The sequence below is a fragment of the Malania oleifera genome, chromosome 6 (assembly GCF_029873635.1).
Source record: "Malania oleifera isolate guangnan ecotype guangnan chromosome 6, ASM2987363v1, whole genome shotgun sequence".
NCBI classification, from domain to species: Eukaryota; Viridiplantae; Streptophyta; class Magnoliopsida; order Santalales; family Ximeniaceae; genus Malania; species Malania oleifera.
Genome location: NC_080422.1, coordinates 48033583 through 48177761, shown reverse-complemented (window position 1 = coordinate 48177761; position 144179 = coordinate 48033583). Strand labels below are relative to the sequence as shown.

At 37.0% G+C, this 144179-nt stretch overlaps 2 protein-coding genes across 6 annotated transcripts in view; both read right to left on the bottom strand.

Moving 5' to 3' along the window:
* Window positions 1-9619, bottom strand: part of LOC131157790 (uncharacterized) — a 14755-nt gene extending 5136 nt beyond the window's left edge. The window contains exons 1-2 of the mRNA XM_058112180.1: window positions 9048-9619; window positions 2920-2964 (exon numbers count right to left, since the gene is read on the bottom strand). Coding sequence (XP_057968163.1) covers window positions 2920-2964; window positions 9048-9433 — 431 coding nt within the window. The 5' untranslated portion in view covers window positions 9434-9619. The remainder of the gene's footprint in view (window positions 1-2919; window positions 2965-9047) is intronic.
* Window positions 9620-35649: 26030 nt separating this feature from the next.
* LOC131157863 (protein HIGH CHLOROPHYLL FLUORESCENCE PHENOTYPE 173, chloroplastic) lies at window positions 35650-106723 on the bottom strand. 5 transcript variants are annotated; one of them, XM_058112290.1, is made up of 14 exons: window positions 105887-106686; window positions 105562-105774; window positions 105185-105389; window positions 104832-104907; window positions 104560-104695; window positions 104334-104438; window positions 93999-94079; window positions 88004-88093; window positions 87855-87920; window positions 87382-87438; window positions 87233-87310; window positions 87111-87158; window positions 86925-87005; window positions 35650-35853 (listed from the first exon to the last, which is right to left on the bottom strand). In XM_058112290.1, the coding sequence occupies exons 1-13, from the start codon at window positions 106484-106486 to the stop codon at window positions 86934-86936; spliced, it is 1827 nt and encodes a 608-aa protein (XP_057968273.1). In that variant the 5' UTR covers window positions 106487-106686; the 3' UTR covers window positions 35650-35853; window positions 86925-86933. The 5 variants fall into 5 exon arrangements, with proteins under 5 accessions (XP_057968273.1, XP_057968272.1, XP_057968271.1 ...); XM_058112289.1 differs by lacking the exon at window positions 35650-35853 and adding an exon at window positions 53227-53480; XM_058112288.1 differs by lacking the exon at window positions 35650-35853 and adding an exon at window positions 66857-67054.
* Between the last annotated feature and the right edge of the window lie 37456 nt (window positions 106724-144179).

Sequence of the window (144179 nt, the reverse complement as noted above, 5' to 3'; positions counted from 1 at the left end):
ATCAATTTTAAGAAAACATAACAATGTTGAACTAAACAAGCAATATCAGAAATAGTATCTTCATCCTCACTAACAACATTGGTCTTACTTTCATATTTTTTTAATCAAATCCATGACATGAGTAGGACAATAAGTGGTACCATGACTAATGGTCAGGAACAAACAACAAACTTATGTCTAAACCTTAGGACCCTTACTGCAAGTATTTAGAACTTTAAAAGGAGGAGACAAAACACATTTGTCCTACGTGATAACCAAGCTTCTTACACACAGAAGGCCTCTCAAACCATGGAGAAGCCCAGGGTAGATGACACTACATGTTCTCTTTAACTTGTGTGTCAACCTAAATTGCATCTCCAACCACACTGAAATGATATGCTACAAGACTTAAAGGCAAACACTAGCTTCAACCTTTCTCAATACAAGGCAAGCATAACATTTTCCTTCCATTGCATGTCAACTTGGGTGGCTAACTAACAAAATATGTTTGTGTAGTCAAAGACAATCTCGTAACCTCCTGCTTCACACTAAATAGCTAAAGATGGACACACACTTGGCATTTAGGAGGTACAAATTGGGTAGGAGGAACAAATTTATCTTTCATGGCCCACTTCATCTTATCTAATGTATAAATAACTCCATAAAATTGTCTCTGGAAGCCTACCATCTGATCCACCAAATGTGGCAGTTCCTTGAATCTAGACTTGGCTAGAGAAAACTTTACAAGTTTTAATAAGGTGATACCAACAAAAATAATTCTCTAAAGAGTAAATCCCATCTTTAAACTTGTTAGGAGGACCATGCCCATGAAAATCTAGAAGATCTAATATAATTGTCTAAAAATTAGGCCGATGACTTTCAGGCGCAAATATGACAATAGAGACAACAATGTACTGCCTTCGTAATAAACAAAGAGCTAGGTGAAGTTTTCCTAAGGATCTGAGAGAATAATATTTGCAACACGTCTTAATTTGGTCAATGAAATCTTCCATATGTCATACCCAGTTAAATAATGATTTAACCTACAAAAGTAACTCAGCATTTTTTTTAATCACTGTTTTTACATTTGCTTTTTTTTTTTTTTTTACTTTTGTTGGACTAGATCTTTTTCCTTTTTTTTTTTTTTTTTGGGCATGAAAATGAGAAATTTAAAGGAAGATGAAATCAAAAGAAGAATAATAAACCTGGTTTAACCCCGTTTAGACCTGTTCAGATAGATTTGGGTTGGGTTGGTCTTGATCGAGCGATACTAGGCCTCAAAAAGGCCTGCCTTCCTCTTTGAAGAAAAAGAGGAAGCAATGGAGCTATGGTTTGTCCGAGCACCTTTACCAAGGTAGGTGGAGCAGCAAGTCTCCTGGCTCTGGTAAGAAAGCAGATGAAGCCAACAACATCTAGAATGCCGTAGGTCAACAGCTGACTGTTTAGCATCAAGAACAAATGAGCAGAGATGAAAAGGGAGGATTGGCAGCAGTATCGAAGGACACAGCAGGGAAGCTTGGCAGTTGGGGCAACCGGTACAGTAGTAATGCCTGAATTTGTTAGCACTGGGATGTTTAGTAGAATAAGGTCGAATACTGGTGTGGCACCAAGCAAGGTAGTTGCATTAGACAAATGCAGTGGTGTTGACAGATTGGGTGGTAAATGCAGAGATGATGATGATGAAGATCAAGTTCCAAAGAAAAATATTTGTTGTGAGATTTTTTTTTTGTTTGAATGAGGTAGTCGAGCTGTTGTGCTAAGGCATTAAATGAGTCAATGCTTAATGAAGAAGAAAATCAATTTTTTAATGAAACTTAACCTCTACGAGGATGGATACAAATTGGGTTCATAACAATTGTGAGAGTTCGGCATTGATCATTTAAATCATGACTCAATGATTTGGTGTTAAGAGTAAAAGAAGGGAATTAAACGGCATGCAAGACATAATGGGGAGGGGTAAGCCATAAATGGAAAAGAAAAGAATATCCATTGGCTATGAAACCACTTGGTGTTTTTCGGCCAAGAGAAAAAGGGGGTAAGGGAAGGATGCAAAGAGGAGCACACCATGGTGATTTATAGGAAATAAAAAAAAAAAAATCATGACTGAACCTCAAAACCAAAATCCCTGACTCCATAGTTTAAAATACCCCAAAAGATAATATAAATAAATACAAATTAAACAATTATAAGCCGAACTCCAGTGCATTTCTTTGCATGGGACCTCCAAATCAAAAGTTTGAATAGGTCTAACCATACCATTGCCATATCTACTATACCAAAAACACAATTAATTCTGACCTAACAATATTACATTGTATTTTTTTGGCATTTTCAGGCCATCATACCTCATCTACATCCACAATTGTTTCATACATTTCATCCCATCAACATTGCCAACTATGGGAAGGATAAGCTCCAAGCTTTTTAAATTATATAGGAAGGATAAGCTCCAAGCTTTTTAAATTACAACATACTCCTCATTTAGGTGTCATATTCAGATAAACATCTTTATCTTTTGTCTTATCAAGGCATTTTTAATTGTAATGAACAATTATTTTGTGTTTTCCTCGTTTTCAAACTAAAATTCAACCATGTTCTTCCTGAATCTGTGTGAGGGCCTTGTACATTGAGTGCTACAATTTAAATTTTTTGTCCATTCAATCACATTTACTAGCTACTTTGGCAAGCTAGGAATTATTGCTACAGCACTTACTGCTCACTTCACCTTTATCCTTTATTCATAACTATTCTGGAAGAGCGTACTTCTGTCGATCTCTTCCAAACTTTCAGTCTCCAATTTATAAAAGGCAATATTATTATCAGGTATTAGAAATGGAGCTTAGCAGTTGCAATTCAAAATACACATGTCCAAATTATTATTTTTTTAAGTCAAAAAGGAATAATTACATGAAATGTCATGCATTAATGCAAAAGGTTTACCAGTATTGACGACTCCGAAAACCCTGCTTGAAAACCACTAGAGGTCTGCAAAGAAAAGGAAAAAAAATTAGAATGGCAAAGGAACATTTATACAACTAAACTACTAAAGACAGCACTATCAATGGTGTGCATCTCTATTTGGTAATTTCCTTTGGATTAATAATAAGCTAAACCCATCAACTTATTATTAATCATGTTTTGACAATGCTTTATTCCAATATGAGAGGCATCAATTACTTATTCATAGGCATTCATGAACAATAAGTTAAAAGATAATGGATATAAGCCTTTTTTTCCCTTTTCTATGCTTTTTTTTATAATTTATTTTGGAATTTCTTGTTAAATGTCTTGGTTTTTAATTTTAGGAATGAATGGGATGACATCAGATTGGCTCTCCCATGACCTAGTCCATACCCAGTGAACCAGGAAAAAAATCCTCCCTTTCTGAGTGTCAGAACTAAACTTGGCAGTGGGTGAGTAGGTGAGAGCAAGAGATTTTAATAACTTAAAAAGAAGAGGACAACCAAAACATTATATAATAAAAAAAATCATATATTCAAATGTAAGACCAATCGGTTTGGCTATTGCTTGGGACCTGAGATACAAAATAATTGCTCAGGAATCTAACATATTATAGAGGCTGTTAACCTGGGTAAGTGTGGTCTTTGTTATATGCACCCTTACAGTGTTTTCCCAGCAGACATGGCTCCTTTAAATAGGGACTGTGAATTTTGGATATAAAATGTTGCAAGGGAAGCGACTTCTGTGTTGATCATCTTGTGAACCAGGATTTTTACAATTAGTCAGGAACAACTGACAGTTCTACCTCAATTACAGGCTCACTCAAGTATCTCAAGTTTCGCTTGTACACTAAACATATTAAAAAACCTAGTTACATTCTTGAACTCATTAATTTACAATGCCCTAACTTGAGGTTTGTCAAAAAGACACATACTTATCCTAAGGTTCAAAACATGGCATTGATCTCCCATGACGTTTAAGTACATACCTCTCACCTCATGTGACAACATGATATATTTGTTTTATTAGTGAATTGAGCTACCAAAATGGTCCAATTGACTTCTAACAAAAGTGCTGGCGTTGACTAGTGTAAAGCTGCCATATCAAAATATACACATGACAACTCAAATAGATAATCATACTTCTTTGGAGTTGGTCTATAAAGGTAGATCAACAAAGATGTTGAAACTATCGCAATCCATGTGCATAGACTAAGTATTGAAACAGTTCAACATGCAGGATTCCAAGAGAGGATTTTTCTTCTTTTTCTATATTTTTTTTGGATAAAAAAAGAAGATATCATTAATAGAAAAAGAACTTACAAGAGGGAGAATGAGATATCTCCCGAGACAAACTGAGACACTCCAAGATTAAACAAAAAGCATAAAAAAATATTCCAGAAAAAGAGAGATTATCAAGTCAACTTGTTCCTCCAATCTCTTTGAAACTCCTAAATCTTGCCTCTTAAAAAAATACATAACCAACACACCAGAGAGAGGCCAAGTACTTAATTTTTTCCCAAACCAGCACCTAGTTTATTGTTTTCCCAGAAAATATCCAAGTATTACACAACATCCATAAACCCCATAATACTGAGAAAAAGCCACACTTCCCTAAAGTTGCCCTATCCTTTCTTCTACCAAATCCTGCAAAGGATATTTCTAAAAAGTCTTCCACTGAGAGAGGGCAAACTCAGCTTTCTCCCATAATGCCAAAAAGCATATTCCATATTCTCCAAGCAAATTCATGTTGCAAAAGAAGGTGAGAAGCCGTCTCAGAGTTCTTGTAATAAGACCACACATACATCAAGAGAGAGAGCCTTCATAGTTCTCCTAATTTGCAACAAGTTATTAGTATTTATCTTATTAAGCACAACCAATTGAAAGCCTTTATTTTAGGGGGAACCTTGGCCTTCCAAGAGAGGTTTATAACCCTTCAAACATGGAATTGACCTTCCAAAATACATGACTCCTTTGACATAACGGGCAAGGGATTTCATGAGAAATAGACCACATGCATTGCTAGTAGGAAATCTCATACACTCTATACTATGTACTAGACCTAATGTCAGTTATGCTATCAGTCTTATTAACAAATATCAATCAGGCTCACATGCAGCATTGTCAAGAACATTTTTTAAGTATTTAGGGGGCGTTTGTAAGTGGCCTCTTTCAAGATTCCTAGGAATGTGATGCCCATGGCATCTCATTCCCACGTTCATCTGAGCATGGGAAACTGACACGGCGAGAATGCTCACATTCCTAGGAAAGAAAGTATTTCCACGTCCCCCAATGGGTAAGTTTCTTAAGAATCCTATTTCCATGGGATTCTTATTTTTTTGGACCAAATTGCCCTCAATATTTTGGCTTTTAGAACAACATTGTCTTGTAATATAATATAACCACACTTTATTATTATATTTAAAATAACAAATTATTAATAAAAAACAGTAAAAATTTTATATTATTATAAATATTATTTTTTTTTTAAATTGGAAATAACTATAAAACGTTAATTAAAAATATTATTCGTCATTTTTTAATTAAAAATTTAATTAGAAAATAATTTAAATTTTTAATTAATTTTTAATTAGAAAATAATAAAATGGCAATTAAGAATATTAATTAATATAAATACTAGCTAATTTTTTAATTAGAAAATATTTAAAATGTAAATTACAAATATTAATAAGAAAATTTTAATTAATTTTGTAGCTAGACAATATTAGAAATGTCAATTTAAAAGTGTTAATATTTAATTATTTATGTTAGTTAATAATTGACGTTTGTAATTTACCAAATAAATATAATATCATTGTTGTTTTATAACAATTTAATATTAACTACATTAATAATTGACACTTGTATTGACTAAATAAATGTAATATAATTGTTGTTTTATACAAATTAAATATAATAGCTAATATTTAGACACTATATTACCCTCAATTATTTCGGTTAATTGATTATTAAGTATTAAATGTTTCATATTTATAATTGTTGAAAATTTTAAGATATAGATTTAATTATGTATTTTCAGTAGGTTTTTGTATTGAAAAATAACTGTTCTTCATATATTAGTTATACATATGTTAAGAGTACAATGGTCATCTTAAATACCTACCAACTGCCAGGATTCCCATGTTGAACCATACATTGACATGGGAATCCTGTGTACATTCCTAGGAATCTTAAAATACGAACCCAACAAAAATATATCTATAAGGCAAGCATCCTATTCCAAGAATAATATTCCCAGAAATGTCATTCCGTAGAAATATTTTTTACGCTGCAAATGAAATGGGCCCTTAAGGGCTAAAAATCTAATACTTGTTAATGGATGAGAAGATTTGGAAGGAGATTTGAGACTTGGTATCAAACTCAAATTTCTTGTTAGATATTGATGAATGGTCAACCACATCACGTTATTTATTTTCTTGTAATGGTGAAGTTTTTAGTTTTCCCTTTTTCATTTTTTACATAATGATCTTCGTTAAATAATAATAATAATAATAATAATAATAATAATAATAATAATAATTACAAGAAAAAGAGGAAGATATCTTCCATTAACAGTAAAAAATAAAAAATAAAAAATTTGTAGTAGTGCTGCCTTCCATCCCTTTGAATATCAACCAGTGACAATCCCCAAAAACCCACAAAAGAATGTGCCTAAGAAGAAGCACAAAAAAAACTTTCTCCCAAGCAAACGCAGAGAAGTCTTCTGATCTTTGAAGATCCTTGCATTCCTTTCGAGCCAAAGAACCCAAGCAAATAAACCGCAACTCAAAAAAATCATCTCTTCTCAAAACCCCAAAAATTTGCCAACAAAAAAATCATACACATTCTGCTGAGCTACCCAATCCTCACCATTACAAGAGAAACAAAAACTTCTGCAGGTACTTGCCTCATAACACAGCACATAAATGTCGGGACTAAGAACTTTATGAGGCCACCTTTTTTTGTAGCACTTCATTCATGTTAGTACTATTAAGAACAAGAGTCCCAATGAAAGCCAATATGTTGAAAGAACCTTTGCTTTTTAAACAGCTTTATTCAGGCAGAACAAGCAGGGATTTGAAGATTTTAATAGATGATTAAGAAAATACTTTGAAGACAATACCCTAAGAATCCCCATCCCACAGCCTTACATCCCCCTCAAAGTAGGAAAAAAAGAATCCTGGCACCCAATACAGAGGTAAGCGCATCAACCTCTCTTTCACGAGACTCCTAAAGTAAAGGGAATCCCAAGAAACCCTCCCCCCCCCCCCTTCCTCTGAAAGACAGAATGCTGAAAATGTTGCATTATGAACAGAAGAAAGCCTAAACAAATGCGGCCCCAGATAGTATCCCAAAGAAGTCTCACCTACCCAAATATCCTCTTAGAACTAAATTCTATTACCATTGACCAACACACACAATTAGTTACAAAACTCATCAAGAAGTGGATCTTATAACTCTTTCTTGCGAAAGAGTGACCTTTAAGAACAACATTGCATCATTTGGAAATAGCAAGTGAGAACATGGAGGCTCATTAATTGAAGGCTTTTTATTGGGTGTGCATTAGCAACCTTTTCAAAGATCAAGAATGCATAACCTGGGTATGCCCAGGTTTTTGGTTGTATGGTTGTTGCTTGTTTTTGGTCCTTGTTTGGTAGTTTCGGCTAGTCTAGCTTGTTTGGCCTTTGTGCCCCTGGGTATGGCCAGGTTGATTGTATTTGAAAGTAGCTTGTTTATGTTCTTTGATTGGAAGCTTTGGCCTCTCTCTCCTGGGTATGCCCAGAGTACTGTGTACATATCCATTTGATCAATATATTTTATCATTTACTGATCAAAAAATAAATAAATAAATGCATAACACAAAAAGACATGGCAATAGGGAATCTCCCTGCATCAGACCCCTTTGAGGTTTGAAATGCTCAAGCTTCACGCAACTCCAAAGGATTGAAGGTGAGGACTGCATGAAAGAACCACGATAAGTTGGACACAAGCTAGAGGAAACCAGACTCCCCTCAAAGAAATCCGGAGAAACAGCCAAAGGTTTCAAGAAATCAACTTTGATAGCCATGGCATTTATTGTGCTCTTAGATCTCTGGATCGTTTGCAAGAGTTGAATTCCGTCTCAGGATGAAGCTAGCTTGTAGGGGCCCAATAACATTATCCAGTAGGGGGCACATCCAACTGAACAAGAAACAGCAATGAAATCTGGTACACCAAGTTGCAGAAGCAGACAGGGTGAAATTTATGTAGCGCCACAGGGATAGGATCTTTGGGAATAAGAACTGGCAGTGTGTCCACTAATTCTCTAGGGCAAGAACAATTGGTAAAATCTCAATTGCTAAACAAACAATATCATCACCAACAATGCTCTAGAAGCGCTTTAAGAAGATAGTGTAAAAACCATCTAGCCTAGAAGCTTTATAAAATCCCATGGATTTGAGTGCTTGCTAGATGTCTCCCCTTGTGCCCACCCTACTCACAAGTTTGCTTCAGATTCACTGCCAAAGCATGGATAAACATCAACCTGAGGAAAAAGAAATTGAATTTGTTTAGCAGTGAAAAATAAAAAAAGGAGCGGAAGTGATTGTAGCACCTCCAATTCTATAATCTCAGGATTCAAAGTTTAGTCTCGAATACTGAGACTTAGGCGCTCCACTCTGTTTCTCTTCCTTCAGCAGACTGTCATTCCATGAAAATATTTGGCACTTTTGTCCCCACAATATAACCCATTTAACCCTAGATTTCAGCATCCAAAGCATCTCCTCCTGCATTGTATTCCTTAACCAATACCAACTCCAAATGAGAGATCGAGTAATCTGACTGTCTGTTGCAAAGAAACTTTTACGTGCCATTAATTGGAGCCAACAGCAGTCTTTTCCTACAAAATATGTTGCCAAATTTGTTTTCATTAAACTCCCCTTCGCTTGGTCCTTCACTTCGAAAAGGTCGTCTACTCGGGGAGGCTACCACACCATTTAGTAATGGATAATACATCAAAATCTTTATTAATTCATATGCATATTATAAATTGGGCATGCTATTACGACTGCTCGCCGGGATTTACAGTAGAAATGTAGTTGAAATGGAGGAAGGTGGGGAAATTGTTACCTTCTGACATTAAGAGGGCCTTCGCCGGGGGAACCGTCACCGCCGCGGATGCAAGTGGCGACACACTTTATGGTGCAGGACTCGGCTTTCCTAGACTTGGGTCGTTGGACACGACGTTTATTGCAATCCTCTCCCACCGATGCGCATTTGCCCGACAAAGTCTGCGGAATATTCGACAGTGTCTCCGATGGCGGGGGTGCCTCGACAGCGCCAGCCGCGGAAAACATCAGCGCCGCCGCGACTGCGGACAACGTCCTCGCCGCCGCTCTGGCACAGCCACTGCCAGCGGCTCTAGTCCTCTCATCAATTTTGTCATTGTAGCCGTTGGCATATAAAGACGTCGTATTAAGAGTAAACGAAATTGAGCTTGCACTGCAGGGTACCATTCTTTTTCCCCAAACAAAAACGAAAAGCAATTCTTCCTCTGGAACTTTTCTTATCCATCGCCAGAGCTACAGTGTTTGTGGTCGCCCGGCCCGGGAATTTGTAGCCGATAATCGTTGGCTTTGATTAAAATTTAGATACAAGGGCAAAATCTAGCAACCCATCACTTCTCAAAAAATAACACTTTCACTTCGGGCCTAATGCACCAAACCTATGAGACCATAGATGGTAATGAAAATATGTCCCGAAAATCAGATTGATCGAATGTCTAATTTATGCATAGAAGTCATATCTATATTTCGAACTTTGCCCTGATCAGCGAGATCTGAGGGCGGAGGACGCTAATCCGTAGGTTTGGTACCACATCAGTAGATTCGAAGGGTTCTTTGGTGGCTGGAGTTCCTATATAATCAAAAAAAATAAAAAATAAAAATAAAAATAACACTTTCACTTCTTAAATTTTTAAAAATTATTAATTTTATTAATAAAATGAACATTTTCTCAATTCATCATTAGTTAATTATTAAGATTAGAAAAAGCAATTAAATTTTATCTTTAATAAAATAATAATTTTATCCTTCCATCCCCTTTGATAAGATCAATTAAGAAAATAATATTAGTTTAACAAATTAAGTTGGAAAAAGTTGATTAGTTAATTGCAATATATTTTGAAAATTAAACCCATAATTGAATCAAACACTTAGTCGTTGATTCTATTCAATCAGTTGATATAAGCATGACAATATAATTAAAATATTATTTTAAATAAATTAAAAATTATGAAAAATAAGTAATACAAATAATTTTGAAAAAAAATACTTAAAAATAATTATATTGTTACAAAAATATTTGCTTTATATATTTCATAAAAATTAAATGATTAAATATATCTCTAATAAATAAAATATAGTTTAAAAAATTGATTTATATTCGATAGTTGGTCGATTTGTGACCGCTTTTCGGGTTTGGTTTAATACCTTATTTAAAAACATAACAACTTGAATAAAAAAAAAAACTAAGGTGAATTGTCTCAAGGTCAACTAATTAATATAAATTTGAGTTTTGTTTTTTCATTTAGCATTCATATTTTACATATAGAAGAACTAACATCCCATTTTATACTTTTAATTTATAAAGAATAAATTTTAAAATTTCATTTCATATATTTTTTAACACTATGTTTAATAAGTTCCTTGAATTTAAAAATATTGAACTATATTTTAGAAGTGTTTAGTCACTAATTTTTTTTATGAAAATTACACCTAATAAAAATTTTGTAGTATTATAATTATTACATATTTTTATGATTTAATAGTAATTTTTTCATATTTTTTTTAAAAAAATTAAAATAAAAACATATTTTTTTTGTTATGATGATATCTGATATACCCAAAAATATCCTCACTCATAAGGAAGAATGGTTACGAAACCATCATTAACACCTCTGGTTAATCGACATGCAAAATTCAATATGTTTATTCATGAGAGGAAATGGTTACAAAACCACACTTAAAACTTCCACATAAATACTCATAAAACTTTTATAACCTCCACAAGCACAATAATGTGCCCATTTATACCAAATTGATGGAGGGTTAACCTCTACCACTATAAAAAAGGGATTTCGAGAGGAGGTAAACATCTCACTCATATTTAATTCTCATTAGTCTCTTACTTAGACATCGGAGTGATCCCCTAGAGTACACCCCGGACCCTCCAAGCTATTGTGATTGTTTCTTTTCAAGTGGTCACGATCAAATGATGATTCACGAAAGTTGTTTGATTTTCGACAACAATAGTTGGCGCCATCTGTGGGAATATTTTGGAAGGTTCCTTAATCCTTGATCATGGTCACGTCACACAGTTCGAAGTCAAGACCTATTATGGGTAATCAATTGCCCTACTCCATTCATTTCGCACCAATTGACAATTCTAGTGTACTAATGAGCGAATTCCTAGCGTTCCAGAGAAGGGAGGAGGATATGTTCACTATGATCATGCATCAAAGAAGGGATCATAGGGAACCTACTCCTAAACCCAACCGAGCAGAGGCTAGATCTGATGAGAAGGTTGCAATCCCACCAAAAGTCGTTACTAAGGCTTCCAATCTAGTAAAGAAAGTGGAAGATGCATACAGCGTGGGTACCTATGAGCAACAGTCCCACAAGTTAGAGGAAAAGTTAGAAAGAAAAAAAAAAAAAACGACCAATTAAAGAAGATGATGAAGGAAGTGTGCGACTATCCCTCCACAGGAGAGTCGTCAGTCGAACCTTTGGATCCTTCTTTCACTAAAAAGGTAATGGATGTCCCTTTGTCTAGCAAGTTTAAAATGTCAAATATTGAAGGGTACAATAGTTTGCCTGGTCCTGTTGATCACTTGGACACCTTTAGAGTAATTATGCAATTGTAAGGTGCACTAAATGCTATCATGTGCCGAGCATTTGTAGCCACTCTAAAGGGGAATGTCAAGGCATGGTACCAGACTTTGAAACTTGGTCCCATTGGATCATTTTTTGAAATGGAGCAACAATTCACTAAACACTTTGTCAGTAGCTGAAAAATAGCAAAAACCTCGGCTCATATGATAAGCCTTGTTCAAGGAGAAAGGGATACATTAAAATAATTCATGCATCGCTTTGTCAACGCCACCCTATAAATTTGAAACTTGGATCACGGGGTGGCAGTAGCGGCCTTGACAACAGCCTTCTAGCCAAGGTATTTCATAAATTCATTAGCGAAAAAGCCCCAGATCAATATGGGAGAGTTGATGACATGCGCCCAGAAAATACATCAACTTAAAAGAAATAATGACCACAAGAAAGAGCTTAACCAAGGGCCCAAGAGATACGGAGAAAGCTGCCAAAGAAGGAAAAGGGCAAGAAAGTAGCAGACTGCTCAACAGCCAAAGGGAGTTAGGACCTGTACCTAAATTCCAGTCCTACACCCTCTTGAACATCTCCCAAACCAATGTCTTGATGCACATCAGGGAGAAGGGTTACGTTTCTTGGCTAGAGCCCATGCGCGCACCATCATATAAGAGGAGCACATCCATATTTTGTAAATTCCACAAGGATAATGGGCATGACATGGAAGAGTGTATTGTAACGACCCCAAAAATAATCTGCATGGAAGTGTAAAATAATTAATTATTAAATTAAATAATATAATATAATAATACATTAATATAATATAATATAGTATAATAATATATAGTATATATGTATCTATATATAAATAAACAGAAAGTCTGAGACTTCCTGTTGCTTCCAGACATCCCCCCCTTCACGAGCTCCTCTCTCTCTCCTTAAATGCTCTCTCTCTCTCTCACTCTTCAATTTTTTAACATTTCTTCGCTGAATTGAAAAACGTATCTGAATCTCAATTTCGCTCTTGAACACTTTAACCGGAATGGATTTGTCATTGGGACGTCGTAGGTACCACTTTAGGGTTAAGGTAAAGGGGATAGATTATGTGAGGTTTATATTAAAAATATTCTCGATTAAATTTTGAGTACGTAAATTTAATTAGATTTATGTTAAGTAAAATATGCTTGATTTAAATTGAGTATGTGAAATTAATTATATCTATATTCAGATTTTATTTTAAAAATATGTCTGAGTTAAATTAAATTGCAGGGATTTGATTATATCAAATTTTTAGGGAATATTTGGGAATTAAATGAAATTGCAGGGATTTAATTTTATCAGATTATCAGGAATAATATATGTGTTTTTCTAAGTATTCAAGTATATGGAAATGGAAATTTTGAGTTATTATATGTATGTTTTGAGAAAAACCGGGTATTTGAGTTTGAGTAAAACTTAGAGATGATTATACCATTATTTTTTTTCAGCAGAAAAATATAGTTATTCTAGGCGGATTATTATATTATGAATTATCACTTAAATTGTGTGGCATGAGATTGACTATTAAGCATAATTAAGTATGTCGATTTTTATGGTACTATATAGACAAAGATATGGTTTTCTTTAGAGTTATGTTTATGACAATGTTTTATACAGAACTATAGTATGACAGTGCTTTATACAGAACTACAGTATGATAGAGTTTTATACAGAATTATAGTATGACAGTACTTTATGCAAAGCTATAGTATGATAGAGTTTTATACAGAACTATAGTATAACAGTGCTTGTTAGTTTTGGTGCAACCCCAAGAGGGGGGTGAATTGGGTGTTTAAAATTTATCATTTAGGTCTACTGGTTTTAACAATAGTATAAACACAACTTAGGGTCAATGTATGCAATTTAGAAATTAAGCATACACATGCAGAAAAGTAAGGCACAGAAAAGTAAATAATACACGCGATATGTTATTGGGGTTCGGCTAAATTGCCTATGTCCCCGCCTTGGCCACAGCAGCACAAGGATTCCACTACTGCTTACTTAACGAGTGGAGCAGCGCGATTAAAACCAGGTCAATTCAAGGGGCTAACCTAAACCAACACGTCTTACCAAGATGGCGCACCTAGCTTACCTAACCGAGTCTAAGCCAGTCTAGGACTATTCAACAAGGCTAGCCTCCTTCTTTAGGCCTGTGCCTAGAATACAACCAATATGTATAAACTTTGCACATAGAATTACGCTTCTTCATAAGCAGATATGTGCACTAGTACAACTTAATCAATATTGCAAGCACGAATGCTATGTAAATATGCTCAGTGTTTTAATGTATACTAAATACTCAATCAAGTATAGATTATCAGTCCAGCTCTAGAGTGTATATCAAAGCAAGATTTGAAACACAATACGTGAATAATACAAGATCAGATCAAAGTTTCAAATATGCTAAGTAAGTTGATTCAAACAATCTCAACAAGATATTTTAATATACAAAGAATAATGGAGTGTTTGAAAAACTAGCTTTTGAAAAAGGATTTTGCACACAAAAATATAGGTTTAGGTGTCTTGCAATGACAATGCAAGAACCACAACCTTCTAAGTCTTCCCACACAATATTTATTAAGTAAAATCGATGGAAGAACTTAAAGCTATACTCTCAAATAAAATCAATCAAACAATATAACAAATGAGAGTACTAACTAGTAAGACTAAGCAGAATCAGTTTAGAAATACTCACAACACTTAAAAAATCAAGAAAAATGGAGTGTATAAGTGTTTAAGAGTAATATAAGGTAAAAGGAGATTTTGAAATTGAGAGAATTTTGGCATTAATCAAAATGCTAATCCATTGCTAAGTAATGAAAAATTAAAATGTATTTATAGGCAATGAACGATTTTTTACCATTGGGGAATAAATGGGAATAATTAAATTTGTTTTAAAAGCCATTAAGAAAATTAACCCAGTTTACCCCATTAAAAAATCAGTAAAAAATATTTTTAACCTACAAGGTTCAGGTACCCGCCCTGAGGTTCGGGTGCCCAAACATATTCAGTCAAAAATCCAATCTTTAATGGTTCGACTGCCCGAAGAAACGGTCGGTCGGCTGAACAAAAGTAAGTAGCATTTTGTTCGTAAATTCAGGCGCCCCGTTCCAAGTTCGGTTAGCCGAACTAACCAATTCGGTCGCCCGAGCCCAATTTGAATGTGATCTTTCGGGTGCCCGAATTGTTGAAAAGGAACTTGACACAGGTTCAGGTGCCCGAGGGAGATACGCTCAAAAGTGGTTTGAGTGCCCAAACACCAAGTCAATATATTTACTTGTTTACTCGCCCGAGCTGTTTTACACGACTTGATCGAACCCTCTCAAGATTTTCAATTTAAGTCCATTTTTTCCTGAATTGATTCCCCTGATATAATAAGTGATGTTGGGGACTTTTTGTGCATTTGTTTAGGAATCTAAGGACTTTCTATCTTATTGGAAAAATCCAACGTCGGTCGACATCCTTAAGGTCTTTCTAAGGTCTGTGTAGGTACCTAAAGTCCAACTAGGGTTGATTTGAGCATACCTATCTATCATGTATGATGCAAATTATTACAAGCCATAGGAGTGTACAGTCCATACTAATTTTACATCCTAGAATGAAGAAGATGAATAGAAAATACAAATACAACACAAAACTTCTTCATTCATCAGCACGAACACCGCACGCCATCATGGTATGTCTTTCAGTCAGAATACACGTGCACAGTGAACCTACATGCATGCCTTAGTATAACCATTAGTACCAAGAGTATTTGTCATGATCAAAGTTGGGTGTGACCTATCAGGTCAACAATCTCTTACTTTTTGATGATGACAAATATTTTATGCAAAAGTGGGTACAGCCAAGAAAGGCTCCCCCGACTTTATGCATAAAGATAATTAAAGCAATGGGTAATTATAGATTAAGCATTGTTTTACCCACTTTTGCCTCTTCTCCCCCTTTTAGCAACAAAAAAGGGGTTAAGTAATATAACGCGAAAGCAAAAGATGTCATTTAAATACAGAATGCATATTGGGAGGGAAAAAATCCGATAACATGCCGTTTGAAAATGACACAATCCCAAGATAACCTTGCACCTAAGTGACCTGTTTGGAGTTTCAATGAACAATATATAGCATATTTCAATCAATTAACTCAAACAGAATATGCATCAAAGAAGTAAAAGTAGCATGCATCACATTAACAATCTTAATGTTTTATACTCCCCCAAAGGATTAATATTGATTTTTTATTTGACTTTCACTCATCCTTTCAAAATATTTTAATGTTAATTTTATCATAATCATCTTTGGTTGCCAAACAAACAAGTATTCCCATAAGGTATAAGATAGTGAAAACTTGTGGGTCTAATACCAATTGTTATAACTACGTGGTAGAGAAGATACTAACTGTTAAAATACCACTAGTTATAGAAAAATGTTGTTTTGAAACGAACATGATATCAAGCAAAGATTTACCAGAATGTGCACATTGATACCACATTATTAATGTATTTCCAAAGGATATAAAAATGAAAGCAAAATACATATTTATTTTCTCAAAGCCTAATGATTTTAAGGTTAAGTGACTCCCCTTAAGAATATACACTTTCTTTATATATCAACTTGAGCATAATTCAAAAATTATTTTAAAAGTACAACTCAAGTTTTAAGAAGTTTAACACTTAGAAACGATATAGAGTTATGTGCACAAATTTTGAAAAAAATTTGGCAGCATTTTTTTGAAAATGTGATCTATCCATGAGAACCTGCCAATTTCAAAGCACTTTAAATATGTACGCATAACCAGCTCCACAGAATTCAAAATTTTAAAGTAAATGAGCTAAGCGTAAGTATTTAAAATCCAAGATTAAATTTCTTACCCACACACAGTTTTCAATTTCAAATTTTTGGGCAAATGCCTACGGAAAATTCGGTAACATGCCGATATAAACAAGGACATTTCCCAAAATTAACCTGTACAAAAGAGATCCTCAAACAAGCAGTATATCAAGAGTTTAGGTATGCGAGAACCTAAATCTACTAGCAAGCAAATCTCAATCACTGTAGCCACTATGCACGAGGCTTTTCAACACAAACATATTGTCCAGTAGTTCAATCAACAACTCATAAAAGAAATGAACTATCCAACATATGACATGACTAGTAACTAACAATGGATAGTTATGAGATTAGTGCAGAGTTGTTCTCACAAGAGCATACAGACATATAAGCATAAATAAAAAAATTGAGAGCATTTTAATGAATATAGATATGAAAGATGAATGCTCCCCCCTTAATTATGGACTCGACTTCATTTAATGTCTTTTTCTTATTTTTCAAATCATTTAGCCAAGAGATCTAGATTTTTTTTTTAATGATATATGCTTGGCTTTGAGTTATTAGACTTAACAGACCAAAAAGTCACAATGAATATTTCTTTGAGAGCACAAAGCCTATATTGCCTCTTTTCTTATGATTTACAATACGTGAGAAGCCTAAATTCAATGGCTTTCAATTTTAAATTGCATGTGCATAGATCTACTTGAATTTTATACATTCATTTAGACTGAGACCTAGGCAATTTTGTTAGCCATTCAACTTAATTCATGAGGATGAAGCTCTAATGGATTGCGAATTAAACGAATTAAATCCTCTTAAAGTTTTTAATATCTATTATGTTCGGAAGAGTATTTTGGTAGTAGCTAGGACGTTGTACAAGATAAGCATACTAAAAACTATGTCCTAACTTATTCTAGCAAAGAGCATTGTGGAGAATATGATAACTAGTAACCGACGCTCTTTGATGGTTGGACTGTATCCCTTTAGATATGATCACAAATTTGGAGTAAGGATACAAACATAATGAAGAGGATGGAATCTTTACCTGAATGATCGGTGGTACGTAAAGATTTCCTATGGAGGGATGAACTAAAATTAGAGGATTTTACATTTAACGTCAAAGAAGATATCTTGATTTGTCAAGATAAAACTTGAATTCTTTATGTGAATGCCTCTAATTTGATTTCAAGAGGAATAGTATTAATAAGTACCAAATAAATAAGGAGTATGATCCAAAAGTACTTTTAAACCGAGAGTGAGGACCAAAATAAATTATTAGGCATTTTAGGCTCAAGATGGGTTTAGGGATTCAGTGATATATGTGGGAAATGGATTCCTAAACCACAAGCTAGTGTAATGACAAAGGTTCATTAGGCTTAACTTAGATATTCATATTGAGCGCGACGAAGTTTTAAGGAATTTGGAATAATATGCACAGGCACAGTTGCCTTGTCCATTTGGAAGTGGATTTTTTTTTATTCAAATAGCAATAATGTTCAATTTCAACCAATGAATATATAGAATTAAGGTTCGATTGGTTATATACTTGGAATTTGTGTATTCTATGGCTGATTTTCAAAATACTTAGTATGTAAATTTTAAATAGTGGACCATCTAACTAAGATTTTACATTTTCATGCGCGAACCACTTCCTAGCCTTTTGTCAACACTACCCCCTTTCTTAAGCTAATCATAAAATGTCTAAGAAAGATTATGTGATATTTGTAATTCCTGTTTAAAGTAAAATTCTTCATTGAATTTCAAGGGGTTTGAGGGAGGAAGATAAAACAGAAAAGGGGTAGAGCGGGGCATGTGAGGGAGGGTCTTTGGCCGACGGAGGATCCCTCTTCGGCTGGAGGCGGGGAAGGGCACATGACGACTGTGTGGGGTTGTGGAAAAGGGCGGTGTGAAAAGGGAATGGGCTAATGCAAAGTGGGGGCTTCCGGGGCAAATTATGTGGAATTAACAAGAAAAAGACGTGGGTGGGAAGGGGAATGGACGTGTGAGAATTACCCTGGGACTAGCATAAGGTTTAGATCTTTGACCAAAACAGTACCCCATGTATAGGTTCTCCTTTTCATATTTTCAACTCCATTAAAACCTATACCTTTCTTTATCTAAGGTTCATGCTGCTGTGATCCAAAGAGTTTGGCAAGGATTGTCTGTACCCGAGTGAATGTATGAATGATCATAGACTCTCTGCTAGGTGCGGTTCTAGTATCTTAAAGTTTCAAGTTCTCTAGACCTTTGCAAACATTATGAAGTTTCATAAATTCTTTAGTCATTGTTTGCTTTATTTCAAGCTCAAGGATATGAGGATCTTTGTCATTTTCAATTGTAGATGGGATTTACGTCTTTAAGCTTTTTTTGCAACCATAGCATTCTTGTTTTCCAAATTTGTGATTTTCAAAATCTTTCTTTATAAACAATAATTTGTGATTTAAGTTAGTGACAAATGATGTGTCTCATTCTTTGTTGTTCCAAACAGTTCTCCATCTTTGGCACGTATGGTCTACCCCGGGTCGTAAGGTGGGGGGACTGATCCGGTGGTAAGGGGGGGAACAACTATTTCACTTTCGGGAAGGCATGATGCGTGAAAATGAGTGAAAAGGGATTCAGGGAAGTAAGTCAATCGGAGAGAAAGTAGGGTTAAAGGGATGTTAGTTTAGGGAGATGCTATATGGGGTGACAAGAATGCACTGATGACTAGAAGGAAATAGAACAAAAAGGGACAGGAGGTAGCGAGATGATGATGGAGCGAAGAAAGCAGATCCAGATCGAGCTGAAAAGATGAGTAAAAGGATTAGAAGGGAAGGATTAAACAAGTCAGTAAAGGGGACAGAAGGGGAAGAGAGGATTGGTTAGAGATGGAGTCAAGCAGATAGAGAGATTGCACACGTGGGTGGGAATCAGGCCCGTGCACATATTCTCATATAATAGTCATTCCAGATCTCTCTTAGCATTGATACATGCCATAACTAATTAAAAACATTAGAATCTAAAGCAATGCCATTAGGTATGCATGGCATCAAAATGGTATTTGCACTAGTTCCTATCTATGATCATTCAACTTCATATTCAGATTTAGGAACACTGTTCAAAACCAAGGGATTTAACAGACACACTATCACCCTGATCAAGTGACATTCCAAATTTTCCAATTTAAAGCTTTCATCTTATACAGTCATTTTGAATTCCATATCGCATCGTTGTCACCCCAGAATACTGTCGGGGCGGGGGGGACCAGAGGCCCGCAAAGGGAAAGGGGGGGCCCACGAACACGAGGCCAGCAGGGAGGGGGGAGCGAAAGAAGCGGGGAAGGCTAAGGTAAGAGAAGGGGAGAAAAAAGGGGGAGAAGGGGGTTTGCAAAACCCAATTGAGGCGGGTCCTGATTCGTGAATTGGTGGGTTTAAAATTTATCGTTTAGGTCTACTGGTTTTAACAAAAGTATAACACAACCTATGGTCAATCTACGTAATTTAAGAAATTTTAAGCATACACGTGCAGAAAAAAGTAAGATTACGATTAAAAGGTAAACAATACACACGATATGTTATCGAGGTTCAACCAAATTTGCCTACCATCCCGGCCTTGGCCACAAAACGCATATTTGAAGGGAGTGTTAACGAAGGATAAAGCGAACGTAGGTGAGGTAGCAGGAAGGTAGTGGCACTGATTACAACCCAGGTCAATTCAAGGGGGCTTGACACCTCAACCAAAACCGCCTACTAGGAGGCGCACCTAACTTACTAACCAGGTTCTAAGTCAGTCTGGAGACAATTCCCTAAGGCTAGTTTCCCTTTTCAGACCGGTGCCGGGAATTTACACCATAAGAGTATAAACTTTGTACACAGGAAATACGCCTTCTTCACAAGCGATTATGTGCACCAGTACAATCTCAACAAATTGCAAGAACAAATGATATGTAAAATACTTGTGCTCTAATGTGTGCTAAACACTCAATCAAGTATAGATCATAGTCCAATCGAAAGTGTATATCAAGCAAGAGGTGAAACACAAAGTACTATGGGAAGATACCACAGCAGTAGCAGGGTTTGGTCAAAGAGGGAAGTAAGGGGAGGCAATACAATCGCAACAAGGATCCATGTTAATTTATAAAAAGAATAATGGCAAGTGTTTGAAAAAACTAGCTTTGAAAAAGGATTGTGCCCACAAAGAATATAGGTTTAGGTGTCGGGAAATGACAATGCAAGAACCAAAACCTTCTAAGTCTCCCACACAAGATTTATCAAGTAAAATATCGGTGGAAGAAAGACATTAAAGCTTATACTCTCAAATAAAATCAATCAAAACACTAGCCAAATGAGAGTACTAACAAAGTAAGACTAAGAACAATCAGTTTAGAAATCTCACAAACCCGAAAAGAGTCAAGCAAAAATGAAAGTATATGAGGGTTTGGGAGTAAGGGGTAATATAGGCTAACCGGAGAGTTTTGGCAAATTGAGAGAATGTTGGCATGAATCAAAATGCTAAGTACCTTGCTTGTAATGATAAATGAATACGGTATTATTTATAGGCAATGAAGGATTTTTTACCTTAGAGACTTAAATGGGGAATAATTAAATTCGTTTTAAAAGCCATTAGAAAAAACAAACAAGTAACCAGCTTACACCATTAAAAAATCCGTGTAAAAAATAGTGTAACCCGCGAGATTCGCGTGCCTCGAACAGATGCAGTCAAAAATCCCATTTTTAATGGTTTGAGTGCCCGAAGAAATGGTTCGGTTGGCTGAACAAAAGTCCAGTAGATTTGTTGTAAATTCAGGTGCCCGGTTCAAGTTCGGTTAATCGAACTAAACCAATTATCGGGTTGACGAAGCTTGGTCTTCTTTGTAGCCCAAGCAGACAATTTGAACCATGATGGGCGGGCGCCTGGGGTTGTTGAACAAGGAACTGACACAGGTTCGGGCAGTGCCCAGGGAGCTACGCTCAAAAAGTGGTTCGAGTACCCGGAAAACCAAGTAAACATATGACTTGTCAGGTCGCCTGAGCCCTTTACATGGAACTCTTAAGTTTTCAATTTAAGTCCAATTGTTCCTGAATGATTCCCCTGATATAAAAGTGATTTTGGAACTTTTTTTGTGCATTTGTTAGGGAACTAAGGACTTTCTATAATACCGAAAAAAAATCCGATGGCGGTCGATGCATCCCTAAGGTATTTCTAAGTCGGTGTAAGTACCTAAAGCCAACTACGCGTTGATTGGGCACACTACTATCATACATGATTCAAATTATACAAAAACCCTAGGGAGAGTGTACAGTTATAAATAATTATTACATCCCAAATGAAGGAGAAGATGAATTAGAAAATACAATACAACACAAAATCTTGATTCATCGGCACAACAACACCGACACGCAATCATGGGATGTAGTGACCAGGCCTAATGAACAACGTGCACAAGGAAGCAAGACATGTAAGACAAGTAGGAAAACCAACTCCAGGAACTAAGAGGTATTTATCATACACGTAAAAAATGGTGTGTGGAACAGATCAGGTAAAACAAGTGGCTAATACAGAGTTACAGTATGAGAGAGTTTATAATACAAAACTATTAGTATGACAATGACTTATAAAGAGAACTATAGTATGACAAATATTTATAGAGAAGAGAATTATAGTATGACCATTTTATATTGATATTGTGAAAAATTACTGTATGTATTTGTTTTTAAATCGCATATATGTTTAAGATCCTGATGAATAGAGCTAAGCACGGTACGTAGATCAGAGATACTGTGCGCAAAAATAGCCCACGGGTTGTGAGAGGGTTGGGGAGGTATTAGTAGGTGATGTGACACAGATGGAAGAGAGTAGAGTTACCCTGTAGGAGTTTGGGCAGAGTTGGATAGGCAAAATCATTACTGAAGTTATAGATACAGATTACAAATACAGTTTACTTAGCTTGGGGTAGGCCAGCCATGACTAAGTCAGTCTTCGAACTACACAACCGATAATAAAACCAGGGGTGAACTCATGTGTGGTATGTGATCCATTTGAGGAGGTTCTTTTATGCATCTATGTGGATTGCGTGTTATATAGGGAAATTATAAGCCAGTGAATGTTTTTGAGAGGGAAAGTAAAATTTAAAATTCTTAAAACATGCACTAGCTTTATAGATATAGGCCGTTGAGACAACTTTACATGATTTCTTAATTCAAATAAACTTAAATTAATGGCTTGTATTTTTACTACATTATTAAAACTCAGGTTGCCACACACTGATAAACTCTATTTCGTCTTCGGAGAGGGGTCTCACCCCAATGATCATCAACATTTTTCAGACGTATGTGGAGTATTATAAACAATTTTAGAGTTAGTGCAATGAAGCGTAGGTGGAATAGAAGGTCTTGTTAGAATTGTTAATATTTTATTTATGTTGTGATGAGTTTCATAACTTTATTGTGATATCTCCATTATTTGAAAAGTTTAGATCTTAATGTGATATTGGGATAGTTTAGCATTCTGGTAATTTGAATTTAAGGTCTTCCACTATCTTTATCAGTGATAGTATTATAAATGAAATATTCAGGTTGTTACAAGTGGTTATCAGAGAAATTAAGCGAAATTTTTCAGGTCGCTACAGTTGGTATCAGAGTTAGGGAATAGGTTTTGTAAACTCTAGGGATGATTATTACCAGAGTATAGGTATGAACGTAGGATGAGGATAGAATGGTAGGCTAGGTGGGGTAAGAGCAATCAGATATAGGATGCATAGCAGAGTAAAAATACACAAGCAAATTGGAATTTGGAGTTTTGTCTCGCAGCCGAAAGTAGAAATTTATTGAGGGTTTTGTATGAGTTTTTCTGAAACAGTCGACAGTTCCAGAAAATCACGGCAAACCATTGACGTTTTTTCTTCCGAAATGCGCACTATGATCTTTTCTTGAGTAAATAGTCACTGCAAGGAATGAGCTACCATTTGCAATATGGAATATTGAAATAGAATTTTGTGTATTTTTGGAGTATGTGCACCTTGGCACATTAGAGTTATAATCCTAGTTCTCTAGGGCTTCCTTATGATTAGTGGGCATGGAACTTAGAGCAACTGAAAGAATGTCAGTAGTTACCCTCGGATTTAGGTGCTTAGAAATCCTAGGGGTTCTTTAATGGTGTGGAGTTGTTGGGGATCCGGGTTATCCTAAGGTTTTATGAAAAGTTATTGTTCTTTGGTGTATGTTATTCTCTCTCGTAATGTGTGCTTAAATAAAATATTCAATCTTTCCATAAGTTAGCCATGGTCCTTAGATCACTTTCTAAGGAGAGTAGAGTGTCAAATTCAAATTCTAGGATGCCATAAAAATGCACGGACGTAAATGTGGATTTTGTTCGAGCAAAAGAGGAATAGAAGATATTCTTTTTATAGTCTATGAGTCACGAGCATCCAATGAATTTAGAATTTCAAAAAGTGAGGATCTTTTTGGGGAATTGGTTAAAGGAAACAAGAGAAAAAAAAATTACAATGGGAATAAATTTAAATTATATGGGGCTACATGTAGAAGAATAGGGAAATAATAAATTTTGAGGTGAGTGTGAGAAGATCCTTGCAATCAGAAATCATATTACTAGTCCATAGAAATGCATGCAACACCTAAGGGAATATCAACATGTTGTAAAAGAGAATGCTATGCATAAGGTGTCTCAGACTCGTCCCATGTTCAGTCGACTCCATCTCAGAGTTGGAAGTTACAATTCTTGCATCTGGGTAACAAGATAATCTAGTTATATTAAGTTGATGAGTTAAAGAAAAATTTAATTGGAAACCATCAAAGTTCTTTAATGTATGGAATTAGAATTCAAAAATGAGCACACATATATAGTATGGAAGCGAAACTTCCACAAATCGTGTCAGATTGAAAGAGAACCCTTCAATTAGCAAGTGGAAAAGATTGGATAGGGTTGTTTATTTGCTTGGAGGAGAAAACTCAGATTTTTCAGCTAATGGAGTTAGATTCCCTTATTTGGTGGTTAGATAGATTTGAGAATGTTTTGTCTTTACTTTTGAAAATTGAAGAAAAGTGCTCATTACAAAAAGTTAGTGAGATAAAGACATGGATGGGGATAAAGAAAAATTAGAATGGTAAGCTTATCAGAGTTGAGGTTACAAATGAGTAGTAAAGGTTCTTGCGAGAGTTGATGGCGATGAGGGTTTGGAGAAGACGAGTGTAGTTGTGGTTCAATTTGCAAACAGTCATCCCGAGGATGGAAGGAGGTCATATTCGGTTGTTCAGATTTGGTGAACAGTGGGGGGTAATGTGAAAATTTTGGTGGGTTCTAAATGAGTATCGTTCTTTGTATTGGAGCAGTGTTAATTAGAAGAAAGTCTTCCTTTCGGTTTATTCAAAGAGAGATTAACTAGAGAGAAAAAAGAGTAGTTGAGGATTTTGCTACTGAAATTGTTGAACCATTGCATTTTGGGGTTCAACCCATAGTATGTTTGTTTGTAGCTGAGGAAGAAAATAGCGGTGGTCTCCTTCAAGTTATTTGTGGTCCTTCGTTCTTCATCTTTTGCATTTTCTCAATTTGAGGTTGAATTCTTTCTAATCGTGAGAAATAATGCGGTTTGTTACCAGAGATATTTTAACTTACAAATGTCAACGGTATATTCGGTTATTTATTTATGGAGATTTCATTGGGGGCAAATCTTCAGAATTTTAGGATACTAAGGCTTGCTTGGAAGCAAGATTCTAGATTAATGACTTGATATTTGTCTATGGAGGCCTCCTACATACATTAGTTTAAAATTTCTCTGATATCACCTGAAATGAACCTAAATATGTCTATAGCGGAAAACCTCCATAAATAATTACCAGAGTACTAAATTATCCCAATAAACAACAATCATTTCCAAACATCACAATTTACATATCCCTAAAAGAGTAGTATAAGTACATCAAAAACATAATTTAATTGAAAATATCTATTCTAAATAAAACCTTATATCCCACCCACGCTTCCACTACACTACTTTGACCACTGTTATACTCCACATGGCATCTGAAAAATATTGGATAATCATGGGGTTGAGACACTGGTAGGCTCACCAAGGCTTGGGGTCCTAACTACAAAAAATAATATTTTATAAAACCTAATTATTCCAAGTTCAGTAAAACCAGTAAGGTTGGGTATCGATCCAAGGGGATTACAGTGCAGTTATCAACCTTTTCCAGATTTGTTTATTAAAGCTTTGTATAAAAGAAGTGTAAAGTGAGATTTTTTGTGGTGTTGCTAACAAACCTAATGGAAAGCATTGTAAAATCTAAAGTACCCTACTCCTACAAAGCGATGCTTCGACTTGAATCAGACGTTGGACGCGCTTGCCTCTTACTACACTCCACCAGCTATCCAAGAAGTACTAACCCGAGAAATCTCAAGCCAAGTGGGAAAGGGTATTCAAGGGCACAAGGTAGCAAGGGTGCACCAACCATCCGGAGCACGGTCGGGAACCGGAGTAACTTGTCTCAACGATCACGAGCACCTCCGCGGTTCCAGTAGCCAACTACTTTTATCTGGTAGAGGCTGTTGAGTAGTGCTTATCCTTATCTGCAATCTTTCATTAGAATCAAAGTAGTAAATCGAAAAACAGCAAATGAAAGCAATTAAAAGAAAGCATTTAAATGAAAGCAGGTAAATTAAAGGCATGTAAAAATCATCCCTTGGTATTCGAGTTGTCTCTCACAAACAACTATCCCTACAACGGAATGACCATCTAATCTACTCAGAAAAATACAAGAGCCTTGCCAATTGTCACAGGCCGTCGAACACCTCTTGCACAATCCATGACTGAGATTGAAATATAATCTAACTAATGTACCTTGGCTCTCAATGGTGTTCTAGGTCTATCACTAACCTAAAATCGGCCAAAGAAGAACCCCAGAGCTTGTGTTGTAGCGAATACTTATAGGCTCTAAGGTTTACAAGGGTTTGTTTTACAAGTTAGGAAAGCTTTGCAGCAAATCCCATGCAAAAGATCGTCATTGTCGACCAAGTTGCCCCTATGTCATTCTCGTACATGCCTTGGTTAAGACTTTGTTGGGAAATCAGAATTCAAAATTTCAATGTCTTTGATTGCATTGTGCCTCAGATTCTTGCTAGTCGATCTGATGGTCGATACTTGCAGGATCTCGATTTTTCAGGAAATCTTAGGACTCGATAGAATCGCCCCTTAGGTTTCCCTGGTCTAACACTTGGTCCAAGATTCTCGGTATTTTTTGGGCTCAATAGGCTTCAGTATCTCGACTTGGTCGCCCTTGAGGTTACTTGGTCGAACCTTGTGAGATTTTCTTTTTTTCTTCTTCAATCAAAACCTGGGAGTCTGTAGCTTGAGACTTGGTCGCCCCTATGGTAGTTGGTCCCACCAACATGGTCGAGGACGAAGTCTTTTTTTCTCCTTTTTTTTTGTACATTGAGGCTCTAGGAGCTTGGTTGGGTAGTATTTGAGCTTTAAGTATCCCAAATACTCCTTTGGGCTTCTTGTAATCCTTAACAACTCACTTGGTTTTAAACCTATTTTTCCTAAAATAACGAACAAAAAAACCTTGCATAACTTTGAACTATGCTAACAAAGGGCCATATACATAATAAAAGGAGACAAAACAAAGGTAATTGAGGGCCTAAAAATCATGCATTTTAGGGACTTATCATAACCCCTAACTTACACTTTGCTAGTTCTCCGAGCAAAGAAAAACTAAGAAACAAGAAAACTAAGAAACTCCTGTCTACCTCCTCTTTCGTGGAAAACTTTGTTTGCATTTACCATATGCAACAAAGCTTTAAACCCCTAGGTTGATCCTAGTGAATGAGTTGTAGTCTCGTGAGGGTTTTCAGGGCAATACCCACAAACACCAATTCCAATGAACATTAAATACAAACACATGCAATACAATCATATCATTTTGCATACAAATATATTACCTAATTATATACATGCTCTTCATTCATAACTTTACTAGACATAACTCTGAATCGAATCATTTATGCAAGTCTCAACACAATATAGTCATCAAGAAGAGAATAACTCGCATAGAATCAACCAACAATTGCAATTCAGAGTTAATATAGTCATGTAACTTCAAGTATAAATAGGCAAAATCACAAGGCATGTGTAAAGTGCATGATTCATTACACTCAGGATATCCCTGAACACCTACAGAATAGTCCGTCTTGACTCAACCTCACTGGTACATCCTAAAAAACACTCAAGAAAATAGGTTCACATGTGAGGAAGAATGTCATGATCAAACATCCCACATATTTTGAAGAACTAATGCTAAGCATGAAGTGAACTAGTCTCAAAAGAGAGAGATTTAACCTATTTATGAGGTGTCAAGTCCTTCACCCCAGTGTCTTCTACCTACTCGCCACATCTAACAAGACCACCCTAGATTGACCTATTCATAGACTAGGCGTGAATACAACTCATGCATTGGACAGCTGAAGAAGCTTCATATGTGTAGGATTATGTGTTGTGTCCCAAACTTGACCTTTTCATATTTAGAGCAGGGTTCTATATATTTTTCATCATTTTTTTTCTTTTGCTCATATGGCTTTCTTTTTATTATTTTTCTTTCATGGTCGCTAGGACATTTTTCACAACTCTTTTATTCTTCATGCCACCAATGGGAATTTATGTAGTGATTTCAAAAATAATAATAATATCTCCTAATAACAAAATAATAATAATAATAATAAATTAAGAAACATAATTATAATAATAATAAGAAATAATAATAATAATTAGATCCTTAAATCTCCTCCATAATAATAATAATAAAGATCATAAAATAAATTATTAAATATTTAGTTAATTGATAAATAATGATATTAATATATTTATATTATTATTATATTATAATATGATATTATATATATAAGTTAACCTGACGGATCTTTGATCCTTCAGGATTGTTTCCAAAGACCCCCACCCCACTGGGTTCTCAATTCGCCAAACCCTCTCTTTCTCAGCTCACCGTCTCTAAAATTTCTCTATTGTCCTCACTTTCGGCGATATGTGTTGTTGATTGCAAGAACAGAAAATCTCTGGGTTTTCCATTTCTAGTCACTAACATTTAACTAACTGGGTTGATTCTCATCGTTAGAAACTCGTAAGCACTACTCCTAGGATAAGGTAAGGGAATAGATTAGGGTGAGTTTATTTTAAAATATTCCTGATTAAATTGTAGTATTTGTTTAAGATAATCTACATGATTTTCTGAGTATTTAGGCTTATGGGAATGGTAATTTGAATTATTATACGTACGTTTTGGGGAATAAATTTTAATTAATTAAACTGCAGGGTTTTGATCAGATCGGAATTTTTGGGAATATATTCTAAATTAAGTTTAAAACTCTAGAGATTTGATCAAATCAAATTTTTTTGGGGAATATTTTGGAGTTAAATTAATTGTGGGAATTTGATCATATTCGGATTTTTTAAAATATATTGAGGATTAAAATTAAAAGTGGGGAGTTGATCATACCTGCGTTATAATTAAATTTACCAATTATGTATTTTGAAAATTTGTAGGCAATTGGTGAAATTATAATTATTGAATAAATCTTGTGGCATGAGATTTAATTATATTTTACTGCATAATTGAATCTGAGTATTTTTGTCATATTATCGTGGAAAAAATGTGATTTCTACTGATTGATGAAAATACTGAAAATGTGGGAAATGGTGATGAAACTTTGAAAATGATGGCTGAATGTCAAGATTGATTTGATGGCTAAGTGCCGGGTTTTGATATGAGAGATGTACGCCGAGAGTTTGATTATGACGACTAATGCGAGGTTTTATATGACAGATTTTATACTGAATGACCCAAACGAGTTTAAATAACAGTTTTTATTACTTAAATTGCATTATATGGTTTAAGAACCCTAAGGACCAAATGTGATGAGAGCTGGTACTGCTAGCTAGTGATTGAGATAGTGAAACCACACTATTCTGAATAGAAATGTTCGTATTGACAAGTCGATTTGGTCATGGAAGGGTTGTGTACCCCCTGGAGTCTAGACCAGCCCAGGTAGGCAAATCGGACTTTCAGACATAAGGTTGGACTTAGCCTGGTAGGCCAGCCAGGGCTAGGTCCAGTCTTCGGACCGCACAACCCAATCATGGGAGTTTATACATGATGATGTTGTATGTCCAAAAGGGGGTTTCTTCTACGCATATATGTGAATTTATGTAAATGGGGTTATTTAAACGAATTGTTTTATATTATGAAAGAAATGTGTATTTTCAACTGTATAGTGTGAGTTGTGTTGTACAAATGTCAAATCTGTCAAATAAATTAAATTAAAGAATGTGATTAAATTCATGAGAACTTATATTAGCCACACACTGACAATAACTTACTCTGTCTTATTGAGAAGTGTTTTACCCCATTAAATATACAAAATTTTTAGGACCTTCAAGAAACCGAGTGTAGGAGCTTCAGGGTGGGACCTAGACGACCTAACTGAGAGTGAGTAGTGTTGGGACAATATTTTGTTTATATCTAGTTGTTTTGGTTATTCAGGGTTGTAATATGTTTTTGGGGAGATGTTGATATTAAGGTTGAGAGGTAGTACTCAGGTATGCATGGTTGTAAAAGTATATTTTGCTTCCGTTGGTTGTATGTTTAAAATATCTACGGAATATTATAACTTCAGGCCCCATTAAGTTCGAGGCATTACAGTTGTGATTTTAGAGCAGACTTATTTTATATAAAAAATATATAGCATAATTTTCGGGTTGCTACAATTATGGTATCAGAGCCTAGGTTGCTAGGTTCTGCAGACTCTAGAAGAATTATACCACTAAAGTACAGGAATGAGTGGTGATAAGAGTAGGAAAAGGGTAGCCTAGGTAAGGTAAAGAGGGTCAGGTATAAGGTGCATAGTGGATCAAAGTACCTAAGATGTTGGGGTTTGTCTTGTAGCCTTCAAGTAGAATTCCCTTGATGGTCTTCTGCGGTTTTCTTAAGGCGACAGTCTCAAAAAAAATCATGGCAAACCATCGACGGTTTTGTTTTTGAGCGATAAGGCTGACCCTTGGATTGGGGAGTTGGAGGTCAGATGATTTATTTATGCGAGAAAAGTACATCAGGGAAGTCTAAGTATTTCAGTACGAGAATGTAGGAAATTCTATAGTCTTACCTAATTTGTTGTACTAGTTGGGTCCCAGCAAATAGGATTCTAAGAAACTATTATTTGCTCTGTTTTCAAGATGGATCCCAAGGATAAGGGTGGAGATGTTGGAGGTAATGTGGATACTTCTAGCAAGGAGGATGTAGATACCTCAGTGGTGCTACGAGGTTTAGCCCAACAAATTAGGAAGGCAATTTGGCGGGACCCCAGAGGAAAGAATCACCCACAGGTAGATCGGGGTTGCACTATCGAGCAGTTCACCCATATGAGTCCGCTGACATTTGTAGGAGGAGCGGACCTGATCACAGCTGAGGATTGGGTTCAGGAGATAAAGAAACTTCTGGCTGTTCTACATTGCACCGATGAGCAAAGGGTGTAGTACGCTACTTTCAAATTGGTAAGGAAGACTAAGCAGTGGTGGAAAGTAGTGAAGCTGATGGAGGAATAGAGGCTAGGACTTGCGGCTATCACCTGGAGCCATTTTAGGAAGATCTTCTTCGACGAGTATTTCTCCACTTCCACTAGGGAAGCTAAGGCAGAGGAGTTCCTAAAACTGACACAAGGGCACTTGATCATACAGCAATACGCAACCAAGTTCATGGAGCTATCTCGCTTCGCCCCGTACATGATCCCGGATGAGCTAAAGAAGGCCCAGAGGTTTGAGAGAGGTCTAAGGCAAGGAATGCATGGGCAGGTGGTGGCGTTGCAGGCCCAGAGTTTCTTTGATTTGGTGGACAAGGTCATGGTAGTGGAGGCTAGTATACATGAGTATGAGGGGGTAGCAAACCAGAGGAAGAGACCCCTGCCTTATGGGTTTCAGACCAGCACCAGTTGGCGTACATGAAGAAGGCCTGGTGACTATGTGGGTCAGCGATAAAAGGTGGGGCCCCGAGCTCCTCGGGGAACTAAGTAACGCACTCCTTGCCCCAAGTGTCATCAGAAGCATTGGGTGATATTTGAGGTCTTTGGGCTTGAAAACCCGGAGCTTGTGACCTCCAGGAGAAGTTAGGATGCTGATTCCACCCAAAATTGTACGTATTTGAATATGGGTCATCAGATGGCATGTCGTACCAATTATAGGTAGTCTTAACTTCCTCCTTCACAAACTCAAGCTGGGAAGGCACATGGGGGCAATTGTAGCAATGGTGGAAGGATCACAATAGATGGTGCACACCTCTGCAAACGTTGCTGGCAGTGGTTGGCCTTGCTTGCCCTAAAGGAACAAAAGCTAGTCCAACTTTTGAACTAGTTGTGTGCAATTGGGCACTAGGTTATGGCTTGCAGCTAGTCAAACAAACACGTCATTAGTTAAACAAAGTTGGCTAATTGATACTTCCTTTGCCCCCAATTCAAATTCAAGTCGTTGCATCCATCAGCTATCGGTGATTATTAATTCTGTATAAAACCTTCACCATGCCTGATCCTTCACCCTTCCTTCTCTGCCCCACAACCCAAAATTCTCAGTTTTTTCATCAAACTTGACAACATCAAATTTCGCAACGAAGATGGTAGAGGCAATTACAACAATGCTTGTTTGATACCAATTGTTGTTGAAAAAACCCTCAATAATGCACAACAGAATATATAATTGTGTAAAGGATCAATCACAACATTGCAACAATCTAAATAGTGAATAAAAAAAACTTTAACTTCCACAACCACAACAATATATAGAAAAGCACTAACAAGAATAATGACACAGGGAGGAAATTACGTGATTCGGCAAGTCCAATATCCATAGGAGCAAACGACAAGAAATTCACTATCTCCTATCCAAATTACATGAAACAATACATGAATTCTCTTAAGAATACGCTCAATCAACCACTAGCACCCTTGGCATACAAAAAGGCACAAAAGTAGACTATATACAGTTTATTATGTGTATATATAACCTCCTCAGAGGCCCCACCCCCCCCCCCCCGAAACCTAACCAAAATAACGGCCAAATTATTCAAAATTCAAATCTGCACACTATTGACGATTTTTAGATACCGATAGCAAACTCTTTGATAGTTCAAACCAAACTGTCGACGGGTTCCCTCTACTCTGCTCCAGTTTGATTCTTTCAATGCTTTCCCTTAGTATGTGAGGCATAATTCCAACATAGTTAAAAATGTTTCCCTTATGTTCTCTTGAACTTAGAAGCTCAAGATTTATATATTTTTTTTAAAAAAAAAAATCAGAGATCTTTAGAACCATCTTCACAAATGCAGTTTAGTAGATTCATAGTAGATTAAATGATGCTAGAGAAGAAATGTATAGGCTCAAAAGGTCTTACTTTTCTAGTACCACTAGTTTTCTGAAGTAGCTAAACGGAAGAAATTGAATGATAGGTTTTCCTCCTTAAAAGCACTAAAGAGGATATTCTTAAATAGAGAATCAAATAAAGAAAATTGTATATAAAACTAAGAAACAAATATAGCAAATTATTTCTACAGTAATCAAAAGACAAAAGAACAAAGTCTCCAAAGAATATTAGATTATAATGATGATATTGTGCCTTTGAAATATGAATTTATGAGGTTTTTGTGATGAAAATGTTTTGAATTGCAATTGGGGATTAATCTCAAGGAGATTGTTGATTTTTCTTGGGAATCCTGATAAAAAGATTTTCTTGGTAGCCTATCTTAAATATTGGAAATTAGATATTTTTTCTTTTCCCCTTGTCTCATGATAATGTCCAATTCCAAATGATCATATCTAGCAAGCTCTTCAAAGTTTTTGTTGGCCTATTATGGCAAAAGATCGCTTTTGCAGTAAAGTCATTTTTGAAGATTGTAGCATGTTAAAGCAAGTTGAATGCCGTTTTTTTTTTTTCTCACTTTAGCCTCCAAACAAAAATCTTTCTCAGCTAAGGCTTCAGGCTTATGGCTGGCTTGTTTGTAATCTTTTTTATAAGCACATTCCTAAAATTTTAGCTATCAGAGTGCAGAATTGTATTAGGAAAATTTTTTTAGCTCTAATCAAGCTACTTTCACTTAGGGTTAGAGCAATACCGTGATAATATCCCATTAACCCCTAGTTGTTAAAAAAGTATTCATTTTACCATTTAATAAAAAGCCTAGGAGAATTGATTTGAAAATGGATTTGATGAAGGCCTTTGATCAATTCATTGGGATCTGTTGTCCAACTTTTTGAATTGTATAAATACTTCTCCCAACAACTTTGTAAACTAGATAAAGGAATATATTTCAACTCGTTGCTTTTCTAGTTTGATTACATGGAAAACCAAAAGATGTCTTCAAACTATCAAAAGGGCATTAGACAAGGAGATCCCCTATTCCCCTATCCTTTTTGAATAACTGTGGAAATTCTAACTAAATTGCTGAAATTTGCAGCTAACAAAGGGCAATTATCTTTTTATTTGAAGTGCAAGAAGTTAAATCTTTTTAGCTTATGCTTTTCACATGATTTGTTGATTTTGGCTAGTGGAGACAAGAATTATGTTGTATGCATCAAATACGTTCTTCAAATCTTGTATAAAATTATAGGTCTGAAATGTATCCAACAAAATCTAAGTTCTTTTATTAAGGTCTTAAAGAGAATGAAGCTTGGGAAATTGTTTATAAACTTCATTTTTCTTCTAGAAAACTTCTAGTAAAATGCTTAGAACTACCATTGGCCTTTAATAGATATAACATATCATATTGTGAAGTTCTGTTAGAAACGATTTCTAGGACTTCCAAATTTCTTTCTTATGCAAGTAGGCTTTAACTTATAAAGACTGCCTTACTCCATATTCAATCTATTGGTCTTCTGATATTACTTTTCCTCAATTTGTTATTAAGGAGTTATAATAAGGCTCAAATCTTTTCTTTTTAAAGGAAATGATTGAGATAGCAGATCTTGTAAAGTCAAATGGAAAGAAGTTTGTAAGCCTATTGATGAAGGGGATTTGGGGCTAAAGCTAATGTCATATTACAATATGGTAGCTTTAATGACGTTCATTTGGCAATTTTTGTTCTAAGCAATTCCTTTGGGTGGTTTGGATACATACCTATAAAATCGAAGGAAGGAATTTTTAGGAAATCAAGGAATCTACAAAAGACACTTGGTTGTGGAGGAAAATTCTTAGAATTTGTTCTATGGTTTATCCACTTATATCTTACAAGGCTAGCTCTAGCTCTAGCTCTAGCATTTATCTCTTATATGACCATTGGCATATTCAAAGTCCTATTATTTCTCATTATTGAGCTCAATTACAACTTGGAATTTTGAGATTTGACACTATAGATAAATTCATTCAATGTGTGGAATGGAGATGGCCAAAGAGGAAAACCAACACCGTTAGCCATTTAATAAGTCATATAAATTTCTTCCCAAAGTCGATGTTAATTGATTTGGTGAGATAGAATCCAACTAAATATAGTCTATATTCCTTGACTACTACTTATGAGCAATGTAAATAATAATCCAGTAAAAGAGATTAGGCTCATTTTGTCTACTTTAAGAATGTTATCCCTAGGTATTCATTTATCATATGGTTAGCCACTCTTAATATGTTGCCTACTCTAAATAAATTGAAAAAAAAGAAAGGGAAAACTAAATAATGATACTTGCAAATTATGCAAGAAGGGGTCGGATCTTGTAATCATTTGTTCTTTAATTGTTTTATTACTTAAGACATTCTTTTTTATAGTTGTTCTAACCTGGGAATTGAAGTTGATAGTGATGGTTAAAATAAACATGATGAAGTTGAAGAATCTCGGTGATTCAAAGGAGAGGCTAACTAAATAAATTTGGGCTACATCAACTTAACTTGTTTGAAAGATGAGAAACTCTTTGGCCGTAGAAACCTCATTTTGTCTAGGGCTTTATATAGAAAATTTTAGATTTTTTATTAAATTTTAATGCCCTTTTGGGTCTTTTCCTAAATATTATCACCATTCAATTTAAATTCATACATTATTTTGTAAATATTCATTTGTATAATTTCAAAATAAATAAATAAATAATACATGATAAACAAAAATAGGTAACAAATTTTAAAAAAAAAATTAATAAAAATCCGGTGGGCTAACTTCTCCATGCTTGCACCTGTACACACATCATAAGAAGAGTTTTCAATTAGATTTGGGTGGTAATTGCAAATCAAAAATAAAATTAAAAAAATCAATCAATCTGTTATCAATTTGATTAATCAATTGGAATTAAAGAGTTGCTTTCTCTGGGCTTATAAATAGTGATCTTCAGGGAGTTGAGGGAAAGAAAAAAATTGAGAGAATTGGAGGAGAAAAGGAGCAAGATAGCTAAGAGATTGAGAGATTGAAATTTGAGGAATAAAAAAAAGGTTGAAAATTTGAGAGTGAAGGGAGCCAAAGTTTAGCAGATAGGAGTAGTCGAGAAGTAACAAAGGAACGAGGACTAGCTTGGAATTGTTGAAAGCTATAGAAACCTAAACCTGGAAAATAAAGAAATAAATAAGAAAAGAAGAAAATAGAATTTAAAAATGGAATTTCAATAGGCTTCGTCGACGAATCCCCTATTTTCGTTGATGAATGCCCTTTTGTGATTCGTCAACGAAGTTCAGGGTGTCATAAACGTTGCGGGTGCATTAGTCAGACTAAATGACATAAATAGAAATTCATAGTAGCCATATTTGGTCATGAATGCCGTCTTCAGAATATCCTCTAATTTAACTTTCACCTGGTGATATCTCGACCGAAGGTTAATTTTGGAGTAAACCTGGGGCCCCTGAATCTTATCAAATAAATTATCAATTATGGAAAGAGGATATTTATTCTTGATTGTTACTTTATTTATCTCTCTATAATCAATGCACATTCTCATGGTCCCATCTTTCTTCTTCATGAACAGGACTAATGCTCCCCAGGCGACACGCTAGACCTAATAAATCCTTTATCCAACAACTCCTGCAACTGGTCTTTCAATTCTTTCAGTTCAGCTGGAGCCATTCTGTAAAGTGCTTTAGATATCGGTGCTAACCCTGGTAGTAAATCTATGGCAAATTCAATCTCTCGATTTGGTGGTAAACCAGGTAATTCCTCCAGAAAAACATTTGGAAATTCTCTGACTACTGGAATATCAACTTGTTTTAATTCTTCATTTGACATTTCTTTTATATAAGCTACATACCCTTGGCAACCATCTTAGAGTAGCCTCCTGGCCTGAATGACTGATACAAACTGTGGCGAGGTGTGCACACGCTATCCCACAAACCTGAATTCTTGTTCTCTCAAGGGTCTGAAGATCACCTCTTTTTTATGGAGATCAATGCTGGTATAGTTAGCTGTCAGCCAGTCCATACCCAATATTATATCGAATCATTGCATGTCCAACACTATAAGATTGGCTGGTAAGATTTTCCTGTGAATGGTCACTGAATAGTTTCTAAGCACCCTTCCACATCTCACTATGGATCCAGTTGGCATGGCTACTGACAAATCAGTATCTAATAATTGCATCTCAACTCCAATCAACTTGACATATCCCAATGATATGAAATAAGGGTGGCACTTGAGTCAAACAAAATAATAGCTTTATATGATAAAGCAATAATCATACTTGTCACGACGTCGCTTGCAGTCTCAACATCTCCCCGCGTTACCGCATAAACTCTCGCCGGAGCTGTAGTCCTTTGATGGCCGCCACCCCTGGGTGCCTAGATATTCCCTCCAAATGGTCTGGGAGCAGGAGCAGTACTATACTGCATATGACAGTATCGTGCGACATGACCCGGTCCACCACATCGGTAGCAGACGTTCCTCTTTACTCGACATTCTCCCTGGTGTCTCTTCCCACATGTAGGACAAGTTGGATACGCCTGCTCGCCTTAAAGCTCCCGTCTCCCAATCTCCTGCCTTTGAGCTCTGTCGTATCTGTCTCCCTTCCAAGGGCCTCGGCTGAACCCTTCCTGGAATCCCAGAGGTGTGGGCCTCTTCTTTTGACTCAACGTCCCTATAACCATCTGACTGCTTTCCTTTGCTACTATGGCCCTATTTACTAATTTAGAGAATTCTTGCACCTTTAGGATTGCCACCTATCTATGGATGTCATGCGTCAAACCCCTCTCAAACATTCTCGCCTTTTTCACCTCATCTAGAATGATGTAGGGAGCAAAGCGTGATAGATCGATAAACTTTGCTGCATATTGTTGAACTGTCAATTGCCCCTATCTTAGATTCAAAACTAATAGTGGGAGGAAAATAACGATCAAAGAACATTTCCTTGAATCAGTTTCACGTCGTAGCCACTAGTACGGGTCTTTGTTCTTCCAGCAACTTTACGACTGTCCACCATCTCTCAGTCGCACCTGTCAACTTATACGTGTCATAGAGGACCTAGTGCTCATCAGTGCAGTGAAGCACTGTCATTATTTTCTCAATTTCCTGCATCCAGTTTTCAACCACTGTAGGATCAGTTCCTCCTGAAAACACCGATGGATTCATTTTGGCGAACTTCTCTATAGTGTAGCCCTGGTCTGCTACTGGCCTCCCTGCTCCCTAGAGCTCCGTGCAATCTCAGTCATAACTTGCTAAGCTACACTACGTAGAACCGTGTCTGAATCACCACCGCTCGCACCAAATGGGTCTGCACCATCATCACCACTGGCGTGAGTGCTGCTAACTCTAGGGTTCATCCTGAGGAGAAAATATACATAGTCTGAGAACCTTGTCTGCATAACATAACAACATATTTATCTAACTAATATCTTATATCCTCAATTAACCTAACATCCTTATTCTCAATTTAAGATTCAGTACAGCAACTGAGAAACACGACTCGACAACAGTTCACTATAACTTTCCTGACATCATCATCCCAGGAAAAACACAGAAACCACTACGAGAATCCTACTTCCCGATTACAGAACAAAACCCTAAATACTCATCTTAATTTCCCCAGCATTGACTCTCTAAATTCTTAATCTATTCCTATACTCTGGTATTATTTCCGCTGCACACTAAAGTCTACAGAACCTAGCAACCTGGGCTCTGATACCAAAATGTAACGCTCTGACTTTAGAACCATTTTTTTTTCATAAAATATTATCACTCTAGTAATACCCTGATACCATAATACACAGTCAAAGTCAACCTAATCCCATAAGTACCGGGGATTTACCTATTATACATACATATTACCTAAGCAGTGGTATCAAAATATACTTTACATATATACAATACCAGAGTCTTACTGTTTCTACATATACACATTTATACCATAAAAATTCATCACGAGTTTGACCCGACTACTTACCCTGCAATTGGGTAGTACCTACAAACTCCTCTATCACAGAGCTCGCTCCACTCTCCTGTTGGGATTTCCTAAAATATTTGTAATGCTAAGGTGAGAGGCGTCTCAGTAAAGGAAATAGACTAATATCAGTGTGTGACAATGTGAGTATTATCATACTATAAACATATACTGCAAATAATGTATCGGTTATATATATATATATATATATATATATATATATATATATCTTAAACTGTAACTAATATCATATGAAAAACTATACTTTTAAACATACTATATCTGTGAGAACCCGACCTGAAATAGGTCTATTAAATAAACAAGAAAAGAGAAGGAAAATTTAAAAGGTAAAAATCAGCAGGGCTCGTTGACGAGGCTTCCTTTCTCATCGACGAAGCCTCTTGTTTAGCTCGGCGACGAGATTCAATAGCTTGTCGAAGAGGAGATGCCGAGAGATTTTGGGAAATCAATTGCAGTTTAAGATATGTATATATATATATATATATATAACTAATATCATATGAAAATCTCTACTTTTCTGTAAGAACCCGACCAGAAATAGGTGTATTAAATAAACAAGAAAAGAGAAAGAAAATTTAAAAGGTAAAAATCAGCAGGGCTCATCGACGAGGCTTCCTATCTCATTGATGAAGCCTCTCATTTAGCTCGGCGACGAGGAGATGCCAAGAGATTTTGGGAAATTTTAAAATCTTATGCTCGTTGATGAGGCCACTTTGACGTCGACGAATTTCCTTCTTCGGCTCGTCAAAGAGGACGTCATCTCGTCGATGAGGCTGGCCAAGTCAACCTTGCTATAAATATCTTTTAGCTTTGCTTAATGAAGAAGAAACCAAAAATCTCTTCCTCTTTCTCTCTCTTAGAACTCGAACACACACACACACACACACACTCTCTCTCTCTCTCTCTCTTTCTCTCTCTAGGATTTTGGGTCATTTGATGCCAGAATCAATGATCTAACGTTCCTACATGGACGAGGAGGAGAATCTCTTCGAGGATAGTGGATCAGAAATTCGTTTCAAGGATTTTCGAGGTTTGACCCAAAATTGAGGTAAGAGTCTAATTTGGTTTTTGTATCGGTAGATCTATAGAGAATAGTATTGTAAGGAAGTATTGTTCTTCATTGTTTAGGTTTTGGTGCCTCGGTTCATTGTTTTGGAGCCATTGAGCTCGTGTTTTGGTATTCGGGAAAAGGTAAGGGGATTCTGTTTATATCCGTTATATTTTGAAATCAAAATCAGTAAACATGTAGTTTACAATTGTATATATGTTTTGGCTACTTATTTGGAAAAATCTATAGGGTGAAAATGCGGGATTTTCGAGTTATAGTTTTGGGGAAAATTAGGGGTTTCGAGTATCATCTCTATTTTTGTTGAAATATCTATGTTGTATAAAACTATAGTAATGAGATGATCGTACCTGTATTTGTATTAAACTGTATTCTCGAATTGAAAAAGATATGATTTGTTGTATACTCAAATAAGTGTGGAATGAACTGTTGTATATAAAATGTTCTAGGTTTTGCAAAACAGTTGTGGCAGTTAATTACCGTAGGCTAAGGGGTATAGGAACATGAGTTCCAAAATTGTTCCAGATTTTGTGAAATTTGCCACATCTCGGCTAATTACCGTGGGCAAACGCCATGTTTCGGCTAAATGCCATGGGCGAGAGTATCCGGCTCTATATTCGAGGGTGTGAAATATTGTCTGTTTGTTCCAGTTGGTCATTGATGGGTGTGAGCGGACACCGTATTAGCAATGATATCGTTGTGGTGCTTCAGTTATTGCAGGGTATCGGGTGCTTGAGTGTGACGACACTAACTATATGTTTGGTATCGTATGTACTGGAACTCGATTGTGAAAATACTGGAATTGTATCGTGTTATGTTTTATGTCGAAATAACACTTGTATGTCACACACTGATATAACTTGTTTTCTTAGTGAGAGGTGTCTCACCTCGAATATACAAATATTTTTTAGGTCCTTCGAGTAGTTGAAACTAGCATCCTAGCGTACGGGAGCGTGGGTGTCGGTTAGCTAAATATAGTACTTGAGTAAGTATTGATTTTTGTAATCAGGTTGTCATTGTTGGGTTTTATAGACACCCGGGGTATGTACTGTATTTTGGAGTGTAGACTCTAGTCATGTATAGACTCTAGTATGATTCGTTGTATGTATTAGAAAGAACACTTCCGCTGCATATTTGATGTGTATGTGATTGTGTATAGGGTTTACGCATTCCCCACGGGGTCGGACCCTTATTCAGTGTAGTATCATGTATGTTTTAAATGATATAGAGATAGGTTAGGATACAAAAATCACACCTGGGGCCCATCCATGGGTTCGGGGCATGACAACTTGATATCAGATCTAACTAGGTTATTAGGACTTCTAGACTTGGTTAGGCGTGAATATGTGTACATACCAGAGTATAGGATGTAGGAAATGGGTAGAGTAGGTCGAGGGTGGTCTTGTAGCTAGACGGGGACTCATTGGCCGTGTTCTATGTTTTTCCTAGAATGACAATTTCAGTAAAATTACGGCAAACCATTGATGGTTTCGTGTTGGTGTGGTAGGACAGACCTGGACTCGTGAGAGTTGTAGTTAACATGATTAGCTTTCAATGATTATGTTAACTGTGTATGATGTAGGAATTCTAACTGATTCCTATCGTACTTTCAAAATGGAGCACAAGGATAACAACTTGGATAGTGGTTCTGAGGGGACTACGAGTGACGAGTCTCCTTTGGTGTCTCAAGGTTTGACAAGGCAAATCATGTGAGAGATTGGGTGAAGTGTTAGGAGACGTGAGCACTCTCCTACTGCTACATGTTGTTCTATAGATAGGTTCACCCACATGAACCCTCTGACATTTACGGGAGGACCTAATTTGATAGTAGCAGAAAACTGGGTGCAAAAGACTGAGAAGATATTGGAAGTTTTGCACTGCACTAACCAGCTGAAGGTTCTCTATTCTACTTTTCAACTGGCAGGAGAAGCTGAAAGATGGTGGATGGCGGTGAGTCTGCTTGAGAAGTAGAGAGCTGGTCCATCTAGTATGACTTGGAGCCGCTTCAAAGAGGTACTTTCCGACTTCCACTTGTGATGCAAAGGTTGATGAGTTCTCGAGCCTAACTCAGGGAACCTTGATGGTGCAAAGATATGCTGTCATATATATTGAGCTACCTTGTTTTGCGCCGTATTTGATCTTGAACGAGTATGAGAATACTCAGAGGTTCTAGAAGCGTCTAAGGAAGGACATCCGTAGGCTTGTGGGTATGATGCAGATTCGAGAGTTTTCTATTCTGGTGGATAAAGCCACCATAGTTGAGGCTGACCTCTAGGGGGATGAGGTGGTACAAGAACAGAAGAAGAGGCCAATACCTTCTGGTCCTCGACAGGGATAGTGGAAGAAGAAAAAGAACTATGGTTCAGGTTATCATCAAAATAGTGAACGACAGGGTTCTCAAGGGGATTTGTCTTCCATGCAATGCACCAGGTGCCGTAAATGGCATGATGGTGAATGCCAGCCATTCTGGGGTAACTGCTACAACTGTGGAAAACTGGACCACATATCCTGAAACTGTCAGGCATAGAGGGGCAATATGTCTGCACAGAGCAAGAACCATGGAAGTAATCAGATGCCTCGGGGAAACTATTAGGCAAATACGACTCCAGCGAGAGTGTATTCTTTCACTCCAGTAGATGCGAAATATTCTGGAAACGTGGTGACAGGTACCATGTTATTGCTTTCAAATAGAGCTATTGTCTTATTTGATTCGGGAACAACCCACTCTTTTATATCTGCAAGTTTTGTGAAAATGTGTGGGATTGAAACCCAAGTGATGGATGAGTGGTTGTATGTGGCTACACTGACTAGGAGTGTAACGATCTGTAGTAAGATGTTAGGAAACTGTCTGGTGGTTATTCAGGGAAGGTTGCTACCGAGGGACCTAGTAGTGTACAACATGTATGAATTTGATGTCATACTAGGGATGGATTGATTATTCTCTAGTTATGCGGTGATTGATTGTCATAGGAAGATAGTAGTGTTCAGACCTCCTGAGGAATAGGAGTACGAGTTCGTGGGATTGTGTGTGCATTCGATGCCACATATTTTATCAGCTATACAGGCGAAAAGGTTACTTTTGGACAGTTGTCAGGGGTACCTAGCTTGCGTGAAGGACCACCTCAGGATGATCTAAAACTTAAAGATATCTGAGTGGTTAATGAATTTTTATATGTATTCCCAGAAGACTTACCCGGTTTACCTCCTAATCGGGAGGTGAAGTTCACTATTGATCTGCTGTCAGGCAAGGCGCCGATTTCTAAAGCTTCATATTAGATGGCTCTAGATGAACTTAGAGAGTTAAAGGAGCAGTTGCAGAAACTACTGGATAAGGGTTTTATCAGACCTAGTGTTTCGCCCTGGGGAGCTCCAGCATTATTTGTGAGGAAGGACGGGTCGATGTGAATGTGCATTGATTACCGCGAGATCAACAAAGTAATAGTGAAGAACTGATACCCATTGTCTCGTATAAATGATCTATTTGACCAACTGCAGGGAACGCATGTCTTTTCAAAGATCGATCTACGGTCAGGGTACCATCAGATGAAAGTTAGGACTGAGGATGTTGCGAAGATTGCCTTCCGAACTAGATATGGTCACTACAAGTTTCTAGTCATGCCTTTTGGGTTGATTAATGCTCTAGCGGTATTTATAGACCTAATGAACAGGGTTTTTAATGAATACTTAGATCAGTTTGTAGTAGTATTCATCGACAATATTCTGATATATTCTAAGAGTTCGAAATAGCACAGAAACCATTTGAGGTTGGTACTCCAACTTTTACGGGAGAAGAAGTTGTATACTAAACTGAAGAAATGCGAGTTCTGGCTAAATCAGGTCGCGTTTCTATGTCATGTTGTGTCGAAGGGTGATATTGTAGTTGATCTAGGAAAGATAGAAGTAGTGGTTGACTAGGGTGAAACCGAAGAGCATGCAGGATGTTTGGAGTTTCCTCAGACTTGCTGGGTATTATCGGTGGTTTATGGAGGGATTCTCTAAGTTATCTAGCCCTCTGACACAGTTGACGAGGAAGGGTGTGAGATTTGATTGGACCAACAAGTGCGACCAAAGTTTTCAGGAATTGAAACACCGACTGGTCACTGCTCCGATTTTAACCATCCAATCTGGGGACTGTGGTTTTGTGATTCATAGCGATGCATCGCTGAAGGGTTTGGGATGTGTGCGGATGCAATAAGGGAAAGTAATTACTTATGCTTCTCGGCAACTCAAGGAGTACTAGAAGAATTGTCCTACGCATGATCTGGAGTTGGCGGCAGTAGTATATGCATTAAAGATCTGGAGACACTACTTATATGGTGAACAGTATGAGATCTTCACAGACCACAAGAGCCTCAAATACTTTTTCACACAAAAGGAGTTGAACATGAGGCAAAGGACGTGGCTGGACTTTGTCACCGGGTTGCCACCAGCGCTTCACAGGCAGAATGCAATCTAGGTAATCATGGACAGGTTGACTAAATCTGCTCACTTTGTACCGATGAAGGTTAACTACTCCTTGAGTAGGCTAGCAAATCTATACGTGCAGGAATAGTCAGAATGCATAGGGTATCGATGTCCATTGTTTCAGATTGAGACCCGAGATTTACTTCTCGATTCTGGAAGAGCTTACAGGAAGCACTGGGGACGAAGCTTACTTTCAGTACAACATTCCACCCCTATACTGATGGACAGTTAGAGAGGACGATACAGATCTTGGAGGATATGTTACAGGCTTGTGTAATAGACTTCGATGGTAGTTGGATTCCGTTTCTACCATTGGTGGAGTTTTCCTATAACAATAGCTTCCAGGCTAGTATCGGGATGGCACCGTTTGAGACATTGTATGGTCGGAGGTGTCGATCTCCTCGCTATTGGGATGAGGTTTGTGAACAACAGATATTGGGTCCCGAACTCATGCAACAAGCTTCTAAGAAGGTCAGGTTGATTGAGGATAGGATTAAATCAGCTTAGAGTTGGCAGAAGAGTTACACGGATGTTTGCCGTCGTGACTTGGAATTCAAGGTTGGAGGTGAGATATTCTTGAGAATTGCTTCGATGAAAGGGGTAACGAGATTCAGGAAGAAGGGCAAGCTGAGCCCGAGGTATATCATACCATTCGAGGTATTGGAACGAGTGGGTCAGATGGCCTACAGGATTGTCCTACCCCCAACGCTCTTGAGGATCCATGATGTGTTTCACATATCCATGTTGAGGAGGTACGTGCCAGATCCATCGCATGTGATTAGTTATGAATCTTTAGAAATTGGGGATGCTTTGGTGTATAAGGAGATACCCATTCAAATTTTGGACCGTAAAGTTCAAAAGCTACGTTCCAAGGAGATACCGTTAGTAAGGGTACTGTGGCGGAATCACGCTATTAAGGAAGTTTCTTGAGAGTTAGAGATGGAAATACGTCGGAAATATCCATAGTTGTTCTAAGCAGTAGTTTTGATAGCACGATCGGTATGGGTATGTATGTATGTATGTAATATTCTGTTATTGTAGTAATGTTGCGTGGTTAGTCTCTGGGGGAGTGTGTGATAGTGTATGTATCTAACCACAATATTCCTCCACCATAAGTGAGGGTATGTATGTGTTTGGGATGGGGCTACTATGTGGGTGGCCGCCGACTCTTTCTACAGTCGGGTATGCGTTTGGGTATGTAGTTGAGTTGGTAAATAAGAGATTGCAAATTTTGAGGACGAAATTTTTGTAAGGAAAGAAGGTTAAAAGAACCCGACCCGAGATAGGTGTATTAAATAAACAAGAAAAGAGAAAGAAAATTTAAAAGGTAAAAATCAACAGGGCTCGTCGACGAGGCTTCCTTTCTCATTGATGAAGGCTCTTGTGTAGCTCGGCGACGAGATTCAGTAGCTTGTCGACGAGGAGATGCCAAGAAAATTTTATGAAATTATGAAATCTCAGACTCATCGACGAGGCCACTTTGACGTCGACGAACTTCCTTCTTCGGCTCATTGACGAGGACGTCGTCTCGTCGACGAGGCTGGCCGAGTCAACCTTGCTATAAATATCTTTTAGCTTTGCTTAATAAAGAATAAACCAAAAATCTCTCTCTATAGAACTCGAACACACACTCTCTCTCTCTATAATTTCAAGCCGTCTGTTGCCAGAATCAATGATCTGACGTTGCTACGTGGATGGGGAAGAGAATCTCTTCAAGGATAGCGGATCAGAAATTTGTTTCGAGGATTTTTGGGTTTTGACCCAAAATCGAGGTAAGGGTTCGATTTCGTTTTCGTTTCGATAGATCTGTAGAGAATAGTATTGTAAGGAAGTATTGTTCTTTGTTGAGGTTTTGGTGCCTCGGTTTGTTATTTTGGAGCCGTTGAGCTTGTGTTTTGGTATTCAGGAAAAGGTAAGAGGAATTGTTTATATCCATTATATTTTCAAATTAGAATCGGTAAACATGTAGTTTACAATTGTATGTATGTTTTGACTACTTATTTGGGAAAATCTATTGGGTGAAAATGCAGGATTTTTGAGTTATAGTTTTAGGAAAAATTAGGGGTTTCAAGTATCATCTATATTTCTGTTGGAAAATCGTATGTTATATAAAACTGTAGTAATGAGATGACCATACCTGTATTTGTATTAAACTATATTCTTGAATTGAAAACAATATGATTTGTTGTATACTCAAATAAGTGTGGAATGAACTGTTGTATGTAAAATGTTCCAGGTTTTGTAAAACAGCTGTGGCGGCTAATTACCGTAGGCTAAGGGGTATAGGAACATGAGCTCCAAAATTGTTCCAAGTTTTGTGAAATTTGCTACATCTCGGCTAATTACAGTGGGCAAACGCCATGTCTCGACTAAATACCATGGGCGAGAGTGTTCGACTCTATATCTGAGGGTGTGAAATATCGTCTATTTGTTCTGGTTGGTCACCGATGGGTGTAAGTGGACACCGTATTAGCAACGATATCATTGTGGGGCTTTGGTTATTGCAAGGTATCGGGTGCTTGAGTGTGATGACACTGACCGTATGTTTGGTATCGTATGTGTTGGAACTCAATTGTGAAAATACTGGAACTGTATCGTGTTATGTTTTATGTCGAAATAACACTTGTATGTCATACACTGATATAACATGTTTTCTTCCTTACTGAGAGGTGTCTCACCCCGAATAAACAAATGTTTTTTAGGTCTTTCGAGTAGCCAAAACTAACATCCTGGCATACGGGAGTGTGGGTGTCGATTAGCTATGTACAGTACTTGAGTAAGTACTGATTTTTGTAACTGAGTTGTCATTATTGGGGTTTGTAGACACCCAGGGTATATACTATATTTTGGAGCGTAGACTATATTCATGTATAGACTCTGGTATGGTACATTGTATGTATTAGAAAGAACGCTTTTGCTGCGTATTTGATGTGTATGTATGTGTATGTGATTGTGTATAGGATTTACGCGTTCCCCACGGGGTCGGACCCTCATTCAGTGTAGTATCATGTATGTTTTAAATGATACAGAAATAGGTTAGGTTACAAAAATCACACCTAAGGCCCATCTATAGGTTCGGGGTGTGCCAATATCATATTGAATTTCCATATCTTAAAAATCATCTGTTAAATCCATATTTTACTAAAATTATACTCTGGATGTAAATCTATGTATCATGACTCCACCCCTCATGATTCGGGTTATGCGGCTCATAGGCTGGACTTAACGCTCGCCAGTCTACCAGGTTAAGTCAAACATAATATAACTATACATGATTGCCCACCCAACTTGACCTGCCCAGCCTACTACACCGACAACATCTAGGGGTCAATAACATAGTGGGTAACCTACTACACCGCCTACACTTCTGGGCTAATCGGCCACCGACCCACACTTCCTGAATTGTTTGGTTGCACTGTCGGCTATACCCAAATTGGTCCCCCAGCCTACACACCGACAACCTTTGGGGGTTGGCACTCAGTGGGTATCTTACTATACCGATCTGATTCGTTAGCTACGGTACCGTACTCTTAATATACGTAACCATTTAGGTTCTGCTACTAGATAACACATTTCACATAACATATATATTTCTATACTTAAATAACATTTTTCACATTTCTGACATAAGATCTGCTTTTACATATTTCTGAACAAAAATTGTCATTTCATATTTTCTGAATAAATCATCATAATAAAACTGATCACGACAACTACGCCGGCTATCATACCTCAGCATCTGCACCAACTATCATATATCGGCATCTGTGTCGGCTATCATATCATAATATACTAGAAATATCTTTAACATCTGTATTGTCTATGATCTTCTAAAAATTACTGAAAAACCATACATATTCTTTGAAATAATAACATTTCTAACATACTGATATTACATTAAATTTATACTCATATGCCACACGAGTGAGTACTATTCTGTATTATACCATAATATGTTATAAAACCTGTTTCCTTTGTTCAACACTAGTATTCCCAAAAATACATTAATTCATAAATAAATTTCTGAAGATACCTGACTTAATCTATTCCCTTACTTGATTCATGTGAAACCTATTAAAAGCCCTAAATCACGCCTACAGCGTTCTAAGCTCCAAACCCTAAAACCACATTCACCCCAGTTGACTCAACTCAAACCCTAGTATATTAACATCTAACACATTTTCTGGGTTCTGAAATTCCAAATAAGCACATAAACTCTAAAATTACTTACTTACCTTGGTTTTGGGATGGTATTTGAACTTCTCTAACCAAAATTCTGCTCCGGCTAAGTTGTAGAGAATCTGCCCAAGATCATCGTGGTAACTTTTGATTGTCGAAATGGGGAAAATCGGGGCTGGAATCGTAGAGAGAAGGTAGAGAAACCAAAATGTAGAGAGAGAAAGTGAAAAGGAATGAAATTTCTTGCTGAAAATGTGATTATTGCGTATTTATAAATGGATGGCCACGTGGCTTCGTGGACTCATCGATGAACAAAGAAGGGAGTTTGTTGACGAACCCATAAACCTCATCGCCGAACCTGAAAGTTCTGAATCCCTGCTCTCTGTATCTCTTTGTCGACAAGCCACGTGTCCTTGTCGACTGGTCAAAAAAAGGCAGTTCGTTGACGAGCTCAGGGCTCTCATCGACGAAGCCCTATAGTTTCCCCTTAAAAATTTCTTTTTCCTCTATTAATTTCATAATTTAAATTTTTTGGGTCTCTACAATATGTTTTGGGGGAAAATTATTGTGGTTGGTTTGATCATCTCCCATTTTCTATTAAATATGTAGTTTAAGTTAAATAAAACCCTGGAGATGTTCATACCTTATTTTCTACAACTTATATTTTTCCCAGTCAAGTTATTTTATTTATGGTTAACAAATGAAAATTGTGTGGCATGGGAATGATTTTAAATGGCATATGTGAACAAAAGATTTTAACTGGTTTTTATGCTGTATTTGATATAACGGTCAGAGGCCGAGTTTTGATATAACGGTCGGGGGCCGAGTTTCATACAATGGTTAGGGGGGCAGCGGGTTTTTTATTGAATGACAGTTCTATATGAAATAAGTTATAATACAGTTTTTATTATGTAAATTGCAATATATGATTCTAGAACCTTGTGGATCTGTGATATGTGATAATGTGATATTGTGAGCACGCTACCGTAGCTATATGTGGGCAATTAGTGCAATCACATAGGTATGGAAGTGTGATGTTGGGATAGTCGATTGGAGACCTACGCCGCAATACTACTATGAGGTTTTTGCTGCTGGGGGGGGGGGGATCCGGGGAATTTTGGATGACCATAGGTAGGCACAATCGTACTTACTACCTTAAAGCTTTTAACTCAGTTGCGAAACCACCAACTGTGAGTTGAGTCCAGCGTTTGGGCCGCACAATCCATAATAGGGGGAAGCATGTCGTATGAGTATGTGATAGCGTGACGACGCTACTTTGGCAGTCCAGGTTGCGTCTTTTATGCATATATGAGCAAATTTACTATAAATGGGCTATATTGAGCCAACAACCATTACTTGGAAATTATGTATCTTCTAATATACAGTATAGTACAATTTTCTTTAAAATCCCATTTTCATATATATATATATATATATATATACATATTTAAATGATAGAATTTTATTTCATACGAGAACCATGCTAGCCATACACTAATAATAATATAACTTGTTTTACTAAAAAGTGTCTCAACCCATTATACAAATGATTTTTCAAGTTCTTCAGGAAACCGTTCCTAGCTTGCCTCAGGGCGAGAATTAGACTTTTGGGAGTAGTTATCACTGCTGGTGAGATACTAGTTATCCTATTTTATGATTTTCGGGGATTGTAATATGTAGACGGATAGTGGTATGTATATATTTTGGGAACAATTAGAACTTTGGTAAAGAATGTTGATGTTTTAGTAATCTTTCATTGTATGGTTTTAGTTCTAATATTGGCATGTGCACCCGAGATTCCCTGGTTAGGGCGAGTTGCATCTCCGTATATATGTATGTCTGGTATCAGAGAATGTTTATTTATTTTACTAGCACTCCAAGTCCACGTGGTGGGTCAGGATGCTACAAGTTGTAATGCCACAACCTGAGTCTGTCAGGGAGCACTGCGTCTCTCCTCCTCCACCTGGACCATACAACAGGGGGCGGGTCTTATCGGACTAATGACTGACCCCGCAGACCAACACGTGTCATTTTCAATGTATTTTGTCCTCACTCACACATTTCTTGAGAAAACTTCTCAAAAGGTCACCCATCCTAAGATTACTCCAAGTCAAGTACGCTTAACGATAGAGTTCTTATGGGAAGGCTCCCGAAAAGAAATGTACATTTTGTTGATATGGGTAGTAATATCAAATCTTTTTTAAGCATTTCTTCCACGAAGTATCACATTCTCCCCCACTTACAGAACGCAACGTCCTCATTGCAAACCTACATTTCTAAGCCTAGACGATGTGAATCTCATTACACTTTTGACTGGATAATTGCTCTGATACCATTTTGTAATGCCCCAACCTAGGTCTGCTAGGGAGCACTACGTCTCTCTTTCCCCACCTGGACCAGACAACAGGGGGCGGGCCTTATCGAACTAATGACTGGCCCCACAGACCAACACGTATCCTTTTCAGTGTGTTTTGGTCTCACTCACACACTTCCTGAGAAAACCTTCAAGAAGGTCACCCATCCCAAGATTACTCCAAGTCAAGTATGCTTAACCGTGAAGTTCTTATGGAAAGACTCCCGAAAAGAAAGATGCACCTTATTGATATGGGTAGTAACATTAAATCCTTTTTAAGTATTTCTTCCATGGAGAATCACAAAGGCAAAGGAAGTATAAAACAAAAGGAGGCAACATCAAGAAGAGCAAGGAGGAGGATTTGAAGAAGTAGACATCTCATGCTTTGATTCATTTAAATATGTTGGAATTCATGTGATCCCAAGAGGGGACAAGGGGTGAATTGGGAATTAAAAATTTTGGCTAAATTAAATATCTTGTCGATTCACCACAAGTCATATCCCATTCAAAGTATACGCGTGTATGTAAAATAATTTTAACAATGAAAGCAAACATACACGTGTGCAGTATATTTTATTTAAATCAAATATGTGTATGCAAATAGTTATGGCAATAAACATACATACACATGTTGAAATTAAAGTACAGGAATTTAAATAAGATAGAGAGAGTACATATCGAGGTTCGACCAATACTGCTTACGTCCTTGCCTTAGGCATACCCCCCCCCCCCCCCCAAAAGGATTCCACTATCCCTACTCACTTAAACGAGAGAAGCAGAAGTCATTTACAACTTGTCCTTATGGGGTAAGGTAAACCCCAGGTCAGATTACAGGGCTGACCCCAACCTACACAACTCTCCTTACAGAGCAAGGAATACCTCAGCTCAATTACCAGGTTGAGCTAAAATGGTCTCCTTTACAAGGCCAAGACTCCCCAATTCAATTACCGGTTGAACCCAATCGATCTCCCTTACGGGGCGAAGACTCCCCAATTCAATTAATGGTTTGAGCCCAACCGTTACATTAAAAATATTTTTCGTACATATGAAATGCTTCTAAAAATACAAGCAAAGATGTACACGTTTAAGCTCAAAACGCACTCTCTTATGATTAAAATAATACTTAGTAGAGTATGGGTGCTTATCAAATAATATTTGCACAAATAAAACACATGGATATAAAATAATTATTATGTTCTCCAATAAAGATTTTTACAAATCAAAGTATTAGGAGAATCTGGAGTTTAAGTTCAAGAAAATATTTGTATTAAAAATAATTTCTCCCAATAATGTTTATCATGAAAATAATTGGGAGAAACCTAAGCAATATTCTAAAAAATGAATTTTAGAAAATAAATAACAAGTGAGAGTATATGCATATGAAAACAAATAAAACGCCCAAAATAAAATGCTCTCTTCAAAAATGATTTTGAAATAAATTAGTGAAAGAGGGTTGAGAGAGATTTGTTTAAAAGATTTTGCCCCAAAAGAATAATTTTAGCAATAAAAATTGATTTGGAAGAACTTTGATTAACAAAAGTTTAGAGAGAATTTTAAGTTAATCAAAGTTGCTAATCAAACGAATGAAAGGGGTATATATAGATTTTCAGGAAATTTGACCATTTGGGGACATGGGGGTTATTTTGAAATTATTTATTTAAAATTTTAACCATGTTTATTGCTAAAATATTAACCCAACTCGAGAGGTTTGGTTGACCAATGCTTGGTGTTGGTCAACTGAACACTTAACAAATTTGAATTTAAAAGTGGGTTCAGTTTGCTGTGGGCAACGCCGGTCGGCCGAGCCAAGGTGATTTCCTAACCTTCGTAGGTTTGGTAAACCGAGGCATAATGTCGGTCTATCGGTTCTTCAGGGCCGGTCGGCCAAGGCGTTTTGAACTATAAGTTCAGTCGCCTGAGGACGGTGAAAAAGTCAAAATCATATGGTCGATCAACCATGAAAAGTATGTTCATTTTAGGTCGGTTGCCCAAGGCATGATCTGTGATGCCCTGATTTTTGTACAAATTTTTTTTTCAATAATAAATAAATAATCACTCGTTATCCACAACATCCACAAATCGGTCACGTTAACTATCCTACTATCATTCATATGACCTGACCCGCATTGGATACAGGGTAAAAAGTTATTTTATAATATAACCTAACAGCGGAAGACAGTATATACATATCAATCGGAATACAATACCAAGAGTATCAATATACACAAATACATAATACTATCTCATACTCAAAAACAATACAACCCTAGGGAATCACACCTCCCTAGTCCAAACTCACCCTGTATATTAGGGTTCCAACTCCTTACTATCACAGAGCTCTATCACCCGATCGGTCTCTATTTCCTAAAAAATTTAGATAAATTGGGTGAAACACATCTCAGTAAAAAGGAATAAATTATTTACAGTGTGTCGTCATATGAGTTTAATTATAATACACTTTACTTTTCAAATCATCATTTAATCTAAAAAAATACACTGATATATACACATTTTCATAATCATATAGATATACAACACAAGCTTTTATAAGCTTTAAAATCATTTTACAAATTCAATGATTTCCAAAACATAATTATTTGCGAAGTTCCTGAGAATAAGGAAGATTACCCACTCATACAGGTAGCTTTCCTCTGCCCTAACACCTTATGCAGCCAGATATGACCACATCTAATACCTATCAGGGCACTCACCTTACTCAGTAAGCCCTCAAGCGGAGAGTTTCGCTTCGCCTCAATTATTTATGTCATTAACTCACACAGTTCATTTCTCAAATTTAAAATTCTTTATTTCTTAATTTCCTTTCTTTCTTTCATTTCTTATGTTAGCCAATTTTATCATTTTTTCACTTTCCATTTTCATTTTACTTTCCGGCTTATGAGTATCCTTGGTATCAAATACCAACATCGCGTCTGTAACTCATGGTCACCCTGAGATTCTTTCTATCCACGCCATGTTTCCCCCCATGGTCAAGGTTGTGCAGCCTGAAGGTTAGATCTAACTACGGTTTGCCGACCCAGTTAGATTAAAGTATCATATCATATATCGTGTCTATAGTACGACTAGCCAGCCTATAACCCTGATATGGACTTAGGGGGCCCAACAACTCTACAAAATGGCATAGTCGACTGTCACGCCACACACTCCAAGAGTCTGTGTGGTTGCACTAACACCACTAGCAATGGTACCGTGCTCAATATCATAACCATCCATCAGGGTTCACTACCACATACCCACAATCATTATGCGGTATTGGCATTTCATCAATCATATTCCAGTATATCACAATTCAGTTCAATATAAATATTCTCATCATTTTCTATGCACATTTCATCATCTCGTAATAACATATATTATATCTTACGTATTTTTCACATTTTCCCAAAATACTCATATCAATAATTTGTACAAACTCATTTCTCATGCAAATAATTTACACTCATAAATAAATGCCACATTTCATTATTTTCCACCAATCATATCAATCATTCTCATTTCAATATTTTCTCAAAAAATACCCATATTTATATTTTACATTTTTCAACACACGTCATGTGCCACACAATTTTCATCTAAGATTTATAAAATATTATTTTCACACTCCAAAATATCACAATTTAAAATCACTCAAATGTCACACAATTTATCTGATATTTATATCGTAATAATTTCTAGACAAAATACCATAAGCACATTTTCACATATTAATTTAAACAGTAATTCTAAAAATACTGTTATAATTTATTCCCCTTACCTGATTTACTGAGAGTCTCGTTAGATCCAAAATCTCACGCCCTTGGCGCCCGAAATTCAATTCCTGAAATTTGTATTTTTCCCAAATTAATTAACCTATTTCCCCAAAATAATACTCATCTAACCTTCCTTAAGCTCTATATACCTCAAATTAATATTTAAACTAACATTTAATAGCCCCACTTAATTTTTTTGAATTTTGCCTACGGGTCCTAAAATTACACCCGCGGCGCTCACCCATGCCCTAAATTCCAGAAATCCTACTTCAACTCCAGATGCTCAACATTTTAGTATTTATAAATTAATCCTAATTAATTAAAAATAAGCCCCTCAATAACCCCTGTACCCCAAATTTGGGGTTTTACCCACGATAATCCCATGAGAATTTCGTGCCGCTAGACCCTTAGAGAATCATTCCTAGATTCTCGTGGTGATGTCCGTTCGTCGATTGGGCTTATAATTTGTAAGAAATTAAAGAAAAATGAGAAATTAGTTTACCTTAGGAGATATGTCTACACCGCTCCTACCATCGATCAGCTCCGATAGAAATGACGGCAGCGAAGAATGGAATCCAGCAGTATCTTTCGATTTTCGATTGGACGAAAATTCGCCACAAAATCGAGGAGAGAGGGAGAGAGAATGAGAGGAGAGAGAAACTTTCTACGCGTGCAAGAAAGGAGAAAGAAGAAGAAGAAGAAGAAAAACTAAAAGAAACTAAAAAAAATAAATCTCCTGAAGCTAGAAGCTTCAAGAGAATAATAATAATAATAATAATAATAATAATAATATATTTTATTAATAAAAATAAAAATAAATTTTAATTATTTTTTTCCTTTTTTTTCTTTTTTTTAAATCCGATTAATTAATTACTTTTTTTTTTTTATTATTATTATTATTATTATTATTATTATTATTATTATTATTATTTTAGAATCACTCAACTAATCTTCTATATCCCTTTTTGGGGTTATTACATGATCAAACATTTGAATTTTGGCCTTCAGTGTGGTCGGTCAACCGAGGTGTTTATTAACCTTAGTGGGTTGGTCGACCAAGGTTATTTAATTAACCCAAAAATCTAGCGTTGGTTGACCGAAGTCTTTTTAAAATTAATTTAAGCCTTGTTGACCCTATTGTTATTTCAAAAACCTTGTTTGATTTCAGTTTTTTATGAAAAGGTTTTACGTGAAGGTTATGGTCCCTAAGGTCAGTCGATGGTTGCCTGAGCATACAATCATATCATGCAGATGTATGCATTTTTACAGACCCAAATAAAAATAAATACTATACAAATAGAATAAATGTCTTCTTAATCTTTTGCTCTTCAAGTTTTCATGGAACAACCAGGATGATATGAGTTTTAAGTCCTTTTGACTTTTATCTTCGTCTTTTGTGTGTGCATTCCGAATTATGAACCTGTTCAAAATACTAGACACACACATGAGACATTTGTATTTGTCAACATCAAAACAGAGATCAGACTCAAAAAGCTAACAAAATACATGACTTATTTTGAAAATTCAATTGACAATGAATAGAAGGGTAAGAGATTGAGTAAGTTTGGAGAATCGTGAGGTACGAATGATTATTCAGAGAGTTCAATTTTTGAAAATTTACTCAAAATCAAATTCTCCAAGTAGTATTTCTAAAGTGAGCATTTAAAACCCAAGAATCCCTTTGAAATTCCCCAAACAAGCCTAAGTGTCTAACTCGGATCTGAGAAGATAGACCTAAAAAATCCGAATACCCATACCTGAGAACCTAGATTTGAAAACCCAGATCCAATGTGTGTTTTCTTTAGATGGTCGGATCGCTGCCACTTCAGTAATCTATGTCAAGTGTTCTGCGCTCATCAATTTTTGCCACGTGATAGGGACGTTATGCTGACATCACCACACGGTGAGGATGCTATGCTGACGTCACCCTGCCATGTAATATTGTTTCTAGATTTTTCAAAATAAAAATAACTAAAAAAACTTCCTGCCGCCACGTGTCGTCACTGATGACTGACATGTGGTAGTCACCTTTTTATGGCTTCCTTGAATTGGGCCAACCCGATTTGACTCTGGTCAACTCAAGTTGATCTATTGACCCGTTTAAACTGGTTGAACCAATATGATCTTCATGGACTGCCCATCATTTATCTATTTTTATTAATTAAATTTTAATTTAAAAAATTTGGGAAATTTTGGGGAAAAAATAATTAAAAATAAGGAAAAATCAAGAAAAATTAGGAAAAAACCATTAAAAAAAATAAAATTCTTTGAGTCATTTTTGACTTGAGAAGCCAAAAAATATATAAAAAATAAATAAAATGGGAAAATTATTTAAAAATCCCAGAAAAGTGCAGAAAAATCTTGGAAAATTCTAAAAAATTCTTGAAATTTTTTCTGGAAATTTGGGAATATTTTAAACATAATTTTTTTTCTTAAATTTGTTGAATTTATATGATCATTTTATATGTTTATTATTTGTATATATATTTTATTTTGCGTGTGTGCATCCCGATGATAAAACAAAGTGTAAAGAGGTGTTTCAGACCTCACGTATATTAGTTTTAAGGGGAGTTTATCTAATAAGATCCCCTCTTTTGGAGATCTTATTAGATATTCCTAAATTACACTTAATTTTGCATTTTCTTTCGGAGTCTCAACGTTTATTGGTTTGTAAATGAGTTAATTAAGGACCATTAATTCAAGTTGCAATAATTCATAGTTAATTAGGAACCGTTTGTGGAATGGGTGTGTAGGGGGTGCTAATACCTTCTCCTCGCATAACTGTACTATTGATCCCAACTTTTGTAAAAGTAGACAGAAACTACTGGTTTCTTGGCCTTAAGATTAATCTAGAGACCAATCAACGAGGAGTAACTAGGTGAACTAACTGCACCTAGGAAAATAATAGGTTAGTGGCAAGTCTATCAAACCAATATTATTATCATCCTTCACCATTTCGGACCCCATTCTCTAGGATGTTGCGACAGCTTGACAACTCCGTTGGGAACACAATGTGAGTCGAGCCATTAATTAATTGTGAATTATCCTGAATATTAATTTAATTGTTCTTTTGATTACTTCATGATATTTTGCATATAAATATGAATAATTGTTGTGTATATGTGAATATCTTGCTTGTGTATGCAATTTTTATAAATGTTATGAATGAATGGATAAGTATATACAGGGTGTGATGATCTAATGTAATATTGGTTTGGGCTTTCAACCTTATGTGAACACACACAATTTCATAAGCCTTATACCCAAGCTTTGCCATCTTAAGATTCGATAAAGGTATAATAGCATTAGCTCCTGTGAGGCATAAGTCTTCAGGGGTGCATGAATAACTCCACTCAGTTTGTACTTTATCCAAACCCATTGGCTAAGGATAGGGGACATTCTGGGGACCTACTTTTTTATAAGAATAAAGCTTAAACCACACATACTTAAGGGAGAGGAAATTAGAGTTGAGGGGCAATTTGGTCAAGTTGGTGCACTAACCCAATTATTCCTCGAGTTGCAGATCTCCAATAACTAACTGTGGTCTCAGGTAAATCCCACCCTTCAAATAAGATCTTCGATTGTTAGGATCACACTTCAATCTTAGGTGGAAAGGGAAGCTTAAGAAACAGAATGGTTACGGGAGAGGATGGAACTTCAAGAAAAGCTTCACTTAGCTAAGGAAAGAGTTATGGGAGTTGAATTGAATGCTTGGAAGATGAAGCAAAAAGAGCAAGGAACAATCCTCATGTGGTAGCGAAATATTAAACAGAAGAAAGAAATGTACCTACAAGCTGAGGAAGAAATGGTAGCTTTGAATGAAAGGAAAGAAACTCCAAGTAAAAGCCAAGCTGAAAAAGGAAGTACTGAGAACCTTTGAGACTGAGAATGAGGAAAAATTATAGGTCCTATAGGAGGTTGAAGCTAGGCTGCTAAGTTGGGACAATTGCAAGCCAAATATCAAAAAGTAGTGCCTTATGCACAAAAGGCAAGATATTAAGAGGCCAAGTTTTAGGCACTAGATCGCCAGGCATTTGAGATAATGCTTCAAGTATAGGGAGTTGTTAACAGAGTGGGAGTCATGGCTGAGAAACTAAAGCAAGTTGAGCATGAAGTGTATTTCAAACAATTTGATTCTGAAATTGCAAAACTTATACATGATGTGCACGAAGAGTTGGGTTAGTTTGGGCGCTTCCATTAGGAATATGTTATTGTTTTTTCTTTTTTGTAATGAAAATAGTTGCAAAAAAAGATTAAAAAAATATAAAAAGAATAAAAAAAAATGATCTTTCCTTTTTAATTCAATTTTTTTTTTACTTTTCACAAACTTGATATAATAAAGATATGTGGAACATTGGGGGTTTCTCTAAGAATTTTGGCAAAGTGGTTGTTTTAGGTTGTATTGCATTCATAAACATCATGTGTTTCATGTATGGTCGTATATACATCTCCATCATAAACATTGTCAATGGAACCATGCTCACATAATATAGTATCCTACAGAATTAGTGTGTTAGGTTTACAGTGATAGAAAGACAGTTGAGTTTATAAAAAAACATTGAGTAGAATAAAAAAACATCCTTGCATCCTTATAATACTTGACAAAGAGTCAGAATTATGAGAGAGCACTTGGAAATTCGAATGTTGGAACAAAACAACAACCATATTGCTGCTGGCACAAATGGGTATAAGCTCAGTCCCAAGCCTGTCATCACATTCACTGGCTACGAGAAAGGGGGTCCATTAACCGTTGTGAGCTTCGACGGGAATAAAGGATGTCAGGGAAATAAAAAATCAAAAGAAAAATATGATGGAAATGCTCACTGCTATGAATAAAGTGAAGGTCGTACAACCACCAAAACCAGTAGTTGAGGAAGATCCTTTATTTTTGCCTGAGTTCACACCGGTTAATGGACGCCTTTTCTCGCAACTAATGAATGTGATGATGGGCTCGGGAGTGAGCTTTTACCCATTTGTGCTAGTAGCAACAGGGTTGTATAGACCTCCAGGATTTAAACAAGCCGAGAATGAAAATAGGCAATCACCACCAATTATAATTTCTGATATTGAAGAAAGAGGGCTAGTTAAGGAGACTATCAAAGAACAAGTCCCTAGCTCCGAGGTGAATCATAAATATGAGGTATTAGAGGAATGCTTACGAGCTATGGAAGGTATAAATGTGTTTGGATCAGTGGATGCATTTGACTTGTGTCTGGTGCCAAATATGATTTTACCACCAAAGTTTAAAGTTCTGAATTTCAAAAAATTCAATTGGTCCAAATGTCCAGTCACTCATTTGAAAATGTATTGTCAAAAATGGTTGTTTATTCCAATAATGACAAGTTTCTCAACCATTATTTCTAGGATAATTTGACCGGAACAACCATAAGATGGTACATCTAGCTAGATTGTGTGAGGATTCGCATGTGGAAAGATTTGGCTCATGCCTTCTTAGTATAGACATGTAATTGAAATGGCTCTTAACAGGCTAACCTTAAAAAATAGAAAGAAGAAGACAAGCAAATCATTCAAAGAATATACCTATTGATGTAAGGAAACAACAACACAGGTGCATCCTTCAATCAAAGATAAAGAAGCGATCTATCTATTTGTTAATACCCTCAAAGATCTATATTTCGGTCATCTCATTGGTAGTGCTCCCCAAAATTTTGTAGATTTGTTAATCACCCTAGAAAGAATTGAAGGAGCATTTAAGATGGAAAGGATAGGTAACTCTAGTACTAAGCAAGGGGTTGCAACGAAAGGAATAGACAAAAAGAAGGATGGAGAAGTATAGACAATACTAGGTCGCCCTATAGAGAAAGCAATGCTAGATGTACTAATGATAGCATGGTATTCAATCCCATAGTAAACATTGTAGTTCAGTAGACTGCGCAACTACAGATGGAGAAGTATAGACAATACAAGGTCACTCTATAAAGAAAGCAATGCTTGATGTACTAATGATAGCATGGTATTCAATCCCATAGTAAACAGTGTAGTTCAATAGACTGTGCAACTACATATGATTTCGTTGGGTTCATTGTCAACGCCAATACAACAAAATGTTCAAGCTTCAGAAAGAAGAGTTCAAAGGGAGACAAAGAGAATAGAAATTCAGCCCACTCGGATGACTTATGTTGAATTATTCTAGAAAGTGATGAAAAAGTCAGTTGGTTGCCCTAATACTAGGAGCATTATTGCAACCTCCTTATATAAGAGGGTGATTCCAATGCCTGATGTAAATATCATGCTAGGGTGCTAGGCCATTTGATTGAAAGGTGCTGGTCATTTAAATATAGAGTGCAAGCCTTAAGAGATGCAGGGTGGTTGTGTTGGCCTTATAAGGCTTAATATCCTATTTTGATGCTGACAAACAAGTAGATCTTAACATGCTATGTTAAGTGATGTATTTTCAGGACTAAATGAAGAATGCAAGGTTAAAGAGTTCATGAGAGTTTGTACCTCAAATAAGGATGATTATATCAAACTTGAAGCATGGATTTAAAGACTAAAACTTGAAGATCATGAGAGCATTGATATTAAAGAAAAAGCTTCAAGAATGAAAGCCAAAGTGATCAACATGTAAAGCTCAAAGAAATATGAAGCAAGCATAAAGACCTCAAGGAATTCAAGGATTGAAAATTTGAAAGAGTTTAGGAAATTTCATGTAAGTACTTCAAAGAATTTCAATATGGATGCATGAAACTCTTAAGTTAATGTCTTGCACCTAGATACCTTTGAACATACTTGGAAAATATTTTTATAAGGTCAAAAATTGTTTTAAAAAGGTTAGAATCAATTTTGGAATGAAAAGCACCAAAAAGAGGATTTCTCAAATGCTGTCAATTTTTCTACATCTGCATTGATGTGCATTTTTATCCATCAAAGAATCTTTATTTTAAAATGTGTTCAACATGAAAGTTTTAGGATTTTCTCTTAGCTTTCATTTGACACCAAGATCATCAAATTTGGAGTTACACAGAAAAAGGTACAAAATACTGAAGGGTGCTCGAAGCTGACAACATGACAGACGACTGTCAAGAACTGGACAATCGACTGCCAGTGCACTTTGAGGCATCTGTGTGGGTTTGGACAGATGACTGCCACCTTTCTGGCTCTTTGTTTTAACTAGACAGACGACTACCCAAAATGGACAGTCATCTGTCACGCGGTTGTTATGAATTTTCTCATAATGGTCAAATTTTTAAATGGGGTTGTTTGTAACTCAAAACTTATGGAAACTTGGGGAATACTTCAAACCACTTGAGGATCAAGTTGTACACTTTTTAAAGTCTATAAATAAGCCTCAAATATCATTGAATCAACACAACTAAGAATTCAAATTCTGAAAAAATTCAAAGTCTCTTTCAAATTGCTCTCAAATTCTCAAGGCTCTCTTTTGCTCTCAAGCTCACATATTGTGCACGAATTCAACTGAGTTTTAGCTAATCTTCTTTCACCGGAATTGTGCTACAAATCATAAATCTTTCAATCATTGAAAGAATTAATCGGTGATATACTTCCTTGAGCTTCAAGTTAATTTTCATATTGTTATTTACTTTGAAGTATATTAGTTGTGCTGTAATTGGTGTATTAACCAGCTCTTTGAGGAGCAAGTTCTTTGTACGCATCTATTTGATCTTTATCTTGTAGATTGACGATTCCAAGGGTTATTTGGATTGTTGGCTAAGCAAGGGGATATTGCTTAGAGGTGGGCTCTAGCCTAATTAAGGAGTGACCGGACGAGGGGATATCGTTTAGAGAAGGCGGGCTCTAACCTTAATCAAGGAGTGTTGTAAAGGTTTGTTCCACTCGTTAAAGGAACAGGTTTAGTGAATCCTTTGGTAGTTTACCAAAGGCGAGGACGTAGGCTAGGTATAAGCCGAATCTCGTAAAAATCCCGATCTCACTCTCTCTTTCCCTATTCTTTATTTTCAGTACATATTTAAATTGCGTGGATGATTTAAATTTGAAAATTATATAAACTATGTATATTTGAAAATCAAGAAAACCTTAAAGTTTAATTTTGATTTGGGTTGAGGAAATTGAAAGGGAGTACGTTGGTTAAACCATATCTTGCAGAAACCATACGGGAGTACATTTCTTGGTTAAACACTCAAAGATAAATTAACTTAAGAGTTTATTTGAATTCTGAAGTTTGGAAAGCGTAATTGGATTTTATATTGAACATCATATTGAAGAAAAAATTTCATATATACAGGACTTTGTTCAAAACTCACATTCACCACAAAGCTTATATAAACAAACAAACTATCTCAAGATCTTATATTACCAAAGTGCTAAATACTTTATATCTTGGTTTGGTTGTTTGCTGTTTAACTTGTACTTGGCAAATAAATTGATTGTTTGGCTTAAAGATTGTGTTTAATTGATTGGTTGTTTAATTGTGTTATTGGTTGGATAAAAGAATTAAGTTATTTATTGATTAAAGAATTAAACAAACAAGTCAAGAATTGGTTAAATATTAAAAGAAATTAAGAACTTTAAAAAGAACTAAAAAGAAAGTTTTAAAAAAGCCAATTCACCCCCCCCCTCCTAGGAAGCTATTCCTAATTTCAGGTTGGCTTTTGATGATGAAAAAGAACCCAATATGCATGATAATCCATTATTGAACCATGGAGGGGCTATGATAAATGTCATAGGAAAGGGAAACAATGAAGATATGAGAAAAAGGATAGGGCAAGTCCGAACCCCACTGGATGAGGTTTTTTAAGAATTACATCAAGTGAGAATGTTAAAAGAAGGGGCACTCTATGGTGCAGGATTACACTGTTGTTATTGCTAGGAAAGACTAGACTTTTCAGTGCAGGAATGTAGTACATTTTGAAAAATTTTATAGAACTTAAAGGAGGCTCGCCTAGTAAAGCTCCATGCTGGGCTAAAAGATCAACTAATTGTCAATTTCAATGGTGGATCGACCTGACGATGGAAATTGGGTTTACTCACCTTGGAAAATATTGAATTGAATAATTGGCATGTGCTTGAGTACCCAATGGTGGCAAAATCAATGTAATCCTAACATGTTTATGAATTCCCTAATTTTTGTCTTTTCATAAGAGGACAATGCCCCATAGCTCTTTTTGTTTAGATCATTTTCAATTTGAATGATAAAAAATGAATTTTAGTACATTGTCTCATCTTATTATATCATCCTTTACCTATCACTTTTATCAAGTCTTGTCTTGTTTTGCTTGTGTTTCATGGAGGAGTACAAGAAATGGCTTTACCAGTATATCTAAAAAGACCAAATAATGCATTGATTTACCACTTGAAAATTTACTTGAGCCTTAATTTTAAACCAACTTCTTCTTAAAGTCAGTTTACCAAAAAAAAATTCACCCTAGGTTTGGGGCCCCAATGTTTGACAATTCATTTGAGGCACTGGTTATCATAAAAGGATCGTAGACCATTTTTCTGCTACCCAAAACAAAAATAAGGAATCTCTTACTAAACCTATTGATCTTGAAAAATATATATTTTCTTGAATACACCATCAAATGATCCCCCCCCCCCCTCTCCCAACACAAAGGCAATTTCAATAAGATTACCATAAAGCCACCTGAGGATCCCAAGAAAAAAAAAAAAAAAAGGAAAGCTTATATGAAAAGGGGAACCAAGATCCCTTCAAAAGGGAAAAGCAAAAAATATAGTAAAATGACAAAAAAAAGTAAGATGGAATGATCAAGGGCATACTTCATTGGTGATCCTTGACAAATGTTACCCTAACAAAATGTATGGCTTTGAGTCTTATTAAATCATTTTCTTCTTTAGCCCATACCCTCAACCTACATTACGGTCTAAAAAGAAAATCCTAACATAATTGGTATATGTCAGTACATCAAATGGATTGCCAAACTCAATAGAGTTTGAACTACGATATGACTTGATCCTAATAAGGTACGTAGGCAACTTATTTAAAGGAATAAGTTTGCTCAACTTTTTGCACTACTAGGGGCAAAAATGACATCTTAAGTAGGGGTTTTTAAACCTTTGTTTTCCTATTCTTCTAGAAACATGTATCCTTAGCCTACATTTCATCCCGTGTCTTAAAGTCCACCTTGAGATTGAAATATTAATTAAAATACTTGAGAAAAACCTAATCAAATTTCAAGATGGAAAGACTTAAATGAATCATGGGATAAAAAAAAAAAAAAAAAGCACTATAAAAAGAATGCATCAAATTTATAGTGGAATGGTGAAGAAACGGGTGCAATAGATGGGCAATGCCAGTTCTACTTTTTCTTAGGATAAGAAAAAGGAGATTCTCAATTAATTTGGAGTAAGGAGAAAATCAGAGGTGTATACAATTAATTTGATTCTCTAAGTTAACATCAAGGTTGTGCAGCGTCAGAGTACTAGTAAAGTCATTTCCTGTTAAGCAAGCATAGAAACCATGCAAATAAATAGATTTAAACATTTTACTCATATCCCTAATGAGATTGTTTTATCTGATTGCATGCTTATTTATTTAACTTCAAAATGATTTAAACATTAAGATTACAGTCCGTAAAGGGGTGCCGCAGGTCAAGTTGTAAACTTGAGTAACTTAGCCTTAAATAGCCTAGGTTAGATGCATGCCAAGTTTTGAGAAGCCAAGAGCTGGAAGCAGTGAATCGGACAACACTGGTAACGTCTTCTACTCAAGAGCATAGTTCCCTTGAAATTCGTTAATAGAGGCATCATTAGCAAAGCATAAACCCTCCTTTCCACATATTGGAATTTGAAAATTGTTGTAGGGAATTGAAATATGGCAAGGATTGGTCTCAAATTTTTGTTTGTTGATTGGATGGATATTGATTCATAAGCATTCCCGAAGAGGAGATTTGTGCATCTTTATGCATTGTATGCATGGCATCAACAGTGATAAGAAGATTTCTATATGCATTCTGTAAAGTGGTATCATTGCGTGAGCAGAGTTAGGATGAGTCCTCAGGTCATGCATCATAATGTTTATATCATAAAAATTTCGTTCATGGATTTTTTTTTTTTTTTTTAATAGTGTTCATTACACTTCTCACACCTTTAATTCATTGTCTTCCGAAAATCAGAATGGTCTGTGTCCTACTTAGGGTATAGGAAGCAATTTTCCCCAATCCAAGTAGTCATTTCCCAAATATTATTTATCCACTTTGGAGACATGTGATATTAGTTTCCAAATCCGAGTAGTCATTTTCCAAATCGTATTTGTCCACTTCAGAGGCATGTGGCATTAGTTCCCAAATTCAAGCAGTCATTTCCCAAATCTTATTTGTCTACTTTAGAGGCATGTGACATTAGTTCCTAAATCCGACTAGTCAATTTCCAAATCTTATATGTCCACCTCAGAGAACTCAAATTCAGGTAGTCACTTTCAAGTTGTGATGTCAACTCCGGAGGTGTGTGGCATTAGTTCCCAAATCCGAGTAATCGCTTTCATGTTGTGATGTTTTGTCCACCTTGGAGCCATGTGGCATTAATTCCCAAATCCAGGTAGTTGCTTTCAAGTTGTGATGTCTACCTCGGAAATCCGAGTAGTCACTTTTCAAGTTGTGATGGTTTGTCTACCTTGAAGGCATATGGCATTAGTTCCTAAGTTCGGGTAGTCACTTTCAAGTTACAATGTTTCGTTTGCCTTGGAGGCACGCGGCATAGTTCCCAAATCCAGGTAATGATCTCTTTATGGACTAAAACAATTTACACCTTACTCTGTAAATTTGTTGAATTGACTTGATTCCATGCACCTTTATAAATCCACACATTCTCTTCTGTCAAGTTTTGCTATATAACACTTATCTCCTGTTTTTATGGATTCATTAGTGTATGATGCCAATATATATATATATATATATATATATATATATATATATATATATATATTCTCCTATCATCCTAAGCAACAAACTTATAAAGAGGAGCAACTGTAGACACCCTATTTTGTCTAGGACTCTATATAGAATATATATATACATATAATTTTAATGCCCTCTTGGGTATTTTCCTAGGTATAATCACCATCCAATTCAAATTCATACATTATTTTATAAATAGTCATTTGTACAATTTCAAAAAAAAAAAGTAAATAAAAAATTCATGATAATTAAAATAGATAAGGGAAATTTTTTTAAAAAATAATAAAAATTCGATGGGCTAGCTCCTCCATATTTGCACCTGCACACACATCGTAAGAGATTTCAATTAGAAATGGGTGGTAATTGCAAATTAAAATTACAATTAAAAAAACCATAAATTTGTTATTAATTTGATTGATCAATTGGAATTAAAGAGTTGCTTTCCCATAGGCCTATAAATAGTGATATTCAGAGAGTTGAGGGAAGGAAAAAAAAATTGAGAGAATTGGAGAAGAAAAGGAGTGAGTTAGTTGAGAGATTGTGAGATTGAAATTTGAAGAAGAGAGAAAAGGTTGAAAATTTAAGAGTGAAGGACGCCAAAGTTTGACAGTTGGGAGTAGCCGAGAAGCAGCAAAAGATGGAGGAATAGCTTGGAATTGTTGAAAGCAAAGGAAGCAGAAAACAAAGAGAGGCGACATCAAAAACAACGAGGAATTGAAGAGGTAGACATCTTATACTTGGATTCATTTAAATATATGACTTGTTTTGAAAATTCAACTGACAAATGAATGGAAAGGTAAGAGATTAGGTAAGTTTGTGGAATTGTGAAGCAAGAATGATTATTAAAAGAGTTTAAGTTTTGCAAATATACTCAAAATCAAATTCCCCAAACAGTGTATCTAAAATGAACCCAAAAATCCCTCTAAAATCCCCTAAACAGACCTGGGTGTTTGACTAGGATCCTAGGAGACAAATCCAAATCTAAGACACAAACCCAAAAAAACTCGAATACCAATACTCAAGAACCAAGATCCAGAAACTCGGATACAATGTGTGTTTTCTTTGGACGATTCTGCACTCGTTAGTTTTTGCCATGTGGCGGGTGATGTCATGCTAATGTCACCCTGCCACTTTGTTGCTTCTAGATTTTTAAAAAAATAAAATAATAATAATAAAATAAAAAACTTCCTGCTACCATGTGTCGCCACTGATGGTTGATGTGGCAACCACCTCTCTATCCCTTCCCTAAATCGAATCCACTCGGTTTGACTCAAGTCAACTCTAACTAACCAGTTGATGCGATACAAACTGATTGAACTTGTCTAATCTTCCTAGACCATCCATTTTTTATTTATTTTTATTAATTAATTTTTAATTCAAAAAAATAGGGAAAATTGGAAAAAAAATAGTGAAAATCTAGAAAAATTAGGAAAAACGAGAAAAAATAAAGAAAAATTCTTTGAGTTGTCTTTTACTTGAGAAGCAAAATATATCTTATTTTTTGTTTGTGCGTCCTGATGATAAAACAAATGGTAAAGAGGTATTTCAAACCTCACCTATATCAATTTTGAGCAAGGTTTATCTAATAAGATCCCCTCCTTTGGAGATCTTATTAGACATTTATAAATCACACTTAATTTTATATTTTCTTTTTGAATTTCACTGTTTATACGGAAATGGAAGCCATAAAAACGCATAAAGCTCATAAATCTGGCATTTTCCATAAAGAGGAGCAAAGAAGATAAAGAAGACATTTAATTTTATTTGTATTGCATTTAAGTATTTATCTTTGGTCTTTAATAATGCATGCATCTGCATGATATGGATTGATTGCTCAAATGACCATAAAATGACCATAAGATACCTAACATTTCACCAAAAACTTTTTTTCTAAAAAAACAAATCATACAAAATTTTTGGAATAACTTTAGGGTCAAATTAGGGCTTACTCAGTCGACCGATGTTAGATTTTTTGGGCAAAATATTAATTGTTAATGTCCTCAGTCGACCGACCAATTTGAGCTTTAATAAGCTCGGTCGACTGAACCACTGTTTGCCCCAGAGTCAAAATATTGACCATAGCTCGGTCGACTGACCCTATTTTGAACTAATCTTCCTTGGTCAATTGATCCATTAAAATTTACTTTTCCAACTACTTGGTCAACCGACCTTATAGTTCAAAATTGTCTTGGTCGACCAAACCTCATGAATGGTCAACCGGCCTCTTACCATGGTCGATCGAACCCACAAAGGGTTTAGAAACACCTTGATATGGTCGACCAAGCCTGTAGTTCAAATTTGTCTTCGAATGAACTTATAAAAGTAGTCGACCGACCCTTACCCTTGGTCAACCGAACCTCTCGGGTTGGATTAATTTTCAACGCCTAAACACGCTTAAGTTTGAATTAAATAAATTCAAAAATACCAAGTGTGTCCCCAACAGTCAAAATTTTCTAAAACTCTATATATACCCCCTCATAACCTCAAATTAGCAACTTTGGTTAATTCCAAATTCTCTCTAAACTTTTGTTAATCAAAGTTCCCTCAAACCAATTTTTATTACTAAAATCATTTCTTTGGGGCAATTTTTTCAAACAAATCTTTCCAACTCTCTTTCATTCATTTATTTCAAAAATCATCTTTGAAGAGAGTATTTTTATTTGGGCACTTATTTTATCATCTCACATGCATACACTCTCACTTAGTAGTTATTTTTTAAAATCATTTGTAAGAGTATTGTTTGAGTTTCTCCAGATTATTTTCATGATAAAAATTATTGAGAGAAATTATTTATTGCACAAATATTATCTTGAACTTAAACTCCATATTTTCCAAAAATCTTTGTTAGAGATTATATATTTTATACACACATATATTCATTGTGCAAAAATTATTTAATAAGCACCTTTACTCTAAAGAACATATTTTATATCATATTAGAGTGTGCATTTTATGAGCTTAAATGTGTACATCCTAGCTTATTGTTTGAAGCATGCAATATGTACAAAAATGTTTTATTACACAGGTTGGGTTTAGCTCGGAATTGAACTGAGGAGTCTCAGCCCCGTAAATGAGATCGATTCGGTTCAGCCTAGAAATTGAATTGGGAAATCTCTGCCCCGTAAGGGAGATCGGTTGGGCTCAACCTTGATGTATGACAATTCTACAAACTCTAGTCCTACCAAAGACCCTTTCACAAATGTGCACACACCAGATATACTTTAGAATGAGAATTTAATTAACCACAATGAACAATTTAAATTATATGCAAAAACTACAGATTGTGGAAAATTCAAAAAGTTATAAGATTCACGTAGACTTGTCCTTAAGGACCTAATCAAGTAGGACAAGATAATCACTTGAAAGATGGTAGATTCAAGCATTAGAATTAAGCCTAAACATGCAAATTATATATCCTTAGAATAAGAAACAATCAAGCATTCAAGTGTGAAAATCTTCTTGGCTTTAAAGAGTTTGTCTGCAGAGATTGCTCAAAGACATGCAATGGATTGTTTTAAAAAAAAACTACTGGAAGATGAATATTATATTGACTATCCAAGGTGTATTTTGGAAGTGTCTAAAATGAGCTTACTGAAATTATTCAGAATGATAAACACAACACACTCAAACCTTGCTCAATATCCCGAATGATGATTCTCAGCGCTACTTGGGGTTGTGATTGATCCTCTTGATTTTTGAAGCAATATTATCACATAATAGCTACTATAATGGTAAGATGGAGAATGAAGAATGATAATCTCACCACTCACTCACAAAGAGAGAACAAGCTTAAAGCTTAAGCACAAGACAATAGCTCTTGATTCAATTCAAAATATTTGATGTCCCTAATAATTTACATGCACAGCTATATATAAAGATGTTGGAACAACCCTCCAACCATAGGTAAGTAAAATAGAACAAAGCTTTGAATGGAAAATGATAAAGTGAAACCAAAAAGTTAAAAATGTAGAAATTTCAAAACAAATAGTCTCATTCTTCGACCCTTCAAATGTTCAATACTTTGAATTAGCTCACCTACCAAATACCAAATTAGAGGTATGGAAGTCTTCTTTGGAACACACTTTGAACCAATCCATTTGAACTTTTTTAGAAAAAGTTATGGCATATTTGGTGAAGGTGTGCAATTGTCCATGTGATGCAGAATTTCTGGACGAATGACTACTGTTATTGGGCTACCAACTCATGCACATTTGAACTTCATGTGTTTCTCTATACCCAAAGAAAGGTATGAGAGTCTTCTTTCCATCCCAATTGGAATCGGGTTATTTGGGCCTTTGTAAATGAAGTTATGCATTTTTATTTTTATTTTGTAAAGGTGCATAGTTGCCTTTATCCCAACGAATGCATCCATGTGATACCATCTCAGTGAATGTTATGTTTGGGGATTATTGATCCCCATCATCTCCCCTTGGCCAAGAAGAATTCTGCCCCAAAGAATTTTGTTGAAGATACTTGATGTATAGTTTTGGGTTGTGGCGCAGAACTTCTTCCTTTAAGATCCAACTTTGTTATAATAGGGGCTTACCTTTTCATTTGACCAAGAATTTTTTATATGATCCAGCCCGTGTGTGTTATTTTATCATCCAAAATATTTTCAATTTGCTCAGGTTTCTTAGGTGGAATTAATGGTGGTGGCAAAGGCAATTTTGGCTCTTTAGTAGTATCTGTGTCTATAAATGGGGAAGGATCACCTGCGAGGTTAGTATGGCTAGGCTTTGAAAAAGAATTGGCTTCAAGAAAATGAGTTAGATCCTCAACATTAAATACATTGCTTATGCCATAATCAAGAGCAATATCTAACATTGATGCATTAGAGCTTATTTTCTTTAGGACTTTAAATGGTCCCATCTTTTTAGTATGAAGCTTTCTTACCCTTCTTGAAGGAATTCATTTGGGACGAATCCAAACCATTACCATATCACCTTTTGAAAATTTATGCAATCTGCGATGTATGTCAGCCATAGATTTATAATGCTCACTGCTCAAATTAATTTTCATTCTGATCTCAGAGTGTAAGTCATATATGTATTTTGCAAAAGTATCATCTGACTTGCTAACTCTAAACTTTGGTGGCAATGGAATAAGGTCTATAGGCTTCCTAGGACTATAACCAATGATGACCTGAAAAGGGCTAAGTCCTGTGGTCCTATTCATTGAGCTATTGAATGCAAACTCTGCCATAGGAAGACATAAATCCCATGTGGTGATATGGTCTCCAACCAAGCAGCGTAGTAGGTCACCAAGGCTCCTATTTACCACTTCAGTTTGTCCATCGATCTAGGGATGGTAAGCACTTGAGAACTTGAGTGTGGTACCTAGCATTGCCCACAAAGTTTTCCAGAAGTAGCTAAAAAATTTAACGTCTCTATCAAAAATAATAGTCTTACAAAGACCATGAAGTCTCACTACCTTTTGAAAAAATATGGTGGCAATTTTAGATGCATCATGTGTTTTGTTGCATGGAATAAAATGTGACATCTTGGAAAATCTATCCACAACAACAAATACTAAATCATTTCCTCTCACAGTCCTAGGGAGTCCTAGCACAAAGTCCATGCTAATGTCTTGCCAAGGTATGTGTGGTACTGGCAATGGAGAGTATAACCCAGTGTTTTGTTTCCTGCCCTTAGCTATCTGACATGTGCGGCAGTGAGAAACAATTCTGGCAACATCTCTCTTAATAGTAGGCCAATAAAACCTATCTTCTATCATAGAAATTGTCTTGTCCCTACCAAAATGACCTGCGGCGCCCCCCGCATGTAACTCTTCAATCAACTGGTCACGTAAAGACGTGGATGGGATGCACAATCTCGTTCCCTTGAAGAGGAACCCATCATGAATGATAAAATCGGGGTGAATAATAGAAGTACCCTAAAGCAAATCAGAGAATATATCATAAAAGTAATGACACTGAGGGTATTCATGTTTGATGCTTTCGAAGTCAATAACCTTAATATGAAGTGTCTGCAATGTGGCTACGACTCGGCTCAAAGCATCAACTACTTTGTTCTCAACACTAGCTCGGTATTTGAGCACAAAGGTGAACTTCTGTATGTACTCGACCCATTTTATGTGGCTATGCCCCAACTTCCTTTGAGTATGCAAATACCAAAAGGTCTGGTGGTCAGAGTATAAGACAAACTCGTGGAGAAGGAGGTAATGTCTCTAGTGTTACAATGACTGCACTACACCATAAAACTCTTTATCATAAGTGGAATATCTCTGTTTTACCTAATTCAACTTCTCACTGAAGCATGCAACCGAGTGACCTTGACAAAGCACTCCTTTGCCAACTCCCGAGGCATCACATGCAATCTCAAATAGTTTTTGAAAATCGGGGAGACGTAACCCTGGTGCTCTAGTCATCATATCCTTAATATCCAAAAAAAACTTTGGTTACAGATTTTGACCATGAAAATTCACCTTTCTTGAGAGAGTTTGTAATGGGAGCCATGATAGTGCTGAAGTTTCTGATGAGCCTTCTATAGAATGTGGCTAACCCATGAAAACTCCTTGCCTCGTGAATGTTTTTGGGAGTGGGTCAATCCCTGATGGCTTTGACCTTTTCGGGGTCAACAGAAACTCCCTTGTTAAAGACTACAAACCCTAAAAAGATGACTTGTGTGGTCATAAAGATACACTTCTTTAGGTTTGCATACAATTTCTGTTCTCTTAGGACCTCAAAGACGGTCTTCAAGTGAAGAAGGTGATCCTCCCTAGTCTGGCTATAGATCAAGATATCATCAAAGTAGACTACTAGGAAGTGCCCTATGAAAGGTCTTAAAAGTTGGGTCATAACTCTTATGAAAGTGCTTAGTGCGTTAGTTAAGCCGAAGGGCATCACTAACATCTTATATAACCCATCCTTTGTCTTGAAAGCAGTTTTCCCCTCATCCCCTGGTTGGATTCTAATATAATGGTATCCACTTTTAAGATCTATCTTGAAAAATATTTTGGATCCCGCCATCTGATCAAGCATGTCGTCAAGTTTAGGTATGAGAAATCGATACTTGACGGTTATCTTGTTGATAGCTCAACTATCAATGCACATCCTCCACGTGCCATCCTTTTTGGGAGTGAGAAGGGCAGGGCATGCACATGGACTCATGCTCTCCTGAATAAAACCCGTTTCCCTTAGTTCATCTACTTGCCTCTTTAGCTCGTCATGTTCCTTTGGGTTCATTCTATAACATGGCAAATTAGGTAGAGGTGAACCATGAACAAGATCAATAACATATTGAATATCTCTCATCGGAGGCAATTCACTCGGTGGCTCAGAAATGACATCCTCAAACTCAAAAAGTATGGGCAATACTTCCAAAGGTGTCTCCTGCTTAAGACTCTTCAGCTCAGCTTCCTTGACAACAACCACATAAACGACTTGAGTTTCTTGATTCTCAAACTCCAAGTCCTTCTTGTTCAAAATATGTAAGGATCGACTAGCTTGTTTTCATTTCGTCTTCTCTTTCTTCTTGCTTTTCTCACTTTTGGGCTCAAGTGGACTGAGAATGATTCTTTTGCCATTACACTTAAAAGAGTAGGTTTTGGCACGCCCATTATGTGAGACATCCATGTCAAATAGCCAAGGTCTCCCAAATAGAATATGAGCAACGTTCATGGGGAGCACATCACACCAAATTTGGTCCTCATACTCTCCAATCTTAATGGGGACTAAACACCTTTGGCTTATTGGCATGATGGTTGCATTGACTCATGCAACATTATATGAGTTGGGATGAGACTCTATTTTTAATCTCAACTTTTCAGTTGCTGACTTTGAAATCACATTCATGCAGCTCCCACCATTTATGATCATCTTGCAGCTTTTACTCTCACACTTGATATAAGTGTAGAAAATAGAAGTACGATGTCAATCTTCCTTTCCCCTAGGCATTACCATAAGACGTCTCATCACACTTAGCTACACATTCTCATCATCTTCACTACTTAGCACATCTTCACCCGCTTCATTTTCAACATCATATGGTGCATCATCTTCTTCCTCTTCCTCTTCCCTCTCAATTGCTAAATTCATATTAGGGCATTGCCTGGCAAAGTGTCCCTTTTGTGGCACTTAAAACATACTTCTACGCCAATGGTTGTTGGACTGTGGGGCTGCTCCTATGAGAAGTGACTTGTCCTGCAGATGCTTGTTTAGACTTGTCAGTGCCCTGGATTTTCCTAGGATAAGATTCATTTGAGGGGTTGCCATACCACCTTCCCATTTTCCCTTTGTTCATCTACTCAAAGTCATGAGTTAGTTTAAATGCTTGTTCAAGAGATGTTATATGATAGGGAAACATCTCTCTCCTTAGTTCAGGCCTTAACCTAGTGTGGAATGTAGCAATTTGTTGGTTCTGTCTCCTCAACTCCACACCTAATAGACAACTCATCGAATCAAGTCATATACTTAGAAACAGTCATATTACCCTGGCGCAAGCTGTAGAGTTGATCCATAAGGCGCTCCTCGGAGCTAATAGGCACATACATCTCAATAAGCCTATTTTTTATCAAATCCCAATGCTCAATCGGCCTACAATGTAGGCGAGCGTCTTACCTCTCCACATTCATCCAATGGAGTTTTGCTTGCCTAATCACTCTCATCTTAGCGAATTAGACCCAATGAGGGTCAATCATCCTGTACCACTCAATGTAAGCATCCATCTAAGCTAACCAATTTTGAAAATGTTTGGGATTCATTTGACCATCAAATGTAGGGGCTTCTATCTTCACCTTCCTAGTCATGTCCTCGTAAGCATCATGTCGGTCCCTACAGTGTGTTCTTCAACCTTGAAATTCATCCAAGTCATATTCCTCATCATCCTAGTATGGGTTATAAGGATCACGATGTTGGGGTCTCCCGTAATTAGCTCTGGGAGTAGGTTATCTTGGTGGAGGAGGAGGTCATCCTCTTGGAGAGTGAGGTTGAATATTCAGGGACAGAGGTCGTTCCCTAGATGGAGGCCTCTCTTGACCTTCATTTTCTTGTTCTAAGGGTTGCTCTATGCTTTCTTGATGTGGGTCTTGTGGGTTTTGAGTTTCCAACCTCTCAATTCTAGTTAAGACCTCTTCTAGGTCCCTATTCAATCTAAGGACTTATTCTTGGAGGTCATCAAGGATGTTACCTCGTTCATAATCAGATCTACGACCTCGGTATGCGTTTCCAAACCTAGTTGCCATATAATGGGTATTAGGCCAACACAAGGAATACCCAATGGGGCAATCAGCCAAAGTAAAAAGGAGGGTCAATCCACTAGTCAAGCTATGTAAACTAGCCAACCTAGCCAAACCAAGGCTCTGATACCAATATGATGTAAGACAATTCTAGGAACCCTTAGTCCTACCAAAGACCCTCTCACAAATGTGCACACATCAGATACACTTTAGGATGAGAATTTAATTAACCACAATGAACAATATAAATTATATGTGAAAACTACAGGTTGTGGAAAATTCAAAAAGTTATAAGATCCACATAGACTTGTCTTTAAGGACCTAATCAAGTAGGATAAGATAATCACTTGAAAGATGATAGATTCAAGTCTTAGAATTAAGCTCAAACATGCAAATTATATATCCATAGAATAAGACACAATCAAGCATTCAAGTATAAAAATATTCTTGGCTTTGAAGAGTTTGTCTGCAGAGATTGGTCAAAGACATGCAATGGATTTTTTAAAAAAAAACTATTGGAAGATTAATATTATATTGACTATCTAGGGTATATTTTGGAAGTGTTTGAAATAAGCTTACTGAAATTATTCGAAATGATAAACACAACACACTCGAACCTTGCTCGATATCTCGAATGAAGATTCTCGGCGCTACTTGGGGTTGTGATTGATCTGCTTGATTGTTGAAGCAATAATTTCACACAACAGCTACTGAAATGGTAAGATAAAGAATGATAATTTTCTGGCCTCTCACCACTCAATCTCTAAAGAAGAAGGGATGTGGTCTCTCACCACTCACTCACAAAGAGGGAACAAGCTTAAAGCTTAAGCACAAGACAATAGCTCTTGATTCCATTCAAAATATTTGATGTCTCTAATAACTTACATGTCCAACTATATATAGAGATGTTAGAACAACCCTCCAACCATAGGTAAATAAAATATAAAAAACTTTGAATGGAAAATGATAAAGTGAAGCCAAAAAGTTAAAAATGTATAAATTTCAAAACAAATAGTCTCATTCTTCGGCCTTCCAGATGTTCAATACTTTGGATTAGTTCACCTACCATATACCAAATTAAAATATGGAAGTCTTTTTTTGCAACACACTTTGAACCACTCTATTTGGACTTTTTTTTAAATAAAGTTATGGCATATTTGGTGAATGTGTACAACTATCCATGTGCTATAGAATTTATGGACGAATGACTACTGTTATTGGGTTACCAACTTGTGCACATTTTGAATTTCATGTGTTTCCCTATATACCCAAAGAAATGTATGGGAGTCTTCTTTCCTGTTCAATTGGAATCGGGTTATTTGGGCCTTTGTAGATGAAGTTAAGCATTTTTTTGTAAAGGTGCGCAGTTGCCTTTATCCCAGCGAATGCATCCACGTGACACCATTTCAACAAATGTTATGTTTGGGGATTGTTGATCTCCATCATCTGAGCACCTAGTCTCATTCTTCGGCCTTCCAGATGTTCAATACTTTGAATTAACTCACTTACCATATACCAAATTAAAGATATGAAATTCTTCTTTGTAAAGGCAATTGCGCACCTTTACAAAAAAATGCATAACTTCATCTACAAAGGCCCAAATAACCCGATTCCAATTGGGCTGGAAAGAAGACTCACATACCTTTCTTTGGGTATAGGGAAACACATGTAGTTTAAAATGTGCACGAGTTGGTAGCCCAATAATAGTAGTCATTCGTCTACAAATTCTGCATACATGGATAGCTGTACACCTTCACCAAATATATCATAACTTTCTCTAAAAAAAAGTCAAAATAGAGTGGTTCAAAGTGTGTTGCAAAGAAGACTTCCATATCTTTAATTTGGTATATGGTAGATGAGCTAATTCAAACTATTGAACATCTTGAAGGCCAAAGAATGAGACTATTTGTTTTGAAATTTCTACATTTTTGACTTTTTGGTTTCACTTTATCATTTTCCATTCAAAGCTTTGTTATATTTTATTTACCTATGGTTGGAGGGTTGTTCCAACATCTCTATATATAGCTGGGCATGTAAGTTATTAGGGACATCAAATATTTTGAATTGAATCAAGAGCTATTATCTTGTGCTTAAGCTTTAAGCTCGTTCCCCCTTTGTGAGTGAGTGGTGAAAGGCCACATCCCCTCTCCTTTGGAGATTGAGTGGTGAGAGGCCATGAAATTATCATTCTCCATTCTCCATCTTACCATTCCAGTAGCTGTTGTATGAGATTATTGCTTCAACAATCAAGCGGATCAATCACAATCTCAAGTAGCGCCTAAAATCTTCATTCGGGATACCGAACAAGGTTCGAATATGTTGTGTTTATCATTCCGAATAATTTCAGTAAGCTCATTTCAAACACTTCTAAAATACACCTTAGATAGTCAATATAATATTCATCTTCCAGTAGTTTTTTTCAAAAAAATTCATTGCATGTCTTTGAACAATCTCTGCAAACAAACTCTTCAAATCCAAAAAATTTTCACACTTGAATGTTTGATTGTGTCTTATTTTAATGATATATAATTTGCATGTTTAGGCTTAATTTTAAGGCTTGAATTTACCATCTTTCAAGTGATTATCTTATCCTACTTGATTAGGTTCTTAAGGACAAGTCTACGTGAATCTTATAACTTTTTGAATTTTCCACAACCTGTAGTTTTCACATATAATTTATATTGTTCATTGTGGTTAATTTAATTCTCATCCTAAAGTGTATTTGGTGTGTGCACATTTGTGAGAGGGTCTTTGGTAGGACTAGGGTTCCTAGAATTGTCTAACATTAAGCCCAGAATTGAACTGGGGAGTTTTAGCCCCATAAGTGAGACTGGTTTGGTTCAACTCGGTAAATTGAACTGAGGTGTATCCACCTCGTAAGGGAGACCCGTTGGGCTCAGCTTAGTAATTGAGCTGGGGTTTACCTTACCTAGTAAGCAAAGGTTGTAATGGCTTCTGCTCCATCCGTTTAAGTGAGCAAGGATAGTGCAATTCTTAGGGGGTATGCCCAAGACGGGGACGTAGGTTAGGTTTGACCGAACCTCGATAACAAATATCATGCGTTACTCTCTCTATCTCATTTAATTACTGTACTTTAAATTCAGTATGTGTATGTTCATTCATGAATACAATTATTTTGCATGCACACATTTAAGTTTAATGAGATTTGCTTCACATGTGTATGTCTGCACACATAAATTAATCACTTTACATACACAACTATATTTGAATGGGATATAATTTTTGATAAATCGATGAAATGTATGAATTAGCCGAAACATTTTTTAAATCTCCAATTCATCCCCCCTCCCCCTCTTGGGATCACACCAATTTCAACAGAAATCTTTGTTTTAGCTTCAAGCAGTGTACTCATGGGCTTACAATCAACCATATTGGAGCTTTCAAGGATGGTAAAGGCGTAGTGTGATTAAAACAGACGAAGTCCATTGGTTGTTTGCGTGATTTCCATTCCAAGGAAGTGATGAATTGGCCCCAAGTCTTACATCACAAACTCACTACTTAGAAGTTTAATGAAATTTGCAACAAGTGTTGGATTAGATCTTGTGAGCAATATATCATCCACATAAAAAAGTAAAATTAATGAGCCAAAATCAGAGTGAAAAATAAATAATGAAGGGTTGACTAGACTACAAAAGAAGTCATATTTAGGAAGAAATGCACTAAATCGATCAAACCAAGCACAAGGTGCTTATTTTAATCCATAAAGTGCTCTTTGTAGTTTACAAATGTACATTGGATGTTGCGGATTTGCCATTCCTTGTGGTTGCTATATATATAGGTCTTTAGAAATTAAACCATGCAAAAAGGCATTTTTTACATCTAGTTGACAAATAGACGACTGCTGAACAAGTGTTATAGTTATAATCATGCGAATTGTTCCAGGTTTGAAGACTAAGGAAAAAGTTTTAGCGTAGTCTACTCCATAAATTTGATGATACCCTTAAGCAACCAAATGTGCTATGAGTAGATCTAAAGTGCCATCAGGTTTGAGTTTTGATTTAAATACCCATTTGGAACGCGAGGAACACATGTCCAAGTCTCGTTTTGATGTAGGGCAGCAAGTTCTTCATTCATGGCTGCTTTCGAACCAGGGTGTGCTAGAGCAATTTTTATGTTGTGAGGCACACTGGGTATGGTGGCCAAGGTGATTTTGGTCAAGGCATACTTTGGATTGGATTTGACCACACCTAGTTTAGGTCGAGTGACCATAGAATGTGATTAAGTTGAAGATGCTGGGTGTTGGTGAGATGATTATGGTAGTGCAAGCACAGGCCATGGGACTACAATTTGGTATATTTCCAAATTTTTAGATGTGTGTGATTCATGTGGTGGTGATGTGTCTAGTGAAACTGTGTTGTGAGGTAACACGTAGTGGTATAAGACACTATGTTAGGGGGAAGCAGAGGTGTAGGTTCAAGTAACACGGAATTTTGTGAGGATGATGTTGCTGTATCTTGGGGTGGCAGTAAGGGACTTAATCATGGAGGTGTGGAAGAATCCGAGGACGTTCCTATAGAAGATTGAGTGTCATTATGTGGTAACAAGATTTTGAAAAAACTAATTACTTGTGGTTTTATTATTGTCATGCATGGGGTGTTTGTAGACTTAAAAGGAAAAACTAACTCATCAAAGACAACATGCCGAGAGATAAAAAAAATAAAATTTCTTGATGAATGAAAACATTTATAAGCATTTTGTTTGTCATTATAACCAACAAAAATGCAAAGGAGTGTTTTAGGATCGAACTTGTGGTGTCGCGTGTTGAAGTGAGGAGTAAACCGGATGGGATCCATGTAATGCAAAATATGGGGTTTCAAAATTGAGAGTTGATGAGAGCAACCAATATATGAGATAAACAGCTATAGTGCAGGCTTCTACCCATTAAAAAAAAAAAAAGGTGTCATAGTGAAATAACATTGTCATACCTAGTTCTCTTATAGTCCTATGGTGTCTTTCAACCATACCAGTTTGCTCAGGAGTATATGGTGCTGATACTTGATGAATAATGCATGTGGAAAGAAAGTGAGTTGACAATTTGGAATTAATGAACTCACCACCTCCATTTGAATGAAAGATTTTTATTTGCTTGTTTATTTGTCTAGCAACATATTTTTCAAAGGCTAGATATGCATTGAAAAAAATCAGATTTTTGACGTAAAGGAATATTCTATGTATACTTAGAGAAATCATCAACCAAAAAAGCATAATATCTGAATTTTGCAATAGAAAAAATAGGAGTGGGTCCCCATAAATCACAATGAATTTTTTCAAAGATACTAGTACTTGAATGTTCTGAATAAGAGAAAGGTAAATGACTAAGTTTTCCTAGTTGACATCTATCACAAAGATGCCGAGATTATGTTGTCTCTTTAACATCAATTAATCCCTTATTTTTTTAGCAATTGCAAAACTAAATACGAGGGGTGGCCGAGGCATTGATGTCAAACTTCTAAAGTGTCAAATTTGAACCGATGAGAGAAATATATCTCTGGTGAAGCCCTTGTGTTTCCCTATCATCATTGCTTGTCCTGTTTCTCTTTCCTTAACACAAAAATCAACATTAGAAAATTCACAATCAACAGGAAATTGAGTAGTTAACTGACTTATAGAGAGTAAGTTCTTTGTTAGGTTTGGAACAAATAACACATCATTTAGAGATAAGGAAAAAAAAAATTATTTTATAGAAGAGTCTCCAATTGCAAGAATTTGCATGGAAGATCCATCTCCAAATTGCACTAAGTCGGAACCGAAATGTTTTTTAAGGTTAGTTAACATACCTGGCTTCCTAGTCATGTGATTGGAAGCCCCTGTGTATGTAGTCCATTCTGTGTCAGCGATGGTGTTGTCCAGCGTTAATGCTACAAGTGCTTGTGGAATGTCATCTTGAGGAGCTTATTTCTTTGGTATCCACCGGCATATCTTAGCAATGTGGCCCATCATGCCACAATATTGACACTGTTGGTCACGATACTTGTCCCTCTTGACAGGTGTCATGCAGCATTCACGTGGTGGTGGAGGATAGTGCTATGTATTTGCATGAGAGGTATAATTTGTGTAGGCTTGTCTTGAGTCCCTTTTTTGTTGTACTTGGAATCTACGTCCAGTTGGCGTGAATTTTTGTGTTGGTCCGCGATAGCCTGAAGAATTTGATTGGGGACATCACTATTGTTGTCCATAAAATGTCACTTGATGAGCGAGGGGTGAATTTTGAATATTGGTGTGGCTAGAAAACCAATTGCATCTTTGATCGAAGTTTTGGAGTTGAGAGACCAACTCATAATAGGATGGTCTCGGGGACTTCAACACAGCTATTGTGAAGACTTCCTATTGTGGACCAAGACTGGTGAGAAGACAAAATACCTTTCTTGGTCTGGAATGGGCTTCCCAAATGTTGCTAAATTGTCACAAAGACCTTTGAAAGTGTGAATATGGTTTGTGATTATTGAGTGATCTTCTTTCTAAAGATAGGTAACATGTTGACGTAAAGTAAATTCACGTTCTTGTGAATCTTGGGCATATGCATTCTTGAGAGCCTCCCACACTGCATGAGATGTGTTGAGACCAACGAAGAGTCCGAGAGTCTCCTCAGAAAGTGTCCCAATGATCCACCCTTAAAGGAGACGACCAAACTTTCGCCATGCTATAAAAGCATCTGTTAATTGAGGAATGGTGTCGTCTGTATCGTGGGATTGATTGGATTTGGTATGATGTATTTTTTTGGGTGTTGGATCTTCATTTGTGAGATGCCCCAATGGTTATTGGCTCTCAGCAAGAGCCAATGCTTGCTCACGCCACAAGGGATGGTTATTTGGGGTAAGTCTAAGGGTGATGAAGTTGCCAACATTGAGAGATAGTGTAGCCATGGTAAAAGCAAGAGAAAAAGGAGCGGAAGGTAAGTAAGCAAGTTGAACAATAATGCAGGAACTATGATGTTTTTGCCTAGTGTTCACAATGGCTCTAATGCCATAAAGAAAAAAAAAAAAGAAATAGTGGATTTGAAAGAAATAATATTTTTGTTTCAATCATGGCTATGTGAAAACTCAAGCTATACAGAGAGTAGTATTTAAATGGAGATACTTAGTACAATTGTAAATTACAAATCTCATAAAGTTGGATTTGTTTGCGATTGATATCAAATCTTCAATAAATATTCAGCAACGGTCAAAACCGTCTACGGTTTGATGAAACCATCGACAATTTGCTACTGAATTATATTTTGTCTAAAATCGTCGATGTAACCGTCAAAGAAACTGTTAATGATTTGCTTCGAAATTACATTTTGTCTGAAACCGTCGATGTAATCGTCTATGGAATGATCCTCGGCTGAGTCAAAACCGTCTACGATTTTCATCGGGTATCAAGATTGACAGATCTGCGTGCTGATTGGAATCTTCCTACATTGGTTTGATTTTATTGTCGTTTGAGCGATCTTCATACTGATTTGAATCTTCCTTCTTTGGTGAGAGTTTAAATTTATTGCCTTGTTGATGTGAATTATCCTTATTTGTAGGAGTTGTTGAATCATCATTGTGGTTTGAATTTCAATGTGTTTTGAGAGCATGAAATTTAAATCTTAGGAAACATAGGTAATAAAAACTATATAACTAAACAAACTCTATATTTTCTACATGCTTCAAATTTCTCATTATCATTATAATCATGCAAAACTAAATCATGTGTAACCATAAATATCAATGACATATAATTTACATGTAATAAATGACAATGCTACATAGTTATAAAAGAATCAATGATGTAAGTAGAAATATATATAATAATACTCAACTTAAACATTCCATCATATGAGTGTCCCTTCTTACAAACACTCCGTTCTCAGATAAGATTAACTTATCGAATTTTATAATAGTTTTCCCTTCTTACAAAATTGATTTACAAATACAAGAACTTTTTTTTTTTTTTTTCTAATTTTTGGAACATGAAGAACAATAATGAGGTTAAGTTCCTTTTCATAAGTAAATCGAAGGTTGACACTATCTTTTTTTGAGAATTTTTAAGGAATTATGGTTTCCGTTGACACATTTTGTCTTTTGGCTACATACTGATATTGCATATTTCTTCCACCTTGCAGCTTGTCAAAAGAGTTAGGACAAAGAAACTTTTTATGGCCCACCATTTCATTTGTTATCGGACGATAGGCGTTCCTCTTTAGACTCCGAGGCTTACTTGTTGATCGTAATTGTTCCAAGGTAGGAGGATGTTCTTTAAGATGAGATTAGTTATTGCAAACATGGACATCAATATCAAAATCAAAACACTAGTTACAAGTCTTAGTTACTGATGCCATATGTAATTCTATAATCATACCAATTCATGGCTTGTGATCTCTATGGATGTCCAGGGTTATACAATTATAGGTAACATATATCTCCTATCCTATACCCCTTTCCATGATTCAAACCCAAAATTTTTAACAAAAAAGTCTCGTACTAAAATTATTAAGATGCTTGGTAACCTATGCTATCCATATATGATGGCTTTTAAAAGTTAAGTAATTGCTGCTTATCTGGGATTGAGCCTTAATTCGCCTCTCTATGTACGTGGCAAGACTATTGCTATCCACGTGGAATCCTTGGCAACAAGATCAAACCTAATTATGCCTTTTATATTTTTATATCAAAATGAATTATAGATTTTTTTCAAAAATAAAATCGTTTGTTTTCTCTTAATCTGACCGATAATGGGATAGACAAGGGTTTTATTAAATAAGAATCCTTTTCCTCACTCCATCGGCACAACTGACTAACTCATTTTCTCATATCAATGGAATTAAGATACGCTAGTACAAAAGTAATATTTCACTCTCTCCTCACATTAACAGGAGAAATAAGAATGGCTGCTAGTCAATCTAATAGGTCAAGTGGCAACTTATTTTGTTAAATGTTGCTTTCTAGATCTTGGAACATGATTTTAAAACTCATCATTCGTTTTTCGATTTACCAACCATCTATTTTATTTGGTACTTGAATATTAGTACTTTAATACATACATATAGCAACTATTTCATTTGCAATGTGCATGCATTAACTAGTGCTTGCTTGCCCGTCCAAGCTTACAATCTCAAGGGAACACGATTTTGAATTTGAAGGAACTCACTCTACATTGCCCATAAACAATTTAAAATTATAATTTCATAGAGTTTTCTGTGCCTTTGATTTTAAAATGAAGTATTTACTATATGAAAGGGACATTAAGAAATTAATATAAGTTAATTCATCTTATAACAACTAATCTTCCATCAGCAACCTCATCAAACATTTTATTACTCATGTGGATCAACTATATGTAACCAAAGTCCACTAGTACAGCATGATACTATGCATGTATTAGTATTGGTTTTAATACTTTGTGAACTCTATTCTTATATGTTGATCGATATTCTTTCCTCCCTTCTGTGTATTTACTTGTCATAATATTCTTAAACAAGTTTTTGAGTGAGAATCAGTAACTTGTGTAAAGGCTTGGGGTGTCAACCACAACGTATTGTTAAATGAATCCCTAAGTCTACTTACACAGCCCAATCCTATGCGTGTATTATTTTTTTATTTTGATACTTAGTGAACTTTATTGTAATACCTTGATTGCTGTTCTCTTCCCCCACGCCCTCCCTCTGTGTGCGTGTGTGTGTATTACTTGTCATGAAGTTAATAAAATATTCTTACAAGTTTTAGAGAGAGAATCCATAACTTGTGTAAAGGCTTGGCAATCTGTGTCAATCAGAGGTATTGTTAAATTTGCTGGTGCAAAGAATCCTAAACTCATTCTCTGCATGTAGATGTATTGAACACTACACATCTAGTTTATACTCTCAATTTAATTATATCTGTTCTTGCTTATTCAGTCTTATTAATATCTATGCTTGCTTCCACATTTAGCATGCATAATTTGTCTAAGCATGAGATCTTTTTTGCCACTTAATTCATCCATTTGAGTGCCGTGGCCAATATTCATACAAAATAGATAGGAAAAATTTTTGCGTAAATTTTAGAGATATTAAATTGAACCTGAAAATAAAAATGTAATACATAAACATGGATTCTAGGGCTCTATGCATCATCAAAAATGGCCGAAGGCCTTGTATGGGGCTGCAAAACATTTTAGAAGTTGATATTCATGATGCAAATGTCAACAGAAGTTACTTTTTGGGGTAATTGAAGCAAATACCCAAAGAGCACAATTTCAGGTACACTAAATAATCTCTCATGTCTAACTTTCGTATAATCCTTATATATTTGTTTCCAATGACTTTTAATTATGCTAAAAGATCTAATAGAGTCCTCTGTGTATCTCACACTACCAAGACCTAGAACGCTACTGTGATGCCTCAAGTGATAAAGGAGCGAAAAAATAACCAAAGTATGAGAAAGAAAGTCTCTAGGGAAGTTAAAGTATGAAGGTGACGGATTCTCTCCTTAATAGGAGGTGCAAAAGACCATTCTTAGCATGTGCCTATAAAAAAAAATTGAATAACCAATGATAAACCACATCATCTCTATATGATCATAATATTTGTTATTGATCATTGTTTGTAAACCTATGTATTCAACGATGTACACAGGACAATTCTCAGCATCACTTGCCTTTGAGGCTTCCTAAAACTGAACAACACTCACATTTCTATCTCTCTTGTTTATATCCATAGAAAAATCCGAATCTCAATTGAACTATGTTTTTAAAACACATTTGGAAACTCTCTTTTCAAGACAATCCTATCTGTGTGACAAAGATTATCCTATCACAACGACCATCTTAATCCAAGTTAAGGATAAAGGTTACTCATATGCTCTTAAATTTACTAAATAAACAATATATATAGATATATATACCCACATAAAAACAGATTATAACTGTACAATGATGAGAGAGAGAGAGAGAGAGAGAGAGAGAGAGAGAGAGATTTCAATTGCCTCATTCACGCCTCGCCCCTCTATTTGATAAGAAAAGGCTGTAATTACCGAGAAAGATCAAGTGTTCTTCTCCAATACAGATAATGCTGGTGTCAAATAGTTATTTGCTTTGTCAGGCAAATGTGCTACCTGCATGAGGACATGATGCAACTCAAAATTTTAGTCATCAGTCTAAAGAGAAAATTGTGAACTTTATTTTATGCCTTAAAACATTCATAGACTGATGTCGCTTACAAGCTCATAAAGCTCCTTTCCTTGCTCAGCCACATGCTCATAGCATACCTAGTCATAATTAAAATTACTCAATCAAAATTACTCATCTACATTTTTTTCTTTAACCAAAGAGGGTTACCCACATCAAAGCTCTTGTTCCTTGCAGTTGAATCATGCAAAGCCTTTACACATATATCAGCCACATCGGCGCAGCTAATGCCCTGCATTGAGACAAGATGTAAGAGCAAAGTCCACTTATAATAAGTATCAGATGGGAACTTATCATCATCACCTGAGAAATTCTGTTTCCTTGATCAAATATGAGAGCACGTTGGCCACCAGGTTCTTCCTGAAAGAACACATGTTTATGTACCTCAGTGGAAAGGTAGCTGTCCAATTCACAAAAGAAAAACATGTATTCTAGAGGCAAGGGCCTGTGCAGTATGACTGCAAGGTTTTACATCATAGTTTTCAAAAAAGCAAAAACTGTTACTAGTTTGTTTTTAGTTTAAAAACCAGTTTCCAAATTCTTATATTATCTTTCCTCATTAAGAACTATTTGGATGTTGAAATTCAGGATGAGTCATTCCTTGTGTAATCAAATTAGGAACAATAAAATTTTTTGTTTGGTCATTTTATGATGACGAAACATTTTCTTTTGTAGCAAACATGTCAAAGCTGATAAATAAGAAGGGATATGAGGGAATTATCTAAATGAATAACTTATGAATATCATTTAATAAAAGCAAAACTTAAAAAGATTACCTTCAGGGGACCAGGGCGAATTATTGTGTACCCAACGCCTGATCTTCTCAATGCATCTTCTCCAGCCTGTACAAACCTCAACATCACATACTCAGTTTTTATGCTAGAAATCTGTTCTCGTAGGAAGAAGCACAAACTGAAGTGCTAACCTTCTTGGCCTTTAGAACCTGCTCCCTCCTAGCAGGTTCTATTCCTAATCCTGTACATGAAACGAGGATGAAGTCTGTTTCTTGCCCTGTCTGCAAGCATACACTATCAATTATTTCAAGATATACACAAACAAAAAGTAAAAACAAAGCAGGAATTTCTGATGTCCAAATTAAAAGCTATGAATGTGTTCATTCTGCAGCATACACAGCTATCCATATTGTAGATTCATGAATTTGTTCCTTTTGCAGCACTAATCTACTTCTATTGTTAGACAACACAGATCGCATCTACGGACACTTCCAAAGTGATCTACAAGCAACTTCTACGAAGCATGATCATGATTAAACATATACCAAATGAACAGTTAAACCTACATTTTCACAACATGCTCCAAATAAGAACTCAATCAATCACAGACATGTTGACTTGATCACAACGAGATATATAAACACTGAAGCCAAGCACAGCCAGTTCTATGACAATTAATTCCAGGATATGGCCATTTTCATTTGTAAGTTAGAAAGGTTCCATCACATGGAATTTTGACTGTGATTATCAATCCTCAATTTATGCTTCTGGTTCTGGAAAAAGGACATAAATCCTTAAATCCAGATCACTGATGCAGAAGGAAGAATATTTAGCAGTTTTAAAAGGAAGGAAAAGGGATAAGAAAGATAACAGTCGAATTTAACAGAGTTCAAAAGGAAAAAAATTGTTAACTGAAACATGATCAGTTCTGTCGCGATGTTCCCGCGGAGCGAGGGTGCCCTAAGGGTGGGCGAAATAAAAAGTGGTTTTAATTTTTGTGAAAAATGAAATGCGATTGAGTCGTCACTAACCTTTTGGAGTATGGTTAGAACACTTGATTACTACCCAATTAAGAGTAGAATCGGTCTGCGTTACCAAAGCAGGGATCGGGAGTTCGGTTACGTGAGGGGAAGGTACTAGCACCCCCAACACGTCCGTTCTTCGAATGGTACCTAATTAATTGAAAATTATCTCTCAAATTAAATTTAATAGCCTTTTAAATTACTCCCTTGGAAAAATTGCAAAAATTGCACATACACATGCAAAATACTAAACCACACAAATATTTACATAATATACATATTCCCTCAAGACAAAGGCATACAATACTCCGAAGAGCCCATGCCCCTTTTTGAAATCATAGGGAAAAAAATCGAGAAAATATTTTTACAAAAGTAGCTCCCAGATTTGTTTCAAAAATTATGTAGGATTTTCCCATTTATGAAATAGTATTTTTCAAATTTTTCTGGGAGGTTTTTGGAATGATTTGGGATAAAAAGGGTGTAAAAACAAATTTTAGACCTCAAAACATTTTTTGGAATTTTTCTATAGCTTTTCAGAATTTTTTTTGTAGTTTTTTTCCAGTGCAAAAACAATTTTCTTGGCCTCATAAACATGTCTTGAATTTTTTCTAAATTTTTTGTGATCTTTATATTTTTCCCAAATTTCAAAACAATTAAATAATATGGCACAAAAACTAGTTTAAGGAAAATAATGAAAATGGAGCCAAAATATTTTTTTAGAATTTTCTCCTAATTTTTCTGAATTTTCTACAATTTTCCTGAGTTTTTTATGACTTTTTCTGAATTTTTTTGTGAATTATTAAATGTTTAAATAACATAATATAATATATAAAATAAGGAAAATCGGTTGGAAACCGGTTTAGGGAGAAACCGGTCAAAAATCAACCAGTCAGAGGGGGGGGTAACTAGTTTAAGGCAAGGTTAGGGCCAAAGGTCTATGCCACGTGTCGATCGCTGAACGGATCCGTTTCGATAACTTTGATTGCTAATGTGGCTTGATTACGAACATCCACTGAAGAGCACAGATCAAATGGCCCCAGGGCGACCACATACCCTAGGAGGATGTGGAGGCTGAGCGTGCCACGCGTCGATGATCGGGTGGAGCGTATGTGGGCAGGGACGGGTGACGTGGCTCAGATCCGAACCGTTCCAAAAAAGCACAAATGGAGGTTCGGTTCACTCGGACCCATGGTGTGGCAGAATCTCAATCGTGCAGAGAAAGCACGAATCATGCGATTGGGGAGCGGGTGTGCATGGATTATTGACATGGCGGAATCTCAACCGTGCAGAGAAAGCATAGATCGTACGGTTGGGGAGCGGGTGTGCACAGATTGACGACGTGGCTCCATCCGGAGCATTGCCAAGAAACGCAGATCGTGCGGTTCACAGGAAACCGCATATGCCTCAACATGCGTGGACATGATTGACCCACGTGTTGCACATCGGTGGGGATCAGACACCACGTGTCATGATCCTACTGTTTTAGCGCAAAAGATACTTAAACCTAATTTTTTTGGTTTCTCTCATTTCGTCATTCCCTCACCCTCTCTCTCTCTCTCTCTCTCTCTCTCTCTCGGGCACTCTCTCTCCCTTCTCTCTTCCATCTTCTTCTTCTTCTTCAAGCCTTCTTAGAAACCCTAGGGTTTCTACGAATTTCCTTCCTCACTCTCCCCTTTGCTCTGCAACTCTAAGTCCCGAGATCCTAACTCACCCTCACTCATCTCTCTTCTTCTCAAGGGTTTCTACGAATTTCCTTCCTCACTCTCCCCTTTGCTCTGCAACTCTAAGTCCCGAGATCCTAACTCACCCTCACTCATCTCTCTTCTTCTCAAGCTCTCTCCTCTCAATCTCTCTTATCTCTTTTCTTTCTCTCTGCAACTCAGCAAGCAAAACCCCCCAAACTGAAACCCTAATTTTTTATTCAACCCCCCCCATTCACTCATCCCTTCTCTCTCTGTCTCTTGTCAGCCTCTCTTCCCTTTTCACGCTTCTCAAACTCTCTGCAACTCACTGAGGTTCAACGCTCTGATGCCTTGATCAGAAGAGCCCTAACCTTCTTCCTGCTCTCGAAACCTTTCTCTAAAAATGAAGACCCTAAACTCTGATTCTTTCTCTCTCTCGTTCATCTTTTGATATTCGGATTTCTCGATCTCTCTGCAATCTCAGTTTTCTAAAACACCTTGAAACCCTTCTCCCCTTTTCTTAAGAAAACCTAAACTCTAGTTTCTGATCTAAAGACTAGACCTCTTCGAAAGCTTCATTCCCCAGCTTCTCTGAACATGTCTCGAATCCTCGGGCTCAGACTGACCTCCCAAAAGTCCCTTATCCGAGGCCTGAAGAACCCTAAGGCCTACAACTTGCTGTTGTCGGAATCCCTGGTTCCGATTCCAGCTTCGAAGTTTCTCTCTCAGGGCGCAAAACCGATGGGTGTTCGAAAAACAAGGATAAGTTATTTCCTTATTTTGATTTTGATTTTTTTTTTTTTTTTGTTTAGTATGATGTGTGAATGTGGGTCGAATAAGATTATTGATCTGAATATTATTGTTTTGACGTTTGTGATGATCTGGGTATGATTGATGTTGGGGGTTTCAAATTAGGGTTAGGTCTCAGTTTCAAGATCAGGGATGAAGACGAGTCAAGTCATCCCATCCTAATGAGTTGTACTCGAGTTGACTCGTACGAGTGAACCAATGGATACTATGTGGACTCGGGTAAACCCAAGTGGGCCTGGACACGTGTGGTGGCTTGACACATGTTGGGGTCTGAGCTCCTTTTGAGTTAAGTGGACTCGGTCTCAAGTTTAAAAATGGGCTTCGGGCTTGAGTTTGAAAAAATGGGCTTCATGCGAGTTTAAAATTGGGCTTCGGGCTTAAGTTTGAAAAATGGGCTTCGAGTGAGTTTAAAATTGGGCTGCGGGCTTAAGTTTGAAAACGGGTTTGGGGTTTAAGTTTGAAGAATGGGCTATGGGTTTAAGTTTGAAAAATGGGCTTTTGGGTTTAAGTTTGAAAAATGAGCTTCGAGTAAGTTTAAAATTGGGCTGTGGGCTTAAGTTTGAAAAATGGGCTTCGGGTGAGTTTAAAATGGGCTGTGGGTTTAAGTTTGAAGAATGGGCTTTGGGTTTAAGTTTGAAAATTGGGCTTTTGGGTTTAAGTTTTAAAAATGGGCTTCGGGTAGATTGTTAAAAATACAGGTCTAGGTTAGTATTTTAAAAACTGGGCCCTGGGTTAATTTAAAACGGGCTTAGGGATTTTGAAACTGGCGAGAACCTGAGTTCGGGTCTGGGTTAGGGGTTCTGGTTGGGATTTGAAGCTTGGTTCAGGTACAAGTCTGGTTTTGGGTTGGGGTGCAAGCAAGCTGCAAATTAAGAACACCAACAATTCAATACTTCGAGGTATGAAAAGGATAATTGATTTCACCTGAGGTCTCTCAGCTTCTCCGGTCTTCTTCTCCTTCCTCGGTGTGTCTATGTGTTGGGTACTTCTAGGGGAAGGCTTCTGAAAAAGCCTCTAGGGTTCTGAATGGAAGGTACCAGGGGGTGCCTCTCGGATTCTGTCTGTCTGCACTTTCTCCGATTGCTCTCTGTATGGACTGTGATTGCTCACACACATTGTAATGCTCTCTGCTTCTCTGTAATGCTCTAACGTCTCCACTTCCGCAGAGCTTCTCTGCCCCTATGATTTTTCTCTCTATTTTGGCAGAGCTCTTCTGTAATTGTCTGATCGTGTGTGTGTGTGTGTGTGTGTATATGCTACAGTGCGAGACTCTCCCTATTTATAGGGAGTCTGGGGGTTTGATTTGGTGCCAATTTCCCCCTCTTAACAGAATTCTCTCTTTTATTCCCTGCGCTGGCAGGGAATGTTTTCTTTTTAACAAACTTCATTCACTCTGCACACGTGATTTCATTATTTTTTCTGAATTTCATTTGCTAACTGACGCGTTATTTCTCTCTCTGTGCGCAGGTGAACTGGGGCCTCCAACTGTTCCAGCTGGAAGACAGGGATTGGGGCTGCCTATATTTGTTATTTTTTGTGATTTTTTGTGTGTATTTTACGCATTTGAATCTGAACCCAGGTTCCCTTTTCCTGCAACATTTGTTTGCACTGGCTTTCTTTTTCCTGCATTTTCCAGTTGTAACTTTCTGCATGTATTATTTCCTGCACGTATCTGTACCACACCTGGGGCACGTACTCCCCCTTTTTAATAAAATGTGTTACTTCATGTGCTTTTTTATTCTGACCAAAATCCCAATGTCAAAATTAGACAATCTCGCCCCTGGCAATAAAACCTGACCTTAAGACCAGCCCAAAATACCTGGTTTTAAAACTGAGACTCGATTCAAAAATTTCCAAAGGCTCAACTTAAGATCTACAAATTTGATTCAAAATTTTGAAGGACTCAATTTAAAATCTAGGACTCAAATTAAAATTAATAAACTCAATTTCCAAAATTAAAAGAAATAAAGGCCTCAATTTCGAAAACATAGGATTTACTTCACAAAACCTAGCCTAATAAAAGGGATTAATTTTGAAATTACAGGACATCAACTAAAATTAGAAAAAACTCGGTTCAAAAATAAAAATTAAAAGGACTCGAAATTTTTCCTAGAATATCGGAACTCAAACTTGAAATAGAAAGACTATTTTGAAATAACTGTGACTCCAAAAATGGGACTCAAATTTTGAAAAAGACTCGATGGAAAACAACCGAGGCTCCAATTTGAAATAGAACGACCAGCGCTTGATCAGATTTAAAGTCAGCTTTATTACGCCGGGTCTCCTTAGGAGGGTCTGGTCAAAATTGGGGTGTCTACAAGTTCTAAAGAAGTTTCGCTTGTAAAAGTAATGAATTATCTAAACATATCTAAAATTGGTGTTCTAATGGTAAAAGACTACATGGAAATGAAGAAAAACACAAGTAAATGAAACCCTTATTTCCTATGAGTAGACACTGCTGCACGCAAACTCATTGTGAGTGCAATTTTTACCACACTTCAAAGTGGGAGGCTTGACTGACTATCTAGTAGTAAATTGTGCAACACTGCAACGAGCGCAACTTCAAGCCAAGTTCAGATGATATGCCATGCAATAAGAATATCAGAAGATGATACTAAAAATAAAGATTGGTTTATTCTATCAAGTAGCAGGAAACTGCATAGAGCACTCACAGGTAGGGCTTTGATATATTCCATTATCAGCTTGAAGCTTCTCACATCTTGTTTCGTTCCAGAAGGTCCTTCAACAGGTCTCTGCAGCAAAATTTGTTAACAGTTTAACACATAAAAAAACAGTTTTACTCACAAAATATAAAAATCGCATCAGACTGCGCTGAATTTCTTTCCATCCAGAGAAGTTACATCCTCAGTTTTATGACACAAGTTACACAGTAACAGTCATTCTGCCTTGGAAAATTCTCACGAGGATAATAGGTCAAATTATGGAATATTTTAGTATTTTGAAAATGAAATAAAAATATAAAGTGTTGTTCCAACTATTAATATTTTTTTCCTCCATTCAGCTTCATTTATGGCTACCTTTTTTGTTAATTAAATTTTGTAAATCATATTTTTTTACTGCTCAACTCACGTCCTTCCTTGCCTGTCAGCTCATGTAGATCATTCTACTGATCCATCTGTTGGTCTTGCCTGCATGCCTAAACCGTCTATCCATCTAAGTCAGATCACACCCATTTCCTATGTCATTTATCCATGCACGAGGCCATTTCTAGAGTTCGTGTCATATGTATACTCATAGGATTACTACAAGAACATCACGAAAGCAAGGCTAAACGTAGTTACGCAATCCCTAATATGTTTCTTTTCTAACCTAACCATCCTTGCTTGTTTCTCTATAAAATTTTCTGGCTCTTCTTGGAAATCCTAAAATTCATAAAAGCTTGCTCTCCATGCCTTGAGCATTGAAGAGGTCGCCACCATTCTAGGCATTTGCCATCAGGCCAATCGCAACAAAGCAGAACCAGATTTTGAAACATGCACTTTAGGCACTAATTATGAGAATTTAAAACTCTTGATATACTAAATGGTCCTTGAATCCCTAAAGACAAATAAAAAAGGAAGCCTCTTAGAGAACTTCATTAACAAAGTGATAAATGATGGCTTTTTTTTTTTTTTTTTCTCACCCTAAGGCATATTTGAAAGCTTTGTAAACCTTCACTTTCTTTTAGATAACAAAATAAATTTGTCAAGGAAGAGGAAAGAAATGCACTTAAAGAGAGAGACTCTAAAGATGAGATTGACCATTCCTGAATATAATCCTAGGCATCTTCTACACCTAGATAGATTATGACCAGGAAGATTTTAAAGATATGACCAAGAAGGTCAAGGGCCAATGGGTGCAAATATGATGGAAAATTAGATTCTAGTATCTTCTTTGATTGCAGATGAGATGGGAGTATTATATTGGTACCACATAAGAGGTTAGGAGAAAATTCATTTTCCAAATATAAAGGCTGGACTTGCTAAGAAATATTAATAAAATGCACAACAAACCTCTAAATTTAGGCACGACCTACCATTTAATGGGAGGTCATGAGGTGCAAATTAGAGGAAAAAATACTGTCCATCCTAAAGGAATCAATTATTTTTTATATTGGACAACTCTTCAGCCATAAACAAACCTAAGCTGTGAAAAGTTATATGGACTGTCTTGAGGAGCTTATGTTTTGTAGCAGTATGTGGACAATGCATGTCAAATAGTTGCTAGGCTTGTCAAAGTTCATATAAGATGAAACTAGGAGAAGGGTCGAGTTTTATCTCCCAAGGTCTTCAGTTTCAACTTTGACTAAAATTCTGACGCTCCAAAAGTATGGAAATTTCCATTCCGTTTTGATGTCAATTTCAATTTTGATTTGACAAAAAGGAGGTAACTTGGTAGCAAAGAATGGAATTATTTATGGAAGACATAGTAATGTAAGTTTTAGGACTAAAAAATTACAAATTAAATATACCTATGTTGTGTATGAGGTGCAATAGTTGTAACATAACATATGTAGTAAACATATTCATAAGATAATGCTTATTAAACATATTCGGTTAAAATAAATGAAATTGATAAGTTTATTAAGTATTATTTATTATAAAAATAAAGATAATTTAGACTTGAATGGTTGTTGATACCAAATTCTGGTTGCGATCGCACGGGGGGTTGTGGGGGCTGCCAACAAATGGAAGCGTTGCATGGTGATTTCCCCCAAACAAGAGAGTCAAACAAGGGTGGATAAGACTAAAAAAATACAAAAGATTGAAAGAGCGGAGTGACCACCTTTATTATTATTTTTTATGAAAAACAAAGGGGAAAAAACCCTAAGAGGTCTACAATATAGAGAATAAAGGTTTGAGAGTACACTTGTGCGTAAGGAAGGTGATGGGCCAACCATTCTGAGGAAGATCAGTCAACCAACACCCCTATCGACACCCATTCTAAGAACGGTTACCGCTGTGTATGTGCGTGCCTTAACTAAAGAGAAGGAAAAGAAAAAGAAGAAAGATTCTCCTTTTTGGTTATTCAGTGAAACATCACCATCTAAGAACCCAAACAAGAAGGTTGAAAATCCTAATATGCCCTTGTTTGTAAAGGGGTTGTTCTCAAGTAACCCTAATTTTTTTAAAATGAAGGGATAAAAAGAAGATGAAGAAGCTATGATTGATTTACATGAAGAGGTTCAAAGATGACCCTTTTTCTTGAAAGTTAGAGAAAGTCAACACTAAAGTTTCTCAATTGAATGGGGGATTGGATGAGATGCATGAAATTTCCAATCAACATTAAACTCTCAAATTTCAATCATGAAGCTGGAACCACAACCTCTATTAATCCAAACTCAATCAATGATTCCACACATCTCATACAATCCCCGATTCAATTGAGAAATTTTAGTGTTGACTTCCTCTAATTCTAACTTTCAAGAAAAAGGGTCATCTTTGAACCTCTTCATGGCAATCGATCATAATTTCTTCATCTTCTTTTCACCCCTTTGTTTTTAAAAATTTAGGGTTTCCAAACAAGGGCATATCAGTGTTTTCAACCTTGTTGGTTGGGCTCTTTGGACAATGATATTTCACTGAATGACCAAAAAGAGAGAATCTTTCTTCTTTTTCTTTTCCTTCTTTTTAGTTAAGACATACACACACAGCAGTTCCATTCTTAGAACGGGTGTCGATAGGGATGTTGGTTGACTAATCTCCCTTAGAATAGTTCGTCCACCATCTTTCCTGCGCACAAGTGTACGCCCGAACCTTTGTTCTCTGTATTGTAGACTTCTTAGAGTATTTTCCTTTGTTTTCCCTAAAAAAATAAATAAATAAATAAAGGTGGCGACTTCGCTCTTTCAATATTTTGAATTTTCTTAGTGTTATCCACCCTTGTTTGACTCTCTTGTTTGGGGAAAAGCACCATGCAATACTTCCATTTGTCGCCGCCCTCCTAGACCAAAATCCGGGTCGACAATAGTTGAATAAAATCTTGTTATAATCTTAATTATTCATATAGTTTCAAAAGCCTTAATAATATATTTTTTTTCAATAAAAAGATAAGATAAATTATAAGAGAAATTTCACTTCACGTCTAAATCTCACATTTGAATTCAAGGAGAATTTTATTATATAATTAAAATTTCAACAAGTTTCAGTAAAATTTTCAGATTTTGATAAATTTTGGATGATTTGCCGAAATTTCAATGGAAATTATGTAAGGTGGAAATCGAGTGTCATTTCGATTTCAAGGGTGATGAAAAGAGGAAATTTTGACAATTTCATGGATATTTAAGACCATAGTGTCAACTAAGGCACTAGAGGATGCCTACCAAAAGGTTTTAGTTACTTAGAAGTACTTAAAAGACTATTCTCTAGGGGATCCATTCAAGTGAGTGAATGATGGTAGACTAGGAGTTTATACAATCTAGATATGTTCCATAGTTAAGAAACACTGCTAGGACTGTAGTCCTAGTGCATCTTTCGGTGATTCTCGTTATAGCAATTCTTTGTCATTGTTGCAATGCTAGTGATCATTTTCTAGTGAGCTTTCAGCATAGCGTGTGAACCAAGTGATCCACAAGAAAGTGAGGATTGAGGTTGTAGATGTAGTTGAGTACTCTAGAGATGAGGATGAGATAGTTGAGGAAGCCCATGTTGGTGCTGTGAGATGTGCTTTGTCCACAGCTGCGAATAATGATGAATGAAAAAAATCACCATCCTTTTCACTTTTGTTAGATATGGTGATAGGTCTTGTAAGTCAATTCTTGATGTAGGTAGCAGCTTGAATGTTATATATGTATTTTGGTTAGAATGAATCTTAAGGCAAAGCCAAACACCCTAGCCTTTTAATATAGAAAGGGTTAACATAACCACTTTACCAATCACACAGAGGCACGTATTGCCCTTCCAATTAGGATATGGTAAGGTTTGTACTTTATAGCAATGTGTTACCATGGATGTGGCCATGTTCTGTTAAGGCTGATTACATGATGTGAATGCAACAAAGCATGGTAGGGAGAACACCTAGGAAAGAACATAATTCTAATCATTGCCAAGCCCCAATCCAAGAGCTCTGAGATTAAAAAAAATTGAACCCCATAGATCCTAATTAGGTAAAGAATCCATATTCTAAACCACATGGCATTTGAAGAGTGAGTACAGAATAGTTGTTCTCGTGAAGGAGACCCCTTGAGGGAAAGGTCCTGCATATGAGTTGTATACAACTATAACGTTTTTGTTGCTTGAGTTTCCAAACTGCCATCTATGAGAAATATTCGCATCCCATAGGCAGGCAAAGCTACCTAATCTTTCCCGTAACAAATTGAAACCTAGAGTGCAGAATTGAATAGTCAAGTAGATCTTTCATAGGTTTTGGTCAGGCATAACCTTACTCCTTGTGTTGTGCAAACCCCCAAAGAAAGTTGGATCCTGGAGGATGCACATATACTATAGTCATGAAAAATATTACATCAAGTATGGTTTTATGTACCTAGGATATGCTTGATGAAGGAGTTGGTCAACGAGGCTCTAGTTGATACCACCAAACCAGAACTAGACTACAGATGGGTGGAAACTAAATTTAAATCTTGGCATGGTTTATTTGAGTGGTTAGGTATGCCCTTCGAACTTTATAATGCCATAGCACCTTTATAAAAGCTATGACTTGTAAGTTGCACCTATTTATAAGTGGTCATTGATGACATGCAAGTCAATCGTAAGAAACGGAAAACTTAGTTAATCTTTCTTAAGGTTTTTATCACACTAAAGGAAGCTAAGTTGTATGGTAACCTTAAGAAGTGCAACTTTCTGCAGCTTAGTGCAACCTTTCTTGGTTTCATAGTTTCTATACAGGGTATGTAAGCAAATTTTAATAAGATTAGAGAAACTAAGGCGTAGCCTAAGCATATGAATATTTCTCAAATTGGTATCTTTTATGACTTGGCTACTCTTTATAGGTGTTCCATTAGAGGTTTTGACACTATTATTGCTCCCATAAGTGTCTCAAGAAAGGGGAGTTTCATTGACCAATCAGCTGCTAAAGCTTTTGGAGAGATACTTAGGCATCCAAACTTTAGTACAGTCTTTGAGGTTGCTTATAAAGCCTAGTAGAGGAGGAGCTTTGAGTTAAGAGGGAAACTTCATAGCATTCTTCTTTTTGAGTCAAAAACTCTAAATAGTATTAAATCCTATGTATGATCGAGAGTTTTATAATGTGGTAGGATCCCTTTAAAATTAAAGATATTATTTTTACCCCAGGAGTTTTTAATCTATTTTGACTGCTTTGCTCGGCGATATTTGAGTTTATATAAATAAAAAAATAAAAGTACTAAAGCATGTTTGCCTTATTGAGTTAATGAGTGCGCCTTTATTCTCAAACAAAGTTTGAGAATAAGGTAGCCAGGTCGTTGTTGGCTTCAGTAGATTTGAGGCCATTTGTAATGTCTTGAGTGCCTGAGATCATAGGATTTTACCATTTGAAGGATGAATATTCTGCTTCTCTCAACTCCAAGCTCATTTTTCAGGTGGTGAAGAAAAAGTACGCTGACATTTTCGTCCATAATGGTTACCTATTCAGAACATTGCCTTGGTTGAAGATGATTCTATTGGCAATTTGTAATGTCTTGAGTGCCTGAGATCATAGGATTTTAGCACTTGAAGGAGAATATTATAGACACCCCATTTTTACCCAAGCCCAATATTATTATTATTATTATTATTATTATTATTATTATTATTATTATTATTACTTTATTATCATTATTATTTTTACTATTATTAGTATTATTAGTATCATTATTATATTATTATTATTTTTATTATTATTGTTATTATTATTTTTAAAATATTATTATTATCACTTTATTATCTTGCTATTGTTATTATTATTATATTACTATTATAATTATTATTTTATTTTTATTATCTTTGTTATTTTTAAATTTCATTATTATTATTTTATTACCATTTTACTATTATCATATTTACTATTATTATTATTATTATTATTATTTATTTTCAAATATTATTGTTATTATTATTCTACCACTATTATTATTATAATTATAATTATTATTATTATTATATTTAATTTATTATTATTATTATTATTATTATTGCCCCATTATTTTTATTATCTATGATTATTATTATTTTTCATTATTATTAGCACTATTATTATTATTATTTTATTATCACTATTATTATTATTATTATTATTATTATTATTATTATTACCATAAAAGTATGAAGAGAATAAAAACGAAAAAGGAAAAGAAAAGAAAATTTTTAGGGTTGTTTTTTATAAATGGGGAGCGCACAGCCAAGCCGAAGAGGGGAGCGCACAACCAAAGCAAAGGAAAAAAAAAAAAAAAAAGTCTGCTGCTTCTTCTTCTTCTTCTTCTTTCTGCCAACCTCTGCGTCTCCAATCTTCAGTCTCCCCTTTGTTCCCATCTTCCAGCCATTCCCTCAGGCAACACCTGCTTTGCTCCGCCTCCAGCCCTCGCGCACACACAGCTAACAAGGACCTTCTTCTTCTTCTTTGCCTACACCCAGCCTGCTGCAATCCTCTCATCCATCTCAACCTCCCTTACAGCCTCACGACACACACCCACACTGCTGCAGAGAAGAGAGTCGCACCTCCATCGCCGTTCACAAGTTCCCCATAGCAGGTAACCTCCAACCTGCAACCCCGACAAACCAACACGTCACTGTCGCCCACGCCGTTCTTCTCCGTCGTCAGACCAGATCTGTTCATTCCCGCGGCTCGTTATCATCTCCATCTCCGACGGCCATCTCTACCACAGCGGCCCCAAACCAACAGCTTCGAGAGTCTCTCTCGCCACTGTACCACCTTGCCGTCATGCACGCACCAGCCTCCAGCCTCCCTTCGCCCAGCGTGTTGAAGTTCTTCCCCGGCCTCACCTGCAACTCCAGCCGTCCTCCAGATCCGCCGTCTCCAGCAGACCACCCACGCAGCACTGCTGCTGGCCTTCCCGAACACAGCCCCCCTGTAATTCCCCTACCCATCTACACACACACACTTTTACATACACAAACACACACGTAAATTATATCATTATCATTATTATAATTTTTTTTTTTTTAATATGATCGTTTCAGTAATATTGATGCTTATTTTTTTTTTTAGGTAGTAAACATTTATTATTATTATTGAAGGATCTTTATTGTTTGAATTTGTTTTAATATTTAAAGTGTGTTTTTTTTGCTATGTTTATTATATATATAAAATATTAATACTATTGTTGTCTATTACATTGTTTGTTTTAATGTTTAATATCCATAACATATTTTTCTTGTTATTATTATTGTATACTTTAATATTGTTGTCATATTATCATTGTGTATTTATTTTGCATATTATTATTATTATGTTGCATATTTATTTTCTATATATTTTTGCATATTTATGTTATTATTATTATTATGACCTTATATATTTATATTTGTGTTATTATTGATTGCATATTTTAATTGTATATTTAATTTGCATGCATAGGTATTATTGTCATTGCCTTAATTATTTATTGGCATATTTATATTATCATTTAATTGTATAGTTTGCATCTTATTATTGTGATCACCTCATATGTTTAGGTGCATATTTATGTTACTTTTACCTACCCTTCTTATTGTATATTTGATTACATATTTATTTTCGTATTATTATTGTATTTCCATGTTAGATTTTGGTATATTTCCTAATTATCACATGTTTCTATATTGTACCCATATATATATTTGCATAATAGATTATAATTTGAATTGTTCCCATAATTTTCTTGATTTGTTTCCAAATTGTATAGTTTACATGTTAATTATAAGATTAGTTTATTTCTTTAATTATTTCCATATTGTACATGTTATCATTAATTATATGCTAATATTAAGGTAGGTTTGTTATTATTAAAATATGCTTATTATTATTATTAATGTTATTATTGCTGTAATTATTACCTTTATTATTATATACATATACATATGTATATTTTTAGATATGTGGAATTATTTTATATTATTATTATTATTATTATTATTATCATTTTTATGCAAGTATATATATATATATATATATATATATGTGTGTGTGTGTGTGTGTGTTAAAATAGATATTATTATTACTATTAGTGTACGTATATATATTTGAGTTACGTATTATTATTGCCATATATAAGAATATAGGTCATTTATTATTATCATACATACATATTCACATGCTAAGGTAGCGTTATTATTATGTGATATTATTATTAGTATATAATTATTATACTTTAATTATTTATGTAGTGTCATTGTGGTATCATTTTATGTTATTATTACAGTATAGCGTTGCAATATTAATATGATATTATTAGTATATGAATGTTTTCATAGTATTATGTTTTCATTATTGTTACTATTGTTATTACTTTTTATTATTATTAATATTAAATATTCTTAGTATTTTTGTTTCTCAGGTATATTCAAATTTTGTATTATGTATTATGATGTTTACTCTTATTATTTTATTTTATAGTACTATTTATCTTCGTGTACGTTATCCCTATGATTTTAATGCTAGGGTATTAGCCTTTGGGTTTCACGTACCTTTAGTTCTGAGGGAATATGTAAATATTTAGATTTTACATATATTTTTGTATTATTTATTTACTTATTTATTTATTTATTTATTCACTTTGCACGTGTATTAATAAATTTACTAGAGGAGTAATTTTAAAGACTTTTAAATTAACTTAGGGATAATTCTAAATTAATTAGGTACCGTTGGTAAGAACAGGCGCGTAGGGGGTGCTCGTACCTTTCCCTCGCGTAATCAAACTCCCGACCCCAGTTCTGGTAACGTAAACCCATTCTACCCCTAACGGGGTAGTAATCATGTGTTCTAACCACACTAAAAGGTTAGTGGCGACTCCGACATTTCATATTTTTCCTTGAAAATTAAAATTGATTTTTATTTCGCCGCCCCGGGCACACGCGCTCCGGGACGTCGCGACAAATATTTTGCTTGTCTCAACTCCAAGCCCATTTTTTAGGTGGTGAAGATAAAGTAGAATTAATTTTTCGTCCATGATGGTTACCTATTCAGAACATTGCCTTGGTTGAAGATGATTCTATTGGCCTTCTTTGATGTTGACTTTTTCATACAAGAGGGTTATCTATTCAGGACATTGCATTGGTTGAAAGATGATTCTACTGGCCTTCCTTGAGGAATGTAGCCAGGATAGTCTCCCATGTCATACTTGTAAGCAGGCAAAAATCTAGGAAACAGAACTAGTATGGCATTTATACGCCTCTTCCTTTGCTGCACAAGCCTTGGAGAGACTTCAGTATGGATATTTTAATAGACACTGTAAAACAGCTCAAAGATCTGGTTCCATCCCGTACTAGTTCATTTCTTCTCCAAAATAACACATTTTATCCCATGTTTTAAGACCTTCAGTGCATCAGATGTGGCTAAGTTGTTCTTCAGGGTGTCAGTCAAACTACATGGATTACCAAGTTCTAATAGGGATGTCATCTTTAGTTATTTCTTGAAGAAACTTTAAGATAAGTGTGGCACTAAATTGATGCTCCCTTGTACTTGTCCTACTCAGACCTATTGGGTAATGCATGCCCTATCTTCGGTACAACAAAATGCCTCCAATTACCTTACCTAGGTCTCTGAATTTTCATATCTCTCACTTACTGTACCCTTGTGTCTTACTCCCTTGACCTTTTTCATCCTACCATCATCTCTAAGTCCTCGTTGCCCTCTAGAATTATATCATCCTATTCTTCCCTCAGCTGCCATATGGCACCTGAGCTCGTAAGAATTGGCCAGCCTTTCTCGGCCTTCCAACTTCTATCCCATCACTTCACCTACTTGATTAGATTATCCCCCAAAAACAACAAAATTAAATGCTTTACTAGGATACTTGTTGATGCTGAATTGTTAATATCCAAACAAAGGATACCAAATGGCTATAAAACAATAATCAATTTTGATAACAAGGAAACCTGTCTTCTTGGCTCAAAACGTATTGTTAAAGTATGCACGAGGAATGGATCTAAAGGTGGATCATCTGGCTTTACAGGGCGGAAGGATGAAAACGGTACTCTAACCTGCAAAATTCAAATGGGAGAATGTTAGATACTAGCCTGCGAGGCACTGAAGAGTCTGACCACTGGATTAAAGCACCAAACAAGCACTGGGTTTTTATATGAAGGGAGAAAGAATCCTCACCCTGCAAAACCCAACCTTTGTGCTAATTCTTGCAAAATACATTTTTCTTTGAGTTGTGTCAGCCAAAGGACCAGTTTCAAGAATTAAAACGTAAGATCTTCCATTCCCACCAACAGAAAGAACCAAACCTTCATACCTAAACATGCAAATTGAATCATGTAAAGCATGATAAGCCTTCAAACTATATTACATTTTTTTTAAAATAAAAAAACACTTTTAAGTCAGCCAAATTTAGAGAAAAGAGGGCAATGGGTAAATACAAGAACTTATACCTGTCAAGAGTGCAACCTAGAGGAAGCAAAAGCTTTTTTGACAGTTCCACATAACCTCCTCTCGTGAAAACATAACCTGAGATAGAAAATAGGGAAAACAATGAGAGAGAGAGAGAGAGAGAGAGAGAGAGAGAGAAAGAGAGAGAAGAGAAGAGAAGAGAGAAGCATTGGTAAGTAATATTTCTTTCATTCCCAGACTTGCGCTTGCATATTTGATTCAAATCAAGAAATATTTTCAAATTCATAGTGAACAGATGAAGGAATCGAGACTTAATGGACTACATTGCTGGCTCAAAGTGAACATTCCAGATTGCAATTGCTTGGTCTAGTTTACCTGTTTCAACTGCATTTACCTGAGAAAACAGCATCTCCTGTCTCAGTGAACTCAAATTTAGCGTTCATTCCTCCATCGTACTTAGCAGCAACCACATCCTGGAAGTAAGTACCTTGACGAACTTCCCATCCTTGCAACGAATCTGCAGATTTGAATTTTGCAAGCAAAAGCTTGCTTTTGTTGCTTTTCCCTGCCCGCAGTTGTGCCATTTTGTTGTTGTAGTCCTGCAGTTGTACAAAGCCTCACATTAGCCTAAAGCAATTTCCTGCGGCACCATTTTTAAACTCCCCAGATTTTGGATGAGTCGGCATTCTACTTCATTTTCTATTACTGTGGAATCCGTAGCAGACTCATGGAGATCCTATGCATCAAGAGACGTTTGGAGAAATGGCACACCTGAAATGCTTTGGTGAGGTTGTAAACCCCTTTATAATCAACCCGGTTGAGGTCGCCGGTGATGGCTGAACGAGCAGTGGCACAATAGATTATTTTGTTGCAACCTTCCACAGCAGCCTTCACAGAGGAGGGATCACCCACATCCCCAATCACAATCTCCACCGACCTCGGAAGATTTTCCTCCACTTCCTCGTCCGATTTCCTCACCAAAGCCTAGTCATTACAAGAATACACCAACACAATGGAGGAAAAGGAATATTATGATACAACTGCAATTAAAAGGTTCGAGAACATAGAAAGTGTTCAGAGAGGTAAAACGGAAAACCTTGACAGTATAACCACGGAGCATGAGCTTGCGGACAACGATGCGGCCAACGCGGCTGGTGGCGCCGGCGACGAGGACGGTGGTGTTTTGAGCCCCGGGAACGGTGAACTCGCACATGGGACCTTCCCTGATTAGAAGGGCATCGAGACCGGTCTCGTCCTCGGCTCGGGCGGTCCTGGAAATCTGGCCCAATACCGAGAACTTGCGCCACACCTCGTCAAACACTTGCCTCGATTTTCGCCCCAAGCCCACGGGATTCACGTCCACCAGCCTGATCATCGAACCCTCCTCCTCCTGCGGCGGCTGCTCTTGCTCTTCAGCTCTGTCATCGCCATTGCCGTCGCCGTCGTCGTCGTCGTCCCCATCCTTGGCAACTGTCTTCTTCCTCCTCCTCCCTTTGTCCTTTCCAGTATCGGCGGCGGCGGAGGGCTGTCTCTGAGCTAGGGCGGCGGAGGAGGCGCGTCGACTCTTCCAAGTGGCGGGATTGTGCGGGAGAGAAACATTAGAGTCGAAAAAATGCGAATTCGGAGGCGGTATCTTTACTGGGGAAGATTTCCATTGCCATTTAGCAGTAGCTGAAGAGGCGGCGGTTGCGCTCATGCTTTCGGGTTTTGCAGCTAATTCTCTGGTCCTCTGGACTGGGCAGCGCTCCCGCTCTGCCTCTATTCATTTGCATTTCTGGCAGACGGACGACAACAACCAGGAGAAAATAAAATTTCAAAAAAAAAAAGAAAAGAAAATGGGAGGTTCCGATGAGGACACGAGTGGCGCTTTTCCCCTGGCCTCTCCTCCAAGTCGGATGGGCATCGGCCCAGATGGAATTAATGGATTTTATTTTAAATTTTAGTTCAGGAAAAGGAGCTGCAGTGGAGAATGCCAATGCGAGTGGTTGGATGGACGACCGTCCGTGTTAGGTGTTAGCGAGAAAATGGAAGGAGTGGGTGGCTAGTTAGCGGATAGCGCAGTCAAAATCAAAAAAACAAATTAGTAAATACTGAATTTGCAAGGCAGGCATTGGAGCCTCCTCGAGAAGGGTGGATTATTCAAGCAACATTCCAGAGTAGAGTAAAGAAGATGGAAGTAAAACCCCTTTTGCTTTGCCGAATATCGCCCTCCTCTAATTAAGCTAAGGTCTTAGCATAGGGCAATGTGATGACTCGAAGGATATGTGAGTTTATATATTTACCCACAAACCCCACATATTGTTCCCATACTTATTCAAAATATTCACAATTGTATACAATCAAATATTCACAATTATATTGTTAAGGGGAAAAATCGGTGACGACCAATAGGGGTGCTCCCAGATCTCCGGTAACCTAAAAAGGATAAAAAATAGAAAGGTTTGGAAGACCCGAGATATACTCCGGGGAATCACTCCGATGCCTAAGTAAGAGGGATGCTCTAAAGAGGCTAAATGCAACGGTAGAATAGGTTGAATGACTTACCTTAACCTCTTCCCAAGATCCCTTCTTATAGGTGCTCGAGTTGACCCATGGTTGATTCATCTTTATTGTGCGGGGGCGTGAATCACTCCCAAGTCATAAAGTGCTTGCGCCCATCACTCGGCTATTTAAATTGTTGGTGTGAATCTCTCCTCCTCTTTATTAGGTTGGAGCTCATTGCTCATCATAATATTTGACCCGGAGGAGGCGTGGGCCAGGTGTTGACCTACTCTTATTTGCTGGGCTATGTTGGGCGTATCAGTTGTCCCTCCCCCCCTCAGTTTCAAATTTCTGGATGGAATTTTGAACAATCGTTGTGTCTGCACTTTCCTTCCAGAATATGTAATGCTCCCTCTTCTTCTTCTTCTTTTTGGTGTTCCGAGTTGATATTTCAAACTGCTTCGTGGAGGACTTTTACCGAGCTGTTTCGAGCTAGGCAGAATTTGCCGAGCTGATACTTCGAGTTGCTCTATGGGGCATTTTTACTGAACTGATATTCCGAGCTGCTTCGTGGGGGACTTTTACCAAGCTGGGCAGGCTTTGCCGAGCCGATCTTCCAAGCTGCTCCGTGGAGCATTTTTCCCAAGCTGCTATTCCAAGCTGCTTCATGGAGGACTTTTATCGATTTGTTCCGAGTTGGGCAGAATTCGCCAAGCTGATGTTTCGAGCTGATATTCCGAGCTGCTCCGTGGGGTATTTTTACCGAACTGATATTCTAAGCTGCTTCGTAGGGGACTTTTACCGAACTGTCCCGAGCTGGACAGGCTTTACTGAGCCAATGTTCTGAGCTGCTTCGTGGAGCATTTTTCCCAAGCTGCTATTCCAAGCTGCTTTGTGGAGGACTTTTTCCGATCTGTTCCATGTTGGGCAGAATTTGCCAAGCTGATGTTCCGAGCTGATATTCTGACTTGCTCCGTGGAGCATTTTTCCTGAGGTGCAATTCCGAGCTGCTTCGTGGAGGACTTTTACCGATCTATTCTGAGCTGGGCAAAATTTGCCGAGCTGATATTTCGACCTGCTCCGTGGAGCATACTTTTTTCGAGTGCTATTCCGAGTTGCTTCGTGGAGGGCTTTTACCGAGCTGTTCCGAGCTGGGCAGGCTTTGCCGAGCCGATATTCTGAGCTGCTCCGTGGAGCATTTTTCCCGAGCTGCTATTCCGAGCTGCTTTTTGGCTTACTTGTTGTTGGCCTCTAGAGAGGTGCTCTTCATTTGGGCCTGTTTTGCCTAATGAGTCGTGCTCATTCGCTGGGCTATCTTTGGCCTCACGAGTCGTACTCGTCAGTTTGGCCTATTTCACCTAATGAGTCGTGCTCATTTACTAGGCTGTCTTTGGCCTCACGAGTCGTACTCGTCAATTGGGCCTGTTTTGCCTAATGAGTCGTGCTCATTTACTAGGTTGTCATTGGCCTCACGAGTTGTACTCGTCAGTTGGGCCTAGTGAGATGTCCTTATTTATTAGGGGTTTCAATCTAACCCTTTTTCCGAGGCGTCGTCACCGTCCTTTCAAGACGTCGTCTATCCTGTAGAAATGTGATAAATGCATGTTTAAATGTGTTGTACCTTGGGAAGTCACTTAAATGAAATGTTCTCATTTATGGGGTGTCAGTCTGACGCTATTTCTGAGGTGACGTTGTGCTTTCGAGGCGCCATCTGTCCTTGAAAAGTTGCATATTATCGATATTGGCGCCACTGCCATGCACGTGTAGTGATTTTCTATACGTACATAATTCTCTGTGTCCTTTCTCTCTAGAGATGCAATCATTTTTCTGCAGACGAGAATTTTTTAGATTCCTGCTTCCTCGAGGATTCGTGCCGCCCTCTCTTTATAAAGGTCAGGCCCCCTTCATTCTTTTCTCATCTTCACCCAAAGGGTCCCCCACTTGTCATTAGGTACGATCTCCCTTTCAATTGCATGTTTGTTTTGTTGCTCTTCACTGTTCTTGCATTCACTTTTTCGACTTGATCTTTTCTTGTATGGTAACTTTACTGTTTTCACGCAAAATTTTACTAGTTTGATCTGTTTTGGCATCTTTCCTTGTTTTTGCTAGGGGCTCGTTCGTTTGATCCATTTGTAAAGATTTTGTTTCATTCATTTCACTCTTTGTTTTCCTAATGGAGTCTTCCTCGTAGCCTTTGCGGGCTTCGACTACAGTGAGGAGTGCTCATTGCGACCTCACCCCCTCCGATTTACAAAATATTCGTTACTTTTTTGCCATCCCCCAGAGTATTACTGTTAGGTTGCCCTCTGTTTCAAAATCAACCCTTCATCCGGGCTCCGAGAAGCTCTTCCTATATACGGATTACTTGGACTTGGGTCTTAGACTCCTTTCCCCCCCCCCTTTGTCTCTAATGTATTATGCTTTTACCGAATAGTGTCCTCCCAATTGGTTCCGAACTCCTACCTTTCGCTCACCTGTTTAGTCGTCCTCCTGCTTCATTTGGGCCATCAGCCTATAGTTCCTCTCTTTAGGAGTTGCTTCCAGATGCAAACGCACTCTGTAGAGAAGGAGCTGTATTATTTCAATTCTTTAGCAAGTTATAAGCTTTTTACGCCGGGCAGCTCTTCCATACATAATTGGAAGTCCCGGTACTTCTTTGCCTCGGGAGAGTTGAACTATACGAGCTCTCTTGTCTGGTCTGCTCCTCTAAATGGTAACGTTATCTATCCCTATCTACCTTTTTATGCAGGGCTGCATGTAGGTTATTCACTGGCTCACTTGTTTTCCTTTCATCCCTTTTTTTCTTTTGTAGTTCGGGTGTGCCACATTCTTCCAAGGCTTTCCCCCAAAGAGCAGGTCATCTTAAAAGAGCTGCGAGCCCTTGGCGAACAAGGGATTGTCCCTCACGAGGAGCTGCTCCAAGAGCGTGTCGCAGTGGGATATCAGCCCCGTTTCCCCAAGTCTTACCTCGCCTTTGATTTATATATATGGGTTCGGATATTCCTGCTATTGTTGGCTTTTTTATCTTTTCTCTCTGTCTTTGAAGATATGGACTTTAACAGATATGAATCTCCAATGGGGGAAGCTAAGAAGCAGAGGGCGAGTAGGAGCAGGAAGAAGAGAAGGGAGCTCGAGGGAGAATCGTCTCAAAGGGACGTACCTACTATAGGTGATACTGAAGCCCCTACTGGTGAGAACATCACAGCTCCTCCTCCGGTCCCCAAGGCTTATATTGAGGCAATCTTTCATGAGCCGACCCATTTTGTCTCTGCTCTACGCCGGGCGGTACACGTGGAAAACTATGTGCAGGTTCAGTGCTCTCTTGTTGATGTTCTTTCAGCGAAGATCCACCACACCTCTTACCAGGTATACTTTTCAGCTGGGTTATTTTTCTTTTTACGGTGGAGTTTTACTAATCCGTTTTCCCTTGTTTCCCTTTTCAGTTGGCGATAATGGCCTTGGCATAAGAGGAGAAGGTGGTCGAGATGTACCACCAAACATTGGATGTGAGGGAGAAGTACGTGATTGCTTAAAATGAACTCCATGATGCCGAGAATCGGGAATGTGCTCTCCAGGAGGAAGTGGAGCGTATCCATAGAGAGGAAATTCCTGTTGCTGCTGCTGATGCGGCCCGAACTGTTGTGAAGGAGTATAAGGGCTCTTCTCGGTTCGTCTTTGACACCGCGAAGACCTATCGATTAGGGTTCAGGAGGTGCCGGGAATAAGTGAGAACTAAGCACCCAGATCTCCCTCTGGAGGGTGTTTGCTCGCACAGTTATGGAGATGAGAGTCTAGACTCCGCGGAGGACGAAGAGGAAGAGGGGGAAGAGGAGGAAGTAGGAGAAGGGAGTAAAGCAAGCTAGAACGCTGAAATTTTATTTGTAGCTCTGTTTAGACTTATTGAAGTAGTACAACCGATGTATTTGAGAATTTATTACTACGTTGTATGAAACATTTTATGAATAATACTTTTTCAACATATCAGAGTTCCATGTATTATGATTTTCTTCCCCCCTATCTCCTCCAATTTGTATGTCCCCGGTTTGATCTCTGCTGCAACTCGGTATAGACCTTCCCAGTTTGGCTTTAGCTTGTGCGAGTCTGACTCTTGTGGGCTAATTCAATTCTTTCTAACGACTAAGTCTCCAGGCCAGAAGTTGCGCACTCTCACTCGATGGTTTTAGTATCTTGCCACCCTTTGTTGGTAAGCGGCGATTTTTATGTCGGCTTGATCCTCTCTCTCCTCTAGCAAGTCTATTTCTGACCTGAGCTCTTCATTGTTGTCCTGCTCGTTGAAGTATTGCCTCCGCCAAGAGGGGATACCCACCTCTGCCGGGATGATAGCTTTTACCCCAAAGGCTAGCATGAATGGGGTTTCCCCTGTCGAAGCTCGCTGGGTTGTGTGGTATGCCCAGATGATGGAGGGGAGCTCCTCTGCCCATCTTCCCTTCATAGATTTAAGCCTTGTCCTTAGTCCATATAGTATGGTACGATTCATGTTTTTGACCTATCCATTGCTTTGGGGGTGTGCTACTGACGCGCAGAGTAGTTTGATGGATAAGTCAGAGTAGAATTTTCTAAAGCACACATTATTGAGCTGTCTCCCGTGATCGGTGATTATGGCCCGCGAAATTTTGAACCGACAGACCACTGATGTCCAAACGAATCGGGTGATGTTTCGCTCAGTTATATGGGCTAGTGTTTTGACTTCTACCCACTTAGTGAAGTAATCGATTGCTACCAGCAAGAATTTCCTTTGTCCAGTTGCCGGAGGCAGACATCCCAAGATATCTATCTCCCACTGGGCGAAGGCGTAGGGGCTAACCAGAGGGGAGAGCGGATTGGAGGGTGCGTGTGGTATTCCCCCGCAACGCTGGTAGCTGTCACATCGTTTAACGAGCTCGATCGCGTCCTTTCTCACCGTGGGCTAATAAAACCCTTGTCGTAGGGCTTTATGAGCTAAAGCCCTGCTAGCTAGATGGTTTCCACATATTCCTTCATGGATTTCTCTTAGGACGTAGTTTCCTTCTTCTCTACTCAGGAAACGGAGGTACGGTAGCAACAAAGAATAGCTCCTGATCTATCAGTGTGTATCTCGCCGTTTTCCTTCTCAATTTAAGGGACTCCTTATTATCCCCTGATATGGACCCATCACGGAGGTAATGCAATAAAGGCGCCCTCCAATCTCCATCTTTGACTTCGGAATACAGTGAGTTGATTTTGTACTCCTCGTATGAGGGTTTTGCGATTCGCTCTAGGTAAATTGCATCCCTCCATTCTGAACTGGTTCTAGAGGCCAATTTCGCGAGCGCATCGGCCTTTGTATTCTTGGCTCTTGGCACGCGCTCTATGTCGAAGTGTATGAAGGCTTTTGCGCATTCTTGGGCCTTGGCCAGGTATTTTTTCATCTTCTGATCCCCAGTTTCAAATTCTCTTTCAGCTGCTCTACTACCAATTGGAAATCACTTGACACCTTGATCTATGCTACCCCTAATGCTTCTGCTAGTCGAAAATCTGCTAACAGAGCTTCGTACTCGGTGTCATTATTCGTTGCTGAGAATTCTAATTTTAGTGCGTACAAAGTCTCGGTACCATCTGGTGCCGCGAGGATAAATCCTGCGCCTCCTCCGGCTACGTTTGATGACCCGTCTACGTGCAGCGCCCATACATCTGACCTTCCTATTAATTTAGGGGGTTTCTCTGCAGTGAAATCGGCGAGCACCTGGGCCTTGACCGTAGGCCTTGGCAGGTATTGTATGTCGAACTTGCCCAATTCAATGGACCACTTCGTCATCCTCCTCAAACATTCTGGTCATTGGAGAATCTGTCTTAACGGTAGGTTTGTCAGCATAGTTATCTTATGGGCCTAAAAGTATGGCCGTAATTTCCGTACAACACAGATGATGGAGAATGCTACCTTTTCAGTCGTGCTGTAATTCTTTTCTGCTCTAGTCAACACCTTGTGACTCACTCAAAAAATGAGCAGCTCGAGAGCTATCCCAAGTATAGGAGTTCTGTCGTGTAATATTAAGCCCAAGGGCTAGATTGTCTCCTCAGGGAATACGTTTAATCTCAAAATTTACGTTCGTCCAATTGAAAATAAAAATGCATTGAACTTGGTTCAGATTCAGAGTTTTCAAGGTTGTTCAATTTTACTTATGACGAATTAAATGGCACGTAATTTAAAAACCTTAAAAGTAACATTCACTAAATCAAAAAATAAGTATGGAAATTCTAGTCTACTTAAGGAAACATTAAAACACGCATTAATTAAAGATGACAACTAAGAATATGGAATTTAACACACAATGGAAACGCAGTCAAAATTAAACACACTCACAAACAGTAAAAATCAAATCTTTAACCAAATTAAGGGATCAACCCACAATCACAATTTAAACACAAAACGAACAAAATTTTAACGCATAAACGATAACGATACAAAAAAAAAAGAAATGAGCTTTAAGCAAACTAATCCTAACTTAATCTGTTTAAACAAATAACTAAAAAAATTTAAATACTAAAGGAAAAGGACTAACTCCAAATTTATATCCTGTTCAAGAACAAATAAATAAAAGACAAGAGAGAAAACATCATTAATACTTAATAAACTCTAAAACAAAATAATATAATAAGTAACTACATAAAGCAAAAGAGGAAATAAGAAGGCAGAGAGAGATGATGATGCTCCCGGGTGTTTCCATAGGTGGCATAGCTGCTGCTACTGCTTGGGTCTCCTCAGGTCTTCAAGGGAGCTGCTGCTGTGCGCCGTGAATTTGCAGAGGTGCTGGTTGGGCAGTGCTGGAGGAGCAGGGGCTATTGCAGCAAGTTGCAGGCAGTGCTGGAGGATCTGCTGTTGCCGGAGTTGACGGAGAAACAGAGGAAGAAAGGAGGGGGAGTTTAAGGGAAGGACAGAGAGAAGAGACAGGGAGAGAGTAAAAGGGGAAGAGGAGGAACTAGGGAAGAAGGAATACAAACTGAAACAGAGAAAGAGAGGACGGGAATGAACCAAAGAAAAGAGAGGAAGAGAAGAAGAAGAAGATGAAGAGGAGAGAATGGGGAGTTTGAGGGAGAGAGAACGGTGCCGGAGGCACACCCAGAACAGGGGGAAAATAGGGATTAAATAGGAGAGGCTTCCCTAGACCCGGATGGAGAGGATTGACCCGGATGGGAGACCCGACCCGAATTGTTATATTTTTTTTTTTCATTTTTTTCATTCTCTGTTCATCGCAAATCTGACTCTTCTGGAGCCCGTATCTCACAAAACTCAAAACACGAAAGTTGTAGATAATCCATTCCTATTTCTCTAGAAATTTGAATCGTCTCAATCGAAGCTCGAACAAAAAAGTTATGCATGAAATACGAACAGGTATCGGTTTTGGTTCCCGGGAATTTTCCTGCAACAAAAAAATACCAAAACTTCATAAATAGTGCAATAAAGTTCAAGAATGATGATTTTGGCACTTTATTAAAATATTGGACAATTTTGGACATTTAATTAAAAAATATAAATCGTAAAGCCCGGATAACAATGCCCAATTACGCAGTTTTGACGCGTAATCACACCCCCCAACTAACGTTTTGCTAGTCTCTAGCAAATGACGTGAATAAATCTCAGGGTGGTGTCTGCAACTACATACTCCGTTGATCATGAAATCAATGCACATGTGACATAACTATACCACTTCACATATAAGAACATAACTGAATTTCACACAAGCTCGTTCATATTCAATGCACACGACTCCAAAGCATGTCACTCATGCAAGTTTCATCGTTTATATGTGATTTAAGAGCAGTATACTCACATGAAGTTAATTAGTGGCACATTCAGAGTTAATGCAATCATATAAGTTTGAGTATAAACAGGTAGACTCTCGAGGTGTGTGTGATGTGTGTGACTCATTACACCTAGGATACTAGTGGACACCTATAGAACGGTCGCTTTGACTCGGCCTAACTGGTGTACCCTCAAGAACACTCAAAAAAAATGGGTTCACTCATTATATGTGAGGAGGAGTGTTGCGGTCAAACATCCCATATATTAAAAGGAACAACGTTAAGTATATGGAGTAGACTAGTCTGGAAAGGATCTAGCCTATCTATGAGGTGTCGGGTCCTTCACCCTAACATCTTCTCACCTACTCGCCATATCCAACCGAGACCACCCTAGATCAACTTACTCACAAACTTGTCGTGAATACATTTGAGGCATTAACCGGTAAAGCATCTTCATACGTGGAAAATATGTGTCGTCCTTGACTTTTTGTGATATGTATTTGGGCCGGCATTGACATTTCATTTCATGCGCATGTGTATTGCTTATTCTTTTTTTCTGCTCATTATTTATTTTTTGTCTTTTCTTGATCAATTAGGACAATCATAACACTTCTTTTGTAATCTTCATACCATCAATGGGAATTGAGCTCGAATAGTGGTCTATGAACTAAGTTTATCTCTAGGGGTGGCTTAGCCTTCACATTTTGAGTAGGCTACAAGACCTAGGTTTCTATCTCCCCACTAGGTGTCACCTCTAGGCTAGCAAATCAAAAACAAAAACTAGTGTACAAAGGAATCATCCAGAAAAAGAGAATTGAGTTCTATGAACTCTGATTTGATATTAACGCTCAAAAGGACGATAAATAGCTCAAGGATATCTCACAAGGTGTCATAGTCGCCACGGGTGCTCTCTCAGTACTCACATGAAACCCTAAGTGCAATGAATCACGTGAATGTGTTTATTCAGCCTCGTGAGATGCCATGTAAATACAGGAAATTATATAGTCAAATTAACACGAATGTACTACCAATCGATTCTTCATGGAGTCATAAGATCATATAGAGAGAAACTACGCATGATTGACTCAAGTGTGTCATTCTTAAGTTATATGCAAGTATGTGAAAGGTATGAATCAGTGTTAAGCATGGCATAATGCAATGTAATTCCTTCAGTGCTCCTCCTTTCTTTCTCTCTCTTTTTGATTTTTTGATTTTTTTTTTGATTTTTTTTTTGTTTTTAAAATCCAGTACGTGTACATGCACAGTGTCACATGCAAATGCTCATCCCCCCCAACTAAAGTGGAACATTGTCCTCAATGTGAAAGCATAGGGGAAATAGAAAATACTGTGCACGGGAAAAGTAAGGCGTACCTGAGTGGCGAAATAATGGAAAACAAAGATCGAACTACGAGAAAATAAACCTGAAAACTAACTAAAAATAAAATAAGATAAAATAAAAGAAAAATAAGGGAAAGAAAAACAACACAATTGTCTTGGCGGAGGCTCTGGAGGAATTTCTTCTGGTGGCCGCAGGTCTATAAATTACATCGGCGAGTCTCCAAATTTGAGCCGCCAAAATCGATCAGTCTTCAAACCTGCACGAAAATCAACCTCAGATAAATTAATGCGTGTCAAAATACTAAACAATTTGTGTGCAGGTCGACCCTCTTGTGTTGACAAGAAAGGGTCTTTATTCAACATTGTGTCCAGGAAATGTGCTTCTTTACGAACTAACGTTTGAGAGAAAGTGATCGGAATAATTACCTGTAGTTCTTCAGAAGCATTAACATTAAAGGTTTTACCTGGTTCTTTGAAAATTATATGCTCACCAGACTGGTCACCCTCTTTATCTGGTGTACATATCATCATACCACTGCAAGAGTTTGCCTCCACATTAGGCTCATTAACATCTGATTCAGGCAGGAGTGACAGTTTCACGATTTCTGAGCTCGGAGTATGAGGTACCACAGGTTGGTACTCCGTATGAGTATCAGTCTCCTCATCAACTAATTGCTCCGCTTCTAATCCCGTTTCCTCTGATTTTTCTTTGACCTCTTCTAGTTCAGCCGTGACTTCTAATGCTGAGACAACTGGTTGTCTGACGATGAGCATCTCAAGTTGGGGAAATTCTTTCGCGCTTCTTAAAGTGATGGCGGCCTCTGCTGCCTCAAAGAGATCATCGTGCATTTGTTGTTGTGGTTGCTGGTACTCTTGAGGACTAGACTGAGGTTCTGCGAGCAATTCTTCGTTTTCTAAAATATCCAACTGTGTGCTTATTGCATTAATGGTATCTCGTAATTCATTATTATGATCGACTTGAGTTTGCCTGAATTGTTGGAGCATGTTCGCCATTTGTGTTATGCTATCATAGAAAAATTCTGACGACGTATAGCTCGGAGGGATCTGTTATGGCTGATATTGAGGTGGAGGGTTGTTTGGGCAATTTGGTGGTTCATATGCATCTCTACCACTAATTGTGTTGATAGGGTGTGCAGTTATGGTTGCCTGAGTGCATCGTGTGTTCCACTGTGGGACATTGTCAGCTAAGTAATCAAAGAATGATAATACCTGATTTGGATCCTCGCTGACGGGCTCTCCATTAGACATAGTCTAGACAAAACACTTACAATCAGGGGTAAGAGCACTATAAAAATAATCAACTAACCTCCATGAGTCAAACCCGTGATGTGGACAAGTGCATAGTAGATCCTTGAATCGCTCCCAGCAAGCCCCAAATATCTCGTCATCCTGCTGCACAAAATTAAGAATCTGTTCCTGCAAAAATTGAGTTTTCTGTGAGGGACAAAATGCATGTAGGAATTCACGCTCCATATCAACCCAATTAGTGATAGAATAAGGTCTCATAGAATGAAACCAAATCAATGCCCTATCCTGCAAAGTAGTAAGAAATAAATTCAGTTGAATAGATTCATCAGTTTCAGCATGAGAGAAAAACATGTTGCAGGTTAATTTAAACTCTGCTAAGTGCTGATATGGGCACTCAGATTCCGTCCCGTAGAACTTGGGCAGCAATGACGTTCTCCTACATTGCATCATGAAATTAAGCTCATTATAAGGCAAAATAGTGGAAGAAGATGCAGTGGCATATTCAAGCTGCAAAAAATCCATTATCGTGCGCGGTGTGAGTGAAGCCATTTTTCAAAACTCAAAAAAAAAATTCTATTTTTTTTTATGCTTTTTTTTTTATTTTTCATAAAACTAATAAAAATGACAGGAAAAACGAAAAATTGAGACTAAGAACGACATTCCATGGCAACGGCGCCAAAAACTTGACTCACTCGAAAAATGAGCAGCTCGAGAGCTATCCCAAATATAGGAGTTCTGTCGTATAATATTAAACCCAAGGGCTAGATCGTCTCCTCAGGGAATGCGTTTAATCTCAAAATTTACGTTCGTCTAATCGAAAATAAAAATGCACTGAACTTGGTTCAGATTCAGAGTTTTCAAGGTTATTCAATTTTACTTATGACGAATTAAATGACACGTAATTTAAAAACCCTAAAAGTAACATTCACTAAATTAAAAAATAAGTATGGAAATTCTAGTCTACTTAAGCAAACATTAAAACACGCATCAATTAAAGATGACAACTAAGAATATGGAATTTAACACGCAATGGAAACGCAGTCAAAATTAAACACACTCACAAATAGTAAAAATCAAATCTTTAACCAAATTAAGGGGTCAACCCATAATCACAATTTAAACACAAAAAGAACAAAATTTTAACGCATAAAGGATAATGACAAAAAAAAAAAAGAAACGAGCTTTAAGCAAACTAATCCTAACTTAATCTGTTTAAACAAATAACAAAAAAAAATTTAAATACTAAAGGAAAAGGACTAACTCCAAATTTATATCCTGTTCAAGAACAAATAAATAAAAGACAAGAGAGAAAACATCATTAATACTTAATAAACTCTAAAACAAAATAATATAATAAGTAACTACATAAAGCAAAAGAGGAAATAAGAAGGCAGAGAGAGATGATGATGCTCCCGGGTGTTTCCATAGGTGGCATAGCTGCTGCTGCTGCTTGGGTCTCCTCGGGTCTTCAAGGGAGCTGCTGCTGTGTGTCGTGAATTTGCAGAGGTGCTGGCTGGGCAGTGCTGGAGGAGCAGGGGCTATTGCAGCAATTTGCAGGCAGTGCTGGAGGAGTAGGGGCTGGTGTGTGGCTTCGGGGCTGTTGCAGCAAGTTGTAGGCAGTGCTGGAGGATCTGCTGCTGCCGAAGTTCACGGAGAAACAGAGGAAGAAAGGAGGGGGAGTTTAAGGGAAGGACAGAGAGAAGAAACAGGGAGAGAGTAAAAGGGGAAGAGGAGGAACTAGGGAAGAAGGAATACAAACTGAAACAGAGAAAGAGAGGACGGGAATGAACCAAAGAAAAGAGAGGAAGAGAAGAAGAAGAAGATGAAGAGGAGAGAATGGGGAGTTTGAGGGAGAGAGAAGGGTGCCGGAGGCACACCCAGAACAGGGGAAAAAGAGGGATTAAATAGGAGAGGCTGTCCTAGACCCGGATGGAGAGGATTGACCCGGATGGGAGACCCGACCCGGATTGTTATATTTTTTTTTTCATTTTTTTCATTCTCTGTTCATCGCAAATCTGACTCTTCTGGAGCCCGTATCTCATAAAACTCAAAACACAAAAGTTGTAGATAATCCTTTCCTATTTCTCCAAAAATTTGAATCGTCTCGATCGAAGCTCGGAAAAAAAAGTTATGCATGAAATACGAACAGGTATCGGTTTTGGTTCCCGGGAATTTTCCTGCAACAAAAAAATACCAAAACTTTATAAATAGTGCAATAAAGTTCAAGAATGATGATTTTGGCACTTTATTAAAATATTGGACAATTTTGGACATTTAATTAAAAATATAAACCGTAAAGCCCAGATAACAATGCCCAATTACGCAGTTTTGACGCGTAATCACCTTGCTAGTGTAATATATGGGTTGATGTTGCCGGCCTTCTTCTCAAACTAAAACTGAGCTAACTGCGTTTACTGTGGTGGCTATGTACAACTATAATTCTTCTCCATTCTCTACCTTCTTCAATAGGGGTGGGGAGCTGAGGTATTTTTTAAGCTATTCGAAGGCACTGTTCTGTTCCTCCCCCCATTTGAATCCTCCTCCCTTCCTTAATGCTTTGAAGAAGGGTAAGCCTTTGTCCCCTGAGCAAGAGAAAAATCAACTGAGGGAGGCTATTCTCCCTGTTAAGACTTGGATCTCCTTTTTCGTCCGTGGGGCCTTCATTTCTAGTAGTGTTCTTATTTTGTCTGGGTTGGCCTCTATACCTCGGTGTGTCACCATGAAACTAAGGAACTTTCCTGTGGAAACGCCAAATACGCATTTTGATGGGTTTAGCTTCATGTTGTATCTGCGTAAGAGTTCAAACGTCTCTCTCAGGTCTTCGCAATGCTTCTCTGCTTTCAAGCTTTTTACCAGCATGTCATCAACGTATGCCTCCATAGTTTTACCGAGCTGATCTTTAAATATCTTGTTCACCAACCTCTGGTATATGGCTTTCGCATTTTTCAATCCGAAGGGCATCACTAGATAATAGTACAGCCCCCTTTCAGTGATGAAAGATGCTTTCTCTTCGTCAGCCTGATGTTGGGGGAAAGCTCATGCCCAGCAGTTGAATCTACCAGCTGATCGATTCGGGGGAGAGGGAAGCTGTCCTTTGGGCACGCCTTATTCAGATCTATGAAATCTGCAGGTGCGCCATTTTCTGTTAGGCTTCCTTACTAGGACCACATTGCTTAGCCACTCTAGGTAGTTCACCTCCCTGATAAAGTTTGCTTGCATCAGCTTCGTCACTTCCTCCTCAATTACCTTAATTCACTCCATCGCGAAACTCCTTTTCTTCTGCTTCACAGGTCAATGGTTGGGGTCCACCTGCAACCTATGCTCTATGATGGTAGGATCAATACCCGGCATATTATCAACACACCAAGCAAATACGTCCGCGAATTTGTTTAGTAGCTGGCTTAGCACTGCTCTCTGGGTTTCAGGCAAGTGACTCCCAATCTGCATGGATCTTTCCTGGTGGCCAAGTAGGGGTATGCGGGCAATATCTTCATCTACTGTGCTGATTTGAGGATATTCTCCCCTTACCTCTAGATCTTCCATGGTTAGGGTTTCTCTTACCTCCATTTTTCCTTTCAGGGCCATAACGTAGTAGTTCTGAGTTGCTACTTGATCTCCACTGACCTCCCCCATCCCATTCGGTGTAGGTAATTTCATCTTGAGGTGGTACATTGACATGACGGCTCGAACTGCATTAAGAAAAGGGCGACCCATATGATATTGTATACCCAGGGCCGATCAACCACCTAAAACTCTGTCAATGAAGTAACTAGCTGTGGGGTAGTCCCCATGGTCACAGGTAGCGTGATTGTCCCTACAGAATGAACCAAATCTCCACCAAACCCAACCAGGGGGGTTGCGATTGGTTTGAGTCTTTCCTTTCCAATTTTCATCGCTTCTAGTACGAACCAGAACATGATGTTTGCCGAGCTCCCATGATCTATTAATACGCGCCTGACTTTGTAGTTCACCACCAACAAGGATAGTACTAATGCGTCATCATATGATTGTTGTACCCCTTCTTTATCTCAGCTATCGAAGATGATATCTTCACCTTGTCTATTTCTTTTGCTATTTGGTTCCCCTTTTTCCACTGAGAACACCTGTTTAGCGTACCTTTTACAAGCACCTCCGTTGTCTCCTCCACTAGCAGATCCTCCAAAGATCACTACAATTTCCCCTATGACTTGTTCTTCCTTGTCATTTGCGTTGGGTCTCTTTTGCTCGCAAGGTTCCCCCGGTGGATCTTCTTTTTTGATAAACCTTGATAGGTACCCCCTTTTTATTAGGGATTCAATTTCATTTCTCAGCTGAATGCACTCCTCTGTGTCGTGCCCGTGATCCTTGTGGAACTGGCAAAACTTAGACATGTTTCATTTGTGCAGGGGAGTTCGCATGGGTTTGGGCCACGAGACATAATATTTTTTTCTTATCTGCATCAGTACTTTAGAACATGGTATATTTAGTGGTGTATAGGTGGAGAACTTACTGGATTTTCATCTCATGTTAGGGCTGGCAAGCAGCGTTGCGTTTTCATGTCTTTTTGTGGACCTGGAGGATTCACCCATCCTGACTATTCCCTTTCCTCTTCAACTCAATGCCACTTCCCCTAGTGTGCATCATCTCTTCCAAGTTGATGTACTTTTGCGCTCTGGCCATCAGCTCCCCCATATCAACTGGTGGTTTTTCCTTAGCGAGAACAGGAAACTTCCAGGTTGGAGAGCTGTGGTCAGGGCTGTCAATGCCACTCCTATGTCCAGATTGCAGACCTCCAGGGTTGCGGCATTGAAGTGATGCATGAATTTCTTTAGTGTCTCCCTCTCTCCCTGGACCATGCTCATTAGGTGAGTTGTTGTTTTGACAATCCTCTGACTGCTGAGGAAATGGCCGATGAATAGTTGTTCCATCTCCGAGAAGAAGCCGATTGATCTAGGTCGTAGGGTCTGGTACCAATATCTGGTTCTACCCTAGAGGGTTGCTGCAAAGGCTCGACACATAATGGCATCAGGAGCGCCTTGCAGCTGCATTAGCACCCTGAAGGTATCTAATTGATCGATTGGGTCAGAAAGACCCTTATACCTCTCAAAGGTGGGCATCTTAAACCTGCTGGGTAGTGGGACTTCCATCACTTCTCTCGTGAAGGGTGGCTCCAAAGACCGTAGATACACTTCTCCATAAAGGAGGTTAGTCTTGCCCTCTTTCCTTATTTTTTCTATTTGCTCTATCTTTTTTATCCTCTCCTCAAATTCCAAGGATATTTTTTGTTGATTGACGTCTACGCTATTCACATCTTCTATCTTTTTTGTAGGGAAAGTTTTCTCCTCGCTCTCCTTTGCTTCATTTGTTTTCCGGGGTGGATCTAGACTCACCTGTTGTTGAAGTGGGGCGCATGCTTCCTGACTCTTTTGGTGTAAGAGCAGGTTGAACATGTCCTCTATTTTCTTTTGTAAGGCAAGAAACTCCTCCCTAGTGACTCCTGATGGATCTGCAGGAATAGAACGGATTGACTGGACTGACTCTTTTTAAGCGGAGCCAGAGCTAGAGCCGTGTGAGGTGGACATTTTTTCCACGTGGGAGGGGGGAGCAGGACGAGTGCCTCACCAGAGTGGTCTCTTATAGACAACACCAACTGTTGCAGGGAAAAATCGGTGACGACCAATGGGGGTGCTCCTAGATCTCTGGTGACCTGAAAAGGATAGAAAACAGAAAGGCTTGGAGGACCCGGGGTGTACTCCGGGGGATCACTCTGATGCCTAAGTAAGAGGGATGCTCTAGAGAAGCTGAATGCAACAGTAGAATAGGTTGAATGACTTAACTTGGCCTCTTCCCCAAATCCCTTCGTATAGGTGCTCGAGTTGACCCTTGGTTGATTCGTCTTTATTGCGCGGGGGTGTGAATCACTCCCAAGTCATAAAGTGCTTGCGCCCATCACTATGCTATTTAAGCCGTTGGCGTGGATCTTTCCTCTTCTTTATTGGATTGGAGCTAATTGCTCGTCAAAATATTTGACTTGGAAGAGGCGTGGGCCAGGTGTTGACCTGCTCTTATTGGCTGGGCTATTTTGGGCGTATCATATACAAACAATATTGAGAAAACAAGATGGAGTAATTAAAAGACTTATAAAATTTACGTTTGGGATAATTCCTAATTAATTAATAATTAGAGCGGGCCCCGAGAATCAAGGGGGTAAAATGTGTGATTTTTGAAAATTTGGAATTTGGAGTTGTCACTAACCTATTTTCTATGGTGCGGTTAAAACACCTAATTACTACTCAAAAATTAGTCTCGGTCTGTGTATATCAAGATTGGGATCGGAAGTTTGGTTATGCGAGGGAAAGGTTTTCGCACCCCCTATGCACTCATTCTACGAATGGTACCTAATTAATTAAGAATTATCTCTAAATTGAATTTAATAACCTTTTAATTTACTCCTTTTAAAATAAAAAAACAAATGAATGAATAAATATAAAAAAAATTAATATGATATAATAAAATTTAGGTGTGACTTAGGAATGTCTAATAATACATCTAAAAGAGGAGATCTTGTTAGAAAAACTCCCTTCATAGCTAATACAGGTGAGGTGTAATATACCTCATTCCCTTTTAAAAAATTATAGGGAGACCCCCCACCCCAATTAAAACTCAAGAAAATATCTTTCGAAAATATTCTTAGATTTTTCAAAATTTTGTAGAAATTTTTCTAAGTATTTTTTATATTTTTCTAAAATTTTTGAGATTTTTCAAGGATTTTTCTTCATTTTTCCGAGTCAAAACAACCCATAATACTTTTCCTGTTTTCAAAAATATTTTTCCAAAATTTTCCTCATTTTTTTAATTTTTTGTGCGTTTTCTACTTTTTTCTCAATTTAAAAATTAAATAAAATATAAATATAGAAAATAAATAAGAAAATAGTGAACCGCTTTGATCGGTCTAAACTGAGTCAATCGGTTGAAGGGGTAAGTGGTCTAGTGAAAAAATTAGGCCACATGTCAGCCCCGGGTGGGGACACATAGCAATGTATATTATATTTTATATATATATATATATATATATATATATATATATATTGTTTTCTTGGAAAGTGGGGTGACGTCAGACACTTGTCACCTACTGGGTGGCCCTAAATTTTGGACGAGAATCGCTGACGTGGCATAATCAAGACCGTCCAAAGTAAACACAGATCCCACGGTCCTAGTTGGGCCACGTCACCACTTGAAGGCTTGGGTTGATTGTGCCACATGTCACCATCTACAGGTGACACGTGGCCCCTAATCCCTTTAATATAAAAGCCCCATTTTTTTAGTTATTTCATATTTTCCATTCTCTCTCTCTCTGTCTCTCTCTCTCTCTCTCTCTTCTGTAACGCCCCGAATTCGAAACTGGGGTTCGGATTGTTAATTAAAAATAAATCTCTGATACCAAATAATTACATAGCGAAAGACCTCAATATTCATATACCAGAGTACTAAAAACCTTTCATTACAAGAATATCTCTAATAACAAATTTTAATACATCCTTGGAAATTCTAAGATAAACCATAAATAACAAATTCAATAATTAATCTAAACTACTATTTCTAACCCCACCCACGTTTCCACTATGCTACTCTAATTCCTATCATACTCCACAGGGCATCTAAAAAATAATTAATCATGATGGAGTGAGACACTTCTCCATAAGGATATAATAAATTAGATATGCGTGTGACAAATGAGTTTCGGTGTATACAAAATATAGTTGTTAGTTAAACAACATCAACTGAGAAAACACATGCAGACTGTACTCACACACACATAAAAATTTATAAGCGAGAGTTCCCAGGGATAGGGGAGATTACACGTCCATACATGTAACACCCCTTTGCTCTTATACCGTTTGTAACTTTACCCTGTGACGCCTCGAACCCGCCAAGTAGAGCCCGAGTGCCACATGTTTCCAGTTACCTATATCTGATATTCTAACATCAATTACGCAACAGAAAAATAAACTAACATCCTTTATAACATACTAGAGTTTTATATACATAACCCAAAAGGTATTCTCCAACATCCAGTATTCACAAATATATACATCTCAGAAAACTTAAACAAACCCAAAATATACATCAAAAGTCTATACCCTCTCACTCACAAAAATGCCACGCCAAACCCTGAGCTCACAAAACTCGATCACGCGAAGGTCCTGAAAAAGATAAAATTCATATCGGGTGAGACACATCTCAGTAAGAAAGAATAGTTTAACACTAGTGTGTGGCTATCATGAGGTTTGTGTACAAAATATATAATCATTATTTACAAATTAATCCATAATTAAAAAATAATTCTCTATCCGTACTCACACATATGCATCATATTTTACTAACGAGAGTTCCCAAAGATTGGGGTGATTACTCACCCATAAAAGTAGCACCCCTCTACTCTGATGCCTTATGCAACCTATAGCTACAACTAAAACATATTAGGGCACTTACCTTACTTAGTAAGCCCTCAGGTGGATAGTTTATCTTGTATTCACACACATTCACACAAATGTTTACCAGTGAAGATTCCCGAGAATAGAAAATATTACCTGCCTATACAAGTAGCTTCCCTTCACTAATACATTATGCAGCCTGGTATGACTACATCTGATACCTATCAGGGCACTTGCCTTTCCCAACAAGCCCTCGGGCGAAGTGTTTACCTCACCCCAAATAAATATAATACTACAATATATAATACATTTAATACTACAATTCACATTTGCTGAGATTGAGGCGTTACATATCGCCGTCCCTCTATCCAGCCATACACAATCATCGTCATCGGGGTGTTATGTATCCCCGTCCCCCGAGACCTTTCACAATAATCATCATCGAGGCATTACGTACCGCCATCCCTCGAGACCTTTCATAATAATCGTCATCGTGGCGTTACATACCGCCGTCCCCCGAGACCTTTCTCAATCTTACACATCACATAATTTCATTTCCCATTCGCTGTTATTATATTATACATTTGGTTAAATTAAACAATTATGCATTTAGAACTCATTGCAGATGGATAGTCATTAGCATGCTTCCTCCCATGACGGGTTGTGCGGCTCGAAAGCTGGACTTAACCTTGGTCAGCCCACCAAAGTTAAATTAGTAACAACTTCTTTAGTCTGTAAGTCAGATTGGCTATTCCCATACAAGTCTAGATTCTAGGAGGGACTCTACCCTTCTCAACCTAATCGACCATCCTATCTACACACTCTTTTCAAGACGTGTGGGTGCACTAAGCTCTACAGAAATCATGCACAACAATACTATGCCTCACTATGGTCCACTAGAGTTCTCAAATCATACATTGCAATTTAACATTCACATCCTGCTCTGATTAAACAATTCACAGGCAGTATATATTTTCATCACATTTCAGTATTTCCAACATCTCATAAATATATCATACTTTTAACACACTAATTTCATTTTACTCATGCCACACAATTTAATTAATACTCTTAATTATATAATCAGAAATAACCAAAGACCAACCCATGTTCATCATCAGTTTTACTGAAAATACACATCAAATTATCTCCACAATTTCAGAAAACTCATTACTTTAATCATTCCATTTTCACAAATAATAACTATAGCCCTAGGCTCAAAAATCTTAGTTTAAATGTTTGGCTTTCAATACTCGTACAATAATCATATAAATATGCAAATAATTTCCATTTTAACCAATGAAATTTCAAATCAACTGGCTTAATCTATTTGCCTTACCTAGTTTCCTGAATTACGCTAGTAGGGACCCCAAAATGATGCTGGCGGCGCTCACCCGAACCTTAATTCAAAAACCCTAGTTTATCAGCTTAAATCCCAGATCAACAACTATTAAACATCCCCAAACCTATACACACTTTTTAAATATTCATATACTAGACTAACGACTCATTTCTACCCTTACCTCAACTTAGGGTAAAAGCCTGGAAAGATCCCGTGAGAGAGAGAGAGAGAGAGAATCATTTTAGAGAGAGAAAATGAAAGATTTCAGGTTGCTTAATGAGTAAGAAATGAAAATTTCAATTTATAAGTTGTTGGGTTGGCCAACCTCATCGACGAAATGATGTCTTCGTCGACAAGTTGTTGAAGGACGTTCGTTGACGAAAGAAGGACTTCCTCGATGAACCTAAATCTTGAAATTTTTGTCGTTTAGGATCTTTTCGTCGACGACGCCTGAACTTCGTTGATGAACCACTAAAAGACCTTCGTCGACGAAAGCAAGGGATTCATCGACGAAGCCTATTGTTTCTTTAAAAAAATATTTTCCCCTTTTTCATTCCTTTATTATTTTCCATAAATAAATTTTTTTTGGGTCTCTACATTCTCCCCCCTTATGAAATTTCATCCTAGAAACTTGCTTCCTGATCATCTCCATATTTCTACAATTTATCAACTATCTAAGTCTCATACAATTCAGTATATACCACTATCTGCATTTCTACATTAACTACAATTATATAAAATCTTCATTATCTTAAACATAAACTCATACCTGCCCCCTTGGCAATATCTGCCTCGATTGTGACCATCGTGTACACACGTGTTGGACCACCTCCACCTCGGGGTACGTGTTGGTTTCCCGGGATCTGATTCGGTGTAGGTGCAATAGGCAGTAGTTCATGGCAATTCCTCACAATGTGCCTTGGTTTACCGCACCTATAGCAGCTAGGATCCCCAGTTCAGTAGTCACCCCTATGCCTCCTATTACATCTATGACATATGGAGTAAGATGAATCATAACGCGGCATAACGGACCTTGTGCTCATCCGTGTAGCCAAGTACTTCCATTATCTCCTAAATTTCCCGAACCCAATTCTCTGCAATCACTGGATCGGATCCTCCCTCAAATGTTGGAGGGTTCAATCTCATGAACTCCTTGATGCTACAGCTCTGGTCTACAGATGGACAATTCTACTCTTTAGAATCCTTCCTCATTTCTGTCCTGACCTGACGGGCTATACCCCTCAGCATAGTGGAGGTATCAAAGTCCTCCTCACTAGATTCCTCCGAGTCATAAGTTACTTCTCCACTATTAACATCCTTACCTCTAGGATCCATCTTGAATATAGGACAAAAAAGAGTTAAGAATTCCATTATCATAACCTACTTAACACAATCATTAAACCAAAATCCAATATATGTTCAAATTCTTAACTTAAGGACCAGTCCCACAGCTCAGAAACAAAAAACATCTAAGGTTTATCGTGGTTTGTCTGAAACCGTCGACTGCTTTAGAAAAATCACAGAAAGTCGTTGACATACTTCCACCTCCAGGCTACAAGACAAAATCCTATAACTCTCAATATGTAACCTACCCATTTCTTATCCTCATTGTCATTTGCTCCTATACTCTGGTATTAATCATCCCTAAGTATGCAGAACCTAAAACCTAATGCTCTAATACTACCTTGTGACGCCCCAAACATGCCAAGTGGGGCCCGGGTGCCATGTGTTTCCAGTTACCTATATCTGATATTCTAACATCAATTACACAGTGGAAAAATAAACTAACATCCTTTATAACATACCAGAGTTCTATATACATAACCCAAAAGGTATTCTCTAACATCTAGTATTCACAAATATATACATCTAAGAAAACTTAAACGAACCCAAAATATACATCAAAAGTCTATACCCTCTCACTCACAAAAATGCCACTCCAAACCCCGAGCTCACAGAACTCGATCATGCAGAGGTTCTAAAAAAGATAAAATTCATATCGGGTGAGACACATCTTAGTAAAACGGAATAATTTAACACTAGTGTGTGGCTATAATGAGGTTTGTGTACAAAATATATAATCATTAATTACAAATTAATCTACAATAAAAAAATCATTCTCTATCCCTACTCACACATATGCAGCATATTTTACAAATGAGAGTTCCCAAAGATTGGAGTGATTACCCACCCATACAAGTTGTAACGACCTTCCTATTTTACCATACATTTTTTTTCCATAATAATAATAATAATAACTCCATCATCCTGCTCGATTGTCAAGATCATGATCAACCTAGACCCATGGGTACCATGGATATACCTGTTATACAATTTTGATACCTAAGCAGCAGAACACATAAAATTATTTGTATGCCATAAAACACCAAAAACCATACCAGAGTACTACTAAATCTATCGTATACATATATATATATATATATATATATATATATACAATTATCCATAAAAGTCCCAAAAGTATCCCTAGGGTCTCACTCTGAAAACTGAGTAACTCACCTTTCTAATAGGGTAGCCAAATCAGTCTCTATTGTCGCGGAGCTCTATCTGCCCCTCTATATGAATTTCTTGAAATGTTTATAATGCTAGGGTGAGACACATCTCCGTAAGGGAAATAAACTAACATTAGTGTGTGACAACATGAGTATTCTTTTGTGATAAATATAAACAGTATATAAATCATAACTGGTAAAATTCTCAGTAATTTTCTAAATAAAACGTAACCTGTCTTAACATAACGTATCATACTATATTTCCATAACATGTAAATCATCTTATATATACTGTACAATATATAAATTAATACCCAAGATGGATAGCTAGCTTATGTCATGTATTACCCCCACATGACTGGGTTGTGCGGCTTGAAGGCGGGACCTAGCAATGGCTGGCTGACCATGCTAGATCAAACATAAGTTTGTAAGTATGATGGGCTTGCCCCACCTGGTTCGGACTACCAGGGGAGCACTTGCACTACCATGAAGCCACATCGACTACTATCTCTGACACTGTACATAATAACACTGTACATAATATGTGTGGTAGCACTAATATGAACTTGTACTTGAACTTGAACTTGAACTTGTAGCTATAGTATCGTGCATCGTGAAAACTAAACTAAACTATCCGGGTTCTGATAACATATAGTACGTTTCAAATACTGTTACATTACTATTTCATATTCATAACAATACCTGACATGATAATATTTTCATGAATTCTTGCATATCATACATAATAACACATCTGTGCCGGCATTTCATAACATGGAAATCACGGCATCTGCGCTGGCATATCATAATGTACTGAACATGAAATTCTTGTACTATTTATCATAATATTCATAAAATCATAGTTCTTGTACCATTTTCATGGTTTTCCTAAAAAACTGAGAAAACATGTTTATTCTGGGAAAATCATAATATTTTGATATAACATAATTTCATGAAAATTATACTCATGCCACACAAATATGAATAATACTTTTAAACATAAAACCTGATGTAAAATCATATTTCCTGATAATTAACATTAAATCCATTTTCCTATTCAACAATAGTATTCCCAAACACTATACTAAAACATAAATAATTTCTGAAAATAAATGTTGTAATATAGTAAATAATTTCATAAAAAATACTGACTTAGTTTATCCCTTTATGTGGCTACTGAGAAACCCCCAAATCTAACTAAATATGCACCTGTGGTGTTCCCAGCTCAATACCCTGAAATCAACATTTTCCTAACAAATCCTAGTGTTATTTCACCTAATACATTTCCTTCAATTTAGAAACACCAAATACCTTATAAAACTTAAAATAATCAACTTACCCAAATTTTGGGATGGTGCCCAAGTTGGCCCAACTAACAATCTACTCCAACAGATATGAAGAGAATCTTCCCAAGAGTAGTGTGGCTTCAAATTGCCGAACCGGCGTGAAATGAGGCCGGATTTCTAGAGAGAAGGAAAGGGAAACGAAGTTAGAGAGAGAGAGAGAGAGAGAGAGGATAAATTTGCATGTTTCTCTCACAGAATTAATTTTGGCCTTTTATAGAAATGTTTGTCCACGTGGTCTTATCGACGAGCCACATCTCCTTATTGACGAGTCCAAGAAGGAGTTTTGTAGACGAACACTTACCCCTCTTCAATGAAATTCAGGCCCTAGGAAATAGTCTCTCGTTAAGTTCTCGTCGACAAGACGTATGTCCCCATCGACAAAACCAAGAAGCTTTGTCGACGAGCACTTAGCACTCGTCGACGAGACCCTGTTGAAACCCCTTTTTGAAAAATACTTTTTCTTTACTTTTTTATTATTATTTAATTACTATAGTTCTTCGAGTCTCTACACAAGTAGCACCCCTCTGCTCTGATATCTTATGCAACCTATAGCTACAACTGAAGCATATCAAGGCCCTTACCTTACTCAGTAAGCCCTCAAGTGGATAGTTTGTCTCATATTCACATACATTCATACAAATGTTTACGAGCGAAGGTTCCCAAGAATAGAGAAGATCCGCCCATACAAGTAGCTTCCCTCCACCCTAATACGTTATACAGCCTAGTATGACTACATCTGATACCTATAAGGGAACTCACCTTTCTCAGCAACCCCTCGGGCGGAGTGTTTACCTTGCCCCAAATAAATATAATACTACAATACATAATACATTTAATACTACAATTCACATTTACTGAGAATGAGGTATTAGGTATCACCGTCCCTTAATCCAACCATACACAATCATCGTCATCGGGGCGTTATGTATCGCCGTCTCCCAAGACCTTTCACAATGATTGTCATCGGGGTCTTACGTATCGTCGTCCCCCGAGACCTTTCTAAATATTACACATCACATATATTCTTTTCCCATTCGTTGTTCTCATATTATACATTTTGTTAAATTAAACAATTATACATTTAGAACTCATTGCCAGATGGATAATCACTGTCATGCTTCCCCCCATGACAAGTTGTGTGGCCCAAAGGTTGGACTTAACCCTAGTTGGCTCACCAGAGTTAAATCAGTAACAACCTCTTTAGTCCATAAGTCAAATTGGCTGTTCCCATACTGGTCTAGACTTTAGAAGGGACTCTACCCTTCTCAGCCCAATCGACCATTCCGTCTCCACACACTCTTTCTAAGACGTGTGGGTGCACTAAGCTCTGCAGAAATGCGCAACAGTACTGTGCCTTACTATGGTCTACCGGAATTCTCAAATCATACATTGCAAATTTAACATTCACATCCTGCTTTGATTTTAGTATTTCCAACATCACATAAATATATCATACTGTCAGCACACTAATTTCATTTTTCTCATGCCACATAATTTAATTAATACTCTTAATTATATCAACAGAAATAACAAAAGACCAAGCCATGTTCATCATCAATTTTACTGAAAATACATATCAAATTATCTCCACAATTTTAGAAAACCCATTACTTTAATCATTCCATTTCCACAAATAATAACTATAGCCCTAGGCTCAAAAATATCAGTTTAAACGGTTGGCTTTCAATACTCGTAGGATGGTCATATAAATACACAAATAATTTCCATTTTAACCAATGAAATTTTAAATCAACTGGCTTAATCTATTATCCTTACCTAGCTTCCTGAACTACGCTAGTAGGGACCCAAAATGATACTTACGGCGCTCACCCGAACCCTGATTCAAAAACCTTAGTTTATCAACTCAAATCCCAGATCAACGACTATTAAACATCCCCAAGCCCATACACTCCTTTTAAATATTCATATACTAGACTAACAACTTATTTCTACCCTTACCTCAACTTTAGGTAAAAGCCTTGAAAGACTCCGTTCGAAAATCCACTCCACTAGACTTGTAGAGAATTTCTCCTAGATCCTCATAGAGGCTTTTGATCTTTGAATCAGGTGACAAACGGCAATAACATCGAAGAGAGTGAGTGAGAAGCGTCGTTTTAGAGAGAGAAACGAAAAATTTCAGGTTGCTTAATGAGTAAGTGTTAACTTTGGTGTATTCCCAAAAGGGGTGGGGGGGTGAATTAGAATTTTAAAACTTATTCCTAAGTTAAACCAGATGTTAGCAGAATATTACAACCTAGGGTCAGTTTATGCAATCCCAAATGCATAGATTAATATAATATGTGGAAATTTAAACCATACACATCATTCACAATAAAACATGCACGTGTAGTAAATAAATTGCAGAAATGTAAAGAACACACACAATACGTTATCGGGGTTCGGCCAACTGTGCCTATGTCCCCGCCTCTAGCTCGCAAGTTCGAGGATTCTACTAAAGGCCCACTTAAAGGGTAGAGCGGCACCGATTACAACCAAGTCAATTCAAGGGGCTGACCTCAACCAACACGCCTTAACAGGATGGCGCACCTAACTTTCCTAACCGGGTCTAAGCCAATCCGGGACTATTTCATAGGGCTAGTCTCCCTCTTCAGGCCTGTGTCTGGAAATACAATTGTATTTTTCTCAATCAAGTTGGCACAGTGATTGTGCTTTCATGTAAAGCAGATATGTACCCAAATACGTGCAGTACACTTAATCAATCACATACACATCATCAATGTAGGTAAATGTAAGCTCAATGATGTGTATCTTTGTGCAAGCAACACTCAAAAAGATATGATAACAAGTATGCTCAAGAGTGTTCTAAGACAAGCTATATCTTTGAAACAATTTATATCAAATCTCAATAACAAACTAGGGTTTTAAAGATGCTAATCAGATAATCAAACTATCTTTAAAAGATTTCCTTCAATGAAATGAGCACAAGAATAGTTTGAAAAAGTATTATAGCTTGTAGAAAATATTTTGCACAACAAAATCAAAGCTATAGAATACTTGCAATAACAATGCAAATATCTTAAGCTTGCTAGTTTATCCCAACACAATATTTATTATATTCAATTCCGTGGGATAAACTTTGCTAACTCCCCAAAATTAATATCACCCTCAAAAAATCAAATGAGAGTATCTAGCAAAGTGTAGTAATCACAAACACTCAAAATGCACTCTCACAAACTCAGAATGTATCAAGGGAGTAAAGATTTGAGAGTATTTGGACAAAATGAGATTTTGAGATAGAGAGGATTTTTGCTAATTATTTTTGGCTAATCTCTCTTAATCCACACAAATGAAACCCTATATATAGGCCAAGACCAAAATATAACTGTTGGGGACTTTATGGGTATTATTAAATTTGTTTTAAAACCAATTGGGAAAATTAACCTAGTTTACTTAATTTTAACCCCTGTAAAAATTAATTTGACCTGAGAAGTTCGGGTGCTTGGTCAGAGGTTTGGGTGCCTGAATAGACTTAGTTAGAAAAGCATTTTCAAACAGTTTGGTCACCCGGGTCTAGGTTTGGTTGCCTAAAAAAAATTAAAAAACATTTCTTTGTAACTTTGGGTGCCTGGTCATAGGTTCGGTAGCTCGAACTAGTGTGTTCGGTCGCCTGGGGTCTGATTTGAATGTGAAGGTTTGGCAGCCCGAGTTGGTGAAAAGTAACCTTCAAAGGGTTCGGGCACTCGAGGGCAATATGGTCATTTTGGGTTCGGTCGCCCGAAGCATGATCAAACTGCTAACTTTCCAGCAGTTTAGGCGCTCGAAGAGTTTTGAACTCTTGAGGTTTGGTCGCCCGACCTCTTACATACTTACCCTATTTTGTCCAATTTTATTTCAATTCTTTCCCCCGATAATGTAAGTGATTATGGGGACTTTGTGCACAATGTGTAGGAACCTAGGGTCTTTTCAAGTACGCCCAAAAACCTGACATCGGTTGACCTTCGGTCGACCGAAGGGTGCCCTAAGGTCATTTGGTTTCTGTGGTCAATCTATAGCATTTCTAAGCTTACAGAAACCTATATGCATGACATACAGAGATTATTACAGACCATATCCTAATTACTCTTACAGATCCAATAACATTACAACAATTAATAAATGTGTCGGGGTCTTACTTCTCTTTAGGCTACCATATGCCATTATATAAACTTGTCAATGAGAACCTGCGCACAAACTTGACAACCATTAAATATCAAAGTATTTGTCATTATCAAAACTGGGTGTGACTTATAAGGTCAATAATTTCCCCCCTTTTGATGATGACAAATGCTTTATGCAAAAGTGGGTACAGCCAAGAAAGGCTCCCCCTGACTTTATGCATAAAGACAATATAAGCTCAAATTAAATGATTTATTAGTGGGTAATTAAATTTAGATTTTGGCAAAGTTCTCAGTTTTGCCATTTCTCCTCTTTTTGGCAATAGCAAAAAGGGCTATAGATATAAAGCATGTAGGCAAGGCATTTGAGTATGAATCATTTAAATACACGATAAGATTGGAAAAATTTTTAGAAATTTTAGCAGCATGTTGTTTGAAAATATAGTATTTTCCCACAAATACCTGTATATAAAAGACCTTATTGAGTTTTAAATTTACAATATATCCACAATAATCAACTCAAATAGTTTGGTATTCTCAAAACATAAATATAACTATCAACATGCAAGAATATGATAGTTATGCATTTCATGGCACAAACGAATTCGTGGAGTATAAAGCATTGACAGGTTTAGCAATTAAGCATACAAACTCCATAATTGGTCATTTAAATGATTTAAATGACATAACAAACGTAATTAGACCAGAATTATCCATAAGCCATAGCATTTTAAATCATGTCATAAGACACATGAAAGATTTGAGTTAAAAGCACACGACATATGATACCAAATGGAAGGTTTGAGCATAAAAACAGTTTAACTAGTTCGCATGCATTTTTATGTGTAGTTACTAAACCAGTTATGCGACTTGAAAACCATATTTGTATATAATAATAACAATAATATTAAGGCATGACAAAAACTTTGGTTTTGAAATAAGTTCTTGCCATAAAGTATTACAATAAGTATATATATGTATGTATATAAATATATATCCCTTTATGATGTTTGCCTAAAGTACTGGGGGTAATGCTTGCAAAATGAACTTCAAAGATCAAGCAAGCAAGCAACATTTTTTCTGGTTTCAGCATTTAAGTATAATTCATAATATAATCAGAAAACCAAAACCATAATGATCTTAAAATTAAACAATCACATGCAAGATCATATGGCAAACACAAACAACTGTGGCAATGTAAACATGCTTCAGATTATGATTTTCAATAAAAATATTTCATTCAATCACATGCCACAATTAGTTCACAATAGATCTAAGCTAAAGATATTTGTGAGCAAAACAATTAGATCCTCCCCCTATCATTTGGAATTCATGCTTAGAAACAATAAGCTGCTTATACTAGATAGAGAATTATTTTATTATGCCTAGTAGTATAAGCCATTAATCCAAGCCTTTAAAATCAACTATACTGAGTATTTGTCAATTACATATTATCATTTGATTAGTATAGTTGTCCCTATAGATCATGGATGCATAAGAAGATATATATTAAGGCATGCAATAGAGTTCATGGCCCACGAACATTCCATATCAAAACACAAAACTTTAAGAGTAGGATATAATGTTCAGGGATTTTAGAAGAGCCTCAATATTTCAAAAAGTGAAGTGGTGCATATAAGTCATTTATGCGCTTCCTATAGGGATGAATTTTAGCCTTTCTAAATCTTTGATGATTATATAGGGTGAAGTTTAATTATTCAATTGATTTTCACTCATCCTTTCAAAAAGATTTTAACACTAATTTTATCATAATCATCTTTTGCACAAGGTTTTATATGGGAAAATCCTGGCGAAATTTTGGTAGCATGCCGTCTGTAAATTGGATATTTTTCCATAAAACGTATACCTGATAGGTTCATTTAAGCAATTTATAATTAAATTCAGCGCATACGAGAACCTATACTGCTATCAGCATGCAATACACAACATACTACATCAACCATGCAGTTGATGTTCCATACAAGTATGCAAGTAAATAAGTTTCTGCAACAACCTTGTAGATGGCGTTCCATGCAATCTAGTATTATCAAATAGTATATTCAATAATAGTTCACAATACTAGATGATCACAAATCACTATCCATCAAGATATAATACGAACAATAAACAATAGTGGATAGTTATGAGTTTTGAGTTGTGATGTTTTTCATAAAGGAATATGGAAATATAATAATGAGAGCATTCAAAAGAGTCATGAAATTTTGAAAAGAGATGCTCCTCCTGAGTTATGCACTTGTTCATTTTATTCCTTTTTCAGCTCCAAATATTTTAGCCAAGGTTATTAAGATTTTCAATGGATTCAGAGTTGGCATGAGTTCTTAGGCTTAACAGACCAGAAAGGTCACAATGATTATTTCTTTGAGAGTTCTAAGCCTATATTGCCTCTTTTCTTATGATTTACAATACGTGAGAGGCAGCGAGTTGGAATAGCTTTTGATTTAAACTGCATGAGCATAAGTCTACTTAAACATTCATCTAGATTGAGACCTAGGCAACCAATTTAGCCATTCAACTCATCTCTAAGTATATAAAGCTCTAAAGGATATGACTTAATGTTTTGAGAGCTATGCGTGTGAAGTAATTAAATACTCTCAAGGATTAAAATTTATGTGAAGTTCCAAGAGTATTCATTATGAGTGGACATTTTCAAAATTGTTTTCATGCTTAGTAATGATGTCAACGTATGTGCAAAGAGTGTCTAGGAGAGTACGAATTTTGAAAACAGCTCTTTGAATAGTGGAATGTATCCTTTAGATATAAGCAAGGATACAATTGGTGAGAGAAGAGACCTTACCAAATATGAATGTAGTTTGGTAAGGATTTCCTATGAAGGGGATAGGTGAATCAAGATTAGAGGATTTAGATCTTAAACTCAAAGGTACCAATCCCCTAGTGGATACCTCTAATTTGGTTATAGCTGTGAGAAGCACTCAATATATATTAGTCATTTATGATCAATAGTGCTTGAAGCCTACAATGATGACTGAATATTTTATTAGGCATTTGAGGCTTTTAAGATGAGTTTGGGACAAAATATTTAACTTATTTCCTAAAACTCAAACTTGTGCAATGGACAGAGTATGCTTAACTTTAGATTTTCATATTTGCGTGGGTTAAACATTTAGAATTAAGTACTAAGCATAGATGCCATGTCCATTTGGAAGTGGATAAAGATTCTTAGTATAACAAGATAGGTGAGTGCATATACTAAGATTTTCATTTTCTGCAACAACCACTTCCCAACCCTACAGTCATCACAACCCCCTAAACCTAAGCCTAGGAACTAAGGAAACATTTAATAAAGTAATATTAATTTAAATCCATTTTTCCTTAGGACCTACAAGGTTTGCTTTCATGATCATCCATATCATCTCTTTGTCTAGGCCTTGGGCACTTCTAAATGGACAATTAAAATTAACGTGCCCTTTCATTCTATGGTGCAAGCAAGTTTTGAATAAATGTGAAAGATTGTGCTTGCATACCCAATTTTTACTAGATGTGGCATGGAAAGATTTATGACGATGGGATTTACAGAGTGAACCCTTTTTGAAAACATTTCTCTTCTTAACTCTAAAGGATTTATTTGAATTGTACTTCTTAGTTTTGAAAATCATTTCAGAATAATTGTCAATTTTCCTTTCTAAGTAGATGATTTCCAAAACCTTCTCCATTTTTCTCCTTTCTAGAGTGGCTTGATATTCTTTCAAATCATTTAAGTGCTTTGCCACCTTTTTATTTTCATTTTTCAAAAATGTTTCCTTCTTTGATATCTCAACTAGAATTCTATGCATTTTAAATGAGGTCTTTTCTAGTTCTACGGAGGAAGGCATGCTTTCAACAGTAAATTCAATATATGATTCATCAGAAGATATATCATAATTATTACATGAATCATTGCATGCTTTGTCAACAGGATTATCACAAGCAAGATCAAATGATTTAGCAAACGAATTAACACAATAACTTTCACATGAATCATTGCATGCAATAACAACAGTATTTTTACCAAGAACCACAGATGATTCTCCACATGATATTTTGCAACAATTAACATAAGAATCATCAACTGCATAACAAACTAAAATAGAAGGTGAATCATATACCTCCTCGTCGGTTATTGCAGTATGCTCATGATCTGCCACTACCTGATCATTAAGATTTGGAGCAATTGGAGTGGCAATCTCCTTTTCCTGGGATTCTCTATATTTCTTTTCAAGTTCATCCCAGATTTCTTGTGTACTATGACATGCCACAAACTCAACAAAAATATTAGACTCTAAAGCACAGTATAATATATCCATGGCATCAGAATTAATCATGTTAAGATCATTTTCATTTATTTGTGCACGTCTTCCTTTAGCAGTCACAAGCCAGACCCTCCAGTCCATAGATTTTAAAAATATGATCATTCTAATTTTCCAGGAGGTATAATCGACACCACAAAATAATGGAGGACTAGTGTGTGACTGTCCCTCTTTGAATGGGGATACACCAATATGAGTCATCTCAATCTTTCAGCAAAGACGTTTAAGTCAATGCAACCTGTCTCTGATACCAATTGTTAACTTTGGTGTATTCCCAAGAGGAGGGGTGAATTGAAATTTTAAAACTTATTCCTAGGTTAAACCAGATGTTAGCAGAATATTACAACCTAGGGTAAGTCTATGCAATCCCAAATGCACAGATTAATATAATATGTGGAAATTTAAACCATACGCATCATTCACAATAAAACATACACGTGCAGTAAATAAATTGCAGAAATGTAAAGAACCACGATATGTTATCGAGGTTCGGCCAATTGTGCCTACGTTCCCACCTCAAGCTCGCAAGCCCGAGGATTCCACTAAAGCCTCACTTAAAGGGTGAAGCGGCACCAATTACAACTAGGTCACTTCAAGGGGCAGACCTCAACCAACACGCCTTAACAGGATGGCGCACTTAACTTTCCTAACCGGGTCTAAGCCAATCCGGGACTATTTCACAGGGCTAGTCTCCCTCTTCAGGCCGGTGCCTGGAAATACAATAGTATTTTTCTCAATCAAGTTGGTACAATGATTGTGCTTTCATGTAAAGCAGATATGTACCTAAATACGCGCAATACACTTAATCAATCACATACACATAATCAATGTAGGTAAATGTAAGTTCAGTGATGTGTATCTTTGTGCAAGCAACACTCAACGAGATATGATAACAAGTATGCTTAAGAATGTTCTAAGACAAGTTATATCTTTGAAACAATTTATATCAAATCTCAATAACAAACTAGGGTTTTAAAGATGCTAATCAAATAATCAAACTATCTTTAAAAGATTTCCTTCAATGAAATGAGAACAAGAATAGTTTGAAAAAGTATTATAGCTTGTAGAAAATATTTTGCACAACAAAATCAAAGCTATAGAATACTTGCAATAACAATGCAAATATCTTAAGCTTGCTAGTTTATCCCAACACAAGATTTATTATATTCAAATTTGTGGGATAAACTTTGCTAACTTCCCAAAATTAATATCACACTCAAATAATCAAATGGGAGTATCTAGCAAAGTGTAGCAATCACAAACACTCAAAATGTACTCTCACAAACTCAGAATGTATCAAGGGAGTAAAGATTTGAGAGTATTTGGACAAAATGGGATTTTGAGATAGAGAGGATTTTTGCTAATTATTGTTGACTAATCTCTCTTAATCCACACAAATGAAACCCTATATATAGGCCAAGACCAAAATATAACCGTTGGGGACTTTATGGGTATTATTAAATTTGTTTTAAAACCAATTGGGAAAATTAACCCAGTTTACTTAATTTTAACCCCTGTAAAAATTAATTTGACCTGAGAAGTTTGGGTGCCTGGTCTGAGGTTTGGGTGCCCAAATAGACTTAATTAGAAAAGCATTTTCAAACAGTTCAGTCACCCAGGTCTAGGTTCGGTTGCCTGAGCAAAAGTCAAAAACATTTGTTCGTAACTTCGGGTGCCCGGTCATAGGTTCGGTAGCTCGAACTAGTGTGTTTGGTCGCCCGGGATCTGATTTGAATGCGAAGGTTGGGCAGCCTGAGTTGGTGAAAAGTAACCTTCAAAGGGTTCGGGCACCCGAAGGCAATATGGTCATTTTGGGTTCGGTCGCCCGAAGCATGGTCAAACTGCTGACTTTCCAGCAGTTCGAGCGCCCGAGGAGTTTTGAACTCTTGAGGTTTGGTCGCCCGACCTCTTACATACTTACCCTATTTTGTCCAATTTTATTTCAATTCTTTCCCTTGATAATGTAAGTGATTATGGGGACTTTGTGCATAATGTATAGGAACCTAGGGTCTTTTCAAGTACGCCCAAAAACTTGGCGTCGGTTGACCGTCGGTCGACCGAAGGGTGCCCTAAGGTCATTCGGTCTCTATGGTTAATCTATGACATTTCTAAGCTTACAGAAAACTACATGCATGACATGCAGAGATTATTACAGACCATATCCTAATTACTATTACAGACCCAATAACATTACAACAATTAATAAATGTGCTGGGGTCTCACTTCTCTTCAGGTTGCCGTATGCCATTATATAAACTTGTCAATGAGAATCCGCACACAAACTTGGCAACCTTTAAATATGAAAGTATTTGTCATTATCAAAACTGGGTGTGACCTATTAGGTCAGCAGTAAGAAATAAAAAATTCAATTTATAAGTTGTTGACTCGGCGAACCTCGTTGACGAAACGACGTCTTCGTCGACGAGTTACTGAAGAGCGTTTGCCAAAAAAAGAAGGACTTCGTCAATGAACCCAAATCCTGAAATATCTGTCATTCGGGATCTCTTTGTCGACGTAGTTCATCAACAACGCCTGAATTTCGTCGACGACGCCTGAACTTCGTCGACGAACCATTGAAGGACCTTCATTGACGAAAACAGGGAATTCGTCGAAGAAGCCTATTGTTTCTTTAAAAAATATTTTCCCATTTTTCATTACTTTATTATTTTCCATAAATAAAATTTTCGGGTCTCTACATGCCGTTTTAGTTGGATGAGGCTACAATTGATACTTATTTGGGCACTCGCCTTACTCAGTAAGCCCTCGAGCGGATAGTTTTAATTCACATACATGTACTCACACACATTCAACATTAATTGTACCACAGAATCCGTATACACGTACTTTTCATAATAACACACCATATCCAAAATCATAATGTATTCAATTCACCTACACATACTCACACCCACCAAAGATAATGCAGAAGTACTTCAGTATTCATCGTTTTCACTGCGTACCAAGCATATCTCAATATGTGGCCCACACAAGGACTTTCATAGATACAATGCACACAACACCATTCATAGCACATCGATAAAAATGAACTCCTCATCCATCCTACTAACGTTTTTACCCCATTTATATAAATGACAATATAATGAACTCCTTATAATCCTGCCAATGTTATATCGCAAATTATATTATGGACAATATAACAAACTCCTCATTTGTCTACCAACGTTATATTGCGATATACACAAAGGACATTAAATCACACAAACATATAAGTACCCACACCACAGCAATCATAACCAGTTTATTAAAATAAAATATTAATCTCATGCCACACGATTTATGTATTTAACCATACTTTACTAAATTGTTTGTGAATAACAAATCATACTTTAATAATCCAAGAAAATTAATTTCATTCATTTAATTTATTCAGAAAATCCGTTATAATCATTTAGAAATCAAATACTTTAATTCAATCAGTTCAACTTTAAAATGAGAATTATTATAAAATCCCTAGACTCACAAACACCAATTTAATCAATTAATAATAATAATAATAATAATCCAAATTCCAATTTTCATATGCCAAAATACTCAGAAAAACGTGTATATAATTCTTGTAATCTCATATTACAATTTAATTAGTTAATTTATAAAAATTTTTGACATAATTTATTCCCCTTACCTCACCCAAGAGTGGTGCGTACGACGCTCCTATGACAAATCCACTCTGTTAAAATGTTGGTGGCCGAGATAGGAACCCAGTGGTATTTTTCGTTCTTCAATCGATCGAGAATTCACCAAGAAAATGAGGAGAGAGAGAGAGAGAGAGAGAGAGAGAGAGACAGAGAGACAAAGAGTGAGAGAGAGCTGGAGAGAAAGAAAGTAATCCCTCTGGTTTACTTCAATCTGAAGGATCCAAAGGATCCTTTAGTTAACTTATCATATAATATATTATATTAATATTATATTATATTATTTAATTAATAATTAGTATTAATTAATTAATTTATTTTAATTTATTATTATTATTATTATTATTATTATTATTATTATTATTTTTGGGATCACTACCTCTAAATATTTTTGGGGTCGTTACATCTTCTCTCCAACCTCTCTCTTCTCTCTCAATCTTTCTCCTTAGACTTTCTCTTCTATCTCACTCTATTTCTCCCCCGATCCCTCTTTCTCTCTCTTTTCTTCCTCTTTGGATCTTCTTTCCTTCTCTCTAACCTTTGATCCACAGCTCCTCATGTAGAGACTCGAAAAAATAATAACAATGAAATAATAAAGGAAAAGAAAAGAAGAAAAAAGGAATTATATTAAAGAGCGTCCGCAGGAATTCGTCAACGAACCCAGGGTTCTCATCGACGAATGTCCTTCTTGATCTTGTCGACAAGTACACGTGTCTCGTCAACGAGAAGATACCGAGAGCTAAAAAATTAGGCCATTAAGGGTTCGTTGACGAACTCATTATCTTCGTCGATGAACACCCTTCTTCGACTTGTC

Bases quoted from the DNA above. Each gene is read 5' to 3' on its own strand.
- LOC131157863 (XM_058112286.1), bottom strand. From the start codon at position 106,486: ATGAGCGCAACCGCCGCCTCTTCAGCTACTGCTAAATGGCAATGGAAA. The intron at 104,439-104,559 runs GTGAGGATTCTT...TGAATTTTGCAG, and splicing joins CAAAGGTTGGGTTTTGCAGG to GTTAGAGTACCGTTTTCATC. The intron at 88,094-93,998 runs GTGAGTGCTCTA...GTATGCTTGCAG, and splicing joins AATATATCAAAGCCCTACCT to ACAGGGCAAGAAACAGACTT.